Source organism: Scyliorhinus canicula, chromosome 14 (assembly GCF_902713615.1).
Source record: "Scyliorhinus canicula chromosome 14, sScyCan1.1, whole genome shotgun sequence".
In the NCBI taxonomy this organism is placed as follows: Eukaryota; Metazoa; Chordata; class Chondrichthyes; order Carcharhiniformes; family Scyliorhinidae; genus Scyliorhinus; species Scyliorhinus canicula.
Window position 1 is genome coordinate 93,465,574 of NC_052159.1, and position 144,179 is coordinate 93,609,752.

Genomic DNA, 144,179 nt, shown 5'->3' on the forward strand with positions numbered 1-144,179 from the left:
ATTCCAGGATTGCACTCCAGCCATTGCGAGGGGCTAGAAGCCCCTGATGCCAGAAAGGAAGTGAGGGCAGGTGGCAAGGGAGGTTAATGCCCAGATCTGGGCATTTCACATGATCTCTCATACCCACCCTATCCCAGCCTTCCAAACTACTCAGTGTAACACATCTTCATCAGCCACTCAGGATCACCATCTAGCACACAGGACACATGCCTAACATCCAGATAGTCCAACTCAACCGTACACACCTACCAATGCAGATAGCCTCAATCTCACCTTTCACTGCCTCTGCAGACTTCCAGTTATTCAGCATGGCAGACACATCACCCAAGCACAGTGCCACACAATCACTGATGTTCTGTCCTCTCTGCTTTAGGGGAAGATCATACAAAGCAGCAGAAAGACCCAGATAAATAGCAGAAGGGCAGTTACAGCTCTGTCAGCTAGGCCTGATGCAAGAGATGGTGCTGAGAATCAAGGGGTCTGCTACAGCAGAGTCTGTGGAATCGAGCATTGCTGAGATTATCAAGGATAACCACATTCCACATTTTACTCTCGCCTTACCCTCTTCCTGGGAAAGGCTATGAAATGAAACCTACAGGTGGTGTGACCATGAGCATCTTGCATTTTAGATACTGAGGAAATGATTGAGGATGAACAGTTCCTTCTTGCTTGTTAAATTGGATGTGCTGTTGCATATTATGGAACTATGATGTTGTTGCCAATACAGAGACCTGGTTGAGGGAAGGACAGGATTGGCAGCTAAACGTTCCAGGATTTAAATGTTTCAGAGGGGATAGAGGGGGATGTAAAAGGGGTGGCGGAGTTGTGCTACTGGTTAGGGAGAATATCACCGCTGTACTACGGGAGGACACCTCAGAGGGCAGCGAGGCTATATGGGTAGGGATCAGGAATAAGAAGGGTGCAGTCACAATGTTGGGGGTTTACTACAGGCCCCCCAACAGCCAGCGGGAGATAGAGGAGCAGATAGGTAGACAGATTTTGGAAACAAGTAAAAACAACAGGGTTGTTGTGATGGGAGACTTCAACTTCCTAAATATTGACTGGGACTCACTTCGTGCTAGGGGCTTAGACGGGGCAGAGTTTGTAAGGAGCGTCCAGGAGGGCTTCTTAAAACAATATGTAGATAGTCTAACTAGGGAAGGGGCTGTACTGGACCTGGTATTGGGGAATGAGTGGGGCCAGGTGGTAGAAATTTCAGTAGGGGAGCATTTCGGGAACAGTGACCACAATTCAGTAAGTTTTAAAGTGCTGGTGGACAAGGATAAGAGTGGTCCTAGGGTGAATGTGCTAAATTGGGGGAAGGCTAATTATAACAATATTATGCGGGAACTGAAGAACCTAGATTAGAGGCGGAAGTTTGCGGGTAAATCAATATCTGACATGTGGGAGGCTTTCAAATGTCAGCTGAAAGGAATTCAGGTCTGGCATGTTCCTGTGCGGAGAAGGATAGCTACGGCAAATTTCGGGAACCTTGGATAATGAGAGATATTGTAGGCCTCATCAAAAAGAAAAAGGGGGCATTTCTAGAAGGCTGGAAAAAGACAAAGCCTGTGTGGAATATAAGGAAAGTAGGAAGGAACTTAAGCAAGGAGTCAGGAGGGCTAGAAGGGGTCATGAAAAGTCATTGGCAAATAGGGTTAAGGAAATTCCCAAGGCTTTTTACACATACATAATAAGCAAGAGGATAGCCAGGGAAAGGTTTGGCTCACTGAAGGATAGGCAAGGGAATCTATATGTGGAGCCAGAGGAAATAGGCGAGGTACTAAATGAATACTTTGCATCAGTATTCACCAAAGAGAAGGAATTGGTGGATGTTGAGTCTGGAGAAGGGTGTGTAGATAGCCTGGGTCACATTGAGATCCAAAAAGACGAGGTGTCTTGAAAAATATTAAGGTAGAGAAGTCCCCAGGGCCTTATGGGATCTACCCCAGAATACTGAAGGAGGCTAGAGACAAAATTGCTGAGGCCTTGACACAAATCTTTGGATCCTCACTGTCTTCAGTGAGGACTGAAGAATAGCCAATATTGTTCCTTTGTTTAAGAAGGGCAGCAAGGATAATCCAGGGAACTACAGGCCGGTGAGCCTTACGTCAGTGGTATGGAAATCACTGGAGAGAATTCTTCGAGACAGGATCTACTCCCATTTGGAAGCAAATGGACCTCTTAGTGAGAGGCAGCATGGTTTTGTGAAGGGGAGGTCGTGTCTCACTAACTTGATAGTTTTTCGAAAAGGTCATAAAGATGATTGATGCAGGGAGGGCAGTGGATGTTGTATATATGGACTTCAGTAAGGCCTTTGACAAGGTCCCTCATGGTAGACTGGTACAAAAGGTGAAGTCACACGGAATCAGGGCAGAGCTGGCAAGGTGTATGCAGAACTGGCTAGGTCATAGAAGGCAGAGTAGCAATGGAAGGGTGCTTTTCTATTTGAAGGGCTGTGACTAGTGGTGTTCCACAAGGATCAGTGCTGGGACCTTTGCTGTTCGTAGTATATATATATTTTTTAAATTTAGAGTACCCAATTATTTTTTCCAATTAAGGAGCAATTTAGCGTGGCCAATTCACCTATCCTGCACATCTTTGGGTTGTGGGGGCGAAACCCACGCAGACACGGGGAAAATGTGCAAACTCCACACGGACAGTGACCCAGGGTCGGGATTCGAACCCGGGTCCTCAGCGCCGTAGGCAGCAATGCTAACCACTGTGCCGCCGTGCTGCCCTGTTCGTAGTATATATAAATGATTTGGAGGAAACATGTAACTGGTCTGATTAGTAAGTTTGCAGACAACACAAAGGTTGTTGGAATTGTGGATAGCGATGAAGACTGTCAGAGGATACAGCAGGATTTAGATCGTTTGGAGACTTGGGCGGAGAGATGGCAGATCCAGACAAATGTGAGGTAATGCATTTTGGAAGATCTAATGTAGGTAGGGAATATACAGTGAATTGTAGAACCCTCAAGAGTATTGAAAGTCAGAGAGATCTAGGTGTACAGGTCCACAGGTCACTGAAAGGGGCAACACAGGTGGAGAAGGTAGTCAAGAAGGCATCCGGTATGCTTGCCTTCATTGGCCGGGGCATTGAGTATACGAATTGGCAAGTCATGTTGCAGCTCGATAGAACCTTAGTTAGGCCACACTTGGAGTGTAATGTTCAATTCTGGTCGCCTCACTACCAGAAGGATGTGGAGGCTTTAGAGAAGGTGCAGAAGAGATTTACCAGGATGTTGCCTGGTATGGAGGGCATTAGCTATGAGGAGCAGTTGAATAAACCCGGTTTGTTCTCACTGGAACGACGGAGGTTGAGGGACGACCTGATAGAGGTCTACAAAAGTATGAGGGGCATAGACAGAGTGGATACTCAGAGGCTTTTCCCCAGGGTAGAGGGGTCAATTACTAGGGGGGCATAGGTTTAAGGTGCGAGGGGCAAGGTTTAGAGGAGATTTACAAGGCAAGTTTTTAACACAGAGGGTAGTGGGTGCCTGGAACTCACTGCTGGAGGAGGTGGTGGAAGCAGGGACGATAGTGACATTTAAGGGGCGTCTGGACAAATACATGAATAGGATGGGAATAGAGGGATATGGACCCAGAAAGTGTAGAAGATTTTAGTTTAGACGGGCAGCATGGTCAGCATGGGCTTGGAGGGCCGAAGGGCCTGTTCCTGTGCTGTACTTTTCTTTGTTCTTTGTTCTTTGTTCTATAAAGATGTTATGTAAAGGTTTTATTGGTCGTTTTTGTTGTACATTGTATATTCAGTGGGGACCAGAAAGAGGGTTTTGTGTGGGTGAACATTAAATGTTTACTGATAACACACTACTATGTGCGTATATACAGGGTATTGCCCACACTCCATGCTTGCTTCTGCACAGGTCTCTGTCTAGTCCACAACGGACACTAGTCTCAGGTTATGTGTCTGTGTACATCACACTCTGGGGATGACTGTTTCCAGTCCCACATTAGTCAATACCAGATACCCTTACACTACAGTTTGTATTGTAGAACGGTGGCCCAGGGAACACTGTGATGAGGTAATTCAGATGACAGCATGATGGGGAGTGGTAGGTCTATGTCAATCAGGAAAAGCTGTATAACTGAAACCGTCCAGTGGAAAACAGTCCTGATGACCTGAGACATCATGATCTGTCAGACTACGTTCTTCTGTCACGAGTATGCCATGCTGTGATAGAATGATAGAAATTCTTTGGAATAAGGTGAGGCAGATCTATAAGTACTGCAAACATCGAATAAGAGCAATCCAGGGGAAATGAGAAGAATTTCTAGGATTCAAGCATTCCATCCAAACAACAGCATTCTCAATATTCCTGTATTCCTTCCAGACTTGGTACATTGTTAGTGATATCTGTGTTTCAATTTGACAAATAGTTATATCTGCCCCTTTAAAGTGCTGCAGTAATTTAAATCCTGCAGCACAACACAATTTCCTGTCTACCAAGAGGCATTTTGATGCTGTGGTGATCCACTGTGTAATTGTGTGTGTGCCTGTATTAGGGAATGTACAGTAGTACCTATACTACAGGTTCGCCGGTAGCCCCTGCCGGCTAGCTCCGCCCACTAGGAGCCGTATAGTTCTCCTGAGCAGCCATTCTACCAGCTGCAGTCGGAGGACACACATCTAACTGTAATAAAGCCTCTCTTGTACCCATTCGAGTCTTTAGTACAATTGATAGCACATCAGATGCCTAGATCTGGCTCACATAATTCAAATGCCGGTGACCCTAGAACAACTGTGAATCCATGCATTATCTGCTGGGTGGGTATTATTCTCCCATGGCTTAAATTCCAGTCTAATGTACCTGATCGGTAAATATAAGCTGCTATATTTGATTATTGATTTACATCACATGTAGGACTCTTAAGAACGCAGGGTATGTGAATCATTTGCTTCGCGAAATAAAGGTTCAGAGAGGGTGAAGCATTTAAGGGAGAAATTTTGATAAAATAAACAAACGTCAGAACGAAAAGAAATTCAAAAATCTCAAATATCAGGCAGAAAATAGACGAAGAAAACAGAAAACACGAGACAAAAAACTAAAGAGAAAACAGCTGCTGAGAGCAGAAAGATATGGAGAAGGAAGGAAAAGCTACAAGATGGATGAATCATCGCAGATGTATGAATAACAGTGCATCTAAAATTACTCTTCAATATCGAGACATAGGAGGTGCTCTCCATATTACCTACATTTATGTTATGGACAACACCATTTTCTTTCAATAATAAAAGTTTCTGAAATACACTTCACAATGGTTGGTTACAGAGCACAGCATGGTTCATCATCCTCTGCTCTATTCAGCTCTGTGCTGCTGGTGTTTTGAATCGCAAACAAAATGGTGGTGCAATCTTACCAAAAAATGGCAAAATGTCAGTTCCGGTGAGAAAAATGGTGCGAATTCCACTGAGTGTCGACGGACTTTCTCAGGTAATTTTGAGTCTCTTAAAGAAAAGATTTTTCCCACGTCAATCACACCATGCTCTTGGTGTCCTCCCACTGATTTCTTTGTCCCAGGGAAACTTAATCTCTGCAATCACTGGGGAACATCCATATAAACGCCTTCCCAACACTGCCCAGCACTTGTTCCAGATCCATGAGAGGGGATGGCAGCAGTGCCGCAGTTTTTGGAGGGAGCCCTGACGAGTCACCTGGATGGTGTGCAGCAGAAGCGGGATGTCCTGCATTACACTGCAGGAAGTGGCCCAGCAACAAGGTCACCATCCCTACCTGGGAGAGTATGGCATCTTCAGAGAGTCTGCACCCCCTCATCCACACCATTGTACCTCCAAGATGATTGGTCATCCAGTCACCTCACAGGTTGCCCACCTGTCTCAAGACCCTCTTCCTCTTCCTCCCCAATCTTTGTATGAGGTGACAGGGGAATTTAATGGATGCATGGGTCTCCTGTCTGCATTCTCACAGGCACCTCAAAGATGCCCCCTGTCATGACCTATAAACTTACGAAAATCCCAATCACAAGGCATTGAGTATTAGAGAAACTCAAGGGGCTAAAGGCAGACAAGGCACCAGGACCTGATGAACTACATGCTAGGGTTTTAATGGAAGTGAGCTGCAGAGTTAGTGGACCCATTGGTTGAAATGTTTCAGAACTCAGCGAATTCCAGGAGGGTACCGGAAGATTGGAAAACAACCAATGAGACTGTCTTGTTCTGAAAGGGAGAAAGGCAGGGAACTATCGGCCAGTTAGTTTAACATCTATTATTGGCTAAATGCTGGAGTCAATCATCAACGACAAAATCGCTAATTATTTAGGAAAGCTGAATGTAATCAAACCTAGTCAATATTGTTTTATGAAAGGTAAATCATGTTTGACCAATTTGCTTGAATTCTTTCAGGATGTAACAGGGCAAGTAAAAAGAGGGGAACCTGTAGATGTAGTGTATTTATATTTCCAAAAGACATTTGACACAGTGACGCATAAAAGGCTGGTACATAAAGTAAAAGCCCATGGAATTGGAGGAAGCGTGTTAGCATGGATTGAAAACTGGCTGTTACATAGAAAACAGAGAGTTGAAATGAATGGGTCCTTTTCAGAGTGGAAAGAATAACTAGTGGAGTACTGCAGGGATCAGTTCTTGGCCCACAATATTTCACTATTTACATTACTGACCTGGAGGATGGAACAGAATGTAACGTTTCCAAATTTGTCGATGATACGAAAATAGGTGGAAGGGCATGTTGTAATGAGGATATTGTGATTATGCAATGGGATATAAATAGATTAGATGACTGGGTAAAAACCTGGCAAATAGAATTTCATGTGGAAAAGTGTAAGATCATGCACTTTGGTAGAAGGAATCAAAAGACAGATCATTATCTAAATGGAGAGAGACTGCAAGTGAGTGAAGTGCAGAAGGATCTAGGTGTTCGAGTGCACGAATCACAAAAAGCTAGCAGGCAGGTGTAACAAGTAGTTAAGAAGGCAAACGGCATTTTGGTCTTTATTACAAAGTGTTTGGAATTTAAAAATAGGGAGGTTTTGCTGCAATTGTACAGGGTGTTATTGAGGCCTTACCTGGAATATTGCATACAGTTTTGGTTCCTTACCTAAAAAAGAATATAGTAACATTGGAGTCATTCTAAAGGAGATTCACCAGGAAAATTCCTGGGATGAGAGGGTTGTCCTATCAAGAGAGACTAAATAGTCTGGATTTGTATTCCTTGGAATTTAGAAGAGTGAGTGGTGGCCTTATTCAAACATATAAGATCCTAAGTGGGCTTGACAAGGTAGATGTCAAGCCCACTCACTAGTTTTCACTAGTGGGGGAGTTTTGCACAAGGGGACATAGCTACAAGATAAAGGGCCGATCATTTAAAACTGAGGTGCATAGAAATTTCTTCTTGCAGAGGGTGGTGAATCTCTGGAATTCTCTGTCGTATGAGGGTGGTGGAGACTGGATCATTAGAAATATTTCAAGTGGAGGTAGATAAATATTAGATAAATCGAGGAATTGAGATTTATGGGGAAATGGCACAGAAAAGGAGTTGAGATCAGTATAAATCAGCCATGATCATAATGAATGGAGGAGGCAGGCTTGAAGGGTCTGGTGGCATACTCCTGCTTCTAATTCTTGTGTGTATAACAGGGTGAGTGATAATGGACTTCACCATGAAGCCTTGCATTGGGGTTCACATCAGTGTATCTTGTGTGATGTAAGCTCTTGTATGAGTATTGAGTTCAATGCTTGAGACTCCAATCAGTGGCAGTGAACTTTAACTCTGCATATTTCATTGGCATAATTGACAAGTCAATGAAGGGTAAAATGATATATCAAGAAAATGACTTGCTCTTATGACAGACAAGGCACAGCTGACTAGAGTGAAGCCTGCAATTAGCATGACAAGCACATATCTAGAGGGCACCCTCATTCTCCATTTCACAGCTCTACACATTAATTCCTGAGAGACAAACTTTTGAGACAAATGGACTTGAAATTCAATAGAGCTTAACCCGTTGGTGCTCAGAGTGCTACCTGAGCGTGGGGTTCTACTCACTGTTCAGTTATGTCTCCCAAAGTGAGAGGGTATTCCTTCTTCATGAGGTTAGGACGCAACCCATTCCTGAGAGCCGCGCTATGCCCTGCAGCCTGGCCTCTCATGGACCCCCCCCCAGAAGCTCACAGCCACTCCCCCCCCCTTTGATGACCCTCTGTATTCAGCTCCTCCCACCCAATTTCCATCTCCCAATAAGGAAGGACACTCCCTCAGTGATGATTTGAGCACAAGCCCAGTAAGGAGCACATAGGAAGCTATGCAAAAATGCCAGCCTCCAGACTCCCTTAAAGCAAGGCCTGCTAGTGACCATTCCCCCTGAGATTGAGTGATTGACCCCTAGCCCCAAGTAGAATTTATCTATGTCCCCCACATCCTCTCCAGTGCAGCCTGACCCTGGAGAATCATAGCTGCTTTCCCCCTTGGACGTGAGACTGGCAGGTTCATGCTTTTGTAGTCCTGTTGTAAATGGCGTCAGTGCCCAGTGAATAATCTGTGGGCTGGGGTTCGGGGAAGATCGGGAAAGAATGTTCACTAATGACATGCTGATGCGCTAATGTATTAAAATGAGGTTCCGGGCTCCCTCAGTATATTCCACATTACTCCACCAGCGAGGGAAGGTTAAAATTGCAAAACCAATGCGCCGGAGAGAATCACGTTTTCGATTCTCTCTGGATTTTGAACCCGTGGCAAGTTTCTCACGGATGGGGAGTGCAGGCTCAAAATCGCTCCCGTCATTCTGGAGCAAACAAACCACCAATCATTTTGCAGCATTACTGTTTGTAAAAGGCAAAAGTTTCAGTCAACCATTTCACATTATCCTCAGTCAACCAGTGAGCTGAGTTTATTTAAATAGCAAATCGGTCCAAGTAAAACTGTCAAACGGCAGTTGGGCAGTTGGACAGCACGATAGCATAATGGGTAGCACAGTTGCTTCACAGCGCCAGGGTCACAGGTTCAATTCCCGGCTTGGGTCACTGTCTGTGTGGAGTCTGCATGCTCTCCCCGTGTCTTCGTGGGTTTCCTCCTGGTACTCCGGTTTCCTCCCACAGTCCAAAGACGTGCGGGTTAGGTGGATTGACCATTATAAATTGCCCTTAGTGTCCAAAAAATGTTAAGTGGGGCTTACGGGGATAGGGTAGATACGTGGGCTTCAGTAGGGTGCTCTTTGTAAGGGCCGGTGCAGATCCGATGGGCCGAATGGCCTCCTTCTGCACTGTAAATTCTTTAATTCTATGAACTGAGTAACGCTTAATGTTGCGAACATATTGCTTGACGAAGTAAAAAAAAAAATACTTTCACAATCTCAGTCAGAATCCAACTAGTTTAATTTCCTAGTTCAGGTCCAGAATCATGTGGCATTCTCCAAGGCTCATACAGTCACTGAGTTCTCACCCAGTAAGAGGTGGTTGCTCCTATATGTGGAACAGGGGTAACATTAAGGGCCAGATTTAAGCCACCCCTTCTGGTGTGTTTTTAGGTGGCAGACGCATCTCACCATTAGCTGGCAGTGGTATCTTCCGGTTCCAACATGCCTACGTGTTTTGTACTGTTCGCCAGCCTTGCCGCTAGAGGACCCGTTGCTGGGTCATCATCGGCAAGACTGGAAGGTTCCACTGGCGGGAAGGGCCGGAAAATTCAGCCTCACGTGTATGAGGTGCAAGGTGCAAATCATTTTGCTTCTTTATTATTTTGTTTATTGTATCAGCACTTAGGTCACTCACTAACCAAACACATTGCGTCAATAAACTTAACAAAAATGCACTTTGATGTCGCTCATGACATAATTAAATAATGTAGACAGTATAGGGCCACTTGGAAACCCCAAGTAACTATTGAAGATCCATTTTAGAATCAGCTGTCTTTCATGATTCTGCAATGGTTCATTCTATGTATACACTTTCTTTCATCATTCTCAAAGATTTTACCTTTAAAATGTTGTATTTGATACATTTCTTGCATTATTCTACTTCTCAATGATCAGAGAGTCATTTCATTTTGACTTCCTTCATCATTTTGTTTTCTGCCTTGTATGAATGATTTTACTTTGTCTGACATATCCATTCAATTATCCTGTTCACCCCTGGATGTATATGTGACAGTATATTGCTGAAGATCTCCGGAAATAACACCTACACACAATCCCTCAGGATAGAATGCTTGATTCTTCGTCTTTGGAACTGTCATTTTATTTTCTGAAAATAGAAGATCACAAGAACATAATAAATAAGACTAGAATTGTTTCTTTAAATGTTTAAATGTTTCCCACCATTTATTTATTACCATACCTTACAGACTATTTACCAAATCCACCTTAGTCAGCTCTCCCCTCATAAATCAGTAATTGGTTTTGCTTAAATTTAAGATTTATAATTTGGACTCAAGGAACCATGATTCTATGTCCTTCTCAAACATAACATGGAATTCAATTACATTACAATCACTTTTACCCCCAGAGGATCCATGACATAATTCTAGGGAAAAAAAAGTAATTTTATCCATAATTGTTTCCACAGCTTCACTGGGTTCCAGCATGGTGGCTTCTTCACCTGACAAATTAGCAAAACCACTCTTATAAGATGTGGCCCAAACTGGTCAATGAGAAGACAAAAAGAATGAGGGGAGTGGTTAAATTTAATAACACCTGAAAATAAGCATGGAGATTGGGAAGCAGAGTTAAACTGCGCTTGTTTAATGTGATGTTATTTATGTTCTGCACACCAACATTTTACAAATTCATACACAGCCAGCTATTCAACCATAATGGCCACATTACTCAGATATATTGCATGACATCCACTGTCACACTTATCTCTCTCTTTTGAAAGACCTGGGGCGAAATTCTCCGACCCCACGCAGGGTCGGAGAATCGCCCGGGGCCGCCGAGAATCCCGCTCCCGCCATATCCAGAATTCTCCCACCCGCCAGAAGCCGGTGTTCCGCCAATCCCGCCGCCCGCCTCGGAGAACGGCTGGGGCCGGCGGGATGCAACGGTTTTATGTGCTGCCATTATTCTCCGGCCCGGATGGGCCGAAGACCCGCCGACGTGGCCACGGGTCATGTCGGCGTTAATCAAAGTAGGTATTTAACGGCGTCAACCAGTGCTGATAGTTGACGCCATTCAGCGTGGAGGTGGGTGACAGGCCGGGGAGAGAGAGAGACCTGACAAAGAGAGAGAGAGAACTGACAAAGAGAGAGAGAACTGACAAAGAGAGAGAGAACTGACAAAGAGAGATAGAACTGACAAAGAGAGAGAGAACTGACAAAGAGAGAGAGAACTGACAGAGAGAGAGAACTGACAAAGAGAGAGAACTGACAAAGAGAGAGAGAACTGACAAAGAGAGATAGAACTGACAAAGAGAGAGAGAACTAACAAAGAGAGAGAGAACTGACAAAGAGAGAGAGAACTAACAAAGAGAGAGAGAACTGACAAAGAGAGAGAGAACTGACAAAGAGAGAGATAGAACTGACAAAGAGAGAGAGAGAACTGACAAAGAGAGAGAGAGAACTGACAATGAGAGAGAGAACTGACAAAGAGAGAGAGAGAACTGACAAAGAGAGAGAGAGAACTGACAAAGAGAGATAGAACTGACAAAGAGAGAGAGAGAACTGACAAAGAGAGAGAGAACTGACAAAGAGAGATAGAACTGACAAAGAGAGAGAGAGAACTGACAAAGAGAGAGAGAACTGACAAAGAGAGAGAGAGAACTGACAAAGAGAGAGAGAATTGACAAAGAGAGAGAGAACTGACAAACTGCGAGTGCCGGTGGGTTGGGGGCGGGCTCTTTATGTGATGTCTCGCCGGGCGGTGTTGATGAAGTCGCCCGACGTCAACCGACGCGCCACTTCCGCAGCGGGTGAAACCGACGTGAATTGCGTAACGCCGCTTCTGGCCCATTCGGGCCCGGAGGATACGCGATGTTTTGCGGGGCCCGACGCCGGAGTCATCAGCGCCGCTTATGGCCGCCGGTCCCGGGCATTGCGACGGACATCGGAGAATTTTGCCCAAGGTTGCACACCACAACAGGCAGTAGGTGCTAACCAGAGGAGGACCAACCTGCCTAAATGGCCCTGAGACCTAAGAAGGGGATGGTGCTGCCTTTTATTGAGGCACCAATTGTTCAGGTTGTGGTCAGTGATGTAGTAATAGGGTCTGGTACATGCAAGGTTAATGTGGGACTCAGCTTAGCACTGCTCAGTGACTTGAGAAGGCACATGACCCAGAGCCAGGGGCAATCCAGAGATGGACAGAGGTGTGTAAAGACCTCTGGTAGAGTCAGCTCCATGCCTGTACCCTCTACTTTATACATGTATATAGTCATGAGTTGTTAATAAAGACTTGATGTTAACATACTCAAAATTATGAAGCCTACTTCATGATGTTCAAAGCAGGATTCATCATGTAGGCAGCATCCGGATCGAAAACCCTCATCTTCACACCAATACAGAAAAACTTAGAAAAAGGACACTTCCACCGGATTCTGAACTGAAACAAACTCTCAACTGAATCTACAAATGAAAAGAAGATTCACCAGAAAGAAAAGGTTCCACAGAGAGAAGAGCCTGGAAGCAAAAAGGTAGAAGTTCTACTTTCGTAGATGTATAAAGACGTAGGATGGAATCAGTTCCATACCCATACCCTCTACTGTATGTGGTTGTGTGTTATTAATAAAGATTTCTTGTTAATATACTCAAGACTAAGAAGCCAACTTCATGGTGCCCAAAACAGGATTCTTCATGTGGCGAGGCTGAAACCATTGAAGATAACTTTGTCCTCATTCAAACATCTGCTCACATCTGCCCCCTCTTCCCACAATCTCTTCTGATTTACAAGTTGCAGATGATGTAAAGGTGCATCGTACCCTTGCAACGTTCTTACTCTTGTGCCTTTCTGCTTTCAGACACCAAAGTATTGCCATCTGGCTTGGCACCAGAGGAACAGCAAAAAGACAGGAATAATGAAGTTGCACCATCACCATGATTTCACACTCGCAGTCACCAGCTCAGATATGGACACTGTGTGTAATTTAGAGGATAACATAGAGATGCACTGAGACAGCACGGGACAGCAATGGGCAGCACAGTAGCATTGTGGATAGCACAAATGCTTCACAGCTCCAGGGTCCCAGGTTCGATTCCGGCTTGGGTCACTGTCCGTGCGGAGTCTGCACATCCTCCCCGTATGTGCGTGGGTTTCCTCCGGGTGCTCCGGTTTCCTCCCACAGTCCAAAGATGTGCAGGTTAGGTGGATTGGTCATGCTAAATTGCCCTTAGTGTCCAAAATTGCCCTTAGTGTTGGGTGGGGTTACTGGGTTATGGGGATAGGGTGGAGGTGTGCGGTTGGGTAGGGTGCTCAAAGTCCCGCATGTGTAAAGTTCCAAAATTCAGTGGAGTTTATTTGGGGAGCATTGGCTGTTAGTGGTCTCTGTAGGATGCAGTGCACATTCTCACGTGACCACTTCAGCACATTCTCACGTGACCACTCGGTCTACGCATTTCACTCCATGATTTATCCTGTGCCCAGTGGAAGATGCATAGGGTACTTCCTGCCCGAGACAAATCTTTAGCTTTCAGCACAACACCCCCAATTAACTTTTGAAAATGAATTACACAATGGGTAGTTGTTGTCCTTGACCTGCCCCTCTTCTTGCAGGATTCTCCAGTCTCCAACATCAAAATCACGTTCGCGATCGGCCAGAGAATACACGTTGGCGTCAAAATTGGGGACGACAGCGCTTTTGCGATGCTCCGTCCCCTCCAAAACAGTGGAGTACTCTTCGAGTACGCCATATGGACGGCTTCAAGATGTCACCTGAGGCCCTCCCCGATGCTCCGCCCCCAATGGGCCAATTTCCCGACGGTGTTGGTTGCGTGTGGTCTTTGGCGGGGGCTGGGGGCACTGGTGGGTGTGGTCCGGACATGGTGAGCCTGGCCCGAAGGGGGTCACTATTTGGCAGGCCGGGTCCACGCGTGGCCGCCGCCATGTTGCACGGCTCGTCCCGCTGCAGGCTGCCGCCGTGCGCATGCATGGCCACGGATCCAGCAATTCTTCATCCGTATCTGCAGTGGGGCCGGGTGCTCTACGCTGCGTGCCTGATAGCCCCCAACTAGACGAGGGATTGGTGTCCGTTTTGCGCCTTTTTTTTGGTCGTAAAACACCAACGTTCCCACGCCAGTGTCAGCACTTAGTCCCAGAATCGGAGAGTCCAGACCCTTTTCTTAACCTCCCATTGTTCTGCAACGCTGTGTATCCTCAGTACCGCTCACTAGATTCCCTTGTTCCCACAACCCCACCTCTCGTGAAACCTCAACACCAGTATCACTGTGAAATCAACCAGGAGCTGATTGATTGAAAATGCAGAACTGCCATTTTTGATTAACTGGTATTACCCAATTCCCAGTCATGCTGAAAAGACCACTACCTTTAGCAACAGCAAAACTTTTAACTTAACTTTTTTTTGCATCCAAATTATATACCTTAAATACTTGAAATTTTGGACTTTGGGAGAGGTACTCATGGACTAAGCAATGGTGGCATTTACAATCCTTATAATTCATGTGGGACAACCGGCTCTTTGAGGGGGTAGAAGATGTGTGTTGCGGGGGTCCCGCAAACCACGTTCATATGTTTTGGTCCTGTCCAAAACTGGAGGATTACTGGAAGGAGGTGTTTAGGGTAATCTCTAAAGTGGTGCATGTGAAACTGGACCCGGGCCCTCGGGAGGCCATATTCGGGGTATCGGGACAGCCGGGGTTGGAAATGGGCGCGGAGGCAAATGTTGTAGCCTTCGCCTCTTTGGTCACCCGAAGGCGGATCCTGTTAGGGTGGAGATCAACCTCTCCACCCTGTGCCCTGGCATGGGTTTTGGGGGGGGGGGGGGGGGGGGGGGGGGCTGGTGGCTGCTTGAATTCTTGATGCTTGAAAAGGTCAAATTTGAACTGAGGGGAAGGATGGTTCTAGGTTCTACAATTCATCGAACATTAGTGGGGGGAGGGGGGTTGGGGGGGGGGGCACTGTAGGTGTTAATGGTTGCTATGGGCGATTCCTGATTCATTTTTGTCATTTGTTTATGTTAACCTCCGGGCTAATCTCTGGGGTTTGGTGGGAGGATGGGATGGTTGTTATTGATATGGGGATTGACATTACATTCGTTACTGATTATTGTTTTATTGTTGGGTGTAAACTTGGGAGAAAATGTAAAAAAGGAGAATAAAAAATTTTTTTTTTTAAATAATTCATGTGGGACGATCAAATGTGCAATTGACAGCTACATGTATTATCATTGAACAGGTCAAATTAGAGATGATATCGTAACAGAATGTTTGGTCCTTTTAAGATATAACTCAAATTGCTCCAGGGACAATTTCTCGTAGATCATCTTCTTTTTCTTTACAACCCGAATGAAATTGTGTTGGTAAATGCATCAATTCCCCCGGGGTGCCCCAATCATTGCTGTTAAATGTGCAAATGGTTATTAAATATATAACATCTGAAACTATCCCAATACATTTACTTGTGATGTTTCTTTTCTGCAGCCTCATCATGTTATACACTATCTGGCCATGTACTGCCATTTCAAAATATTTGCAAGTCTAAAAATCGATTTCTTTGACAGTGATGAATTCCGAATTGTAATTTGAAGCTATTGATTTTCTGGTTTGAAACGTGACAGTTCTGCTTCCTTTACTCCTATTAAAGAATCCTGGTTCTTCTTCCTTTCCATGTTTATATCTTAACCTCACTAATATGACATTGGATCCCAAACCCCTTGTGGTCATATGGAACAAAAGATCTAAATGGGAAGTCAACAATGATTCTAGTACAAGTAATAAGTTACAAAAAACACTGAAATTTTTGTAAATTCCAAAATATGTCCACCTGACTAGATTGTTGGTGCAAAGAATCTCGGACTGGATTCTCCGCTCCCCGATGCCGAAATCACGTTTGGCGACAGGGTGGAGAATCTGTTTTGGTGTACGAAATCGGGAGCGGCACTGGTTTTTCGATTCTCCGCCCTCCGAAAACGGCATATGCCACACCGAGTATCCACCGCCTCAGGCCATTGTCTGAGACCAGCCTCGTGATGCTCCATCCCCGACCGGCCAAATTCCCGACGGTATGGATCTCTCACGGTCCCACCATCCAGGAACCGCGCGAGGCGGTTGTGGACTCAGTCTAGGGCCGCCACAGTCAGGGGAGGACCGATCGTCGGGCAGCGGGGGGCTTCATTCGGGTCTGAGGGTAATGTGTGCGGGCGGTCCGGGCACACAAGCAGCCGATATGGGGCACTATTTTGCCGGTTCAGGTCCGCAGGCTGAGTCCGCTGAAGGCCACCGCTGACCCGGAGGTGCTGGGGACCATATCAGCAGCTAGAGCTGCGGGTTCTATGACGGCTGCCTGCTAGGCCCCAGCAAAACGGCGAATGTGTGGCCTTTTGATGCCAGTTCCCCTGGCACAAAAGACCAGGGGCGGGATTCTCCGACCCCCCGCCAGGTCGGAGAATCACCGGGGGGCGGCGTGATTGCTGCCCCCACCAGCTGCCGAATTCTCCAGCGCCGGAGATCCGGCAGGGGCGGGAATCGCGCCGTGTCAGTCGGCGGCTGCTCGCAGAGGCCCTTCCCGACGATTCTCCAACCCGCAATGGGCTGAAGTCCCGCTCGTTCTATGCAGGTCCCCCCTTACCTGGGGGACCTGGTGGCGCGGGCAGGCTCCGGGGTCCTGGGGGGGGGGGGGCGCTGGGCGATCTGGCCCCGGGGGGGTGCCCCCACGGTGGCCTGGCCCATGATCGGTGCCCACCGATCCGCGGGCAGGCCTGTGGCGTGGGGGCACTCCTTTCCTACGCACCGGCCATGTAGCCCTCTGCCGCACATGCGCGGGGATGACGTCAGCAGCCACTGACACTCCCTCGCATGCGCGGACCCGCGCAGGCCGGAAGAGTCCCTTCGGCCCGGCTGGCGCTGCACCATACGCCTTTCATGCCGGCCGGCGGGGTGCAAACCAGTCCGGCTCCGGCTTAGCCCCTGAAGGTGCAGAGGATTCCGCACCTTTGGGGCGGCTCGACGCCGGAGTGGTTCACGCCACTCCGTCCCACCGGGACCCCCCCCCCCGCCCCGCCGGGAACGGAAGAATCCCACCCCACAGTTTTCACGACGGTGTGGGGACTTGGTCCCAAAAACAGAGAATCCAGCCCCTTGAGTCTGGAATATCCATAAAGAAAAATGTAACACTGCATCTTCATCTAGCAAATGAATACATACTGGTAGCTATACACGCACACATTTTAATATATTAGCTAAACTAGATTATGGCACAGAGAGTTTATTGCCATTTAACATGAGATCTCAAAATGTTGTATCAGACTTGCCAAGTTCTATCACTACTGCACTAAGACAACAACCTCAGGATTGAAAAGCTGTCTTCCATATTATCCTTCTAAAATATTGCTGTTTAGTTCCTTGACTTGTCAAAAACTCAATTTGAAATATTTGCATTTCATTTCTGTCCCGTGTAACTAAATCCAGTAGCATCTGCCTTTATTGTATTAATTTGTCTCAACTCTACATTTTAAACAGAAATAAATGACAAACACGCGATTGAGTTTTGCAACAGAGACACCTAAAAAAAATTCAGGTGAGATATTTATCAGAGTATTGTGTGTAATCTGCATTAGATTTGTTGTTTTTCAATAGCACATTAACTGTAAGTAAAAACTGCCACAATTTACACCTAATTAAAGGATGGTGGGTGCATTAATGCAAGGTCACGGTGACCATGCTAAAGTGGCCGGGCGAGCCCCTCAATTCATCTGAAAAGGCTATTAAGGTGATCAAGATAAAATGCCACTATTACTAAAAGGAAATCACTTCTGGAGTAATGGACACAATCTCTCCCTTTTAGTATGAATAACTTCATCTGCTGGAAAGTGGAAACAATTTTCTATTTGCTCGTCAAAGAAATCTGGCTGTCTTTTTGCTTTTTTTAAAAGCTTGTAGTTTTCCCCCCACCCCCTCCCTCCAGGTGCCTGCCTCGTTCACCTAGTGGACACCAGCTCTGGGCAGATGGTATCATCTTGGCTATTGAGAAGAACAAGTGAATGAGGATGACGATGCTGAGCAAGACCTACGCATTTTTTACATTGTTATCATATTCCAATATGATTTCAGAAGTATGCCGCTGCTGCTTGGACCTGGTCCTGCCAGGAGATCTGCTGCCATGATAGGCCATGCTTGAGCCATCCTCACACATCCACTGACCCTCTGTTGCAATCACTCTGTGACGTCCGTCATTCAACTACTCCCAGGTTGATCCCTCTTTCTGCCCCCTCCACTTTGCTCTGTAGGGGAGATTTTGTAGCTTTTCAACCCTGACAAGATGACCAAAATAATGACATTTTCTTTTCTGGATGTCGCCATATTAAATATTGATGGTTATGTATACATAAGTATCCAGACTGCCATGTTCACTGGCACTACAATCATGGTATGCAGCCCTGTTTCACTCCATTGGTGACAGGGAGGGGGCCCAAAGTCTCATTTCCATCAAGGATGCAGACCTGCATGCCAAAGTGGAACTGTCGAACCATCTGAGTGAACTTGACTGGGCATCCAAACTTGCTCATAATCTTCCAGGGCTCTTCACAGCTAACAGTGGCAAAGCTTTGGTTAGGTTGACAAGGTGGTGTACAGGTCAGCATTTTCTCCTTGTCATTTCCTCTGCAGTTGGCCAGCAGCAAACACGATGTCGATGGTCCCCCTCCCTTTTCTGCCCTCTTCAGCGTCACGTTCTCAGCCAGGCTCACTGATACCTTCCAGGATGAGGACTCAGACATAGATGCCAACTACCAAATGCACAGCAAACCTTTCAATCTGCAACGCCTCTTGTTCAAGACCAAGGTCCTTGTTGACAGACTCTGTGATTTTCTATTTGCTGATGACTGTGCACTAAACGCTGAAAGTGAGGTATATATGCAGCACATTATGTACCTGTTTTCCACATCCTGATAACTTCGGTCTCCCCATCAGCACAAAGAAGACAGAAGTCAGGTTCCAATTTCCCTGAGGAAAGCTCTATCGAGAGCTGACAGTGAGAGTAAATGACCGGATGCTGACTGCTATGGACAAGTTCACCTTCCTATCTCTCGAATATCTCACGCTGTGTTCATATTGATGGTGAGACCGATGGCACAATTGCCAAGGCCAGTGTGTCCTTCTGAAGACTTCATGATTCTGTATGGAAACATAGAGCTGTGAGCCTAACAACCAAGCTCAAAGTCTACTGAGCAGTCGTCCCCTCCACTCTCCTCTACTCGGGTGAGAACCAGAGACATACAAAGAAAATTAATCACTTCCATCTTTACTGTCTCTGCAATCTCCTCAACATCACGTGGCAAGACATAGTCCTAGATACAGAGGTCCTCGGGAGAACCGGAATAGTCAACATTTTCATAGTGTTATGACAAAAACTGTTCCGATGGACTGGACACGTCACCAGAATGCCTGGCTACTGACTCTCGAAGCGAATCTTCTCCGCTGAACTGTAGAACGGAGCACACTCTCGTGGCAGCCAAAAGAAACATTTCAAGGATCCTCTGAAAGCCACCCTCAAGGACTTCAAAATTGATATTGCATCATGGGAAAACCTTGTCCAGGACCGCTCAGACTGAAAAAGTTCCTAACAGCGCATCAGCTTCCGAGGAACAACAGTGTCACCTCAAAACAATCGCAAGTTGTCCTAAAATCCATGAGAACACTGTCTGATGAACCATCAATCGAACGCGAGACGAGTTGCTGTACAAAAGTTAGGCTTTAATAAGCTAGAAGTTAGCCCTGCGGTCGACTACAGTAAATGGCCGACCGCCGGGCGTTCTGACTATTTATACCTCGGTATGGAGGCGTGGTTAACTCAGCCTCTCGACCAATCGGAGAGCCGTCACATGACTGGTCTCAACCAATCGGTCGAGAGGCACATGACCAACCAGGGCCAATGGTAAGCCGGTGTTCTGCACCAATGGCAGACAGCTATGCAAATCATACCACCACACTGTCCCTAACTGCCTATCAGCCCATTGCCGTGCCCATTGCACTTTCTGTGCTAAGATAAGACTTATCAGCCATCTTTGCACCCACACAGCTTGATACCTGGAGGACAATACTGAAGGCTGAACGACACAGTCATGGTGCCAAGCAACAATATATCAGTCCACCGCTCACAGTGTGACCTAAAAAAAATATTCAGTGAAGCTTCAGCATTTGAGTTTAAAAGTATGATATTTCCAACTTGCAAGAACCACAATTACTTGATAACTTTAAACAGGAAATGGTCTTCCTTGCAGCTATTCTTCAAAACAAATCTCAAAGCTGTGTATGTTGCTTCTGTGTCAATGGAAATACCTCCCCTCGATTGAATTCAAATGTAGATTTAAACTTCCTCTTTTTGGTGACCTTGGATTCTTGCAGCTATCATCATGTAGTTAGAAGAAATCTCGAATATGCCACTTATGCAGCAACCACGAGAGTCAAATTGATCAGGTATTTTTAAGATAGTGCAGAAAGATACACCTTATACGTGAAACCAATCGACAACACAGAGCATTGTGGATGCTGAAAATTGGAAATTGAAAACAGAGAATGTGTGAATTACTGTTCTGGCAGCATCCGTGGAGAGTGAAACAAGATTAACGTTTCTGGTCAATGATCCTGCAAAAACCTGCATCAGAATTGAGGGCTGCATTTCACGTCTTGTCATCACCACCCACCCCTCCCCCCAGCTGGAAAGTCAGCTGGAAACCAACTTGCTCCATGCCAGCCTGCTCCACGGGCTAAATTGGTGGAGATAGGACTTCGAACCTCAGAAGCTGTCAGCATAACCTAGCAATTTGACATTATGGTCTGGCTACCAGTCTGGTTTAGGGGCTGGTTTAGCTCACAAAGGGGCTGGTTTAGCTCACAAAGGGGCTGGTTTAGCTCACAAGGCTAAATCGCTGGCTTATAAAGCAGACCAAGCAGGCCAGCAGCATGGTTCGATTCCCGTACCAGCCTCCCCGGACAGGCGCCGGAATGTGGCGACTAGGGGCTTTTCACAGTAACTTCATTGAAGCTTACTCGTGACAATAAGCGATTTTCATTTTCATTTCTTTTCTCTGTTGATTTAGTTACTAGAAAGACAAAAAGAAAAACATTTGCATATATGTATCATGTACAAACATATAACCATCTCAATGCTCTTCAGCTACAATGGTCCTGAAATTTATGGAGCATCGGGAACATTGCAAAAGCAGTTGAAAAAGCCAAAGGACCCAGCAAGGACAAAAACACAAAGTGCTGACGAACTTCATGTGTTTAGAAAACAAAGGTGGTTTTAATGAATTTATATTTTTATTGGTAAGCATTAGAAATAAGGTATAGTTTTAAGTAGATTTAATTTACTGCTTCTGTGCCTGAAAGGGTAAAATCTATAGTTAGGTTCATGTGGACAAAGATGACATTGCAGCTGCGCTCCAGAGCGTGGCCCAGGCACAGCGGGACATGGCTGATGGCATCATTGCCTGGGTACTGGCTGATTGAGCCAGGCACAGAGGGAGGTGGCGCAGTCACTGGCTGACTTTGCACAGACCCAGATGGTGGTGGCAGTCACTGGGTGATGCGGCGCAGTCCCAGGGGTTGGTGGTCCACGCCCTGTCATCCATGGCTACGAGCATCAAAACCCTGGTGAAGACGGGAGCGGGCCTCCAGGATTGGCAACACCAGGTGGCGTGGGAGCCTCACGGGTTAGCTCCACTCATGCCCCCGTCCCAAGGAGTAGCCGAAGGGCCATCGGGCATCCCGAGGGAGGAGGAGGCAAGGTGGCCCGTGGCGGTGACTCTAGCAGTGGAGGAGCCAGAACATTACAGTACCTTGGACTCCAGTTCCTGTCCCTGAAGCATATCATGGGCAGCCCGTAACGTCAGAAAGGCAGACACCAGTTAAGTTGGCACGGGTGCAGCACACGGTATAGCGATGGGGGCTAGGGCACAAACCTGTGTACATATTTGTGTTCACTGTTTCACAATAGACCTGTTCATAACATTTCAATCTGCCTCAGTGCTCTGTCAGACGGGTGTGAGACATGCGCTGGGCTGGCTGCAGAGGGGGCGGTGGGGGCGGAGCAGAGATGGTTGGGCGGTGGGGTTGGGTTTGGGCCAGTGATCCCAGTTCAGCCGTCGCTCACCATTCCGGTGCCCCACCCCATTCCCTCTCCACTCCATATTCCCCCGCCTCGCCACCCATCTCACTTCTTTAGGTCAGCCTTCACCGCCTTAACCAGGTCCCCAAAATTTAACTTCTATAGAGAGGCACAATCATCGGCTGCCCAGACTCCCAGATAATGAAAGCTGGACCTGGCCAAGTGAAAAGGCAATTTTCCCAGATCAACTCCCCTCCCTGGGAGATTCACTGGAAAACATTCACTTTTGCCCAAGTTTAATTTATATCCAAGGATGCAAACCTCTCGAGCAGCTTCATTATCTCCTCTGCACAAGAGCTGATCCATCACTTACAGCAACACATCATCCGTATATAATGACACCCTCCACTCCCTCTCCCCTCTCTGTATCCTCCTCCACTTCACAGGTGTCCTCAATGCTATGGCCAGAGAATCAATTGCCAAGGTAAACAATGGTGGGGAGAGTGGACACCCCTGTCTCATGCCTTTCCTCAGTTGGAAGTATTTTGAGCTTAAAATGTTTGTATGGACAGTGGCCTATATAAGAGTTGGATCCAAGATATAAATCGAGGCCCAAAACCAAACCTCCCCAAAATCTCAAACAAATTGCCCACTGCACCCTATCAAACACCTTTTCCACATCTAATGAGAAAATTACCTTCCGCTCAGGGGCTGGAAAGGGGTCAAAACAACATTAACCAGACACCGAACATTGGCCAACATTGGTCTTCCCTTAATAAATCCTGCCTGTTCCTCTAATATGGGCCGGGATTCTTCGATCCCACACGAGGTTGGAGAATCGGCGGGGGGGGGGGGGGGGGGGGGGGGGGGGGCACGCGAATCCCACCACGCTGCTCTGACGCCGGGTCGCCGATTCTCCGGCCCGATCGCTGCGGCGCCAGTTGGGGGGCTTTGAAAAAGGCGCCGCTGCCGATTCTCCGAGTCCCACCAGTGTTGTTTGCATATGGTCCTACCCGGCGGGATCTCAGCATTCTCGCTGCGGGGGCCATCCTGGTGGGGGGCCGGGGGGGAGCAGTCTCTGGGGGGTCCTCCACGGTGGCCGGGCCCGCGATCGGAGGCAACCGTTCGGCGGGCAGGCTCATTCTGGGGGGGAGGGGGGGGCTATGTTCTTCCGTGCCGGGCCCCTGTAGGGCTCCACCATATTGACCTGGGGCCGGCGCGGAGACGGCCTGGCGTGCATGCGCGGACCTGCGCTAGCCGTGGCGGGCCAGCTTTTGGAGCCGGAGCAGCGCACAGCTCTCCGCCGCTGTTCTAGCCCCCCTAGGAAGGGGTGAATGCCTGGGCCTGTAGGCCCGTTGACGCCGGCATCGCTCGTGCCGGTTTTGACACCGACGTCAACACTTGGCCAGGATTTTGGAGAATCCCGGCCATGATCTCCGGGAAGCAGGGCTGTATGCACCTAGCCAAGATACTTTGCCAACAACTTTGAATTTATGTTCAGTAATGAAATGGGACGACGGCCCACGCTCCATCGGATCACGGAGATCAATGACTGCACCAATGTAGCCAGCAACGTTCCCTAAGTCATAGAATCCTCAAACATCTCAAGCGGTGGTGGGGTCAATGGGAACAAGACCAAAAAACCGTAAGGTTTTATGCCTTAATGCAGGAGCATTCGCAATAAAGTGGATGAATTCAGCGTGCAAATAAATGAAAACGAGAATGATATAGTTGGGGTTACGGAGACAAGGCTGCAGGTTGACCAGGGATGGGAGCTGAACATTCAGGGTATTCAATAGTTAAGAAGGAAAGACAAAAAGGAAAGGACAGTGGGGTTGCATTTCTGGTTAAAGAAGAAATTAAAGTAATGGTGAGGAATGATATTGGTTCTGACGATGTGGAATGTGTATGGGCAGAGCTGAGAAACACCAGGGGGCAAAAAAACATTAGTGAGATTTGTATATAGGTCCCCAAACTATTGTGGTGATGTTGGGAATGGCAATTAAACAGGAAATTAGAGACGCATGCGATAAAGGAACAACTGCAATTATGGATGACTTTAATCTGCATACCGATTGGGCTAGTCAAATAAAGGAGGAATTCCTGGAGTGTTTGCGCGATTGTTTTCTGAACTATACATTGAAGAACCAATTAAAGAGCAGGCCATCCTAGACTGGGTATTGTGAAATGAGAAAGGAGTAATTGGCAATCTAGTTGTGTGAGGCCCCTTGGGGATGAGCGACCACAAAATAATAGAATTCTTCATTAAGATGGAGAGTGACATAATTGATTCTGAGACTAGGGTCCTGAATCCAAATGAAGGAAACTACGATTGCACGAGTTGGCTATGAGAGATTGGGGAAGGTTACTTAAAGGGATGACGGTGGATAGGCAATGGTAAACATTCAACGGGCGTATGGGTTTCAGTTGCTTGGATAATTGGGGAAGGTGGGACCTGTACAAACAGGACGGGTTACACCTGAACCAGAGGGGCACCAATATCCTGAGAGGGAAAATTGCTACAGCTCTTCGGGGGGGGGGGGGGGGGGGGGGGGGGTTTAAACTAGTTTGGCAGGAGGGTGGGAAACTGATTTGTAGTCCAGGAGATAGAATTGCTGGAGTTCAGGAAGTTGAGGGTAATGCACTACCGAGGAAGGTACCAAGGTCACAAGAGTGGACCGGCAGGCATGAAGATGGTTTGAAGTGTGTCTACTTCAATGCGAGGAGCATCAGGAATAAGGTTGATGAGCTTGAAGCATGGATTGGTACCTGGGACTACGATGTTGTGGTCATTACGGAGACGTGGATAGAACAGGGGCAGGAATGGTTGTTAGAGATTCCGGGGTTTAGATGTTTCAGTAAGATTAGGGAAGGTGGTAAAAGAGGTGGAGGAGTAGCATTGTTAATCAAGGATAGTATAATGGTTGCAGAAAGGCAGTTTTAGGAGGATCTATCTACTAAGGTAGTGTGGGCTGAAGTTAGAAATAGGAAAGAAGTGGTTACTTTGTTAGGAGTTTCCTATAGGCCCCCAAACAGTAACAGAGATGTGGAGGAAAAGATTGCAATGCAGATTTTGGATAGGTGCTGTAGTCATAGGGTAGTTGGCATGAGTGACTTTAACTTTCCAAATATTGATTGGAACCACTATAATTTGAATAGTTTGGATGGGGCTGTTTTTATCCAGTGTGTGCAGGAGGGCTTCCTCACGCAATATGTGGATAGACCGACAAGAGGCGGGGCCACATTGGATTTGGTACTGGGTAATGAACCGGGCCAAGTGTTAGATTTGGTTGTGGGAGAGGACTTTGTAGATAGTGACTACAATTCGGTGACTTGCGCTATAGCAATGGAGAGGGATAGGAACATATGGCAGGGCAAGGCTTATAACTGGGGGAAGGGTAATTACGATGCAATTAGGCATGAATTAGGGAGCATAAGGTGGAAACAGGAACTGTCAGGGATAGGCACAATTGAGATGTGGAGCTTGTTCAAGGAGCAAATACTGCGTGTCCTTGATATGTATGTCCCTGTCAGGCAGGGACGAAATGTCGAGTGAGAGAACCATGGTTTACAAAAGAGGTTGAATGTCTTGTCAAGAGGAAGAAGGGGGCTTATGCAAGGATGAGAAAACAAGGTTCAGTTAGGGCACTTGAGGGATACAAGATTGCTAGGAAGGCGCTCAAGAAAGGGCTTAGGAGAGCTAGGAGGAGACATGAGAAGTCCTTGGCGGGTAGGATCAAGGAAAACCACAAGACTTTTTACACTTATGTGAGAAATAAAAGAATGACCAAGGTGAAGTTAAGGCCGGTCAAGGACAGTAGTGGGAAAGTGTGCATGGAGTTTGAAGACATAGGAGAAGCCCTAAATGAATACTTTTCTTCAGTGTTAACAAAGGAGAGGGGCCATGTTGTTGAGGAGGATAGTGCGATACAGGCTGGGAGGCTGGAGGAGGTAGACATTCGGAAGGAAGATGTGTTAGAAATTTTGAGAACACCCGGAATGGGGATTTGAGGCCCTCAGTGTCGGGATCTGGTAGACTGTCAGGGTCGGAGTCTGTCACGGGTTGCTGTACTGACTGGACGCTCCTGCGCTGTGGCTGGGATCGCTGTGTGCTGGGCAATGGAGCAGATCTGCAAAGGGCTGCGTAGTGGCCAAGCTTGCCACACTGGAGACAGCATCGAGATTTTGCCAGATATTGACGCTTTAAATGGGCAGAGCCACAATTGGAACACGTCATGACGCTGACGTCAGGACGTTCCGTGCGCCACCGCGCATGTGCAGTGCGGTCGAACGACGTGCGCACATGCTGGTCTCGCTGTCCTCTCGGTTGTGGCACTCATGCGCTGGAGGCCGGGAAAAGTGCACAAAATGGCCACTCTCATCCAGACTCAGGCTCTGCATTTGTTTGATGGCCTGCACCCGTTCTACTTCGTGGGGGTTTTGCCTTGCCATTTCTGCCGCCCTGATATGGGAGTACCGATTGTTAGCGTGTTCGTGGAGAACGCAGGTTTCGATAATGATGGTAAGGGTGAGCTGCTTAACTTTTAGGAGCTGCTGGCGAAGGGAATCGGAGTGGACCCCGAAAATGATCTGATCCCGGATCATGGAATTAGTTGTCGAGTCATAGTTACATGACTGCGCGAAGATGCGGAGATGGGTTAAAAAGGACTGAAAAGGTTCATCCTTACCCTGAAGCCTCTGCTGGAAAACGTACCGTTCAAAGCTCTCATTCACCTCAATGTCGCAGTGGCTGTCGAACTTCAGCAGGACCGTTTTAAACTTTGTCTTGTCATCGCCTTCAGCAAATGTGAGGGAGTTGTAGATGTGGATAGTGTGGTCCCCAGCTGTAGAAAGGAAGAGTGCGATCTTCCTGGCGTCCGATGCGGCCTCGAGGTCGGTGGCTTCAAGATATAGCTGGAACTTCTGCTTTAAAATCTTCCAGTTTGCACCGAGGTTGCCGGAGATGCGGAGCTGCGGAGGAGGGCGGACGCTGTCCATGTTACCGGATGGCTGATCGCTGGTCAAAGGCAGATTATCTCAAGGTAGGTCTGTCAAGCTTCAGCATTACTCACTGGTACCATGATGTGTTGGGTATGCTGGGTCTATGTGGACTGTGTTTGATGCAGTGTAGAGGGAGACAGGCTTCCAACACTTGAAGAGATGCAACACGATTTATTGAACAACTAACTATAATACATGCTTAACTGTGGGTTGACACTATGCTGACTTGACTGGAGACCTGAGGCTAACCTGACCAGACTATCTGACTACCACATAGTGTTCGAACTAGTTGCTGCTCACGGGCTCTGACTGTCTCAGAGGCTGGATCCCAAGAGCACGGAAAACTGGTGCCCTCTGGCTTTATAGTGGTCGTGTCCTGTCTGGTGATTGGCTGCTGTGTTCTGTGTGTTCACTGGCCATCCTGTGTGTCAATCACTGCCTGTCTGCACTCCATCATATACCTGGATGTATATTATGACATTTGCCATGGAGCAAGGTGCGGCCGCTGCCGTGCGCATGTGTGGACTCAAACCGTAAATGTGGTGGCCTGTATCAGCAGCTAAAGCTGTGTGAATTAATCCAGGTCCCTGCTCACCCCCCTGCAGGCCATTGAATTAGCTGTACTTTATTGCATGAATCTCTAGAGCAAAACTTCAGCGTTTTTATGTCGGCGTGGGGACATAGTCCCATTTTCAGGAGAATCCAGCCCTGGAGACGGCGACAGCAGCAACGTCAGCAGGTGCTCGCCTCAACGAGGAGACAGTGCGGCACCTGTGTCATGTCCTCGCTGACTTGGCTCCACATGGAGGAGGAGGGCACCCTCTCCCGGTGGCTGTCAAGGTCACTGCAGCCCTGAGACTTTATGCCTCAGGATCATTCCAGGGCTCGAGCGGGGTCCTGTGTGGTATCTCACAGGCCACAGCCCCCAGGTGCATCCGGCAGGTAACGGATGCCCATTTTGCCCGGGCAGAAATCTACATCAACTTTGACATGGACCAAGCCCAGCAAGGTGCCTGGGCAGCAGGATTCTCCACCATCACTGGAATGCCCCAGGACCAGGTGTAATAGATGGCACGTATGTTGCCCTGCGCTCACTGGGCCATCTGGGAGTGCCCGACGTTAACAGAAAGAGGTTCTACTCCCACAACCTACAGCTCATGTGGGGCAGCCAGATGAAGATTATGCACGTGTGTGTACGCTTCCGAGGGAGTGTGCACAACAGTGGCCATCCGGGGTGTGATTGTGTGGTGCATCGGTCTCCTCAAGATACGGTTCCAATGCATTAATCTCTCCACTGTTGCACTCCAATACACATCCAGGAGGGTAGCCCGCTTTGTGGTGGTCTGCTGTGCCCTCCACAATATGGCACCGCAACGGGGCAACAAACTGAGATTGGTGATGAGCAGCATGTGGCCATTTCCGAGGAGGAGGAGGAGGGCGAGGATGATGAGGAGGCTCTGGACCAGCAAGGGCAGGAAGTCGAGCCCACGGATGAACTGGGGCACCAGCCAGAAGCTGCAGGTCAGGTGTAAGCCACAAGGGCCCAGCAATTCCGGGGGGTCAAGGAGGCCCTCGTACTCACCTGATTGACTTAGGATATAGCCTGGTCCATCTTTGCTACCTACCCCACCCCCCACCCCCATTTCCCACACTCCCTGGGTATGTGTATCATCGCTCCAGGGTGCTGGGACTGTGTCAGCACTGTTGGCGGGTCACTGTCGAGGGCAGGGTGGTGATGATAACCCGCAGAGAGCTGAGTGCTGGTGTTCCTCAATCCATGCCGTAGTCTGACCCATGTCTGTCTGCTGAGTGCTCACTCACACCCATCACCTGAACACGGTGTGCCCGGGGATGGGGGTGGGGGGCGATGTCTGGAGAGATGGGCCAAGGTCCGGAGGTTCGCTTCCCAGGGAGCGTGCACAACAGTTACATCCTGGGAACAGAGCGTCTGTGAGCAGGTTATTGCTGAGTAAGTGCCGCTTGGTAGCACTGTTGATGACACCTTTCATCACTTTGCTGATGATGCAGAGTAGACTGATAAAGTGATAATTGTCTGTGTTTGATTTGTCCTGTTTCTTATGTACAGGAAAGACCTCGGCAATATTCCAAATTGCCTGGTAGATGCCAGTGTTGTAGCTGTTCTGGAGCAACTTGGCGAAAGGCACGACAAGCTCTGGAGCACAATTCTTCAGTACGATTGCCAGAATATCGTTAGGGTCCATAGCCTTTGCAGTATCCAGTGCCTTCAGCTGTGTCTAAGTAGATGTTTTCTCTTAATTAAATTTCATTTGAGGAACATTTTTATTGTCTGATTTTAAATTGTTTTGTTTGTGCAGAAACAATAGTTGGGATTTTCTGTGAAGCCCAGCGGGAGGAGAAGGTCCATAATTGGCCGATGGCAGGATCTTATAGTTCCACCGTTGTCAACAGGGTTTCCCATTGAATGCACGCCTAAACGCTGGGAAACCCACGGCGGGGTGTGTGCTGTCTGCAGATCCAGAAGATCCTGCCAGCATGCACGGCCAGAAAGGTCCAGGCAAAGTTTCAAGAATTACATGATTGACAATTTCAATGGCGATTCAAAGGTGTTGAGATGTATAGCAGGTCGGAATTGGCACTTGAAAATAAACTCAGTATTTATGTGAATTTAATAGATTTGGAGTATTCCATTGAAGCAATAAAAAATTATTTCAGTTTTTTATTCCATAATTATTCATTAGCATCGGATGTATTTTGCACTCATCGGGATTTTTTGTAAATTTTTTTGGGCTACATAGCCTGGCCAAAAAGACACACCAACCCCCGGCTCCAGATTGCACCAATTTCCCCGACTGACTTCCCACCAATTACAGCACCAACCCCTCCCTCCAAATGCAACACCTTCCCTGATCTAACCCTCCCCCATCACACCCGATTGCAATCATTTCCATTCCCCCTCCCCCTGCCACCTCTAGTGTGAGGTTATTCACTTTGTAAACAAAAACAGGAAGGCAGATTACTACCTGAATGGTTGTAAATTGGGAGAGGGGAGTGTGCGGCGGGACCTGGGTGTCCTTGTTCACCGGTCACTGAAGGTAAGGATGCAGGTGCAGCAGGTGGTAAAGAAGGCTAATGGGATGTTGGCCTTCATTGCGTGAGGTTTCGAGTATAGAAGTAGGGATGTGTTGCTTCAATTATGCAGGGCCTTGGTGAGGCCACGCTTGGAGTATTGTGTGCAGTTTTGGTCTCCTCTGAGGAAGGATGTTCTTGCTCTCGAGGGAGTGCAGCGAAGGTTTACCAGACTGATTCCAGGGATGGCGGGACTGTCATATGAGGAGAGATTGACTAGGTTGGGATTGTTCTCAATGGAGTTCATAAGAATGAGGAGGGATCTCATAGAGTTATAAAATTTTAACGGGACTAGACAGGGGAGATGCAGGGAAGATATTACCAATGATGGGTGTGTCCAGAATCAGGGTCACAGTTTGAGGATTCAGGGTGAACCATTTTGGACAGATATGAGGAGACATTTCTTCACCCAAACAGTTGGTGAGCCTATGGAATTCATTATGGCAGGAAGTAGTTGATGCTAAAACATTGAATATATTCAAGAGGTGGCTGGATATAGTACTTGGGGTGAATGGGATCAAAGGTTATGGAGAGAAAGCAAGATAAGGCTATTGAGTTGGATGATCAGCCATGATCGTGATGAATGGCAGACCAGGCTCGAAGGGCCAAAAGGCCTCCTCCTGCTCCTATCTATCTATGTATGTATCCCTGATTTCCTACCCCCCAGATTGCAGCATCTCCTCCTCTCCAATCTGGATTGCAGAACCTTTCCCCTCTTCTGCCCTCTTCCCATCCCTCTGCTTAACACTCTCCCCAGATTCTAACACCTCTCTATGCCCCCTTCTCCATCTCCTTCCCTCCGACATTAGATTGCAGCATTTCCCAACCCCCCCTTCTCTCCCCATCACTCCTCTCCCACCACGTTCTCCCGATTGCAGCAACTCTGCCCACTCTCTCCCCTAGATTACAGCACTTGCCCATTCCCCACTGCTTTCACCACCCCACTCCATCCCACCCTGGACTGAGCACCTCCACCCTCTCTTCTTTTATTTAATCTTTATTTTTACTTTTATTTCTTTAAATTTAAAAGATTGTATTATAATTTTTTTATAAATTAGAGTACCCAATTGTTTTTTTCCCAATTAAGGGGCAATTTAGCATTGCCAATCCACCGAACCTGCACATCTTTGGGTTGTGGGGGTGAGACCGACGCAGAATGGGGAGAATGTACAAACTCCATATGGAGTGACCCAGGGCCGGGACCGAACCCGGGTCCTCAGTGCCGTAGTCAGCAGTGCTAACCACTGCACTACTGATGGCCTGAAAAGATCCTATCAGAATGTATTTCTTTCAGCTTGGTAAGCCATAAGATTTTTATAGACCTTAGGAGAACTTTCAGATATGTGCTATCCTGAATAAATAGACTGTGGGCGAACCCGTAATTATCCAATACCAAGAGTTCTGTCACCAGCACTATCAATTATCCACAATTAAAAGCACAACATGTTAAAAATGATACAGAATGTCAACAAGCAATGTTCACATTTTGGCATGTCAATGAAACTACAAATTAAGGAAAGTTACTGACCTTTTTCTCTTTCATAGATTGCTAGTGTCACTGGCCAGGCCCACATTTATTGCCCATGACTAATTGCCCTTGAACTGAGTGACTTGTTAGGCCAAGCGGGCATTTATTAATCAACCATATTGATGTGAATTTGACCCTACCTAGGTTCAGCACCCACCCCCCCCCCCCCCCCCCCCCCCCCCCCCCCACCCCCCAACCCAGTAACCCCACCTAACCTAACCTTTTGGATCCTAAGGGGCAATTGATCGTTGCCAATTCACCTAACCTGCACATTTGGACTGTTGGAGGAAACCGGAGCACCTGGAGGAAGACACGCAGACACGGGGAGAAAGTGCAAACTTCCAGTAGGACAGGTCAAAAAAGAATAATAATATTTTAAAGCAGAGCAGTCTTCTCTGAAGACAAGGAAGAGGCTGAAAGAACCCAGTTGAAGTAGCTATTTGAAGACATTCAGCCAAAGTCTGAAGGGGTTCTAGCAAGAGGCAAAATCTGTTCTGTGAAGCAAGTATGTCACGCTGACAGCAGTGTCATTAGTTATTTGGGGCACTGCTGTTCTGCTTGCTCCATATAATTCAAGCTTTCACTGAGGCTGCTTTTACAGTGTCACTGATAAAACTGGCCAGGCAGTGCAAAATACACACTGTAGCCCTGTCCTAAATAGCAATGGTTGCCATATTTAAGGGGCTTATGCTTGAAACAGACAGGTGCTTCAATTGCTCAGAGGTAGGTCTTGTAAATGTGACAGCAGGCAGATCATTGGCATTGGCAAGGCCTGGATTTATCACCCACCCGTAATTTGGCTTGATGTGATGGTGGTGAGTCCCTTTACTGAACTGATGTAGTCTGAGACAGAAAGAAACCTTGAAAGTTCAAGGTGAAGAAGGAGGACATTTCACTTGTTGGGCAAAATTTAAGCCCCCGCCAGGGCCGACGGCAGAGGCGGTGGGCACTAAGAATAGACCCACCGGCTGCTGTGTCCATTTCCAGGATGTATCCTGTCCCCATGTCAATTTCAGGAAGCAAAGTGTGTGGATATTTTGCAGGGCTACCAGTCCACATGTGACAAGAGGCACAGCCTCTTATTAACGACCATTTACAGACAAGGAAAGGAGGCTGACTGGGATTTTCCAGTGGCCTCCAGGTTTATATCAGCAGCTGGGACCAGTATACCTGCCAAGAGGTGCCCCCCCCTCCCTGCAGCAGAGCAGGGGTGACAGCACTCCGGACATCTAGAAGCCCTCCCTGCCAGCCTGGGATTGCACTTCTGGACAATTAGCATGTAAACCCCTTACCTGGGAGATTCCTCGTGAATCTTTGATGTACCCCCCAAATCCGGGCCTATGACTCATTGTCCTCCCTCAATTAATGAATCAGTAGTTCACGTAGAATTCTACTTGGAAGAAGTTTTGAGAGCAACAGTTTATGTTGGGTGGGTGTCTTCAAAGTACATCAACAAGAATGACTCCTGACACCAGTTTTAACTTAAGAGTATTTGACTCTTAAGAGTTATATGCCTACAAACCATTATCGTTCGTTCAGGCAGGTGGTTGTTTTTAAGTGATCCAATGTACACGTTTTGACCCGATTTTTATAATAAAATTTCACTCCAGTCAGCACATATAGTCAATCTTTTACAACACTTTTAGGGCAGGATTCTCTGACTCCCCGCTGCCCCGACGCTGGCTGCCATATTCTCCGGCGCCATTTTTCGGGCGGGATTCATGCCACGTCAGTCGGGGGCCGTTGGCAGCGGCCGCCCCGGCCATTCTCTGGGCCCCGATGAGCTGAGCGGCCGCCTGTTTTTGGCCAGTCCCACCGGCGTGGGTTATGCATGGTCCCACACGGCGGGACCTGGCAGGTAAGTCGGTGGGGGGGGTCCTCGGGGGGTGGGGGGCGCAGGGGGATCCGACCCCGGGGGCCCCCCGAAGGTGGCCTGGCCCGCGATCGGGACCCAGCGATCTGCGGTCGGGCCTGTTCTGTGGAGGCACTTCTTCCTTCCGCGCAGGCCCCTGTAGGGCTCCACCATGGCCTGCGTATGTGCCAAAATACGACGGCCGGTCTGTGCATGCACGGAATCATGATGGCGGTTCCACGCATGCATCACGACGGCCATTCCACGCATGCGCAAACCCGCGCAGTCCCTTCGGTGCCGGCTTGAGTGGCGCCAACCCCTCTGGCATCTACATAGGCCCCTAGACAGATGAGAATTCCTCACCTTGGGGGCCCGTTGACGCCGGAGTTGTTGGCGCCGGTTCTCCCGCTGGCGTGGGGACTTAGTCCCTGGAAGGGAGAATCCCGGCCATAATGTCAAACACAACCAACAAATAGGCTTACATTAAAGAGGATTATTTCTTGTACGCTTACCTGTGTTCCCTCAAGTGTTGTGGGTCCAGGCACAGTGAAAAGGAAAATATAGGTCCCCGTTTCTATCCTGGGATCTGTAAAGTTGAAATAATTAGCATCTAGGACTGCAAACCCGAATGTCTGCAACTCATTAACACTAATGTTGTTGAAAAAAAAGGAGCCTGTTCTGGTTTGTACTGATAGCTCCAGGATCTACAAATTGATTAACCTGAAATTAGGTACCTGTAGCTGATACTCAAATGCAAGATTTATTTTAATGTGTGTGTTCTTCATGTTCAAATTCATTATGACCTCTGCTTTTGATTTGGTGCTATGGAATGAGAAGCGAGCTTCTGACTTACCTCATGTTTCCATAAAACGTCCCTCAAAATGAAACAAATGACCGTATAAATTGGTACCAAAATATTTTCCTTACTGCATGTGTTTGAATTGCAGGTTGCTATGGTGATGGCTCTTCAGGCAAATTGCAAAAGTAAAGCCATCATGGAATTTACTTGCCTTGGAACAAGTAAGGTATATTTTATGTGCTAATTGAAGTACTCATCCAACTGGGTGTTTCGCTAATTCTGTAGGTGAGTCACGATGAAATGCAGTGATAGCAGTGTCACCATAGTCACAGCTAGTTACCAACCCTCCAGGAAGCTGCTCTGTGCAATCCTGGAGAAGAATCATTGGGATATTAAAAAATTGTGTTTTTTTTGTTGTTGTATTTGAACATTTCTCTGTACCAGATATAAAATGATCAAAAATGGGAGATAAAATGACTGTTTGGTTGACAGTCAAGCATTGTTGAATTGGATAATATGTTTTTATCCTTTCCAACTGGTTTCGCAAGGCAGTATGTCGCAAAGGTTGTGTTGGCTGACTCATAGCAAGAGCATGGGGACAAAGTCAAGTGATGAAGCCTCCAGGAATATATTTAATCACACTTGTGTGTATTGCTATGCTCTGAAGAACTCAACTGTTTTATGCTCCTTTTCAAATATTCAGGAACTAATGTGATAGCTATTTCATTAACCTAAATTTGGCATAGATAGGGTATTGATGTGAAATTTTCTCACGTTTGAAATGGGCAGCATTTGTTTTAACAGTATGCCTGCAGCTCATAATATGTTAGTCATAGTCAAAAGGATATGATGAGGAATGAGGCTGAACTTGTGTTGTGTTAGAGTATAAATATTCACTATCAACTCACTGACTCTCACAGCTACTTTGATTGCACTCCCTCACATCCTGTTTTCTGTAATTTTTAAAATTTATTTATGGGATGTGGGTGTCGCTGGCTAGGTCAGCATTTATTGCCTATCCCTAGTTATCCTTGAGAAGGTGGTGGTGACCTGCTTTCTCACGGGTGGCACGGTGGCACAGTGGTTAGCACTGCTGCCTCACAGTGCCAGGGATACGGGTTCCATTCCAGCCTTGGTTGACTGTGTGGATGACTTTCTTCTGGATACTCCGGTTTCCTCCCATAGTCAAAAAGTGTGCGTGTTAGGTGGATTGGCCATGATGAATTGCCTCTTAGTATCCAAAAGGTTCGATGGAGTCACAGGGATAAGGTAGAGGCATGGGCCTAGGTAGGGTGCTCTTTTCAAGGGTTGTGCAGACTTGATGGGCTGAATAGCCTCCTTCCGCACTGTAGGGATTCCATGAGGAGTCTATGACTCTTGAAACACTGCAGTCCCTGAGGCGTAGGCCCAGGGAGGGAGTTCCAGGTATTTGACCCAGCTACGGTGATATATTTCCAAGTCAGAATGGTGAGTGGCTTGGAGGGGAACTTGCAAGTGGTGTGGGTTCCCATGTATCTGCTGACCTTCCTTCTGGATGGTAGCGGTCATGTGTTTGGAAGATGCTGCCTAAGGAGACTTGGTGATTTCCTGTGGTGCATCCCGCAGATGGTACCACTGCTGCTACTGTTCATTGGTAGTGGAGGGAGTGAATGTTTGTGGAAGGGGTAACAATTAAGCAGACAGCTTTGTCCTAGATGGTGTTGAGCTTCTTCAGTGCTGTTGGAGCTGCACTCATCCAGGCAAATGGAGAGTACTCCATTAAACTCCTGCCTTTTATGTGCTCTGTAGATGGTGGACAGGCTTTGGACAGTCAGGAAGTGAGTTCACTCGCCACAGGATTCCAAGCTTCGGTATTTATATGACTAGACCAGTTCAATTCCTAATCAAATATAACCCCCAGGATGTTGATAGTAGGAGATTCAGTGATGGTAATGCTGACCCCACGCCAACTTTCTTACCTTTAATGTGACAAGTGAGCTTGCTTGGTCCTCATGATCTCACTCCAACCAGGTTCACAGGAAGAGAGGGCAATGCACATATCAGGTGCAGAGTTCAGCCAGTTCCTTTGTGCCTTCTTCACCTTTATGAGAACGGAAAATCCAACCTCACACATGTAGGTTATCAAGATGGGCAATAGCAACAAAATGCTTGTTGTACTCCACACTGGAGATGCCACTCCAGAATGCTGACAGCCTCATGGCTTTGTGGCATGTTTTTAATGTGCCATCACAGGTCAGGTGCAGCAGCTCAGTCTCCTTATTTGGAGTCAGCTGTAAGTTAATAACTGATCCTGGAGCCTCAAACTCAAAGGGATTTTTTAATAAGAACAAGGGGATTCCACACTGAGTAAAATAAAGAACTTTGATTTATTTCCAATTACGGTACATTCACTTCCTGCTAGATCCCTACCGGGTCTCTCCCTGGTCAGTGCCTTACTGCCGACCTTTTATACAATCTAAATTGAGTTTCCCGCACCTCAGCATGAGAAGCATGGGGAAGATAATCATTCCCATCCCATAAGCCCTGTGTGGGATATTACAGATTTTTCACCCACCTCTTCTTTCAAAATCTGGAACTTCTCCTCTGGAAAAAAGCATCAGAAATTGTTGGCTAGTGCAGCAAGATGTGACTGAATAAGGCTTATCAGTCTATTGAGTTTCCTTACTAACATTGTTTTCTTTGTAGCAGTGTGGGGAACATGTAGTAGTTTTGGTTTTGTACTTGTGCTTACCAAACTTTCAGTTACTTTTGGAAAGCGTCTACTTCTTCACGATGTCTGCCAAGCACCTGACCTTTTTAAAAAATAAATTTAGAGTACCCAATTAATTTTTTCCAATTAAAGGGCAATTTAACGTGGCCAATCCACCTATCCTGCAGATCTTTGGGTTGTGGGGATGAAACCCACGCAAACACGGGGAGAATGTGCAAACTCCACACGGACAGTGACCCAGAATCGAACCTGGGATCTCGGGGCCATGAGGCAGCAGGGACCATCTGACCTCTTGATAGACCACATACTTCTGTGTGGAACAAAAATGTGTGTGCTCGGCCCCCATATCAGAACACAGAGCCTCAAAAAGGCTGGTATTGAGTGCGCTGCGTTGAATGAAATTTACAACTTTCACAATTCCTTTCAACATCACTTCAAGATCGGATGGAATTCCTTTTGATATCAATGCCTCACGGTGAATATAGCAATAATTCCAAACAATGTTCTGACCAGCTTCCTCCTTAATCCTTATTATAACTCCGGTGTTTTTCCTGGTTATGTTGGCTGCTCCATCGGTTGTGATTCCTCTGCAATGAACCCAGTCAAGTCTGCACTTTTCAACCATGTGACTATTCAATGCTTCAAAACTCTGTGTGCCAGTTGTGCTGGTTGTAATGTCAAGCAGCACAACAAATCCACAACAAATTCATTGTGCCAAACATCCCTAACGTAAACTAGCAAGGTTGCACAATCTGAAAAGTCTGTATTTTCATCCAGTTATATTGAGAACTCCTGTGCTGACATTAAATGAGAAATAAACTGGACTTCTAAATTCTCAGCAATATCACAAATTCGGTGTTATCAATAAACGGGATGCATTTCAGTTTTTCAGTTGGCCTCTTGCCCATGACTGTATGAGCCATGTCTAATGCTGCAGGGAAAATTAATCCCTCTGCAACAGTGTGGGGCATTTTCTCTTTAGCTACACGGTAAGCTACCATGCAAGAGACTAATGGTGCTTTGTCATTAAATGTTACATATCTGCTAAGGACTTTAGCTGATGATTTAAGTTCCAACTGCATCCTTTGAAAAAAATCAAGAAGTTTGTTCTTGTGCTCCCCTTCCTTAGTCTTCAGATGCCTTTGCAGTTTTGAAGGCTTTAAGCTCACATTTGCCAGTACTTCCTTGCATATAACACACATTGGCTTTGTATCCTGATATGCATTGGCACAATCAACTAAACCATACCTCAAGAAATCATCTTTATACTTTTGTTCCCAATTAAAGTTTCTTCTTTGGTTCTTCACTGGAGGCCCTGGAGCTCTGTACAGTAACACCGCCCTGTTCCACCCTGAACTCTCCACAGCAGCTCTCTCCAGCAGATTCTGATGTGAGATACTGGCCAATAGGTACACTGCCTATTTGTGCCTCTGGTTATCTCTTTCTTGTAACAAAATGATTCATGTTCACAGTCCTCTTGCCTTGCTCGAAAGGGAAAGAATCATAGGATCATAGAATTTACAGTGCAGAAGGAGGCCATTTGGCCCATCAAGTCTGCACTGGCTCTTGGAAAGAGCACCCTACCCAAGCCCACACCTCCACCCAATCCCCATAACCCAGTCACCCCACCCAACATTAAGGGCAATTTTGCACATCAAGGGCAATTTAGCATGGCCAATCCACCTAACCTGCACATCTTTGGACTGTGGGAGGAAACCGGAGCACCCGGAGGAAACCCACGCACACACGGGGAGAATGTGCAGACTACACAGACAGTGACCCAAGCCAGGAATTGAACCTGGAACCCAGGAGCTGTGAAGAAATTGTGCTAACCACTATGCTACCATGCTGCTCTTTTTAATTTTTCCCACCCACCCTTCTCATCCCTGGCCTGGAGGTCGAGAGCCGCCTCGCTGTTCCCATCGACGGCCGTTGGCCAGCACCACCTCCTTGCCTCGAAGCTTGCCTCCAAGTGATTTTGCACCAAAAGCATGTACCTACAGGGCACTTGACGCCGAGTGTACATGCAGGTTGCCCATGGCTGCTCACTATTGCCTCTTATGGTCAGAAGACTACACAGCTGATTATGCAGCGATCCTCATTTTAAATGCCGTTATCGGCTAATGGGCGCAGCAGAAGGAGATTCTTCTTTCGGGAACATTGCAATCCTTAGCTCTGCGAAACACACTTTAAAAGACTCTGACCTAAAGAACATTAGTGAACCAGATGGGATTTACAACAACAGTTATTAGACTTTTAATTCCTGATTTTTATTTAATTCAAATTTCACCATCTGTGCTGGTGGGATTTAAACCAGATCCCCACAGCATTACGTTAGGTCTATCGATTACAAGGCCAGTGACATTACCACTACGCCACTGCCTTCCCATTTGAGATTCAAACTAGACTGTTGGAGTGGTAATTGGCTGGGTTGGATTTACCTGGGCAATTTCCCACATTTCTGGGAGATGTCAGCGTTGTAGCTGTACTGGAACAGCTTGGTTGGGGCACAGCAAGTTCTGGAGCATTAGCCTTCAGTATTATTGCCATAATCTTGTCAAAGCCCTTAGCTTTTGCAACAACAAATGCCTTCAACTGTTTCCTAATATCACGTAGAGTGAATCGTATTGGCTGAAGACTGGTATCTGTGATGCTGGGGACCTCCGGAGGAGACTGAGACTCCATTCTATTGCCCCAGTTTCTCCATCTCTGTCAAATCTGTTTGGCTGATGCAACCTTCCATTCTTCAGTATTAGGGTGTTCAGGGCTGAAAGTGTTAATGTCCGGAACTGGAGAAACAGTACCACTCATGATAATGTAAGAGAGAGTCACGTGCCTAGGAGTCTAGACGAACAAAGCTCATGGCATAGACTGAGTGATAATTTTATAATTAAAATTGTTATGTTCATACGATAAAGTAATTATTGTTCAGACATGTCTATGTCTTTGCAACCTTTCCTTAGCCAGTCACAACTAACATTGGCGGCAGCAGTGAAGGACCCTGAAATCTCCAAAAATCAACTTTATAAAGGTTTGCTAGTCTGACCTGAGAAAAAGGCACCAAGGTGGAAGACTTTGCTAGGACAGGTAAAAATCGCCAAAACAACTCCATGGAAGATGTGGATGCTGCGAGGCAGGGAAGAAATCGACTGTTCAGCTTACTAAGGGCTACACCATAGCACATGGTGGTTTGCAAAAATAACTGATCCAGCAGCAGAGTCAAAGAACCTAGCGATGATTGACGAAGGGTGAGCAAACCTTCAAAAAGGTTTGAAAGCTTCAGATTTATGGTGCAATAAGCAGACATCACTGGGGGAAATTCCATATCAATGAGCATGAGTTTCGATACACCCCGCTACCGAGGTTTGAGTTCGGCGTTGAAAAAGTACAAAAATTGAATGCTCAAAATGATTCCCCAATGTAAGGAAAGCAGTGAATTGGCCTTAATAATTACTTCTGACTAAGTTAAATAATCAACAAAGTTTAGAATGACTATCAACAAGGCTCAGTGACTCCAAAGGATATCAGCGAAAGCCTGATCAGCACAGAAGAATTCATGACTGCAATAAAACTTTTTTAAAGATTCAGGAAAACCTACTAAAAGATCAAAACAACTATGGATTCCAAATTTATCTTGCCAGACCGATTTGGGCACATGGAATCAGACAGAGTTGAACACTATGGAACACTACTCTATTGAAGCAACTAGTGATGATGTGATAGCAAGACAGGTATTAATGAAACATCGGACAAATTCTAAGATGTTTTAAAGTCTTTGATAATTATTTCAAGTAATCTAGTAATAAGATTTAATCGAACGAGCCAAGTTGAACAAAAGGGTCCAGAAACTCGGTCAACCAATGGATGCCTCTATCAGTAACCTGTATTGAATGACTGAAAGTGCACCCTACCTAGGGCCACTCCCTTGCCATATCACTCTAACCCCATCTAACCTGAACATCCTTGGACACTAGGGGGCAATATAGCATGACCAATCCCCCTAACCTGCACATCTTTGGACTGTGGGAGGAAACTGGAGCACCTGGAGGAAACCCATACAGACATGGGGAGAATGTGAAAACTTCCCAAGGTCAGAATTAATCCCAGGTCCCTGGCATTGTGGAGCAGCAGTGCCTCATGATGCCACCATGCCGCTGTATCCAACATCCAACTGTAACTTGACCCAATGACTATGGTAGGAGTCATCTCCCCTGCTACTAAGCTAACAGAATGGTGTTCTGGAATGATTCCGATTCCCACAGTAAATAGGTCCCTTCACATCAGTGTTGACCTGACTAAACTGGGGGGCGGCACAGTGGCTTTTAGCAGGTACTGTTAGATGAAAAATCTAAATTACTGACAATCTTTATTACCCCATTCAGCAGATTTTGCTTTGATTGTTTATCATTTCGAACAATCTTGGTGTCATGATATGCAAACATGCAACCAATGGACACTCGGAATAGGACACAATCAATGGGCAGTCAGGACACTCAAAGGTGGCATTACCTCAAGGGGGCATGACATAAACATTATAAAAGGGATGAGGCACTCACACCCTGCCTCTTTCCACAGACAGACATCTAGAGAGTTAGACAGGGTTGATCAGCAGCATCACACCCCAGCACATGGCTTAGAGCAAGCTGGTACAGTTAGACTGAGTTACTACAGTTAGATTAGCAGAGAGTCAAACTCATTTGAGAACTGTGTTAATAGTTCAATAAACGCGTTGAACTCATTTCAGAGTCTGGAGCATCCTTTTGTTAAGACTGCATCATGTAGCAGCCTGTGTTATCCGAAGCAGCATAACACAACACTTGGCACCCAAAATCTTTCAGGAAGTCTTCCATCTTGCAAGGCCTGAAAGGCATAATCTGCTGACAGTCTTGTCAATGGATCTACCACCAAAGAACATGACCAGGTACTTAAATCTGTCACGATTTTGTGAGCAGCGAAGACATAACGGAAGACCCATTTAAAAAAGGCTATCAGTGAATTGCTGAACCTGTCATCCATTCCAGATCTTCGCCGATTCCTGGATATGGTAAACCAGCTGACCAAGATTCCAGCTGAACCGTGCGTAAATCACAGAGTCTGAGGCACCTATTGAAGAAGGCCCAAGTATGGTGTTTGGATGCACAGCAGGAGCAAGCACTTCGGCAGGTTAAAAACATGCTGCACTCACCAGGTATCCTGGCCATCCTTACTGACACAATCGTCGTTCATGCCTTACCTACAGGGCCGGGGCTGTCCTGTTTTACGAGGAACAGAATGGGTGCTGTCGGCTAGTCTATTTCTGACACGGAAATGAGGGCCGGAACTTTCCGTTTCAGAGACTAAGTGCTGATGCCGGGAATGAATCATGTGAATTCTACGGCCCAGAAAGTGGCACCGGTCCCAGGGCAATTCAGGACATCCTAATGGGCCAGCACCGGCACCACGTGGATCGAGCAGAATTCCAACGAACATTGGCATGTGATTTGCCGGGGTCGGGGGTGGCAGTCAAGAGTGTGACAAGCTGCAGCCGCATATAAGCAATCATGGACACATGGTCAAGGGTAACAGTCAACTGGGACACAGTATAAACCAGTAAATACTGGGGATTTCTAAGAAAGATGTGATAATAATTATGGGTGATCTTTATTTGCATTTAAACTAGATTTTAAAAATCGGCAAGGGTAGCTTTAAGGGAGAGTTAATTGAATGCATTAGAGATTGTTTGTTGGAGCAATATATTTTGGAGTCAACATGAGGAGTAGGCTATTCTGAATTTGGTATGGTGCAATGAGCAGGGATTAATTACTGATCTCATAGTAAAGGAGCATCTAGGGACAAGTGATCATAGAATTCCAGAATTTCAAATTCAGTTTGAGGGCAAGAAACTGGAGTCCCGCAATAGCGTTCTGGAGTAAAACAAAGGTAATTACAAAGACATGAGGACAGATATTCCCCTGGTGGACTGGGCAGGAAGACTGAAAGATAGGACAGGTGATAAGCAGTGGCAGATGTTAAAGGACATATTCAATTCCTCTCAATTAAAATATATTCCAGAGAGGAAGAAAGATTGTAAAAGGGCAAAAACATCCATGGCAAAGCCAGGAAACTAACGATAAGATAAGATAAAGTTTCTGACACTAAGGGCTGGATTCTCTGATTTTGAGACTGTCTGGAGGAAGTGTCTAGTTTTATAATGAAAAAGTCGGCACCACCCCCGCACTGATGCTCCGCCTGGTGGGGGGCCAGCAGCCGCGCCACGTAAACAGCAGCCTGAACAGTGGCACCACAACTGTCTCTGTTGCTTAGCAGGGGAGGGCAAAGTGCAGGAGAGCAATAGTTATAGTGGACTCTATAGTAAGGGGCACTGATAGGTGCTTCTGTGGACGGGAAAGAGACTACAGGGTGGTATGTTGCCTCCCCGGTGCCAAGGTCAAGGATGTCGCTGAACGAATGCAGGACATCCTGAAGGGGGAGGGTGAACAGCCAGAGGTTGTAGTACACATAGGTACTAACGACATAGGCAAGAAGTGTGATTAGGTCCTGCAGAAGATTTCAGGGAGTTAGGCAATAAGCTAAAAAGCAGGACCTCTAGGGTTTTAATCCCTGTGCCACATGCCAGTGAGCTAGAAATAGGCAGATAGTGCAGCTAAATACATGACTAAACTGGTGGTATAGGAGGGAGGGTTTCAGATTTCTGGACCACTGGGATCTCTTCCGGGGCAGGTGGGACCTGTACAAGAAGGACGGGTTGCAGTTGAACTGGAGGGGCACTGATATCCTGGCTGGGAGGTTTGCTAATATCACTCGGGAGGATTTAAACTAGTGTAGAGGGGGGTGGTAACCAGAGTGCTAGCTTCGAAGGTATAATAACTGAAGGGTAAATAGAGAACAAAAATAAGAGAACAACATCACCTGTCTGCTCAAACGCAGTGGTTTGAAGAGTATTTGTTTCAACGGCAGAAGTATAGCTTGGAATTATGATGTTGTGGCTATCACAGAAACATGGTTAAAGGAAGGGCAGGATTGGCAGTTGAACGTTGGAGGATATAGATGCTTCAGGAGAGATAGAGGGGAATGTAAAAGGGGTGGGTGTAGCATTACTGGTTAAGGGAAATATTATAGTCGTACTGCGGGAGGACACTTTGGAGGGCTCATACAATGATGCTCAGGAACAGGAATGGGGCAATCACAATGTTGGGCATTTATTACAGCCCCCCCCCCCCTCCCCCCTCCCCAACAGCCAGCGAGAGATAGAGGAGCAGATACGTAGAGAGATTTTGGATAGGTGCATAAGTAACAGTGTTGTTATGGTAGGAGATTTTAATTCCCCCTACATTGACTGGGACTCACTTAGTTAGGGGTTAATAATAATAATAGTCATCGCTTATTGTATCAAGTAGGCTTCAATGAAGTTACTGTGAAAAGCCTCTAGGGTTTGGATGGGGCAGAGTTTGTAAGGTGTATCAAGGAAGCCTTCTTGATGTAATATGTAGATAGTCCAACTAGGGAAAGGGGCAGTACTGGACCTGGTATTGGGGAATGAGCCTGGACAGGTGGTTGAGGTTTCAGTAGGGGAACATTTTGGGAGTAGTGACCATGATTCCGTAAGTTTTAGGATACTTTTGGGCAGGGATGAGGGTAACCCACACGTTAAGGTGCTAAACTGGGGAAAGGCAAATTACGATAACATTAGAATTGAATAATTTAGATTGCGTGCAGCTGTTGGATAGTAAATCAACATCGGACAGGTGGGAGTCTTTCAAGCAACAGTTGATTAGGATTCAGGAAAGTCACATTCCTGAGAGAACGAAGGATAAGTATGGGATGTTTAGTGAGCCTTGGACAACGAGAGATATTGTGAACCGCGTCAAAAAGAAAAGGAGACTTTTGTACGGTATAGAAGAGTGGGGTCAGTCAAAACCCTTGAGGAGTATAAAGAAAGTAGAAAGGTACAGAAGCTGTAAATTAGGAAGGCTGGGAGGGGTTATGAAAAGTCCTTGGCAAGTAGGATTAAGGTGAATCCCAAAGCTTTTTATTCAAATGTAAAAAGCAAGAGGGTGGCCAGGGAAAGGATCGGACCACTTAAGGACAATAGGGAGAATCTATGTGTTGAGCCAGAGAAATGGGCAAAGTACTAAATGAATGCTTTGCATCAGTGTTCACCAAAGAAATGGACTTTGTGGAAGATCATTCTTGGGTAGGGTGTGTGGACAGTGTGGATCATGTTAACATCGAAAAAAGAGGAGGCATTGGGTCTTTTAAAAGATATTAAGGTCGATAAGTCTCCAGGGCTGGATGGGATTTACCCCAAAATACTGATGGAAGCAAGGGAGGAAATTGCTGGTGCCTTGACTGATATCTTTGCATCCTCATTCGCTCCAGGTGAGATCCCAGAGGACTGGAGAATAGCTAATGTGACATGAATAGTGTAGTTGGGCAGGCACTCTTTCCCAGGGTGGAGGGTCAGTCACCAGGAGGCATAGGTTTAACGTCCATGGGGCAAAGATTAGAGGAGAAATGCGAAGCAGGTTTTTTTATGCAGAGGGTGGTGAATGCATGAAACGCATTGCCAGGGAGGTTGTGTACGCAGATACATTAACGGGGTTCAAAAGGCATCTTGACAAACATATGGATAGGATGGGTATAGAGGGATACGGCACAAGGAAGTGCTGAGGGTTTTGGCAAAGGTTGGTAACATGACCGGTACAGGCTTGGAGTGCAGTTGGGCTAGTTTCTGTGCTGTATTGCTCTTTAGTCGTAGAGTTATAGATGTTTACAGCATGGAAACAGGCCCTTCGGCCCAGCTTGTTCATGCCGCCCAGTTTCTATCACTAAGCTGGTCCCACTTGCCCGCATTTGGCCCATATCCCTCTATACTCGCCCTGCCCATGTAATTGTTTAACTGTTTTTTAAAGGAAAAAATTGTACCCACCTCTACCACTGCCTCTGGCAGCTCATTCCAAATGCTCACCACCCTCTGTGTGAAGAAATTTCCCCTCTGGTCTATTTTGTATCTCTCCCCTCTCCCTTAAACCTATGCCCTCTAGTTCTAGACTGCTGTACCTTTGGGAAAAGATGTTGACTTTCTAACTGATCTATGCTCCTCATTATTTTATATACCTCTATAAGATCACCCCTCAGCCACCTACACTCCAGGGAAAATAGTCCCAGCCTATCCAGCCATTCCTTATAGCTCAGACCACTCTTTCTAGTTCAACAATATCTTTCCTATAATAGGACGACCAGAACTGAACACAGCATTCCATGTGTGGCCTGACTAATGTCTTGTACAACTTCAACAAGACGTCCCAACTCCCGTATTCAATATTCTGACCAATAAAACCTAGCATGCTGAATGCCTTCCTCATCACCCTGTCCACCCGTAACTCCACCTTTAAAGAGCTATGAATCTGTACTCCTAGATCTCTTTGTTCTGTAACTCTCCCCAACTCCCTACCATTAGCTGAATAGGTCCTGATAGACCTGCAGGTACGGATGGAGAATTGCCGGGTCCATGGCCGCGCATGTGCACGATGGCAACCTGCAGCATCTGCACCGTACAACATGGCGGAAGTTCACGCTAATCACAGACCACAAGCCATTGCTGGGCTTGCTGAGAGAAGACAAAGCGATGCCACCGATAGCTTCGGGCCCGATCCAACGCTAGGCCCTACTACTGGCAGCGCACCAATATCAACTGGAGCATCGTCCAGGAACCGGGTGGCAAACACCGATGCACTAAGCAGGCTGCCATTACCGAACACCCTGCCATTAGTGCCCAAAATAGAGGAAACGGTGATGTGGCTACATTTACCTTCCGGTGGCTGCACAAATCATTCATTTGTGGACACAAAGGGACCCAGTATTAGCAAAAATAAAACACGTGGTGCTAACAGGTGAGATGGAAAGACCGGTCCAGGTGGAATTCCACCCCTACTGGAGCAGAAGAGAGCAGATCACTGTGGAAGACGGGATACTGCTATGGGCAGCTCGACTAATAGTTCTGAGTCAGGGCCGTCAAGCCATACTGGCCGAGCTACCTCATGGGCACCCTGGAGTGTCAAAAACGATGCTGGCCAGGAGCTATGTCTGGTGGCCGGGCCTGGACACAGACAGAGAGGCATTGGTAGGTCGGTGCCAAGAATGCCAACAAGGGCAGAAGGTGCCACCGGCAGCCCCGCTGCACCCATGGGAATGGCCGGGTAGACCATGGTCGCAACTTCATGTCGATTTTGCAGGCCCGTTTATGGGTTCAATGTTTTTTATGATTCTAGACGCCAATTCCAAATGGCTGGATGTCTACAAAATGAACTCGGCAAACACAACAGCAACTATCGAAAAACTTTGCACCTCATTTGCAACACCTGGTATCCTGGAGGTGTTCGTTTCAGACAATGGATCGGTTTTCACCAGCCAGGAGTTGACAAAATTCATGAAGTCAATTGGCATTCGGCACATAAGGATGGCACCATACCACCCGGCATCAAAAGGGTTGGCGGAGAGAGCCACCCAGTCTCTAAAAGTCGAGTTGAAAAAGCAGTCAGCACCATCAGTAGACAGTAAACTATCATGCTGGCTATTCGACTATACGGCAACCCCACACGCCACAACGGGAATAGCACCGGTGGTCCTGCTCATGGGCAGACGACTCCGAACCAGGCTGAGCCGACTATCCCCAAATTTAGGCGGAAGAGTAGAAAAACACCAAGAGGACCAATGAAGGGGCCACAACAATACTCGCCGAGAAAGGCAGTTCAACAAGGGTGAAAAAGTAGGGGTCAGGAATCATGCAAATGGCCCCACATGGGTAGCAGGAATTGTCAAGGCTAGGACAGGACCTGTGTCGCATCAGATATGTGTAGGAGAACACGTCATAAAAAAGCACCTGGACCAGGTGCGGTCCTTGGATTCGTTTCCTCCTCTGGAGCTGACTCAGCCCAGCATACCGAGGACTGTGGAGAATCCTCCCGACAAACTATTCACGCCCCTCCAGCACCACTGATGAGAACATCGGACTCAGATATGGACACCATGGATTATGCCATAGCTGTGCCCCTGCCGCCGGAGGAAGGGGGCGAACCGCACCTCAGGACCTCTCATCAGATAAGACGGGCGCCTAGCCCTTATACCCCTACGTTGGAGGCCAAAGTGGAGGATCGGGACCCGGCACAGAAACAAAGCAGGAGACCCGTGAGTCATGAGGACCACGGGGGGGCTCCTCAAACTTTGAGGGTGGGGGGGTGTAATGACTTAGACTAGGCCTTTGAGATTGGCCAATTGGAATACAAGTTCCCTGATTAGTGGACCAATCAGGGAACCTTTTCTTTGTATATAACAGGGAGTGTCAGATCCCTGATAGCAAGCTGAATTCACCTGGCTGTTCTGCTTTTGGTTTTGTTAATAAAAGGGATTCTGGTGAAGGGACTTCTGTCTCTGTGGACCTATTACAGGAGGGTGACAGTGATTTTCCATCACAGCTGTCTCCAACGCCTTCCACCATCCCAGAGACACTCACCTCGGTTAGGCACTTTAGTGAAGAGGCTCTTAGGACACTACCTGGTGTGCAGCACACAGCTGATCTGGTACAGCAGGTGGAAATGGCTCACTTAAATATGCTAAATGGATCTTGCCCAGCGAGGGTGAGATCCAGATCGCAACGTCTCGTGAGATTTCGTTGTATCTCATAAGACGTTTCGAGCATCTCAAATATTGTGAGAGGTCTCTTGCAAGATTCAACAGCCTTGTGGAGTCACCAAAGCAGGTGTGATGAGGCCATTAAATCGCACCCCATGTTGACTTATCAAAATAGTATTTTCTGACTTCAGATCAGCTTCTGCCCTGTTACAAAATAGCAGCAGCTTACCGACTCAGGCTTCAGTTATTGTATCAGTTCTTAATGATGCAATAAGACATCAATTAGCTTATTTAGCAGGTACGTTATCTGCCTGAGAAACAGAAAACCCTGCATTTTAACATCAGTCAAAATAGATTTCATTGAACAGGTAAAGATTAAAATCTATGCCTTAATGGAATCTTTTAATGACTTGAAGAACATATAATTGCAGTAATTCTTTGGCAGGACTTTGGGGATAATGTGTCGAAGGGACTAACATTCGCATCCACATCAAGTGGATCATGTTCTTGGCAAGCCTTAAAATAGATTGATAGTTTTATTTGGTGGATAATTCTGGTACAGCTTTTTTATTGGAGGCTTTGAAGTGACAACCATGTACATAATTTTATTCCCCAATCTTCCGAAAGCATGTTAATTCAGAGGCAAATCCATCCCATGGAAGCATAAAAGTACAAAGCACAGACAGAGCCCATTAAATCTATGATGCTCATGCTAGCTAAAAAGGGGTCCGCTGGTGCAGTGGGTAGCATCACTACCTCTGAGCCAGAAACTCCAGGTTCAAGTCCCACCACAGGACTTAATGGCCAAAGAAGGTGCGTTCATAATGTGGTCAAACAGGTGAAGTGGGTCAACCTGCAAATCCTTCCAAACACACCAATGGCTGGTGGTAAGAGAGGGAGGGACTCCTGGTCAGCTATACTTGATGTAGAGTGGTGCCCCCCAAGTTATAAGGCCCTAGTGACAGACTAGTGACCTGTTGCAGCATTTACTAGTTATAGAAACAGATGGAAGTGTGCCTTAGTCCACTGGTAGGTGCAGGGTGAGAATTAGAATTATGATAGCTCCATCCCAGTTCATGTTCTGTTTAATATTTTTCAGGAATTGGCTGCTTAAAACAATCTGAAAAAATGAAATTTACAATTAACTTCGGACATGCTAATGCCAGATGTACAAAATTCCATCATGTCTATCTTACAGTTTTGGTTTTTAGAAGTGTTAATGAAACAGGCTTTTATGATTGGACCTGATGAAGCAGGTGAAAATAGTTTTTAGAAAGGCCAGAGATCTCGACCATTTAAAGGGAAATCAAGAAGCACTATTTCACAGAAAGGACAGTGAAATTCTGTAACTACCTCTGAAGGGAAATTTGACCTATATATATTTTCGGGACAAATATCAAAGGGAGATAAATGAAATTAACATAAAGATCATGATGTTTTAATTGAATGGCAGGTGGATCAGCCTCTAGGATCTGAAACACCCTCAGTGGGCGTGAATGCGGATAGGAGGAGAAAGTATTGTGAGAGGCCCAAAATGCAATTTAAAGCATTGGGATTTCCCATTGCAATTGTCCCCCTACCCCGTCAATAATGTAATGGCAATCCTGATGTTCAATGTTGGGAAGTCCATTACAATAAATTATATCTCACCATAAGGCCTCTATGCCTGATAATCACCCCCATTACATAATCCTGCACAATCTGGCGTGCCTTCCCGCCTTCATGAATTCTAGCAGTTCTCCCACAGCATGAAGCTGGAGAGCAGAACCGGCCAGAGGAATTCAGGTGACTGCATCTCTCAGGGAGGAGTGGGTCAAACCTGGGCACTGTCCCCTGGCACTTCACCCTGGCATTGCCTGGGCATTTCCCCTGACACTTCCCCCTGGCACTTTCCCCAGGAAGCAGTGCCTAGGCAATGCTAGAAAGATGTACTGGGTAGAGTGCCATGTGGGAGTTGTGTAATGGAGTGGTGTTCTAATTTCAATATTGTGCATTGGGGCACTCTTTTTAAAATGAAGCTTCTAGTGGGCGCAGTGTTAATACCGTGGGATCTACCCATTCCCTTTTATTTGGCTATCAGCTGAATGATATGTTTGGGCCGGGAGCTTCCACGTTGTTTTTCCTGCTAGCTGTGCCACTGTGCCGAAAAATAGGGACATTCCGTCCAATGTTTCCAAAACCTCTCACTGTAACTTCTGTTGGCCTTGGTATTTTTTTGTAAATTGATTTTGGAGCTAAACTTCAGACATTCCATTGTGGAGTATTTAGTGGGGTAATGTTTGCCATGTTTAATTCTGCAATTAAATTAATTATTGGAGCAAGAAGAGAATGATCAACAAGAAGCTGATATTTAGGTTATGTGAATCAGCCAGATGCAGAGAAGAGTCAAGCCTTCACGAAGATAATCTGAGAGCATTGTTTACAAACCACGCCGCTTCTTTTTCAATGATCTCGATGGACTTTCAGCTCCAGAATCTCTGCCTCACTTTTGAAGACTGAGAGAAGCATTGCACCCTCCATAAGACAAGCATTTTTAAAAGTCAATTTTTTATGCGTTGTGGGCTTTGCTGGCTAGGCCATCATTTGTTGAAGATCTATAATTGCCCTTGAGAAGGTAGTGATGAGTTGCCTTCTTGAACTGCTGCTGTCCATGTGGTGTAGGGACACCTATTGTGCTATTAGGGAAGGAATTCCAGGATTTTGACCCAGCAACAGTGAAGGAACAGCGATATATTTGCAAGTCAGGATGATGAGTGACTTAGACAGGAATCTCCAGGTGGTGTGGTTCCCATGTATCTGCTGCTCTTGTCCTTCTAGGTGTTAGTGGTCATGGGTTTGGAAGGTTCTGCCTAAAGCGCCTTGGTGCGTTCCTACAGAGCATCTTGTAGATGGTACACATGGCTGCTACTGTGCGTCGGTGTTGGAAAGAGTGAATACTTGTGCAATGGGTGCCAATCAAGTGGGCTTCTTTGTCCTGGATGGTGTCGAGCTTCTTGAGTGTTGTTGGAGCTGCACTCATCAGGAAAGTGGATAGTATTCCATCACACTCCTGACTTTGGGGAGTCAAGAGGTGAGTTACTCATCGCAGGATTCCCAGCCTCTGACCTGCTGTGGTAGCCACAGTATTTATATGGCAAGTCCAGTTCAGTTTGCGGTCAATGGTATCCCCCAGGATGTTGATAGTGGGGGATTCAGCGATGATAATGCCATTGAATGTCAAGGGGCGATTGTTTGATTCTCTCTTATTGGAGGTGGTCATTGCCTGGCACTTGTGTGGCGCGAATGTTCCTGTCACCCATCAGCCCAAACCTTGATATTGTCCAGGTCTTGCTGCATTTGCACATGGATTGCTTCAGTATCTGAGGAGTGGCGAATGGTGGTGAACATTGTGCAGTCATTCCCCACATCTGACCTTATGTTGGAAGTAAGGTCATTGATGAAGCAGCTGAAGATGGTTGGGACGAGGACACTATCCTGAGAAACTCCTGCAGTGATGTCCCGGGACCTACAACCACACAACCATCTTCTTTTGTGCTAGATATGGCTCTAACCAGTGGAGAGTTTCCTTTAATTCCCATTGACTCCAGTTTTTCTAGGGATGCTGATGCCATACTCAGTCAAATACTGCCTTGATGTCAAAGTAAGTCACTCTCACCTCACCTCTGGAGTTCAACTCTTTTGTCCATGTTTGAACCGAGGCTGTAATGAGGTCAGGAGCTGAGTGACCCTGGCGAAACCCAAACTGAGCGTCCATGAGCAGGTTATTGCTGAGTAAGTGCCGCTTGACAGCACTGTTGATGACACCTTCCATCACTTTACTGATGATGGAGAGAGGAGACTGATAGGGCGTTAATTGGCTGGGTTGGATTTGTCCTGGTTCTTGTGTACAGGCCAAACCTGGGCAATTTTCCACATTGCCAGGTAAATGCCAGTGTTGTAGCTGTATTGGAACAGCTTGGCTCGGGTGTGTGGCAAGTTCTAGAGTACAAGTCTTCAGTACTATTGCAGGAATATTGTCAGGACCCATAGCCTTTGCAGAATCCAGCACCTTCAGCCATTTCTTGATGTCACCTGGAGTAAATCACATTGGCTGAAGACTGACATCTGTGATGCTGGGGACCTCTGAAGGAGACCGAGATGGATTATGGCTGGATGAGCCAGGACTGCAGAGATTGGATATGATGTGTTGGGATCTCTTAGCTCTGTTTATTACTTGCTGCTAATGCTGTTTGGCACACAAGTAGTCCTGTGTTGTAGGTCCCCCAGGTTGACACCTCATTTTTCAGTGTACTGGGTGTTGCTCCTGGCATGCTCTCCTGCACTCCTCATTGAACCAAGGTTGATGGCCTGGCTTGGTGGTAATGGTAGAGTGTGGGATATTCTGGGCCATGAGGTTACAGATTGTGGCTCCAGAACAAGGTAAGGCTACACGGTACAGGAGAAAGCAACTACTGTGCTACGTATTTTTCCCACATGGTCATTCGAAGGAGCTACTTGTAACTTACACCCCAGGATTGTTATTCACTTGTGTTCACATTTATGAATCTCTGAAAAAATAAAATCCATATTAGCATTGACATTTCCAGTTTCTATTTAAATGAAGAAATGCAAACAAATTGAAAGAACCATCATATGGTCTTGAAGAAATTTCAGAACGATAAACTAAGAATCACCATAATTCTTAGCTCATTTATACTTTATGATATTTCTTTTGCCCTATTACATTTCTTCTAGGTGCCCCATCTGGGGGCCTAAACTATGTGATGTGAATAGTTCCTGACCTCTACAATGACCCTCTAAAGACAAAGGTGGCCATTGAGCCCTGTTCGACCCTGGCCCCAGGTCACTGTCCATGTGGAGTTTGCACATTCTCCCCGTGTCTGAGTGGGTCTTATCCCCACAAACCGAAAAGATGTGCAGTGTAGGTGGATCGGACACGCAAAATTGCCCCTGAATAGGGAAAGAAAAATAATTTATTCTAAATTTATTTTAAGAAAGAAAGAAAAAAAATGATTCATTGAATCTGCAACAGGCTGGATCTGGGCCTGGATCCTCAGAGGTCAGAGGCACAGATTAACTCCCAGTTGTGCAGTCATCTGGAAGGACTGTTCTGAGAATTCTCCTGTCCTCTTGTGAGGCAGAGCAGGCCTCATGAACCATTCACTTGCAATCCCACTTGTAGAGTTATTACTTACTATTGATCTGTCGGAGGACAGATCTAATGGAACACTAAGATTTCTAAATCCTTGCCTGTGTGTGTGCCTGATTTCCTCAAAGCCTTCCAAATTGCATTTCGGGAGAAATCTGAATCCAGTAGTCCGTGATATTCTATTCAGTCTGCAGATGATTAGGAAATGTTTCCATGTGGAGACTTCATTAGCCTGGAATTCTTCATCGCCATTTATGGGAATTGATGCCTCTTACTTTAGGGTGCACTTCTTAGATGAATATTACTCTTTGATGGCACCATGGAGAATGGCAGTGGGCACTACCATAACAATAGCTGCATATCTTATGTGATCTTACTAAGATCTTACATACGCGTGTGATGCTCCGCTAACATTCTTCTCTTATAGCAGGGTCATATCTCAGTTCATTATCAATCTGCTCAAGATTGTAAATAGTGTTAGCTTTTGTCAAAGAACAAATGTAAGTTCAATTAAGTCCCCCCATGGCATTTCCGGCAGGACTTCTTTAAGATAATTCATTTTCAATTGTGAAAGCAAACTCTTTGGTAGGTAATCAACTTGGCTAAGACCAAAGACCAGTGGGGAAGCATTTCCAACCCCGTACGTAACATGTTTGGCAGAGGCAACTCACCATTGGCTGGCAGAGAGAGCCTCTGGTACCGCCACTGCCAACGGGTTTTCCTGGGAAACTCACGGCCGGGGGTGGAGGGCTGGGGAGTGGGGGGGGGGGGGTTGTACAGTCTTGTTGGGAGCAGCCGGAAAATTTCGGCCAATTAATATATTTGTATATAAGAACGCAAGAAATAGAGAAGTAGATCATTTGACCCTTCTAGTCGGCTCTGCCATTTGGTAAGATCATGGCTGATCTTCTCCCTCAGCAGTTCCCAAACTTTTCTTTTATGTGGATCATAGATCATCATCAAAAGCCTACGCCTGATGGGAAGTAAAAGCGCGGGTATTTCTAATAATTTGTGATGCATACTCACAAATACGTTGTGGATTATATTACACAAGGATGTTTGTGAAACAAATTACATTGTGGATAATAATGTAACATTGATTATGATACATAGGAGGTACAGGTAACGGCATTATTTTTTCTCATGGACCACCTGCAATACTCTCTCAGACCACCAATTGTCCACTTTCCACAGCTTGGGAATCACTGTTCTAGCTGAACTCCACTTCCCCACACTATTCCCACATCCCTTGATTTCCATCATCCCCAAAAGCTCTGTCTTGAATACCCACAACAATAAGCTTCCAGAACTCTCTGTGGTAGAGAATTCCGACAATTTATAACCTTTAAATTAAGACAGTTCTCTTTATCGCAGTTCTAAATCAGTAGCTCAGTGGGTAGCACTGTTGCTTCACAGCCCCAGGGTCCCAGGTTCGATTCCTGGCTTGGGTCACTGTCTGTGCAGAGTCTACACATTCTCCTTGTGTCTGTGTAGGTTTTCTCCAGGAGCTTTGGTTTCCTCCCACAAGTTCCGAAAGATGTGCTGTTGGGTGAATTGGACATTCTGAATTCTCCCTCTGTGTGCCCGAACAGGTGCTGGAGTGTGGCGACTAGGGGATTTTCACAGTAACTTCATTGCAGTGTTAATGTAAGACTTCTTGTAACAATAAAGATTATTATTATTATAAACCGTTGACCTTCTGAGGTAAAGAGACTGACCCCTCGTGTTAGACTCCCCAACAAGGAGCACCTGTCAAGTTCCTTAAGAATGTGATATTTTTGATATGATCGGCTCTCTCTCCATTTTAGAGCATATAGGCATAGTCTACCCAAACTCTCCTCATAGGACAATTCCCTCATCCGAGGACTCAAATGAATGAGCCTTCATTGCACTCCCTCTAAGGTAATTATACCCTTCCTTTGGTAAGGAGACCACAACATGTTCGGAAGTTCAGCTGCTGTTCCTTGGGTTCACATTGAGCTTCAATAGAACACTTAAGCAGGCCACAAACAGAAAGGTCAGAGTGGGAGCAAGGTGGAGTATTAAAATGACAGGAAGCTGTGTTTCAGCAAAAAAGCAAATCTGCATTTGGTCTCGCTTGTGTAGAGCAGCAAGTACAGTATACTAAATTGAAAGAAGTACAAGTAAATTGCTGTTCAGGGGCGAAATTCTCCGACCCCCAGCAGGGTCGGAGAATCGCCTGGGGCCGCCGAAAATCCCGCCCCCGCCGTGGCAGAGATTCTCCGCCACCCGGGAAGTGGCGGTGGCGGGAATCTCGCCACTCCGATCGGAGAGGCCCCTGCGGTGATTCTCCGGCCCGGAAGGGAGGCCTCTCCCGCCGCCAAGGTTTGAACCACCTCTGGAATGGCGGGATCAGCGGCGCGAGCGGGCCCAGGGGTCCTGGGGGGGGGGGGCGGGGGATGATCGAACCCCGGGGGGTGCCCCCACGGTGGCCAGGCTCGCGATCGCCCCCCCCCCCCCCTCAGAGACCGGGCCAGTGCCCTGGGTGCACTATTTTCCTCCGCGGAAGAGAAGCCCACATCGCGCATGCGCCGACCGGCGAAAGCCTTTCGGCCAGCCCCGCTGCTGGGGGCGCCGGTTTTTTGCGCTAGTCTTCTGGTGCAAACCGCTCCGGCGCGGGGCTTGCCCCCAAAGGTGGGGCGAATTCCCCACCTTTGGGGAGGCCCGACCCCTGAGTGGTTGGCGCTACTCACCTACGCCGGCACCCTCCGTCACGCCGGGTAGGGGAGAATGCCGCCCCAGGTGTTTGATTGTTTTCCAGGTTCAGTGGGTTGACAGCCATGCTCCCTTTCAAAACAAAGATGTCATCCCCTAGAGACCCTTCTTCCTGCAGTCATATCATGGGCTGGATTCTCCACAGCCCTGCGCCAAAATCGCGTTTGGCGTGGGGGCGGAGAATCCAATTTCACGCCAAAATCTGGCCCGGTGCCGGTTCGGCGATTTTCTGGGATCCGAAAATCGGCTTTTCGCGGAGTACTCCCCGCGGCTGGGAGGCCATTGCCAGAGGCCCGCCCAGCGATCCTCCACTCCTGACCGGCCAAGTCCCCGACGGCATGGTTCCAACCTGGTTGGGGGTGAGGGGATCGAACACCGGGGGTTGCGGGGGGGGTTCTTTATAGGCACCCAGAGGACAGATCGGGCCGGTCGGATCTTCGGGCATGCGGACAATCGGGGGGGCCTACATTCTTCATCTGCCTCTGTGGTCCGAGTCCGCCAAGGTGCTCGGTCGCTGGAGGCCGCCGCCGTACACATGCGCGGACTCAAGACCGGAAGTGTGGGGGCCCGTATCCACAGCTAAAGCTGCGTGAATCACTCTGGGCCCCTGCTGGGCCCCTGCAGGTCAGTGAATCGGCTCATCTTTTTCCAAGGAATCTTGAGAGTGAAACATTAGCGTTGTTGCACCAGAGTGGGGACATAGTCCCATTTTGGGAGAATCCAGCCCCCTGTCTGCGGCACTGATCTGTGAGTACCTCTGACAGATCTGAACCTCAGTGGTCAATGTTTAAAATCAGAGCATGTACAGCTTTGAGTCATCTCAAGTGAAGTGTTTCTGTGAAATGTTCGACTCATGTTAATTCTGCTTTCGAGGGACAACACCTGAATGATGGTGACTTGAGTGCAAATGAAGTGGCTGACATTTGGAAAGCATGGGGATTTCATAACATTATACTGAGTCACAGTTTCCAAGGAAAAGTTTGATCCTGGAGAAACCAAATTGCAAGCACAGAATTCAGCATTTAAATGAGAAGGTAAACTGTCCACCATGCCAGTGTGTTCCCCCTTCTGATCATTAGAAAACTAGACAGGCCCAGGAAGAAATGCAGGAGAGGGTGGATCAAGTAAAACTTCTCCAATAAGTGGATTCTTTCCTTGTAGTTGTTAGAGAGAAATCTGAAAATAGAGGTTTTAGAAACTTCAGTGGACTCAATTCAGTGGACCCTAATGGCTAATGCTTTGTTAGTATTGGAAGGGAATAACATTTTCAGCTATGTGGTTCTTGGTCAAACTTTTGTAACACCAATCTACACGAGGAAGGCAAGAAGTCCTCCACCATATCTTGGCACTGTTTTGTATGTAATTGGCTACTCTAGCATCTGTGTAATACTATTCAATATTGTTTAGAACCATAACCTCGATCTTCAAAGATCAGAAGTACATTATAGTCTTGTCTATTATTCCAGTGATTCTCCTTCATCATATAAAGGAGGTGGAATATTTGGCTGATCAGTTCTGGGTTGATTTTTGAGTTTTGTTTTGGCAACACTTAAGGACAGGCCAAGTTTCTTAAATGCAGAATTGATGAGATAAAGAACCGCTTACAAATCTGGTGCAGAGTGGGCAATGAAACTGCAGGCATCCGCAAGCTGTAGATCTGGAGTTGGATTCTCCACACCCCGATGCCGAAATCGCAGCTGGCGCCAGGTCAGCGAATCCATTTCCCCGCACGGAATCGGGACCGGCGGCAGTTCCCCGATTCTGCGGCCCCGAAAGCGGTGTACTCGGAGAGTGCGCCGCACCACGATAGCACTTACCTGGGGCCATTCCTGGAGGCCCTCTCTGCCGTTCTCCGCCCCGACCGGCCGAAGTCCCGACAGCGTGGATCTAATGTGGTCCTGCCAGTTGGGATACTAGCATGGCGGCTGTGGGCTCAATCAGGACCATGTCAGAAATTTCTCTGAAAGACCTAAAGCCTCACTGTGACCTGAGTACTACGCTCGCAGATCAGGAGCAATCCCCACAGCATTGAATGTAATATGGGCATGACGATGCCTGGTGGCATCTCCAATACTATTATACCAGTTTGAAACTGGGCCTCCCACCCGTCAGCACTCATTGAGTGGGATTAAGGCCGATCACCTAGCCTGGCTGTTAATTTGTGGCAATTAACATTTTATCTGGTGTAGTCCGATGTCAGGACTGGAAGTTGGAATGCTGTCTACTTGTCATCAACTTGTTACAGTATTATTCAGCCCGGTGTCTCTGGGGAGTTCTTCAGTAACGGATGTATCAGGATAGTATCAGGATTTTTCCTGTTATAGACAAGAGTGAAGTCTCCACAGCATGATTTATCTCTCATCATGAAGATAGTTATAAATGTCACATTCCTGAATTTGGGGCAAGTTATTCCTCCTGCCAAACTGGTAGAATGAGTGCATTGAATGTAGATGTCAGCAATAGTCCACCGGCTTTGAAAATCCCAGTTGGAATACCATAGAGGCTGCAGGCTTTGTTGTTTTGCATCAAATTGCTTCTTGTAGCTCTCCCGCTAATGGTGTTCAACCATGGCTTCTGCCGCAGGATACTGGGGCAATAGCCTAGATAGTATCAGCCGTTAATGTGCATTTATGGTTGAGGAGTTGTATACATTTTTCTTTCCAGCATTGACCAATGACGTTGTCATCTTTAAGAAGAGAAACACCAGAGACTACTGGTGGCACGATGTGAGGGGATAATGCGCACGAGACGTGTCCTGCTGGAAAACTCTTCTTTTTGTCCTTTCTACTGGTTACACCAGGTAGGTGCTAGGTTTTTTATTTCTTGTTACCTCTTGAAATTTAGCTGGGCAGAGTTCTTCCTTCTCTGAGATGTCCAAGGGAGGCAGAGCCAAAAACGTTTTGAGCCGAAACTCATTGACTGATTCTGAAGCCTCTCAAGGAACTACTGGAGGTAAGATGGCAGAGGTAGCTTCTTCCTCTCCGGTCACTTCACTAAAGGCCAAGGCTCTCACCAGCATTTTGGTGATCGAACTGGATCTTAAAAGATCAATTGCAGAGGTCGTGGCCCCATTCATTTGGTTCTTGAAACCACAAGTAAGACCATCAAAGCTCATGGAGCCACAATTAGGAACATGTAGCAGCATTATGAGATCATAGAAATCGGATCTCCTCTCTGGAGTCCGATCTTGTTTTGGTGGTTGAAGTCAACAAATCATTAAAAATCAAACTGAATAACCTGGACAATAGATCCAGGAGGCAGAATTTTTGGAATGCGGGGCTACCGGAGGGACTGAGGGCTGCACCCCTATTGATGCACCTCGGGCATGTTCCACAAGGTGGGTGAGGGTGTATTTACATCCCCCTCTGAATTAAATCAGGCCCATCGCTCACTCCGACCTGAGCCTCGCCATGGGGATCCACCTTGTGCGATGATCGCAAGATTCCATCATTTTAAAGAAACAAGAGCAGGTCCTTTGATGGGCAAGGAAGCATCGTGACCTCAAATGGGAAGGCCAATCTGCAAGGCTATCCCACGACATGAGAGCTGCATTTGATGCAGTAAAATCCATCCTATACAAGAAGAGAGTCAAGTTCGGGAAGATCTATCCAGCTCACCTTCAAGTGACATTCGGGGAATAAGATCACTTGACATACCGGGAGATGCAGAAGCTTTTGTTAAAAAGCATCAATTATGCACTGTTTAATCTTTAGAGCATACATGCTGAGGACAGTGAAGTTGGAGCAGCACAGATTGGTGGATCCCATTCTAGAGGTGGATCACCAGTACTCGCTCGATCCAACCCAAGGAAATATTTCCAGATCCAGTTCAAGCTACTATCCACTAACAAGGATGTAAACTAGTCACAGCGCTCCAGGGACACTTTTTATGAATACAGGGAGATGGCCAGTCATCTCCTGGCTCACCAATTCAAACATCATGAGGCCTCCCGTGAGATCCCTCAGATAGTTGACCTGGGTGGAGACCTTGGGCGGGATTCTCTCAGCGCACACCAGTTCAGAGAATCACTGGGCCGGGCGCGGATCGCGCCTGGTGGGAGGGGGGGGGGGGGGGGGGGGGGGGCGAGTGGGTGCCCCATCCCTGGGGCAGGGCGGGGGGGGGGGCATCTACTGTCGCCGGGGCCTACCGTTCAGCGGGTCGGCCTCCCCTGGGGGCCCCCTCTTTTACTCTGTGCCGGCCCCTGTAGCCCTACTGTAGTGATTTTGCGCCGGGTCTGGTGCGGAGAAGGAAGGTACTGTGCATGCGTGCATTCATGCTGATAGCAGTTTGCATTCGCGCTGGTCGCAGCATGCATGTGCAGACCCGTGGTGCCCATTTGACGCCAGCATCGGCAGCTCGAGCAGCGTGGGTCTCTCCAGTGCCGTGCTGGCCTCCTGTAGGGCAGGATAACGCTACACTTAGCGGTCCAATGACGCCGGCGTTAAACTCTCCAGTTTTTATGATGGCATCAACACTCTGCCATAAGATGGGAGAATCCCACCCCTTATTCCTCCCCTCTCCAGGTCAATGAGGCTTTTAAATCCTATGATGGTGACCTGTATAAATTCACCTCCCCCCCCCATAGCTAAATTGATTATGTTGGACTTTCTGAACAGTTTGTCCATCACATCTGTCGAGGCAGGCAGGAGGTGTGAGTTGGAGGGAGGCTCAATACAGGGTCAACTTCATGTTTTCATGCACCCGGTTGAGCCTAATTCAGTTCAAGGAGTTACCTAAGGCGCATTTGACCAAGGCAAGGTTTTGCCCATGCTGTGAAAGTTATTGAACTTAATCATCAACAGTCTTTTCAAGTCACCCTCTGTTTCCTCAGTTTGACACATGAATCAGACTTCAATCCACTAATGCATCAAGCACGCTGATCAATTAACCTGAGGAAGTTTAGAAAATTATCTGTCAGGGAATGAACGTGAAAGGGTCAAGGTAAATGTGCAGCCAGGAAAACTGATGCATCATTGATTGACAGGGTTTTCACATAAGACCTTGCCTTAAAGTCTTATCATTTTCTATGTACGACATTAGCTCCATTAAAAAATTTCCCTGTCAAATTATCACTGACTTTACAATCATCCAAGTTGCTATTTCAACATCTGCAACTTTCATGTGTCGCTCTTGATAATAAATATGCAGTCTCTACCAAGGAAGATATCATCAGTTTATTTTTCACCTGAAATTGCATTTTTCTCCTTTGATTTTTATTCTCTCAGTACTTGCCCTTGGTGAGGGTAGGGGGTCTGTCATCTGGTAGCCAGCCTGGTTACTTGACAAATGCCAATTGACCCCATGTCTGCAAGCAGCCCCATCATACATACAGTCCTGTCAATGTGCGAGGTTGTATCCAATTGCTCACTCAATCCAAACTGTCACAGCTTTTGCCTCATATTGCTCCAGATTGTCAGAGAATGGAGGAAATGCTATTCCCGAATGATAGCAACAGGAGATCCTCCTGTCTGACTAAAGTGGCCTGGATGAAAATTGCAGAGGACGTTAGCAACCATGGGGTCCTCCAAAGATCATGGGCAGGATTCTCCGTCCCTGAGGCTAAGTGTTGACACCGGGGCAGGATTTGTGGACTTCCATGATGGCAAAACTAGCGCCGCACCTGGACCGATTCAGCAACCAGGGAGGGGCTAGCACCGCCGCAACGTGGAACTCAATCGATTCCAATGAGAAACGGTGCCAGATTCGAGCTCGACACCCAGGAGGCTGACAAGCTGCAGCTGCATATACACACTTCACTCCCCACACACACCATCCCAGCTAGTTGCGCTGGAGTGTACCCATCCCGCTGGTGGGTTGGTCGTGGCTAGAGGGCTCCTGGGGGTGTGGCCTGGGAGACACCTATATGACTCATGGCACTAAGTTCACAGTAGGCTGAAAGTGGCGTGCACAACTGCATGGCTGCCTTGCAGGCTGCGGTTATGGTGTTCCATGCCCTTCTATCCCGACCCCACAGCCCACTTCCTGGCCATCCCACGTTCCTCCACTTGGCACTGGCAGAAGCCCCGTCCAGCGGCACAACTGTGAGAAACTATGGCGATGTTGGACACTTTCAGTACCCCCTCTCTCTCCCTCAGCAGCCACGACGGCTGTTTCATGATTTGTAAAAGCACAAGTGAACCTCGCCGCTGGAATTCTCCCCAATGGAGGTGGAGAATCGTGCAGGGCCTGAAGAATACCGGATCAGGCCTGCTAATCACATGCCAACGGTGTTTACTGTACGTGCAGAGCGGAATGCATTCACGCCCCGGTTGAGGCAGTGGAGAATTGTAATTTGCCATGTGCCCGCCACAATTTCGGCGTTAAAACCGATTCTCTGCCCAATCGTGTTTCCCGACGCCGGCGTCAGCCGATGGAGAATCCCTCCCGTGGGTTCAGCAAAGGAAAAGGATCAATGATGTATTTCAATCCACCTGGGTAAATGCCACGGTGGGCATGAGACTATGTATTTGTGCAAGTCTGCAGCTAGGGCTAGGCGGATGAATATCTGAGCAGTCTTAGGATCTCATTGCACACAAAACCATGTGACAGTTTGGTTAAGTGTGTGATTGGATACATGGACAGGCCGGTATGTGTGATGGGGCTGCGTGAAAACAAGAGAGTCACGTGGCATTGTCAATTCAGTAAATCTCTTCTTTCTTATTCAGGACAGGCAGACCCATAACCAGAAGTAAAGGGTGAAAATGGGTGGAGGGATGTGCGATGGTCTACGTGCTTTGGTAGAAAGAACTCTATATTTTATGTGGGATGCAACTTTTGCCTGTGGTTGCAAACCAGTTGGACATTTATAGAGTGGAATCCCTTGCTGTTTATATATGTCACTAGCAGTGCCCTGGGGAAATATAACGGCAACATGAGAGCATTAAATTACACCTTTCACTCCAATAAAACAAGTGATGGCTGAAAATCCCATTTCCATGATGTCATCATTGGCGGTAAACCTGATGAACTACTTGGCATCACAGGAACCACCTCTGATGCTCCTTTGTGTGGCAGCCTGCACGCTGCCATACATGTCGCCTGTGGAGCCCGCGATGAAATTGTTGGTCACCGGAGTCACTGGCATGGGGTTGCCACCAAATCCATGTGGCTGCGGGTTTTTCTGCTGGATCTGGCAACTTTCAGTGACTGCTTCCTCGGACAGCCTAAGGCATCCCTGGCATTGTTCCTCAGACATCTGGAGATAGTTTGCCCGTAACCTGAAGATGTGTTGCTGTGTCAGTGACCTTCTTCTACCTTCCCTGGAAGGCTGCCTCCTGAATCTCATTTACTGCTGTCTGCTGCTGGCCTTACATCCTCAGTTGTTGAGTGGTGAGGGCCCTCCTTTGTCTCCTCCTATCCCTGAGCTTGTAGGAAGATTGGGGACAGGATTCTTCGTCCAGCGATGCCAGAATCGGGTGGAGAATCATGCGTGAGCCGGAAATCGTGGCCGGTGTCGGGTACCCGACGGAATGCCATGCGCAGTGCCTCGTCAGCGGAGGCAAAGCATTCTCCTGTGCATATACAGTAAACACTGTTGCATTATAATTAATGGGCCTGGATTGGGTGTCTGTATTTTCCGGGGCCTCTGTATTGCTCTGCCTTCGCTAGGAGGAATTGCTGATGACGAGTTTCACTTGTGGTTTCAAAAATCAGGCGCCCTGGCTACTGAGGGAGGGAGAGCCCGTGAGAAGGATTGGCCAGCATACATGCAGGGATCACCCGGGCGGACAGTGGAACGCACCGGAACGCATCTCATAGCGAGTCATCTTCATCCTCCGACCTATGGACAAGAATCTCTGATACTGCCAACCCATGGCTAACACGCTGTAGTGTACAGGTAGGACCCTTGGAGAGGGCAGAGGGAGCTCTGGTAGTTGGATGGAGTGGAAGGCTAGAGGTAGGTGGGGTGAGGGACTTGGGGAGAGGGAAGGGTTGAACACTTACAGGAAAGGGGATTCCGAATGAAGTGCAGGCAGCGACGGTAGCTGGAGAGGAGGGACAGTGCGGAGGAGCTGCCAGTGGCCAGGTCTCTTAGTCAGGAAATGAGGAGGTGATGAGGTTGTCCCGTGTACAATGACCCTGGAGCACACGGCTTGCCTTGTCAACCCGGACTCCATGCGCAGATCCTCCTGGACACCACCCTCATCATCCTCTTCAGATGATGCCTGCCATTCTTCCTCCTCCTCCAGCATGTTCCCCCTTTGCTGCACCAGGGGCTGGTTTTGCACAGGGCTAAAGAGCTGGCTTTTAAAGCAGAGCCAAGCAGGCCAACAGCACAGTTCAATTCCCGTACCAGCCTCCCCAAACAGGCGCTGGAATGTGGCGACTAGGAGCTTTTCACAGTAACTTCATTTGAAGCCTACTTGTGACAATAAACGATTTTCATTTTCATTACATTTCATGTTGTGCAGGACGCAGCAGGCCAGCACAATTTTAGAGAACCTCCTGCGGCTACATTGGAGTGCCTCACTTGAGTGGTCCTGGCAACGGAAGTGCATTTTGAGGTTTCTGGTGCATCGCTCAATGACTCTCCTCGTTGCTGTCTTATAACGGGTCTCGACCTCGGTCTGGGGCCTCCACGAGGTATCATTAGCTATGACCTCAGTTGGTAACCCTTGTTGGCCAATAGCCAACTCCTCACCCGACGGAGCGCCTCGAAGGTGCCTCCTAGTGCCCCAGTGTGTAAACATTGTGCATGCTGCCAGGGTAACAAGCATAGACGTGTATTACTTGCAGCTGGTGATCACACACCAACTGCACATTGGGGAAGTGGAACTCCTTTCTATTGATGGAGGCCATCCCCTGTTTAGCCGATGATTCGAATATATATTCCATCATGCCCTGGACCTGGACCTGGGACATGCCAGCAATGGCAGTGAATCCTGCTGTCCAGGTATCTTGCTGAGCCTGGTCCAGATTGAAGGTTATACAGTCCGATTCCCAGGCCCATAGGGTATCCGTAACAGTGTGCAGGCACCTGTGTGTGGATGTTTGTGATATCCTACACAGGACCCTGCTCGAGCCCTAGAATCTTCCTGAGGCACCGGGAGCGAGTGTCATAGACATAGAAGAACATAGAACATTACAGCGCAGTACGGGCCCTTCGGCCCTCGATGTTGCGCCGACCTGTGAGACCGACCTCCAATGCCCCGCGGCGCCAGGTGCACCATCTGTCACAGGTGGTGCACAGCCTCCCTGGTTAGCTGGAGTCAGCAGCAACACAGGAGGTCTAGCAGCTCCTCGAAAGAGAGGTGCTGACTGTATACGTGGCCTGATGCCGCTCCCCCTTGGCCTGTTGAACAGCCGGCACTTGAGCCTCACCGGCTGGTCCCTGCTCTCGGGCAGGTCCTCTTGTGCAGGGTCCTCCCTGAGCTGCTCCTGCTCTTCCAGCCTCCATGTGTTCATAACGGCAGCAACCAAATTCATTCTCTGCCGGGGTGTGTGTGCGTGTGAGTAGATGAGTATTTCCTTGAACATCCAAAGCTACAAGGTTACATAGTCTCCCCTGAATTGTTCTGCTGCGCCACCCTCAACACACCCCAGCACCCCTTACCCAAACTCCACCCCTCACCCGGCCCCCTCAATATGTTGTTCTTCACGCTGCACCCCTGTCCCCATCAGTGAGTGGCACTGGGCCTGTGATGTGGGCATCCTCTATCCTCACCTGTCGTCCCTGTCAACCGGGGTACGACTGGGTTGCCGCTACCTATGTCATCTTATCTCTTACTCAGGATAAAGCACTCAGTCCGGTCCAAGAGCACTCTTTATTTTTCAAGAATTAACTTAATATATCTGCACAAAATTAAATTGAAAAACTTATGAGAGTACATTGAAATCAGTCAAACGGGTCACGGGCTGGATTCTCCGAGCCGAAATTGCGATCGGCACTGGGGCGGAGAATGGACGTTAATGCCAAAATGGGACGCCGCTCCCGTGATTCTCCGGTCTCCAGTGAATCACTTGGGAATCATGCATGCGCGAACCACACGGCGCGGGTAGGGGGCCATTGACAGATCTCCCCCGGCGATTTCCCAAGGAAAACTGTCCGTGTTCCCAATGGTGTGGTCCTAAACACCAATGGGCTGTCAGGAACGGCCGGTGGCGGCTGCGGACTCAGTCTGCGGCCGCCCTGGTGGGGGGGGGGGGCGGGGGCACCGATCACGGGGGGCCTCGTGGACGGCCAGGAGGCGACTGGGCATCACGGACCCGCGGGCTTGCACGATCTTGGGGGAGCCTACATTTCTGGTACCGCTCCGCGGGCTGAGTCCGCCATGTCCCATGGGGCGGCTGCTGCAGGCCACTGCTGTGTACATGCACGGATTCCCGACCGGAAGTGCAGGGTCCCATATTCGCAGCCAGAGCTGCGAGAAGTGCTCCGGGGCCTTGCTAGCCCCTGGCAGATAGGAGAATCACTCAGGACTTTCTTCAGGAAACTCCAGAGTGATTCACCAGTGTTTTTACTCTGGCGTAGGGACATAGCCCCATTATTAGAGAATCCAGCCGTGGTACCTGAGGAACAGTTGTTAATGATGTAGCAGAGAGCTGCTTAGAGAATATCTCAGTGTTTGTCATGATTGACATATAGATGGATTTGAAGGTGATGGTAAATATCTTAAACTGAGGCCAATGAAGTTAATGGCAATGGCACAGCTGATGGGCATGTAGGCCTTTAACCTTTGTGTGGCTGAGAACATGGCAGTAATATTCTGGATTACATAGTATATAGTGGTAGGAGAGAAGTCTGCATGAAGACCTTTGGAGAAATTCAGCTATGAGATGATTGTTGGAACCAACAATTCTACGGACACGTGCTTGTAGGATTAGAATAGCGGTTTTAATATACTCACAACAGAGCCAGCCGGTTAGCCATTGAACTTTCGGTGAACTGGCCGGCTGACCATGTGGCACTGATCTTTTATACAGCAGCTTCCGGGGGAGGAGTCCTGGGCAGAGCCAAGGGAGAAGTCCCGTACAACTCGAGCATTCCCAGAGCTACTCCCCCTGGAGGACAGGTTGTGCAACTGCACTTACAATACAGACACATGTATACAGATTATAATCCGGTGTGAATCACATTCACCACAATGATTAAAACATATATTAAGATTTCAGAGGCTGAGTGAGAAGAGGTAGGGACAGAGTTGGTCAATGTTGCAGAGATGAAAATAACTAAACTTCCTGTTCGATAAGATGTGGGAAATGAAGCTGAGCTTGAAATTGGCAAATATGTCAAAGTTACACAGCCTTGTCTAATGCTGAAATCAGGATGCGGACAGGAGGGTAGATGAATTCAAATTGAATGCAGTGGGTGTTTATGGCACCTGAATTTTGCTGGCTTTAAACTTAAGGAGATTGGGGCTCATCCATGTCTTGACGTTGTTAGATATAGAATGACAGCCATTGGGTTGGTGTTGTAGAGAATAGTATAAGTGAAAGCTAATCCCATTCTTTGAGATAACCAGAAAGTCAATGGTTGGGGAGTGAAAAACCATTTGCGATCAGTAATTTCTAGAGTGTTGCAAGTAGAATAGAACCAGGAGAGTAGAGAGGCACAGAGATGGTCTGTGGAGCAGAGACAATTGAGGACAATGGTATGTGTTACAATTTCTACAGCAATAATAAGACTAAGGAAGGTGAGGAGGGTTAGAGAACCTCATACAATCATACAAGATGTCAGGGGTGACCTTGCCTTGTGTGATTTTGGGGAGGTGGGTAAGGTGAAATTTTGATTGGATGGAAACATAATTGCAAGACATTTGAAGACTTGATGCTAATAATTGCAAGATTACAAAGAGTTTATTATTAAACATCTAATATAACTTACCCCTGCATTAATACACCTTCTACTTGTTTTCAGTTTTGTAAAAAAATACAATTTGGCATGAGCAAACTTTTGCCTGTAAACCTCTTGTTAAATTGCAATTCTGCACGAATGTTATTCCATATTTTGAATAAACAATCATTAAACCAATTGCTACTACTTCACAATCAGGACTATAGTGTTCCCACACATACATAATTAATTTCAACTGAGACTAACGTTTCAAAAAAACAGAAAATCTCAGCCTGATGCCATGTTATTTTGAATAATGTCAAAAATTGCATTAACATGAGAAACTGAACTCATACTACATGGTATGTAGAAAGGCCGTTATTTACAATGATCATACATAGGGCATAATTCTCTCAAAAATGACTATGTCATTTTGGTTGGGTTTGGCTCATGCTTCCCGAAGGCATTTTCGAGTATATCCAGACTGCTATTCCCCCACACTTTGTCATTTTTTGGGGTATTTGGGGAATTTCTCACCGGTCAATCCCACACTTAGGACGCAATCTAACAAACAAGAATCCGATCTGGGTGGGATTAGAGAGGTTGTTCCGGAGCTTGTAGTGCCAGGACTGATCCCGCTCTCTAATGGCGCTCTCTTTTTGTAAGTGCCCCTGCCAGCCTGGCACTGCCACCTGGGCACCCTGGAAGTGGCAGACTGGCACACAGATTACACTATCAGGGTGCTAGGCTGGCAGTGCCAAGATGGCCAGATGGCACCAACAGTGCGAGGATGCCATCTTGCCCAGAGGCCAACCAGCTAGGGGCTTGATCGCCTTGGAGACCCCCTCCCAGGTAGTGGTCCACCTGGTCAGTTTGTGGGGACCAGTACTGAACGGCACCCAGCTGGTGTTTCTGCGCAGCGAGGCCGGTCTATGCCAGGTGGCCATTGGATCGCGCGTGAGCACAGCTAAGTGGGTTCTTGATCACGAGATATGCTTAGGTCTTGCGAGGCACAATGGCCACTGGGAATCCCGGGGCACAACGTGGCCAGTCGATCGCCCTTTGAATTTTTTTCTGCAGTGGGGAACTAAACTCACTGGCCAGACCAGCTCTTCAGAAATCAGGGTGACATTTTAAAATGGTGCTCCGATCTCAAAGTGAGCTTGCGGTCCCTCACACCCCCCACCCATGGACAATGCGACCCTCGCAGACATGGACAACACCTCTAACCCTCGACTCCCAAGAGGCAACCTACCCCCCCCCCCCCAATCACTGAACATTATCGTGAGCCCCACCCCACCACCCAGGCATGATAGTGACCCTGCTCCACACCCATCCATCCCAGTGGGCATCGGGGCATTGACCTCCACCCCCTCCCTCTAAGTGAGCACACCCCTTTCATGACCTCCCTCCTTTCTGGACCCTCCCCCCAACCTTCATGATGCCTCTTCATACACCCCCCTTCACCCGCTTTTATAGGCATGGCCCCCTCAGGCAGTTCCAACCTGGCATCTTGGCAGTGCCAACCTGGCATCCAGCCACTGACCCCAGCAGCCTGGCAAAGCCAATCTGGTACCCTAGAAGTTCCAGGTTGGCACTGAGATGCATCCCAGACCATCTCGGTGGGCTCCAATGGCCTCCAAACCCCCTGAGTGGCCATCACGCCTGGTCTCCATTTGTGGAGAACAGTACCAAATGGCACCTGGGTGAGGGCTCACCAGTGCGCCCGGTGACTCCCGGAAGCTGTGAGAATGTGGCCTCAAACAGGCTGTGCATATTTAGATGAACCTGATAGCTCATTTAAATATGATTTTCTGGATCATAACCAGTAAGAGCATGATCCAGACCGTGACGATGTCGTGGTTAGGTGACTTGCGATCAGCTCAGCATTTGGTGCAAAGCCCATTTTGGGTTTCGCCCGCGAGGCATCTGATGCAATTGGATCGGGCCCGCAAAGCAGTGGGAAAATCATGTACATGATCCCTTCTAAACAGAGAGGGATCTATGTTGGTTTCTTTAGTAATTCAGAGGAAGCTGATAGTAAATGAACATAGTCTCATTTAACTATTTACAAAATTCTGCTCAAGGCAGCATATTCCTCCCAGTACAGTCCTTGCTGGGACAACTAACCACACCAGGCCCTGCTTTGGGCCGGCTTTTATCTTCGTTCATAACGAGCCCCAGGTGGAAGGCTCGTCTACTCATACAGGGTATGCTGAAAAACAGGAGAGAGACAGCCAGCACAGCAAAATGGCTCCGCCATCCCAATGGAAGTGGCTGCCAGTCACATCAAAAGAATCACAGCAGTCAGCATCTTAGATTGCAGGCATGTCGGGGAAAGATTTGTCAACATCTCTTCCTCTTTCAACATGGGCGCGATTCACCCAGAAAATGACAAAGTACCATTTTTGGGTGGGTTTTATGGAGTATTTCCAGCTTTTTGGGTGAGATCCAGACCTGAATTCACCCACACTTAGTTGTTTTTTATGACTTTGGGGAGTTTCTCCTTGGTCAAGCCCACACTTAGAAATGTTTTCAGCAGTGGGGAACTAAACTCGCTGGCCAGACTGGCTCCTCAGAGAGCGAGAGCCATGTAGAAGTGGTGCCCCAACCATGGACACTGCCATCCTGCGCAGACATGGGTATCAACCCCCCCCCCCCCCCCCACTCCCCATGTGAACACACTCTGCTATGGGGTCCATGGGGGCACCCCCACCTTTAGGGTCTCACCCTCTCAAGCCCCCACCCTTTCAGGACTCCCCCTCCCCCTCCCTCTTTCTTCATGAAGCTCCTTCATACCCCGCTTCACTCCCCTCCTTCATAACCCCATTTCATGGGCACAGATCCCTCAGGCCCCGACCATTGGCAGCGATAACCTGGCACCCTGGCACTGCCAGCTTGATTCCCCTAACACCCTGGCAACACTAACCTGGCACCCTCTGGCATGATGCATTATCCGCATTGTGCCAGTGCCGTGGGCTGGGTGGCTTGTGTGCGATTTGTGCCCGGCACAAAACCTGATTTGGGCCTCACCCCGATGTTCCTGGCGCAATGAAATTGCCGCCGGACTCAATGTGATGGGAAAATCACAACCCATATCTCTTTCAGCATACAGAAATATAAACTTGACAACTGGTATGGTACCGAGAAACCTATATTACATCTGTTTGGAACTACATTCTCTTTCAGGAGCTCTTTGTGACGACTTGAACCCTAGCTCCTAGCACCATGCAGAATGCTGATGAAACTTCTACTGAAAAAGTAGCATGACTCAAACTTCTGCCAAGCCTCAGAACAGAAGTTGGCATCTCGTCTGAATTAAATAGTGAGATCAAGGGGACTGACCAGCAGATTAAAAGGTACTCTGGAACACTCTGACAGGGCCTGTCATGCAACTGGACTGAAAAATAATAGGTGCCATTCACATCTGAACCCTTTGTTATCTTTAAACCAATGTCTATTCTGCTGCTAAAAATTGAGCAAAGCCAGACTGCCCAGCAGATGTCAGGTTATTGAAGTCTGCAGCTGTGTCGTCTTAGGTCTGTGGTCCTAGAGATTCTGACCATTAATATCACTTGAGCCCTTGAATGAGTCACAGCAGTCTCATAGGGTCACGAAGTGTGAGCAATATATTCTGTAAATCACAGCCTTTGCAACAAAGAAAGTTTACCCTCCCATGTCTGCAGTGTGTCATTCATTCTATCGCATCCATCAATCCACCCACCTGTACTCCGTTCTGTTCAGAAATTGATAATTACTTTCTGACTCTTTTGATCAATAAAGCATTAACTCTCAGACTGAGAATCCTACCCACCTATTTACTATCTGGAGAAGGTCACAAAATTGAGACAGATGTCAAAAAGAAGTAGCTTTGACTGCTCCTTAATCATTCATGTTCAGTCTCGAAACACCTGCTGAATGAGAAAGTGAATTCAGTCACAGTCCAGAAACATCTGTAAAGTGAGGAAAATCATACCACAGTAAATTATTGAGGCAAAATACTTTCCAAAGTAACAAAGAATTGTTGAGCCTGGATTTTAACTCCTGCAGGAGGGCCAAGGTAGATGGTAAACTGCCTCGTCCTCCTGGTGCTTAGCCTGAAATAGTGCGAACGTGAAATTTAGCTCTGTATTTCAGCTGGGGCTGGCGGTACAGAAACCAGAACTCCAAATATCTGACTAGGATGTTTCTGATACAGCCCACGCAGCAACAAAATTTTAAAATTGTAAAAATGATAAAATTGCCAGCATGGGAATGTTGAGTGTTTGAGTGGGTGGATTCTAATATCAGACATTGTCTGATGCTGATTTGTACACAACCTATCACTATGGGCCTCACAGTACTCCCAGATGAACCCACGATTCAATCAATCACGATAGTTGGTTAATACTCGCTCTATGAATATTACTTACTGTTTCCCAGAATTGCCATCCCAATTGTGGTCAGGTCACAGAGGGAAGTCATAAGCAAGGTGTGGTAGTATGACTAGGGAGATCATACGACCTTAGAACCAAGCTGCCATTGGTACAGCAGTCCCACTGCCCATTGGCCCAGGCAAGTCATGCACCTCTCTGCCAATTGGCTGTGGCTAGTCATGTGACTCCTCGCCGATTGGCTGAGAGGATGGTAGCTCCACCTACAAGGCGGGGTATAAAAGCTCATACCATGCGGCAGTCAGCCTTTCCTTGTACGACCACTGCCGGGCTCACTTAGCTTATTAAAGCCTAATATTTGGATCCTCTCTACGACTAGTGTCAGATTGATGGTACATCACCAAGCAGCCAGCCATTGCTTCATCATCTTGGAACAAAGATGGTGCATACAGCTGACTGGCACAGGATGAATGTGTCATCGTGGGAGACAGGATATTGAGCACACCAAGTATATATTATAGAGTAGGAACTTTTACATTTGTAGTGCATCTCCCTGAAAATATGCAGGACCTATAGAGCCATGTGTGTGTACAATCAATGACACTTTGCAATATTGGAAATCATGTTAACCTGGAAAGGCTGTCTCTTCTCTCCTAGTTCTCTGTGGAAACAGAGATGGGATGAGTTTAGTAACTTAAGTAAGCCAGTGGTAACGGAACAAAGATTTATTGAACTATATACAATATTCTGCCCACGACAGTAACTCTCTTCCTATCCAGCTCTTCCTGGGAGAACTAAGTACACCAGGCTTGCCTGGGCCAACTTTTATGTGGAGACTTTTAACGAGCTCCAACTGGGTTCTTCCGCCCTTTTCTGGAAGCTTGTACTCTACGTGGCCCAAAGGGGGGGGGGGGGGGGGATCAACAATAGTTTCCCTGTGGTCCTTGTGGAGATTATAACACCACTTCCCCACCCCCCAAAGTCCGAAAGTTCCCCATCAGCCACCAGCGATGGAGGCCGTCTTTGTGTCTTCGCCCAACCGCCTTTTCCTGGCCGACCTCCAAAGTGTTATTGCCAAGGGCAGCACGGTGGTGCAGCGGTTAGCACTGCTCCTTCATGGCGCCAAGTTCCCAGGTTCGATCCCGGCTCTGGATCGCTGCCCGTGTGGAGTTTGCACATTCTCGCCTTGTTTGCGTGGGTTTCACCCCCACAACCCAAAGATCCTTTCGGCAGCACGGTAGCATGGTGGTTAGCATAAATGCTTCACAGCTCCAGGGTCCCAGGTTCGATTCCCGGCTGGGTCACTGTCTGTGCGGAGTCTGCACGTCCTCCCCGTGTGTGCGTGGGTTTCCTCCGGGTGCTCCGGTTTCCTCCCACAGTCCAAAGATGTGCGGGTTAGGTGGATTGGCCATGCTAAATTGCCCGTAGTGTCCTAAAAAAAAAAGTAAGGTTAAGGGGGGAGTTGTTGGGTTACGGGTATAGGGTGGATGCGTGGGTTTGAGTAGGGTGATCATTGCTCGGCACAACATCGAGGGCCGAAGGGCCTGTTCTGTACTGTTCTATGTTCTATGTGCAGGGCAGGTGGATTGGCCATGCTAAATTGCCCCTTAATTGAAAAAAATGAATCGAGCACTCTAAATTTAAAAAAAAAGTTATTTCCTGGATTCCCAGTCCCAGACACATACCTCTGTGTCCATTTCCGAACTGGAGACTGCCTCCTCCTGCTGGACCGGGTGCTGGGAGATAGACGGCTGGCTCCTCTAGCTGAGGGGCGGTTCCTGGCATGGAGGAGACATCAATGCTGCCGATTGGGTGTCATGTAGAGCGGGTTTCCGCTTCTTGAGGTGGCCCACATGCTTTCACTGAATTATTCCCTGAATCCTAACTTTGTAGGAGACCTGGCCCATTCTTTCCAGCATGGCACCTGGGAGCCAAAGTTGCGGGCATAGACCCCGTCCCCTGAGTGAAACTGTTACCCTGGCATCCTCAGGTCATGGTGCTGCTTCTGTGCCTCCTGCTGTACCTCCACTTTCCTGCTGAGGTTGGAAAATGTGAGACTCAACCGGGTTCTAAGCCTTCGGCCCATCACCAGTTCTGCAAGGGCGATTTCCGTTGTCACGCGTGGCATTGTGCAGTGGTTGAAAAGGAACCATGCCAGTCGCGTGTCCTTGCAACCCATGGTTTCTTTATGTCCTTTTGAAAGTCTGGATCACCTTTTCCGCCAAGCTGTTGGATGAGGGAGGTCCGGGCGGTTCTGAAATGCCAGATGCTGCTTCCTCCTGTAAACGTGGCAAACTCTTCACTAGTGGAGGGCATTTGATTATCTGTTACCAGTACTTCAGGGATCCCATGGGTGCTGAACGAGCACCGGACCTTTTCTACCTTAGCCCTGGGTGTCATTGAGGCCATCTTTCACACGTCAAACCGCATTGAGTGGGCATCTATGATGACGAGGAACATGGACCCCACGAAAGGCCCTGCAAAGTCCGTAAGCAGCTGCACCCATGGGCATCCCGGCCATTCCCATGGATGAAGGGAGGGCGCTGGAGGGAGATTCTGATGCTCCTGGCATGTCGGGCAGCTGCGAATGATCCTGTCAATGTCCCCATCGATACCGCGCCACCAGTAATAACAACGGGCCAACATCTTCATCTTGGGGGTGCCCGGGTGCCTACTGTGTAGGTCCTTCCGCAGGGACTACTGACCCTGCGGTGGGAATTCTACGCAAGCTCCCCACAATATCACACTGTCCTCCACACTGAGCTCCAAGAACTTCTAAAAAGAGCTTCAGAACTACAGGGATCACCCGGGCGGACAGTGGAATGTGATCCTAAAGGCAGGGGTCAGACTTTGTCAAATGATGAGGAGCTCCAGAGCTCATCTCATAGCGAGTCATCTTCATCCTCTACCATGTGGACAAGACCCGCTGATACTGCCAACCCAGGGCCAACGTATTGTGGTGATGTGGGTAGGACCCTTGTAGGGGGAAGGGGGAGCTAGGGTAGTGGGAAGGAATGAAGGGCTGTGGGACAGGGAAAGTGGAGTGAAAGGAGGAAGGACAGGAAAGGTGGAGTGAAGAGAGGTTGGGAAGGGAAGGTGTGAACGACTATTGGGAAGGGGGTTCCATTTGGAAGCGTGGGGGGGAATGGAGAGGTGGGACAGAGTGGCGGCGTTACCGGTGGCTGGTCTCTTAGTTGGAAAATAGGGAGGTAATAATAATAATAGTCTTTATTTTCACAAGTAGGCTGACATTAACATTGCAACGAAGTTACTGTGAAAAACCCCGAGTTGCCATATTCCCTGGCGTTGTGAAGCAACAATGCTAACCACTGTGCTACCGTGCTGCCCAGGTGATGCGTTTGTCCCATAGACGGTGGCCCTGGAACACATGTTGGGTGGCCTACCCTGCCAGTCCGGGCTCCACGCCCAGTTCTTCCTGGACACCCTACTCATCTTCCTCATCAGAAGAGGTGTTTTTCCTCTTCCTCTCGCATATTGCCGCCTCTGCTGCATGATGCAGGATGCAGCAAGCCAGCATGATGCTCGCGACCCTCCTGGGGCTATATTGGAGAGCCCCATTGGAGAGCAGTCCAGACATAGGAAGTGTATCTTCAGGAAGTCGATGCACCACTCAGTGACGCTCCTGTTGCTGCGTCACCACCTGGCACAAGTAGCCCATGGTCTCAGTGGCTAGCTGAAGTCTTTGGTGGTAAAGGTGGTCCAGCAGCTCCTCGAAGGACATGCGGCGATTATATAATATGTGCCTGTTTGGCACCTCCTCTACCTGATGAGCGGCCGGCACTTGAGCGTCCCCGCTGGCTCCTGCTCTTCTGGGCCAGGCTTATCTCTTTATGTGTCCTCCCTGAGCTGGCCCTGCTCCTCCAGCCTCTGTGATTCCGCAATGGCAGCTGTGGCCAGGTAGATAGCGAGCATAGTTGGCTGTACTCCGAAATACACTCTCTGCAGGAGGGAAAAGAGAAGACATGGTTAGCAAGACGAATATACCCTGGCCCATTCATCAGCAACAGGTTACACAGTCACCCTGAGTTGTACTGCATTGCCACCCTCAACATGTTCCTCCCAACCCCAACCCATACCCACCTCTCACACAGCCCCTCAATATGTTGCCATCCGCACTGCACCCCTGTCCGCATCAGTGAGTGGCACCGGGCCTGTGATATGGGCATACTCTTCCTCGCCGCCAGTCCCTGCCAACAGGGGTACCGGTGGCTGTCTCAATCCGTGTTAGCGATGGGTTCCATGGCCCCTGTCCTGTTCCCCCAGTGGGGTCTACTGTGAGTGTCCTGATTGGGTGGGCCGTGTGTTATTCTGCCAGCAGGGTGATATCTGGTTGTGTGGTGTAGCGGGTCACCGTGTGCCACCAATCACCTCCATCCTTAGAGGCTTGTCTGTGGGCAGGTCCTACTGATGGGGTGAGCGAGGGAATCATGCATCTGCTGGGAGGGTAGCTGCAGTGTGATGTGGGTCCTGGGTGTGACAGACAAGTTGTGTCAATCTGAACGGGGGCAGGTTGGATGGGAACAGGGGCGCGTTGGACAGTAGTGCTTGGAGATAGCTCATGCTCCTGAGGGGTGGGTTAACTGATAGTGGCACTGGTAAGGCCTCTGCCCTGAGATGGTCAGTGTGCCAGGGAGGGTGCCAAAGGCCACGGTGCATGTATCCTTTGTTTGGGGTGAGCTCTGCTGTTCCCCTGCTGTTCCCCTGCAGTGGGGCTGTGCTTCTGATGAGTGCACTGAGGAGTTCCAGCACCTGGTGTGCCACTGATTGAGCTTGGCCACGCCCATCCCATTGATGGGTCAGCTGGGGTCGAATGTTTTCCAGAGAGGCAGCCTGGGTGGGCTCCCAAATGACCAGAGGCTCTGTGAACACTTACAGGACACAGTGAGCAGTGAGCAGAGTGAGCAGCCAGGGGCCTGTAATAGTACCAGAGAGTTTGCATATAAAACAAATTCTACAGCAATGGCAGTCGGAGCAAGGCCACAACAATCCCGTGCAGGTCACCCCAGTCCACAGACTTGGCACCAAGTTGTTCTCCACTATTCCCCCCAACCCAAGCAGCCAATCCAACCCCACACCCCGCAAGGCTGGCAATTTTGGAGAGTTGTTGAAAGTTTCTTACCTTCTCGCTCCCTCTCAACAGCCAATTTGCACCCGCGTGACATCTGTCTAAGAAGGGCAGAGCATTGTAGAAGGTTGGAGCATACTGCGTCCAACCCGCTAATGATGTTAAAATCCATGCAAATGGTGGTTTTACATGGACCTCCTGGCGGGGGGGCAAACTTCAAACCTAGGAGTAACACAGAATGCTTTCAATGTGGGGGTCAAAACTTCCCAGAAGTGTGTAGACTCAAAGGAGCTGAGTGTGGGAAAAGAGGTCATCTGAAGCACAAATGCATAAGCAAGCAGGGCCAGCCCTATACAAACAGAGCAAGTAATCAAGCATCGGTAAATAACATGGGGGGCTGTTCAGTGGAAGAATATAATGTGATGTCCTTAGACAATATGGAATAAGCCAAGGTAGCCCCCATCACACTTGTACTGATAGTAAACAGCTGGCCACTAAAAATGGAGGTGGATATGGGGACGTCAGCTACTGTTAAAAACGTATGTACCTACCGGTGTCTGAAAAAAGTAGTTTAACCCCTAAAGATGTGGAACATTACAACAAATTTAGCCATGAATACTGGCGAGGCTATAAAGACTGTTATGGAAAGCAGTCAGTACAGCTTCCACCAATGGTGGCATCAGACTAGGGACTGTCATGATATACAGACACACACATAATAATATACAGAAAAGCAGCAAATGAACACAGAGAACAGGACATGACCAATAAGCAGGCAGGACACTCAGGGGTGGGATCTGACTATAAAAGACATGAGGCACTCACACTCCGCCTCGTTCCACTGATGAACATCTAGAGAGTCAGTCAAGGGTGTTGTTACCATCTCACATCTCCACCACATGGCTAAGAGTTAGTCTGGTTCAGTCAGACAGAGTAACCACACTTAAGTTAGCAGAGACTCGAACTCAGAGAGAACTGTGCTAACTGTGCCATTAGTTCAATAAACCTGATTGAACTAACTTCAAGGTCTGGAGTATCTTTCTGATCTAAGCTGCATCCAGTTGCAGCCAGTGTTAGACCAGTGTACCTAGCACGACAGGGACCAAGCTTGATGGGATGTGATTAGCTCTGGGAGATAAAATTAAATTGGCTGGAGATCTTTAAGGTTAAAGGAGGTCTTAATGAGGTATCAAGAAGCATTCCAAGAAGAACTTGGAAAGATTAAATGATTACAAGCTTCAATCCACATAGATCCAAAAGCTTCATCAAGGTTTTGTTAGGGCAAGGCGCATGCCTCATGAATTAGTGGAAAAAGTTAAAACAGAATTGTGGCAATTGGAAAATCTGGGCATTATCAAACCTGCACAATTTGCTAAGTGGTCCGCACCCATTGTACCGATAGTTAAACCCGATAAAACAATCAGAGTTCATGGAGATTATAATTTAATGGTGAGTCTAACAGGTACCATATACCCAAAATAGAAGACTTGTATGCAAAGTTGGCTGGGGGCCTGACTTATACTTAAGTTGGACATGAGCCACGCCTGCCAACAATTGGGTTGAGGTGTCGAGAACTTATGTCACCATAAACACCAACGAAGGACTGTATCAGTATTCACATTTACCCTTTGGGGTTTCTTCAGCTTGAGCCAGCTTCCAGCAGACTATGGTGAGCTTACTGCAAAGGTTTTCCAAAGTTATAATTTACTTAGATGACATCCTGATCACAGGGCCCACTGAGGAAGAACAAATGCAAATCGAACAACATTTTAAACAGGTTCCTGGGAAGCATGAGTGTGCCTGAAGAGAGAAAAGTGCAACTTTCAGGTGAATGAGGTGGGTTATCTTGGACAGTTGAAGGGCTATACCCAATGGAAGATAAAGTGTGGGCTATTAAAGAAGCAGCAGCTGCTAAGAACATCTCACAGCTCAGATCTTTGCTGGGAATGATTAACTACTATGGACGTTCCCGTCCTCATCTATCAGCATTGCTAGCTCTGTTATTTGTGTTGTTGAAGAAGCGCCAAAAGTGATACTGGAATAATTCACAAAAAGAAGCTTTTAATCATATGAAGCAATTGCTTCAATCTTCACGTTTTAATTGATTTCAAATTTCACAATATGTACTGGGATTTGAGCTGACATTCCCAGATTTTGCTCTGGATTACTTGCCCTATGGAAGTTCATTCCACCAAGATCTCCCCCACATACCTGTATCTTAAAGATATTCACAGACACTGCGTCAACCACTTTTTGAGGAAGAGAATTCCAAAGTCTCACAACCCTCTGGGACTACATTTAAGAAGTGCAGAGTAGCTGTATGACCTGCTGATAATGTATGTTCTTGGGCCCCTGCTGCATGTGCTTTATGGTGGGCTGCACACTGCAATCATGTTGACGAGCAAGCAAGGCAAAATCTGTTGCTACCTCATCTGGCCCGAGAATGGGTTAATCACACCTCATGGTCCCTGTGGCCAAACTGGGCCTAATCCAGTTTTAACCCTTTAACTTGCTGTCAGTCTCTCACCCAAACACTGAGTGGTTGGCAGGTGGGAGAGAGATTTTGGGCCGTAGGAGATTAATGTTGGAGACTCAAGGGTAGCTTCAACCCTTGTTTTCTTAAGGAGCCTAGAGAAGCATTCCTACTCTCCCTGAGCTAAAGGGAAGTATTAATATCACTCATCTTTCTGGGCCTCCTGTGGCCCCAGATTTACTTACTATCAGGTTGGCATGGTGGAGCTTTCCTACACAGGCCTGGGGTTAAAATTGCAGTTAGACCTCAATGATTTAATTGGAACCTGACTTCCATGTTTAAACAACACCTCACTATCTCCCAATAGATGGCTCACTTGCCTGCTAAAATAAACAAGAAATTAGCTGAATTGGAGGGGGCTAGTTCTCTGCCCTGATTTTAACTGCTCCCGGGCCTTTTACTTTCTGAAAGCAAATTCTCAGATACTGAAGACAGTATTTTCAGTTTTTAATTTTTCCCCATATTTTATTTGACCTTTTTCATTTACGTTGCCCTTGTTTGAAATGTAGTCATCCCAAAAATATAATTGCAAATACCAAAAGCTTGGAGGGAAATCGTTCGGGAAAAACTGCAGAGAACCTTGCTATTGTTGAAAATAACGAGAAAACCTTTGTACTAAATAGGCAAAGGGAATAGAGACGGTTTATCTTTGTACCTTCTCTCTCCTCCGCAGCTATCTGTGTCTGTGCGTCATACCTGCTCTCAAGAGGGAAAGACTTTTGCCCTCATGCTCTTTTAAATTTAGCTGACAAGCCTCTGGTGAATGTCAATGTGAAACGTTGATGGCTGTACATAACTAGGAGTTTTTAAAGCTCATTGTATATGACCATCTATTACATGTTAACTCATTAACAACAATTTGCAGTGAAAACCTAAATAGCCTAAATTAGTTACTGGTTTTGCATTAGTGAGTGAAGAGAAGAAACTTAACATTAAGACATATATTTTTTTTTGCAAAATTGACAGTGTATCCCTCAAGAATTACAGTTCACATGCAAGTAACAAACTATTTTTACCTCAACCCAAAAAGGATATTTCCAAAAATCTTGTGATTTTAAAAAATATAACCAAAAGCCTGTCAAGGGCAGGGAAGTGATGATAACCCACAGAAAGCAGAGAGCCAGTGCTCCTCAATCTTCCTTTTTTAATTTAGATTACCCAATTATTTTTATCCAATTAAGAGGCAATTTAGTGTGGCCAATCCAACTAACCTGCACCTCTTTTTTGGGTTGTGGGGGTGGAACCCACGCAGACACGAGGAGAATGTGCAAACTCCACACAGACAGTGACCGGGGGCTGGGATTGAACCCGGGTCCTCAGTGCCGTAGGCAGCAGTGCTAACCTCTGCGCCACTGTGCTGCCTGAGTGTTCCTCAATCTATGCCATAGCCTTTCTGCTGAGTGCTTTCTCACATCCATTTAAAAAAAAAAAATTTAATGTATCCAATTAATTTTTGCCAATTAAGGGGCAATTTAGCGTGGCCAATCCACCTAGCCTGCACATCTTTGGATTGTGGGGGTGAAACCCACGCAAACACAGGGAGAATGTGCAAACTGCACACAGACAGTGACCCAGAGCCGGGATCGAACCTGGGACCTCGGCGCCGTGAGGCAACTTTGCTAACCACTTGCGCCACCATGCTGCCCCCCTCGCTCACATCCATCACCTTCACACCGTGTGCCTGGGGCAGTGGGGGGGAGGTGCCTGGAGATATGAGTTTGGATGTTGGCCCACATTGCTGAGGAAAGGGACAGAGGCGTCGTACTGGTAGTGCACAAGGGTGTTTATTGTGTTTTACAATTCTCCAATCTCCTGATTGTGCCCCAGAAGCTTGACCACTATCATTTCCCACCGAGGTGCGGGCATTTGTGCTCGCAAAGGGTGGGGATGGCAGCTGTGACTCCTCGATCGTGTCTTCCTCGGAGCTCCTCTCTGATATGGGGCATGTTAACATGCAGACCAATGTCTGGTGGGAGGATGGAATCGTTGTTATTGATATGGGGATTGACATTACATTCGTATGACAGGGGCTGTTTAGCACAGGGCTAATCGCTGGCTTTGAAAGCAGACCAAGGCAGGCCAGCAGCACGGTTCAATTCCTGTACCAGCCTCCCCAAACAGGCACCGGAATGTGGTGACTAGGGGCTTTTCACAGTAACTTCAGTTGAAGCCTACTTGTGACAATAAGTGATTTCATTTCATTTCATATGGTCTTCTGGGAGGCTGGAGGCTGGAGGGGGACACCTGGGATGGGCCAGCGGTGTCGGATGGAGGATCTGCAGGAGAATAGACATGTGGGGCTAGATTCTCCCAAAGTGGGGCTGTGTCCCCACGCCGGCGTAAAAACACTGGCGTTGCACTCCCCAGTTTCCTGAGAAAAATAAAAATCGATTTTACTTACCTACAGGGGGCTAGCAGGGACCCAGAGTGCTTCATGCAGCTTTGGCTGGGGATATGGGCTCCGAACCGGCCAGACCATGTTAGTTCCACACCGTCGGGAACTTGGCCGGTCAGGAATGGAGGATCGCTGGGAGGGCCTCTGGCAATGGCCCACGAGCCGAGCAGCATAATTCGCAGACGTGGGGATATTCGGGGCCCGGAGAATCACCAGAGCGGCGTCAGGCCCGATTCTGTTGGGAAAGTTTTTTTAATAAATTTAGAGTACCCAATTATTTTTTCCAATTAAGGGACAGTTTTAGTGTGACCAATCCACCCATCCTGCACAACTTTGGGTTGTGGGGGTGAAACCCACGCAGACACGGGGAGAACGTGCAAACTCCACACGGGTAGTGACCCAGGGCCAGGATTCGAACCCAGGTCCTCAGAGCCATAGGCAGCAATGCTAACCACTGTGCCAACGTGCTGCCCCTACCGTTGGGAAAGTTGATTCTCCGGCCCTGCGCCAAACGCGATTTCGGCACGGGCCTGCGGAGAATCCAGCCCGTGGACAATGGGAAGGATGGGGCAGTCAGTAAGGCATTAACAACACATGTTTGGCAGGTCCTCTGGGTGGAGTCCGGTGGTTCCTCACCTCTGTGGTGTCTGCCAGCCTCTGCTTTGGTGACCGTCTTGTCCTCGGCCACCCCAGTCACCTCCAGGCCTGCTCCTTGCATGTGGTGAGGATTCTTAAGTCTGGCACACCTCCGCCAGTCTAGACCCTTTCCCACTGATTGTGAGAGAGCTTTCCTGAGAAGACAGAGGGGGCATCGTTAGCCACATGCGTGGTTCACAGTGGTGGGAGGGGGTGTGTGAAGGGAGGGTTGGGGGGGGGGGGGGAATGAAGGGTGAGGGGGGGTTGAAGGGAGGGTTGGGGTCACATGGAGAGTTGGTGGGGTGGATGCTCGCGTCGGGGTGGAAAGGTCTCGGAGGTGGGGAGAGTAACGTTGTGTCTACTCACTTGTGCTGTCCGGTGTAAGGCGTTGACTTTTTTCCGGCACTGGAGGCCAGTCCTCCTGGTCACACTCCCAGCGCTCACAGCCACCATCACCTCATCCCAGGTGGCACTGGCTGCCCTGTGGCTGACCATCCAAGACCCTCGGGGAAACAGGACATCCCTCCTGGCCTCCACTGCGTCTGGGAGACTCCACAGATCTGCATCCCCGAATCTTGGGTCTGTCTCCAAGGCCCCATTTTTGTGAGCTGGTTGGGGCTGACTGAGCTAGTGCTGCTTTATAAATATTTTTTTATTCTCCTTTTTCACATTTTCTCCCACATTTACACCCAACAATAAACAATAATCAGTAACGAATGTAATGTCAATCCCCATGTCAATAACAACGATCCCATACCCCCACCAGACATTGGTCTGCATGTTAACATAAACAAATGACAAAAAGGAATCAGGAATCACCCATAATCACCATTAACACATGCAGTCCCCCTCCCCCCAACTCTCCCAGCCCCCAACCTCCCTAATGTTCGATGTGATCCAATTCTCCAAATTGCATAATGAATAACGCCCATGAATTGTAGAACCCCTCCGTCCTTCCCTTCAGTTCAAATTTGACCTTTTCAAGCGTTAAGAATTCCAGCAGGTCCCCCGGCCACGCCAGAGCTCAGGCTGGAGAGGTTGATCTCCATTCTAACAGAAACCCGCCTTCAGGTGATCAACAAGGCGAAGGCTCCAACATCTGCCTCCGCGCCCGTTTCCAATCCCGGCTGGTCCGACACCCCGAATATGGCCTCCCGAGGGCCCGGGTCCAGTTTCACCTGCACCACTTTAGAGATTACCCTAAACACCTCCTTCCAGTAATCCTCCAGCTTTGGACAGGACCAAAACATATGAACGTGGTTTGCGGGGCCCCCCCCCCCCAACCTTCACACACATCTTCTACCCCCTCAAAGAGCCGGCTCATCCTCGCCCTTGTAAGGTGCACTCTATACACCACCTTCAGCTGTATCAGCCCCAACCTTGCACACTAGGTGGAGGCATTCACCCTCCGGAGCACCTCACACCAGAACCCCTCCTCCATACCCTCTCCCAACTCTTCCACTTTGCATTGATCCCTTCTAGCGGCGCCTTCTCAGAATAACCCCGTGAACCACCGAAACTACCCCCTTCTCCAGTCCTCCTGTCATCAGCACCTCCTCCAGCAATGTGGAGGCCGGCTCCACTGAGAAGCTCTGTATCTCCTTTCTGGCAAAATCTCAAACCTGCATGTGTCCAAATATTTCCCCCTGCTCCAGCCCATCCTTCGCTCCCAGCTCCTTCAATCCCGCAAAACGATTCCCAAGAAATAAATCTTTTAGTGTACTAATTCCTTTCTCCTCCCATCTCCGAAAATTGCCATCCCACTTCCCTGGCTCAAATCTATGGTTCCCCCCGAATCGGCATTTCCCTTGACTCTGCCACAAACCCAAAGTGCTGTCAAAACTACCTCCAAATTCTCAACAAAGCTATTACTACCGGATTCCCTGAATATTTCCCCGGGGCCATCGGGAGCAGTGCTGTCGCTAGTGCCTTCAATCCTGACCCCCTACCCAAACGCTCCTCCATTCTGACCCATTGGCAGTCAACCCCTCTGACCCAGCTCCGTACCTTCTCCACATTCGCCGCCCAGTAATAATACATCAGGTTCGGAAGACCCAAACCCCCTGCCTGCCTTCCCCTCTGTAGTAGCACCTTTTTAATTCTGGCCACCTTCCCTCCCCATATGAACATGGTAATCATCCCTTCAATCTCTCTAAAAAATGCCTTTGGCAGGAAAGTCGGCAGGCATTGAAAAATAAACAGGAATCGCGGCAACACATTCATTTTAACCGTCTATACCCGACCTGCCAGTGACAGAGGGAGACCATCCCAACTTGTCAGAACAGCTTTCACCCTCCCCACCAAACTACAAAGGTTGTACCTACGGAGCCCCCCCCAATCCCGGGCAACTTCCACCCCCATGTATCTAAAGTGAGTCCCTGCCCTACGGAATGGCAGCCCTCACACCCCTGCCCCCACTCCTGGACGAGACACCACAAAATATTCACTCTTGTCTAGATTTAATTTGTACCCTGAGAAAGACCCAAACACCTGAAGCAGCTACAATATTCCCTTATCGACACATTCTGTTCCAACACGTATACCAGCAAATCATTGGCATATAAGGACACCCTATGCTCTATCCCTCCCGGCACTATCCCTTTCCGAAACCCCAACAGCTCAATCGTGAGTGCAAACAGCAGGGAGGACATAGGACATCCCTGCCTAGTCCCCCCGTGGAGAGGAAAGTATTCTGAGCTGATGTTATTTGTGCGGGCACTGGCCCTCGGCTCTTCATATAATAGCTTTACCCAGTCCACAAATCTGGGTCCAATTCCAAACCGCTCTCGAATTCCCATCAAGTGACCCCATTCTACCCGGTTAAACGCTTTCCCAGCTTCCAAAGCCACAACTACCTCTGTCTCCTTCCCTTCTGTTGGTACCATAACCATGGTCAATACCCTCCTAATGTTCGAAAAGAACTGTCTCTCCCTCACAAACCCCGTCTGATCCTCACCTATCATCATCGGGAGGCACCCCTACAGCCTACCCACCAGGACCTTCGCCAATACCTTTGCGTCCACATTAAGAAGTGATATGGGCCGATAAGACCCACACTCCGTCGGATCCTTATGTTTCTTAAGTAACAGGGAAATCGATGCCTGTCCAAAAGTTTGTGGTAACACCCCCTTCCTTATCGCCTCCTCAAACATCCCCACCATCAGCGGTACCAGCTTATTTTTGAATTTTTATAATATTCCACCGGAAACCAATCCAGCCCTGCCACCTTCCCCGACTGCATTCTCCATATCGCATATTTTATCTCCTGCTCCACTATCGCTCCTTCTAATGTAGCCCTGTCCCCCTCCCCTAAGCTCAGGTACTCCAACCCATCTAAAAATTCCTGCATCTCCCGGCCTCCCTCAGGTGGCTCTGACCTTTACAACCTCTCATAGAATTCCTTAAAGTTCTTGTTAATCTGATCTGGAGCTACCACCAATTTCCCTGCCCTGTCCCACACCTGGATAATTTCCCTTGCCGCAGCCTCCCTACGGAGCTGACCCACCAACATACTGACCCGCCTTCTCTCCATGCTTGTAAACTGCCCCCCTTGCTCGCCTCAATTGGCGTACCGCCTTCCTGCTAGATAGTCGGTCAAAGCTTGCCTGGAGTTCCTTCCTCTTTTCCAACTGCGCTGGGTCCATATCTTCTGCATATCTCCTGTCTACCTCCAGCATCTCATCTATTACCCTCTGACGTTCCAACACCTCCTCTTTGTCTAGCCTAGTCTTGAATGAGATCATCTCACCCCTCACCACCGCCTTTAAAGCCTCCCAGATAACCGCCTTTGACACCTCACCCGTGCAGTTAAAACCTACATATTCCTCGATTACTTTTTCAATTTTGTCACAGAACACTTGGTGCCCCAACAGTTCCGCATCTAACTGCCACCCTGGTCTCTGTACCATCCCCTTCTCCAGTACCATATCCACCCAATGCGGAGCATGATCTGATACTGCAATTGCCGAATACTTCGACCCTTTAACCCCAGCCAGCAGCGCCTTCCCCACCATGAAAAAGTCAATCCGCGAGTAGAGTACACCTTATGGACTGCTGAGAAAAACGAGTGCTCCTGTTCCCTCGGGGGCAGAAACCTCCAAGTGTCCACCCCTCCCATTTCCACCATTAGCCCAGCCAGCACTTGCCCCCCCCCCCCCCCCCCCCCCCCCCACCTCCCCGGACGGGACCAGTGAACTCGGCCATTACCTGTCCAATTTTGGCTCCTGCACCAAGTTCCAGTCCACCCCCACTATCAATTCCTGTGTGTCCAAGTCAGGAATGGCCCCAAACACCTTCCTCGCGAATCCTACATCGTCCTAATTGGGACCGTATACACTTACCAGTGCCACTAACCTCCCCTCCAGCGCCCCTGTTACAATCACATACCCCATGATCTGCAACCACCTTCTCCATCTGGAACCGTACCTTTTTGCTGACTATTACCGCTACCCCTTGAGCTCTTCCTTCAAATCCAGAATAAAACACCTGACTAACCCAGCCCTTTTTAAGTCTCACCTGGTCCTTCACCCCCAGGTGAGTCTCAAGCAGCATTGCGACATCGGCCTTCAAACTTTTAAGGTGCGCAAACGCCCATTACCTCTTGGCTGGGTCTCCAATCCCCCCCACGTTCCACGTGACTATCCTAACTGGGGGTCTCTCAACCCTCCCTTCTTATCCACCATCATCATACCACCGGGCCCTGTCCCATGAGCCTGATCTGCTCCTTTCCACTATTAACATCAAACCCCCGCCCAGAATCCCCCCCTGCACTTCTCCTCGAACACATCTCACCCAGTATCGATCGGCCCCCACCCCCCACACTTGCTCGCCTTGTAGGCCCATCGAAACCTGCTAACCAGGCTCCAATGTCCGCAGGAGCAAGTGCTGCTTAAGTGCTGCTCGACTTTGTTAGCGGGGTGGGGGGGGGGGGGGGGGGCTGGTGAGCACGGTCCCGGTGAATCGCTGGCGAGCCTTCAGTTGCCGTGAGAAGCTTGTGCAGCCTTGTATAGTGGACTAATTAATGTTGAAAAGAGTTGCCGGCCTAACTGGGCCGAGCGCCGGGAAGCCTGCGCAGTTCCCAATGGCTACCACACTGAGAAATCTTTCTGGAGAATTGCGTCCAAAGTCTGCTTTTGGGTGTGTTTGTCGGGTTGTTGCTCAGTGGCTGCAGTGCCGAGAATCACACCATTATTCAACAGCTTTTGCCATTATTTTAGACCTCGGGGAGCTCCTCCCCGCCAAGGCCACATTTTAGTTGATTTCCTGCTGGTGAACTGATCTCGCAGATTAGGCTCTTTCTGAATGGCAGCCCCAATTCCGCCCCCTCCCTGCTTTATTTACGTCCCCTTCACACCCGCAACCTTGTTGGGGCCCCTGGAACCCCCATCACCCCCTCGAATGGCAAGGTCTCGCCAGGCCTGACTCCTCGCAGTGCCAACCTCACACCTGGGCACCCTGGTACTGCCAGCCTGGTACCCTGGGAGTGCACCTATTGCCAAGGTGCCAGGTGGACCTGCCTTGTCCTTGACTGAAGGGGCTGGCTAGTGGCCTGCGAGACCCCCCCCCCCCCCCCCCCCCCCCCCCCCCGAGGTGCCAGGTCCATGTTTGAGGAAACCAGGGCTAAATGGCACCCTGGCAAGATCTTGCGGGCTCAAATGTTGACTCTTGGGTGTCAGGTGAATTAGATATTTGAATGAGCCTAATGGCGCAATCCAGATCACGCCAGGCGGAGCAAGTTGGTTGACTCGCGGTCAACCTGGCGCTCAGCGTGGAGGTTGTGTGAGGTTGAGCCCGATTTAGGGCTCTCTCATGATTCATCTGCTGTTCCCGGATCCGCCTGGGCGCAATGCAGTTGCCGAATCGCGTCCGTTAACTATTTCTTTCTCGCTTTCCTGTGATGGGGATGTGCTGTGTCGTTGCACCTCACGTGGCTTCTCCAAAACACAGCACAATAGGCACTTTTATCCAAATTCAGCCCAGAAAATCGGATTCATTCGTTCCCTTACCTACAAAGACAGAGATGCAGCAGCTCGAGAGGCTGCAGGGATGTCAAAAATGGCAGAAAAGGGCAGTGAGCGATCGGTCAGCAGACCCACAAGGCGAGAAGTCCCTGGTCACCCCCTAGAGAGGGAGACCGGTGTTCCGGACAGCGGACTCCCCTCTCCCACCTGGAGATGGTTGGAAGACGTTCCTAATTAAGGAACTGACCACAATGAAAGATGAGATCAAGGCGGAGATCCAAATGGCGGTCAGGGCGGCGGTTGCGGAGGTGCTGGTCTCCATGGGAATGAGGCCGGAGGCCCAGGGGAGAATGATCCAAGAACTCGAAAAAGCATCGACAGACCAGAGTGACTGGATCGTCGCCTTGGAGGCTGAGATAAAGAGGTTGGTGGTGACCCAAGGGAGCATGAAAGGGAAAGTCGAGGACCAAGAGAACCGGTCCAGGCGACAAAACATTCGAATAATGGGCCTGCCAGAGGGGATTGAGGATAGAGACACAACCGACTATCTGACCCAAATGCTGGGCAACTTGGTTGGAAGGGACAGCTCCCCAAGCCTCCGGCAATCGACAGGGTACACAGGTCGCTCCAACCAAAGCCCAAGGCCCGGTAGCAGTTGTGGACGATAATAGACAAGCTGCACAGGTACCGGGAGAGGATCCTGCGTTGGCTCAGCAGAAGTTGGGAAGGACACAGAATAAGGGTGTATCAGGAGATTGGCGGACCTGGCAAAGCGCAGGGCCACGTTCAACCATGGAAAGCCGGCCCTGTACAAAAACAATGTTAAATTTGAGATGTTATTCCAAGCCAGGCTCTGGGTAGCAGAATAAAGAACCATCATTTTCCCACCTGGCAGAGGCCGTACGAACGGACCGGACAAAAGGTGAAAGAGGAGGAAGATACAAAGACAAAGTGATGGACATTGCAAATTTTGGTGTGGGACAGCATTGCCACGCTAGAGTAGGTGAACTAGCTCATGGGCAGGAAGGGGCGAAGGCTGCAGAGCACAGGGGAGGGTGAGGAGGATACAGATAGGACAGCAACGGAACGGGCATAGGAGAGGGTCAGAGCAACTTCAGGAGGGGGGGGGACACCACACTAACGGGGAAAGCTAGCGCTGGGAAGCATGAGAGAGAGGGGGCCATGGCGCAACTCCCAGCGGGGAGAGAGCACATGGCCGGGAGAAGGGGGGTTGGAAGCACTTGGAAGGGGGTAAAGGCAGGGGCCAAGTAGAAAGCAGGCCACAAGGGGGCAAAGACAGTTATGGACTAAGGGGCACGATACATCATGTTGTGGTCATTTTAAAATCATACTGCAGTCAAACCTCAGGAAGTCTGTCATTCGATGCCCAGGTCAAGCCAGACTTTCCGTCACCGAGAGTATCTACTGTTGCCTTATATGGGAACAGCTTGGGCAGGATTCTCCGCCCCCCCCACCAGGCCGGAGAATCGCCAGGGGGTGGCGTGAATCCTACCCAGACGCCGGATGCCGGTTTTTGCGGTGGGGGCGGGAATCGCGTCGTGCCGGTCGGGGGCTGTTGGAAGTTGTCCCCCCCCAGCGATCCTCCGCTCCGGGATGGGCCGAGTGACCGCCCGTTTTCGGCCAGTCCCGCCAGCGTAAATCAAACAAGACCTTTACCGGCGAGACCTGGTTCTGCGGGCGGCCTGCGGAGCCCTCGGGGGGGCGCGGGGGGATCTGGCTGCAGGGGGGCCCCCCACAGTGGCCTGGCCCACAATTGGGGCCCACCGAACTGCGGACAGGCCTGTGCCGTGGGAGCACTCTTTCCCTCCGCGCCGGCCGCTGTAAACGTTTGCCATGGCCGGCGCGGAGAAGAAACCCCCTGCGCATGTGCTGGGATCACGCCAGCACACGCTGGCGCTCCCGCGCATGCGCCAACTCACGCCGGCCGGCGGAGGACCTTCGCTGCTGGTTGACGCGATGCCAAGCCCTTCCGCCCTGGTTGACGCGATGCCAACCCTGCTGGCGCCAGCCCAGCCCCTGATGGTGCAGAGGATTCCACACCTTCCGGGTGGCCCGATGCCGGAGTGGTTCACGCCACTCCTTGGTGCCCATACAGCCCGCCCCGTCAGGTAGGGAGAATCCTGTCCCTTATGTGCGGCCCACACCACCAGAGATGGGGGGGCGGATACTCCCAGCTCCACGCCGGGCCAGAGAATCCCCACAACTGCGCCATGCCACCCCAACGTCGGCACGTGATTCTCCGCAGAATCGGCGCCATTGGCGCCAGCGCGTTTGGCGCAGCGCCGGTCGCAGGCTGCACTACACGACCGGGCCGCCGATTCTCCGGCCCGAAAAAGGCAGAGTCCCGCCGGCGCCGGCCACATCTGGTCGCAGCTGGCGGGAACTCTGCGCACAGGGTCGGGGGGCTGCCTGTGGGGGTTGGGCTCCGACCCTGGAGGGTCCTCCGATGAGGCCTGGCCCGCGATTGGGGCCCACCAATCAGCGGGCTGGCCGCTGGTTCCCAGGGCCTATTTTCTTCCGCGCCGGCCCCTTAACTCAGGTGCCGTGTTGCGTCGGGGCCGGCGCGTTGAGGGAGGCCACGGCTCATGCGCGGGTTGGTGCCGGTGTCACTGCGCATGTCCTCAACGCCGCCGGCGCCCACCCCGCAGTGCACAGTTCGCGCCGGGATGGGAGGTTGGAGCAGCGTGAACCGCTCCAGCGCCGTGCTGGCCCCCTGTAGGGGCCAGAATCAGTATTCCCAGTGGTCCGTTCACTCCATTGTGAAATGTGATGGCATTTGGACGGCGTGGACACTCTGCCACCGAATGGAAGAATCCCGCCCGGGACACCTGGTGGCCTGTCAAACAGTCATCAACTGGACCATTGACTGCTGGGACCCCCTCCCGAGACCTCATTGGCCGGAAGCCAGAGAAGTTTCTGGAAAAGCGAGTGGAGGGGGGTTGAAAGTAGGCATCTCAGAGACACCAGAGGCAGAAGGAGCAGAGCAAATGGAGAAAGCAAAAGAGCAAGCAGAGCAAGCGGAAGAAGCAAAAGAGCAAGCAGAGCAAGCGGAAGAAGCAAAAGAGCAGAAGAGCAGAAGACAAGTAGAAGAGCAGAAGACAAGCAAAGACTCGAAGCAAAGACTCGAAGCAATGACTCAAAGCAGACTCTGTATGTGAGGTGACCTTGACCAGACCAGAAGCAAGCAAGCAAGAAACAGCCAGTGAGAATCACCTTTGCAAAGAGGAACCAGAGGGACTCAGGGATTGGATCTAAAACTTACCAGACCACCTTTGTGGGTAGTATAGTCGAATCTTGGGCATTTCTTGTATGTATAATGAGTAATTTATGGGTTAACTATATTTAATAAAGTGTGTTGCATTATATCTCTATCCGTCCTTTGGTCTACGCATAAATAAAGACATCAGGGTAAACTTTAACTAATGAGCTGATTGAAGTATCTGAATTGGATATAACAGTGTTTAGCGGTGTCCTAGACGGGGCACCAGTGGTCCTGGTAAACGTGTACATGCCCAACTGGGATGACACAGAATTTATAAAGAAGACCATGGCAGACGCACTGACTGATTATGGCGGCGGGGGGGGGGGGGGGGGGGGGGGTTAATTGTGTATAGGACGCACTGACAGACAGATCAAACCCCAGAACGGGGAAAAAGACAGGCATGGCTAGGGAACTGGAAGCGTTTATGGCAGTGGACCCATGGCGGTTCCTGTACCCAGGTGAGAAGGAATTCCCGTTCTTCTCACCAGTACACAGGGTATATACCCATATCGACTACTTTATAGTGGGGTAGTCGGTGCTTCCAGTAATAGCAAGATTGAAATAAACCACGATTGTAATCTCCGACCCCTACGCTCCACATTAAATGGATGTGAGGTTGGAGAAGGGCCGTGCCCAACACCCCGTATGGAGGTTGGACATGGACCTCTTGGCCAACAAGGTCTTATGCTCGGAAATATCAGAGGCCATAGGTGAGTATGTTACTAATAACCAGAGCAGGGAAGCCTCACCTTCCACGTTCTGGGAGGCACTGAAAGCTGTGATTAGAGGAGGTATTATAGCCTACATAGAGACAGGGAAGGGAGGGCGGCTAGGCAGCAACTGATCAAGTCCATACTGGAGGTCAACAGAAAATATTCTGAAGCCCGACTATAGAGTTGCAGGTGGAAATGAAAAAGCTACAAATGGACTTTAACCTGCTATCCACCAGGAAGGCAGTGCACCAACTCCGCTAGACACGGGGGACCTTTTATAAACATGAAGCGAAGGCTAGCCATATCGCTGATACCCAAAAAAGACAAAGATCCAAAGGAATGCAGATCACACAGACCCATTTCGCTATTCAATGTGGAAGCGAAAATATTCTCAAAAATCCTGGCCAAGAGATTGGAGAACTGTGTACCAGAGAAGGTCGCAGAGGACCAGACGGGCTTTGTTACGGGTAGACAGCTAACTGCGAATATCGGACGGCTGCTGAATCTGATATTGATCCCATCCGGGGAGAGAACACCAGAGATGATCGTCTCCCTGGACGTAGAAAAGGCCTTTGACAGAGTCAAGTGGAAGTACCTCATTGAGGTACAGGAGCTTGGGCTAGGGAAAGGGTTCAGCTCGTAGGCAAAACTCATGTACATATCCCCAAGGCAGGTATTCTGGCCAAAACCACCAGCACTGAGTACTTCCAGCTACACAGAGGCACCAGGCAGGGATGCCCGCTGTCCTTGCTCCTGTTCGCCCTGGCAATTGAGCTGCTGGCAATAGTTCTGCGAGAGGTGAGAGGCTGGAGGGGAGTCCGAGGAGGAGACAAAGAGTACAGAGTCTCACTCTATGCGATGACCTGCTCAGATACATCTCGGACCCGCAATGCGGCATGAAAAAAAATCACAAAACTCCTGGGAGAGTTCGGAGCCTCCTCGGGCTATAAACTCAACTTGGGCGAAAGCAACGTTTTCCCAGTGAGGTGGAGGGAAAGAGCTGGAGGGGCCACCATATAAAATAGCCCAAAACAAATTCCACTACATGGGGATCCAGATTGACCACCACTGGACATGGATGCACAAGTGGAACCTGTGCAGTCTGGCGGAGGAAGTTAAAAAGGACCGACAGAAATGGGGTGCACTCCCACATGATCAAGATGACCGTACTACCAAGGTTCCTCTTCCTCTTTAGATCCATACTGATCTACAACCCTTTTTCCAAGCAATAGGCAAAATGATTATGGTGTTTGTGTGGGTGGGGGAAGAATCCAAGAATTCCCAAAACTACACTGCAAAGGAGAGGAAGCATGGGAGGCTTGGCCCTTTTGAACTTGCAATACTACCACTGGACAACCGCAGCCGAACAAGTGAGGGGTGGGTGAAGGAATCAATGGATGAGGATGGAGGAGTCCCACCTGTACAGGAATGGCCCTCCGAGCCTTCGCCATTCCACCAACAATACTCAACAAGCCCAGTGGTGGTAGTAACGTTGAAAACTTGGAACCAGATGAGGCAGCACATCAGTTTGACCACAGTATCCACCATGGCCCCCGTCTGCAGCAACCACAGGTTTGCACCAGCCATGCTAGGTGCCACCTTCAAAAGGTGGGGACAGGTCGGGGGACAGACTAGCGACCCTCGAGAAGCTGACGTAAAGACTGGAACTACCGAACAAACAGGAATTCTGACATCTGCAATTCAAAAACTTCCTTCGCAAGGAGACAACAAGGTTCGCAGGGGCCCCGACAGACATAATGCTGGAGGAGTTACTGGACGTGGACTGCCTGGGGGAGGGGATCTGCGATGACATATGCGGACAATTGTTAGAAAGGACGGGCTCCCCACTGGATGAAAGAAGGGGAAAATGGGAGGAGGAGCTAGGCATGGGAATAGAGTGGAGACTCTGGAGCAAACAGGGCCAACTCCACCTCTACCTGTGCAAGGCTAAACCTCAGGCGGCACAGAGCACACCTGACCAGAACCTGAATGAGCAGCTTCTTCCCGGAGGTTGAGGATAAATGTGAAACTGCCAGGGAGGTTTGGCCAACCAAACCCACACGTTCTGGGCCTGCTCCAGAATGCCGTTTTCTGGACAGTATTCTTTGAGGTGATGTCCAAGGTTGTGGGAGTGAGGGTGGAGCCATGCCTCAGAATGGCAGTCTTTGGGGTATCAGACCAGCTAGAATCAGACCAGCCTGAGTTGCGAGGAGGGGGGTGATGTGTTATGTACTCTGGGATAACACAGGCTGCAACTGCATGCAGCTTTAACCAATAGATACTCCAGACCTTGAAGTTAGTTCAATCTGATTTATTGAACCAGTAGCACAGTTAGTACAGTTCTCTATGAGTTCGACTCTCTGCTAACCTAAGTGTGGTTACTCTGTCTGAACCAGACTAGCTCTTAGCCATGTGCTGGAGGTGTGATACTGTACATACACCCTGACTCACTCTGTAGATGTTCATCAGTGGAAAGAGGCAGAGTGTGAGTGCCTCGTGCCTTTTATAGTGAGATACCACCCCTGAGTGTCCTGCCTGCTCATTGGTCATGTCGTGTTCTCTGTGTTCATTAGCTGCCTGTCTGTTTCTCATTATCTGCATGTCTGCATGGCTGAGGTGTTTTAATGGCAATTACCTGTTAATTGTTGATGCTGGTTTCTGTTGATGAGAAAAAAGTTGTAAATGTTTGACTTCCTGCTGGAATTTTTCTGGACTTAAAAAACACATTTTTCAATTGGCATTTTTGACAATTTATAGTGTCATTATTTTTTCTTTTAAATTTAGAGTACCTAATTATTTTTTTTCCAATTAAGGCGCAATTTAGCATGGCCAATTCACCTAACCTGCACATCTTTGGGTTGTGGGGGTGAAGCTCACACAGACACGAGGAGAATGTACAGACTCCACATGGACAGTGACCCAGGGCCGGGATTCGAACTCGGGTCCTCAGCGCCGTGAGGCAGCAATGCTACCCACCGTGCTGCTCCATAGTGTCATAATGTATACATGTACCTGGCATATCATATACTTCAGACATTGCACTGCAAACACTTCAAACCTTTCTCTTTTTATTTATAAATTTAGAGAACCCAATTATTTATTTTTCCAATTAAGGGGTAATTTAGCATGGCCAATCCACCTAACCAGCACATCTTTAGGTTGTGGGGTGATATCCACGCAGATATGGGGAGATTGCACAAACTCCACACAGACAGTGATCCGGGGTGGGATTCGAACCCAGGTCCTCAGCACCGCAGTCCCAGTGCTATCCAGTGCACCACATGCCGCCCTTTCAAACCTTTCTCAACTTACACATTCCTTTCAAATAAACACAAGATAATAAGCGTCAGGGTCAAAACTATTGCCAATAGATTTAATTATTCTAAACAAATAGATATAATAAAAATGAACATTGCATAAATAGACTATGGGGTTGAAAATGAAATTCTTGTAATTGGATTTATTGCAAGTGACAAAGAATACATCAAAATGTATTTGTTCTATTAAAATAACTGCAACACTGTGAAGGGCAACTGTTTGAAAATAAAGTGTACATTGATTATAACTGACATTTTTTCTAGTCAGGAACAAAAAATTGATTTAAAATGATTTAATTTCAATTTTCTGTATTTTTCATGAAATTGATCATCAAACCACACACGGCTTTGAGCCTACAGGTCATTGTAGTAAGATTTCTTATTACAATGGGGCAAAATTTACAAAACACAGAGAAAGCTAAACAAAAATACATCAAACCTGAAAACAAAATGCAACAAACCGCAGTGCCAACCGGGGCCACCATGTACCACAGTGGACCTGGTTGGGCACAGAGAGAATGCACCATGATAACATATCAGCCTTTCATCCCCTGCAGACATTGGATATTGGAGTTCAACCAGCAATGGTGGCCTTCCTGCTAGTCACCACAGTCCTGGGGGATGCCCTACGGCTGTACGAGCTGGCGCTGCTTGAGGAGCAGGAAGCTGCAGCAGCAGAGCGCACCGTAGAGGAACAGGAGGCAGCTGCCCAGGATGGAGAGCTGGCTGCCCAACAGGGCGAAGAGGAGGCCAAGGCTGTGCCGCAAGAGGCCTCATATGTAGCGGCAGTGCCTGTCATTTGAGGACACGTTGGACCAGACATCCTGTCGAAGACTCCAGCTAAGCATAGGGATGGTGCGACATATCTGCCAGATGATGGCACACCTGGCACCGCTGGGGTATGGGAGAGGACACTCGTTCCCGATGGCCATCAAGATAATGGTCGCTCTGAGCTTTTACGCGACGGAGACCTTTTATGGGGGCGAGTGGAGACCTGTCCGGGATCTCACAGACCTCGGTGCACAGGTGCATCTGTGGCATCACAGAGGCCCTATATGCCCAGGCGCCACAATACATCCAGTTCATCCACCAGGATGTCCGGGCAGCAGGGTTCACCGTCATGAACGGGATTCCCTGGGTCCAAGGGGTGATCGACGGGATGCATAGCCCCCCACAAACACCTGCAGATGACAGGCTGCTCTACCCAAACCGAAAGGGGTTCCATTCGATCAATGTGCAGCTGATTTGTGACCATCAGCTGCGCATCAGTCACCTCTGCGCCAGGTACCCGGGCAGTGTGCACAATATTTTGTACAGGTCAACACAAATATAGACCAGTCATTAAAACACTTCTGGGTGTCTCCCAGGCCATTGGAAATACCAGGTGGTCGGGGACAAGGCAGGATAGAACCCAGGCACTCCCCCTGGCACCTGGGGACCTTGGCAGTGCCACCTGAACACACTGGCAGTGCCACCCTGGCAGCCCAGCAGTACCACCCAGGCATTGCCTGGGAGCCCAAGTGCCAGGTTGACACTGTGAGGGGTCAGGCCCGGGAGGGGGTGGTGGGCTTGCCAGGTAGAGGGTGGGGGAGGGGGGGGATCTTGCGTCCTCCCCAAGGTTGGAGGAGTGATAGGAAGTCAAAAGAGCAGAGCAGGGGCCTGAAAGTGGTGGAAGATTGAGGGTGCTGACAAAATGGCACCCAATCTGGGAGAAGCCTTTCTTCTTGACAAGAATCCCTCTAAATGTGGCGTTGGTGGGGAGAATCGCCCTGAGGCCAAAACAGCTGGCAAAATGCCGTATCCTTAGATTGGGACCCCTGGTTCTGGACTTCCTGCAATCTGGAACATACTTCCTGCATCTACCCTGTCTAGTCCTCTCAGAATTTTTTGGTTTCCATGAGATCCTCCCTCATTCATCTAAATTCCAGCAAATATAATGCTAACCGACTCAATCTTTCCTCATTGTCAGTCCCGTCATCCCAAGAATCAGTCTGTTTGACCGTTACTGCACTCCGTCTAGAGTAAGAACATCCTTCCTCAGATAAGGAGACCAAAGCTGCACACAATATTCCAGGTGAGGCCTGACCAAGGCCCTGTCCAATTGCAGCAGGACATCCCTGGTCCTATTCTTGAATCTTCTGGCAATGAAGGCCAGCATACCATTTGCCTTTTTTACCGCCTGCTGAACCTGCATGCTTACTTTCAGCGACAGGTGTACAAGGACACCCAGGTCTCGTTGCACAATCTCCTCTCTCAGTCAGATAATAATCTGCCTTCATGTTTTTGCCACCAAAGTGGATAACCCTATATTTATCCTCATTTTACTGCAACTGCCATGCATTTGCCCACTCACTCAAATTGCCCAAATCACATTGAAGCAGCTCTGCATTCTCTTCATAGCTCGTCCACTCACCCAGCCTTGTGTCAACTGAAAATTTGGAGATATTACATGTTGTTCCCTCATCTAAATCATTAATATATATTGTGAATAGCTGGGATTCCAGCACTGATCTCTGTGGCATCACACTAGTCACTGCCTGCCATTTGGAAACAGGCTCGTTATTCCTGTCTGCTAACCAGATTTTTAATCCATTTTTAAATTGTTATTGTTATTTTATTCATGGGACATGGATGTCACTAGCTAGGTTGGCTCGGCCAGCATTCATTGCCCATCCCTAATTGCCCTTGAAGGGACAGATAAAAGTCAACAACATTGCTATGGATCTGGACTCACTAGTAGGCCAGACCAGGTAAGGGCATTAGTGAACCAGATGGGTTTTTTCTGACATTCAACATTGTCATTGTTAGACTTTTAATTACAGATTTTTATCAAATTAAAATTTCACAACCTGCACTGGTAAGATTTAATTCAGTACTTCAGAGCATTACTCTGGGATTACTGGTCTGGTTACAATACCAGTATGCCGCCACTTCCTCGCAATATTCTACCCCCAATAACCATACGTTTTAATTTTACATGTTATCTCTTAAATGGGATTTTATCAAAAGCCTTCTGAAAGTCATAAACTTTATCCACCTGCACCCCCTTGTCAACTCTACTAGTTACATCCTCAAAGAATTCCAGTAGATTTGTCATGCATGATTACCCTTTTGTAAATCCATGCTGACTTGTCCGATCCTACCACTGTTTTCTAAGCGCTCTGCTATTAAATTAGAATTAGAATTAGAACAGTACAGCACAGAACAGGCCCTTCGGCCCTCAATGTTGTGCCGAGCAATGATCACCCTACTCAAGCCCACGTATCCACCCTATACCAGTAACCCAACAACCCCATTAACATTATTTTTTTAGGACACTAAGGGCAATTTAGCCTGGCCAATCCACCTAACCCGCACATCTTTGGACTGTGGGAGGAAACCGGAGCACCCGGAGGAAACCCACGCACACACGGGGAGGACGTGCAGACTCCACACAGACAGTGACCCAGCCGGGAATCGAACCTGGGACCCTGGAGCTGTGAAGCATTGATGCTAACCACCATGCTACCGTGCTCCCCAAATCTTTTATAATGAATTCTAGCATTTTCCCCACTACCGACATCAGGCTTACTGATCTATCATAGAATCGTAGAATCCCTACAGTGCAGAAGGAGGCCACTTGGCCCATCGAGTCTGCACCAACCATTCGAAAGATCACCCTAAACAGGCTCAATCCTCACCCTATCCCTGTAACCCCACCTAACCTTTGGACACCTAGGGACAATTTAGCATAGCCAATCCACCTAACCTGCACATCTTTGGACTGTGGGAGGAAACTGGAGCGCCTGGAAGAAACCCACACAGACATACAGCTAATCCTCAAACTCCACACAGTCTATAATTCACAGTCGGTAAAGGTCTACAATTCCTTATTTCTTTCTATATCCCTGTTTAAATAGTGAGGTTACGTTAGTTATCCTCCAATCTGTAGAAGCTGTTCCAGAGTCTATAGAATCTTGGGAGATGAGCACCAATGAATCCACTATTTATAAGGCCTCCTCCTTAAGTACTCTGGGGTGTATATTATCAGGCCCTGGGGATTTATTGGCCTTCAATCCAATCAATTTCTCCAACATCGTATCCCTACTAATACTGATTTCTTTCTTTCCTCCCTCTCACTAAACCTTTTGTTTCCCAGCATTTCTGGTATATTATTTGTGTCCTCCCTTTGTGAAGACAGAATCAAAATACATACATAGTTGGTCAGCAATTTCTTTGCTCCTCATTATAAATTCCAGTCTTTTTCTCTTCATATACCTCTAGAAATGTTTAGTCAGTTTTTATGCTCCCTGCAAGTTTACCCTTGTCCTCTATTTTCCCCTTCGTAATCAATCCCTTTGTTCTCTTTTGCTGAATTCTAAACTGCTCCAAATCTTCAGGTCTGCTGTTTTTAGAACATAGAACTGTGCAGCACAGTACAGGCCCTTCGGCCCACGATGTTGTGCCGAACTAGTCTGAAACTAAGATCAAATCAACCTACTCCCAATTATTCTAGTGCACTTCATATGCCTATCCAATAACTGCTTGAAAGTTCCTAAAGTGTCCGACTCCACAACCAGTCACGTCTCATCCTCCTTCGCTCCAATGAGAAAAGCCTTAGCTTCCTCAACCTTTCCTCATAAGACCTACCCTCCAAACCAGGCAGCATCCTGGTAAATCTCCTTTGCACCCTTTCCAATGCTTCCACATCCTTCCTATAATGAGGTGACCAGAACTGCACACAATACTCCAAATGTGGTCTAACCAAGATCTTGTACAGTTGCAGCATAACCTCACGGCTTTTAAACTCAATTCCCCTGTTAATAAATGCTAACACACTATAGGCTTTCTTCATGACTCTATCCACTTGGGTGGCAACTTTCAGAGATCTATGGGCATGAACTCCGAGATCTCTCTGCTCCTCCACATTCTTCAGAACCCTGCCGTTATCCCTGTAATCCGCATTCAAATTTGCCCTCCCAAAATGAATCACCTCGCACTTATCAGGGTTAAACTCCATCTGCCACTTTTCAGCCCAGCTCTGCATCCTATCAATGTCTCTTTGCAGCTTACAACAGCCTTCCACATTATCCACTACTCCACCAATCTTGGTATCAGCAAATTTACTAACCCAACCTTCAACTCCATCATCCAAGTCATTGATAAAAATCACAAATAGCAGAGGGCCCAGCACTGTTCCTGTGGTACACCGCTGGTGACTGGGCTCCAGGATGAAAATTTACCATCTGCCACCACCTTCTGTCCTCTATGTGATATCCAGTTACTGATCCAATTGGCCAAATTTCCCTGTGTCATGCCTCCTTACTTTCTGCATGAGCCGACCACGGGCACCTCATCAAACGCCTTACTAAAATCCATGTATATGACATCAACTGCTCTACCTTCATCTAGGTACTTAGTTACCTCCTCAAAGAATACAAACAAACTTGTGAGGCAAGACTTACCCCTCACAAATCCGTGCTGACTATCCTGGATTAAGCTGTATCTTTCCAAATGATCATAAATCCTATCCCTCAGGATCCTTTCCAATAATTTACCTATGACCACAGTGAGACTAACCGGCCTATAATTCCAGGGTTATACCTATTCCCTTTCTTGAACAAGGGGACGGGACAACATTCGCCTCTCTTCAGTCTTCTGGCACTATTCCTGTAGACAGTGAGGACATAAAGATCAAAGCCAAAGGCTCTGCAATCTCATCCCTCACCTCCCAAAGAATCCTAGGATATATCCCATCAGGCCCAGGGGACTTATCTATCCTCAGGCTGGCATCATCACGAAGCATGCGCTACCTTTCTCAACGATGGTGAAACAACTCCCAATTCTGAGCATTGATCCGGATGATGAGTGGTGTGCCACACTTACGGTTAACAAGGCCCACATACGTTTCAAGCTGGACACCGACGCTTCAGCAAACCTCATTTCAACATCTGACCTCAACACCATCCGTGTCAAACCAATCATTCTTCCAACGGCCTGCCAGCTCCTCGACTACAATGGCAATGCCATTGCTGCCAGTGGCTCATGCCAGCTTGCGGTGTCAAATAGGTCATTAAAAGCTACGCTGCGATTTGAAATCGTAGGAACCAACAGAGCTTCCCTGCTCGGTGCTCAGGCCTGCAAACTCCTGAACCTGGTGCAGCGAGTTCACACCATTTCGTCTGCACAGGCAACAGCCTCGCCAGATGATAACTTTAAGGCTCAACTCGATGACATCATAGCGCAATACCATAGCGAAGGTATGGGCACACTCCCATACCAATACAAAATCCTATTGAAGCCAAATGCCACGCCTGTGGTTCACGCACCGCGTCGGGTGCCGGCACCCCTCAAGGACCGCCTCAAGCAGCAGCTGCAAGACCTCCAGGACCAGGGCATCATTTCAAAGGTCACAGAATCCACGGACTGGGTCAGCTCCATGGTTTGCGTCAAGAAGCTGTCAGGGGAACTACCAATCTGTATCGACCCCAAAGATTTGAACCGCAACATCATGAGGGAACACTACCCAATACCTAAACGAGAAGAGATAACCAGTGAGATGGCTCATGCCAAATTCTTCACGAAGCTGGACTCCTCCAAGGGGTGTTGGCAAATACAGCTGGACGCATCCAGTCGGAAGCTGTGCACATTTAATACCCCGTTCGGTTGCTACTGTTACAACCGAATGCCCTTTGGCATCATTTCCGCCTCAGAGGTGTTCTACCGCATAATGGAACAAATGATGGAGGGCATCGAGGGGGTGCGAGTGTATGTCGATGATGTCATTATCTGGTCCACAACTCCTCAAGAACACGTCGATCGCCTCAAGCGGGTGTTCCACAGGATCCACGAGCATGGCCTCCGATCAACGCCATGAAGACCCCGGAGGACAAGAAGGCGGTCCTCCGCTTTCTAGGGATGGTCAACTTCCTTGGGAAGTTCACCCCCAACTTGGCGTCACACACCACAGCCCTCCGCCATCTCGTAAAAAAAACGACAGACTTCCAGTGGCTACCCGCTCATGAGCCAGAGTGGCGTGAGCTCAGGGCGAAACTCACCAGGGCCCCGGTGCTGGCGTTTATCGACCCCGCCAAGGAAAGAAAAATATCCACCGACGCGAGCCAGGATGGTATTGGGGCAGTGCTCTTCCAACTGGATGACTCCTCCTCCTGGGATCCAGTAGCATATGCTTCTAGAGCCATGACGCCCACTGAGCAACGATACGCTCAGATTGAAAAAGAATGCCTGGGCCTCCTTACAGGGATCGACAAGTTCCATGATTATGTGTATGGCCTCCCCAAATTCAGGGTCGAGACGGACCACAGGCCATTGGTTCACATCATCCAAACAGACCTCAATGACATGACGCCACGGTTACAACGCATCCTCCTCAAGCTCCGCCGCTACGATTTCGACCTGGTGTACACCCCAGGCAAAGAGCTCATTGTTGCCGATGCACTCTCCAGATCCATCACCATACCGTGTGAGCAGACTGACTTTGTCTGTCAGATAGACGCACAGGTGCAATTCTGTGCCTCCCACTTTCCGGCCACTGATGAGAGGGTCGTGCAAATTCGTGAGGAGACGGCCAGGGATCCTTTGCTCCAGTGGGTCATGCGGCACCTCACGGATGGTTGGCAAAAGGGACAGTGTCCCCAGTTTTATAATGTCAAGGATGATCCAACGGTGGTAGACGCCATCCTTATGAAGCTGGACAGAATTGTGATCCCACAGAGCATGCAAAATTTGGTCCTCGGCCAAATCCATGAGGGTCGCCTGGGGGTCGAAAAGTGCCGCCGTCGAGCCCGAGAGGCAGTATACTGGCCAGACAGAGCCAAGATGTCGCCAACACGGTCCTCAATTGCCAACGTGTCAAAGATTCCAGACGGCTCAGTCTAAAGAGACTCTATAGCCGCATGAAATGCTGACCTCTCCATGGTCAAAAGTTGGTGTTGACCTGTTCTATGCCAAGGGGCGTGACTATGTCCTCCTAGTAGACTACTTTTCCAATGACCCCAAAGTGGTCAAACTGTCTGACCTCACGTCAGCAAAGGTAATCAAGGCATGCAAGGAAACTTTTGCCCGGCATGGAATCCCTCTCACGGTGATGAGTGACAACGGCCCCTGTTTCTTCAGCCAGGAGTGGTCAGATTGTGCCCGGCTGTACAACTTTCGGCACGTCACATCCAGCCCCCACTACCCCCAGTCGAATGGGAAGGCCGAAAAAGGGTCTACATCGTTAAAAGACTATTGTGCAAAGCTGCTGACTCGGGTTCTGATTTTAACCTGGTGCTGTTAGCCTATAGAGCGACCCCTCTGTCCACTGGGCTGTCCCCAGCGCAGCTCCTCATGAACCGCACACTGCGAACGGCGGTGCCGGCTATCCACGTTCCGGACCTTGACATCTTTCCGGTCATACAGAGGATGCAGCAGTCTCGGGCCCAATGCCAGTCGGCGTACGCACCCATGCCACAGATCTCCCCGACCTGGTCCCTGCTGACCGAGTTTGTGTTCAGCTGCCTGACGGTGGCTGATCCACCACAGCTGTGATGGTCAAGCACGTGGCCCCTAAATCGTTCCTCGTTCGCATGCCTGACAACAGGTGGGCACTGCGTAGACTTCCACGCCCGCCACCCGACCGTGATGTCCCACCTCGCACACTGCTTCCTCAGGACGCGCCCTTCCATGAGGGCACTGATCTGCCAGTTCTTCTACCGACCTCTACAACCACCGCATTGGAGGCAGTTCTGCCCATTCAAGTGCAGGTGGCCCCTGACCCACCCTTGAGGCGGTCAACCAGAAATCATCGCCCACCACAGAGACTGAATTTATAGACTGAATGTTGCATTACCTTGTTATCTCATCGTTTACACATCTGTGCATATCGGTTTTTTTTCTCATGTTTTATCTGCCTTCTATCTGCACTAGACACCTTCCCACGTTAGCATATTCTGTATATAGTTAGGTTCCTGTACATATATTCATTATTTATTGACCTGAACACACATTTTCTTTTAAAAAGAAAAGGGGGGGGAGATGTCATAATATACATCCAGGTATATGATGGAGTGCAGACAGGCAGTGATTGACACACAGGATGACCAGTGAGCACACAGAACACAGCAGCCAATCACCAGACAGGACACGACCACTATAAAGCCAGAGGGCACTAGTTTTCCCGCACTCTCGGGATCCAGCCTCTGAGACAGTCAGAGCTCGTGAGCAGCAACTAGTTCAAACACCATGTGGTAGTCAGTAAGTGTGGTCAGGTTAGCCCCAGGTCTCCAGTCAAGTCAGCATAGAGTCAACCCACAGTTAAGCATGTATTATAGTTAGTTGATCAATAAAATCGTGTTGCATTTCTTCAAGTGTTGGAAGCCTATGTCTCTACACTGCATCAAACGCAGTCCACGTAGACTCAGCTTACCCAACACATCAGCGAACTCGGACCGCGGAGGCAGACATAAAAATTAGACCCCGCCCCCCCCCATCGGCTTGCGTCCGAGCATCAGACCGTGCAGATCTAACCCCCAGCCGCCTATAAGCCCCCCCCCCAGCCAGGTGTCTGATCCCTGCGCCCCCCAGCAGGGTGGCCATGGACTGAAACCGCAGCCACCACGCCAGCATCTCGACCGGCAATAGGTAGTTAGTTCCAAGCCATCGGGAAGTCGGCCGGTCGGGAGCGGAGGATTGCTGGGCGAGCCTCTGTCAATGGGCCCCCAGCCATGTGGCATACTCCGCGATCACGATCGATGAACCAGCGTGAGCACTTGCTGGGGAGGCTGATGAATGATGGGAGGCCATTGGATATTGGGTGGCTCTTGTTAACTGTATAGAAATAGGTCTTAAGTGGTGATAATTGGTTTCTCGCCATGCTACGGCGAGATCCTGATTTTGCCGAGGGAAGCGAGTGGTTGCAGCGCAAACTATTTGGCGCCTGGTGCAGTTCACGTTTTTGGCCTCTCCCGCTATTTGCCGGCCTCGTTTCACTCGAGTGAGAATGCATCGAGGCCAGAGAATCGCACCCAGAGTTTTATGATTGAGCTTTCCTGCATTCGTTAACCTGTAAATTAATCTAATCCAGTGTTTTTTTGCCTATTTGCATTATTTGTTTATTTATCACTCCCACCTTTCAGGGGAACCAAGGGAACATGGGAGCACACTATTTGTTCTCCAACGTACTATGTACTATCTTAGGGGGAAATGTATTAATGCTCGCTACATAATCCTCATATAAAAGCACAGTATTTGGTCATAAATATTGGTTTTATGGAAACCATTCTTTTCCTGCGGAACACGAGACAAGCATTTTGGAAAAGCCCCAACAATAACTATTTCTTTTCACCCATCTCCTGGCCTATCTCCTATCAATCAATCTCTTAATTATGCATGAAGTTACCATTGACCTCAATTTCAGCTAATAATCCCTCACACAGAAACTTGTCCTGAAGTCCAGGAGTTTAATGTATATTGATCTTTTCTTATCTACCATCTCAGTGATTTGATTAGAGAATTCTATTAAGTTAAATACAAACTAGAAGCCATCAATATCAGTTAGTTACCAAGAAGTCAAATGGAGAATTCAAAAGGATTTGATACAGAAAGTGTTGAGAATGTGGAACTCTGTACCAAAGGAAATGGTTTGCGTGAATAGTATAGATGCTCTGAAGGCAAAGTTAACTAAGCATATGGTGCAGAAACATGTAGAAGGTTTGTGTTAAATGAGGAAGGATGAGAAGCATCAATTGAAGCATCAACGCCGCCATGGACTGACTGGATGAAATGGCCTTGTTTCTTTGCCATATTTTCAGTGTAAAACAAATCCCCACAATATGCCAACTCGCTTTTGATGAAAGGTGAACTCGATCTGAAACATTAATTCTGTTTTCCTCCATAGATGTTCAGCAGGATTCTCCATTCCTGAGGCTAAATGTTGATGCAGGGGCAGAATTTGTTAACAACAGCAAAACTAGAGCAGCATTTGCACTGTCCCCACCTCCGCCAGCCCAGGGATTCGATGGGACCGTGCGATGGAATAGCCAGCTCGTGTGGAGGGATCACCCAGGTGGACGGTGGACAGTGCTACTATAGGCAGGAGTCAGACATTGTCAAACAATGCGAAGTACCGAGCTCATCGCAGAGCGGGTTGTCATCGTCCTCCATCCCATGGACCAGACTGTTACTGTCAACCCAGGGCCATGCATGTATCACGGAGGGGATTGCAGGCAGGGTTGGGAGGGAGTTGGTCAGCAGGGGGTGGCGGCGGATGGGTAGGGGTGGGATGCGGTGTCAATCCCACCTCATTGTCAATAGACCTGGAGGCGATTAGAGCGTCCCGTGCGCGTTAGCCCTGGCGCACACGATGTGCGGCCTCTCGTACCCCATGTCCTGCCCATTATCATCCTCCCCCACATCCTCCTCATCAGATGTGGACTAGTGGTCATCAGCCTCCTCCAGCATGTTGTCCCTCTGCTGTGCGATGTTGTGGAGGACACAGCAGGCCGCCACGATACAGACGGACCTCCCAGCGTCATTCCAGAGGGGCCTCCAGTATGCACTGGGGTGGCAAGCCCAGCACCCCCGGGCTCTTCCCCTGTGAGCAAAGGTGGCTACTCACCTCCTCGGCTCCCCACAGAAGCTCTTCAAAAGGAGTACGAATTGGCACCCTCATTAGCACTTGCTGGAGAGGCATGATGATAATTAGTTTCTAGCCACGCTACGGTGAGATCCCAATTTTGCCTACAGGAGCGGGCCGGTTGCATTGTAAACTGTTTGGCACCTGGTCCGGTTCTCATTTTTGGCCTCTCTTGCTATTCACTGACCTGGTTTTGCTTGAGTGACAGCGTAATGAGGCCGGAGAATTGCACCCATAGTGTCTGCCTGGTTATAGGCCGGGATTCTCTGGTATCTGGCAAGGAGGGCTGCACAGGCGCTGGAGAGGTTGGCGCCGGACCAACCGGCGCCAAAGGGCCACCGGCAGCTGGCGCGAGTCGGCGCATGTCCATAATTTTTACAACAAACCGCGAACTTCTCTTTGAAGTTTAGATAGCCTTTGCAAGGGATAAATAATAATCTTCAAACAATGTTTAAAGTTTGTCATTGTGATTGGCACAACATACATTTGGGAGACTCCAGTAACTTCTGAAGAAATGGAGGTGTTCTTTAATGTTCCTCAGATATTGGATAAGTTTGAAATCTTCCAGCAAGGCTGAATATCACTCAGCAGCATATTGACAGCAAGGCTGCATATCACTCAGCAGCATATTGACAGCAAGGCTGCATATCACTCTCTCAGCAGCATATTGACAGCAAGGCTGCATATCACTCTTAGCAGCATATTGACAGCAAGGCTGCATATCACTCTCTCAGCAGCATATTGACAGCAAGGCTGCATATCACTCTCTCAGCAGCATATTGACAGCAAGGCTGCATATCACTCAGCAGCATATTGACAGCAAGGCTGCATATCACTCTCACAGCAGCATGTTGACAGCAAGGCTGCATATCACTCAGCAGCATATTGACAGCAAGGCTGCATATCACTCAGCAGCATATTAACAGCAAGGCTGCATATCACTCAGCAGCACATTGACAGCAAGGCTGCATATCACTCTCACAGCAGCATGTTGACAGCAAGGCTGCATATCACTCAGCAGCATATTGACAGCAAGGCTGCATATCACTCTCACAGCAGCATGTTGACAGCAAGGCTGCATATCACTCTCTCAGCAGCATATTGACAGCAAGGCTGCATATCACTCAGCAGCATATTGACAGCAAGGCTGCATATCACTCTCATCAGCAGCATATTGACAGCAAGGCTGCATATCACTCAGCAGCATATTGACAGCAAGGCTGCATATCACTCTCTCAGCAGCATATTGACAGCAAGGCTGCATATCACTCAGCAGCATATTGACAGCAAGGCTGCATATCACTCTCTCAGCAGCATATTGACAGCCGGCTGCATATCACTCAGCAGCATATTGACAGCAAGCTGCATATCACTCAGCAGCATATTGACAGCAAGGCTGCATATCACTCTCAGCAGCATATTGACAGCAAGGCTGCATATCACCTCTCAGCAGCATATTGACAGCAAGGCTGCATATCACTCAGCAGCATATTGACAGCAAGGCTGCATATCACCATCTCAGCAGCATATTGACAGCAAGGCTGCATATCACTCTCTCAGCAGCATATTGACAGCAAGGCTGCATATCACTCAGCAGCATATTGACAGCAAGGCTGCATATCACTCAGCAGCATATTGACAGCAAGGCTGCATATCACTCTCTCAGCAGCATATTGACAGCAAGGCTGCATATCACTCAGCAGCATATTGACAGCAAGGCTGCATATCACTCTCTCAGCAGCATATTGCACAGCAAGGCTGCATATCACCTCAGCAGCATAGTGACAGCAAGGCTGCATATCACTCTCTCAGCAGCATATTGACAGCAAGGCTGCATATCACTCAGCAGCATATTGACAGCAAGGCTGCATATCACTCAGCAGCATATTGACAGCAAGGCTGCATATCACCATCTCAGCAGCATATTGACCGCAAGGCTGCATATCACTCTCTCAGCAGCATATTGACAGCAAGGCTGCATATCACCTCTCAGCAAGCATATTGAAACAGCAAGGCTGCATATCACCTCTCAGCAGCATATTGACAGCAAGGCTGCATATCACCATCTCAGCAGCATATTGACAGCAAGGCTGCATATCACCATCTCAGCAGCATATTAACAGCAAGGCTGCATATCACCATCTCAGCAGCATATTGACAGCAAGGCTGCATATCACCATCTCAGCAGCATATTGACAGCAAGGCTGCATATCACTCTCTCAGCAGCATATTGACAGCAAGGCTGCATATCACTCTCTCAGCAGCACATTGCAAGGCTCCATATCACTCAGCAGCATATTGACAGCAAGGCTGCATATCACTCAGCAGCATATTGACAGCAAGGCTGCATATCTCTCAGCAGCATATTGACAGCAAGGCTGCATATCACTCTCTCATCCAGCCATATTGACAGCAAGGCTACATATCACTCAGCAGCATGTTGACAGCAAGGCTGCATATCACTCAGCAGCATATTGACAGCAAGGCTGCATATCACTCTCTCAGCAGCATATTGACAGCAAGGCTACATATCACTCTGTCAGCAGCAAATTGACAGAAAGGCTGCATATCACCCTCTCAGCAGCATATTGACAGCAAGGCTGCATATCACTCAGCAGCATATTGACAGCAAGGCTGCATATCACTCAGCAGCATATTGACAGCAAGACTGCATATCACTCAGCAGCATATTGACAGCAAGGCTGCATATCACCATCTCAGCAGCATATTGACAGCAAGGCTGCATATCACTCTCTCAGCAGCATATTGACAGCAAGGCTGCATATCACTCTCTCAGCAGCATATTGACAGCAAGGCTGCATATCACTCAGCAGCATATTGACAGCAAGGCTGCATATCACTCTCTCAGCAGCATATTGACAGCAAGGCTGCATATCACTCAGCAGCATATTGACAGCAAGGCTGCATATCACTCAGCAGCATATTGACAGCAAGGCTGCATATCACTCAGCAGCATATTGACAGCAAGGCTGCATATCACTCTCAGCAGCATATTGACAGCAAGGCTGCATATCACTCTCTCAGCAGCATATTGACAGCAAGGCTGCATATCACTCAGCAGCATATTGACAGCAAGGCTGCATATCACCATCTCAGCAGCATATTGACAGCAAGGCTGCATATCACTCAGCAGCATATTGACAGCAAGGCTGCATATCACTCAGCAGCATATTGACAGCAAGGCTGCATATCCCTCTCTCAGCAGCATATTGACAGCAAGGCTGCATATCACTCAGCAGAATATTGACAGCAAGGCTGCATATCACTCTCTCAGCAGCACATTGACAGCAAGGCTGCATATCACTCTCTCAGCAGCATATTGACAGCAAGGCTGCATATCACTCTCTCAGCAGCACATTGACAGCAAGGCTGCATATCACTCAGCAGCATATTGACAGCAAGGCTGCATATCACTCTCTCAGCAGCATATTGACAGCAAGGCTGCATATCACTCAGCAGCATATTAACAGCAAGGCTGCAAGGCTGCATATCACCATCTCAGCAGCATATTGCAAGGCTGCATATCACTCAGCAGCATATTGACAGCAAGGCTGCATATCACTCTCTCAGCAGCATATTGACAGCAAGGCTGCATATCACTCTCTCAGCAGCATATTGACAGCAAGGCTGCATATCACTCAGCAGCATATTGACAGCAAGGCTGCATATCACTCAGCAGCATATTGACAGCAGGGCTGCATATCACTCTCTCAGCAGCATATTGACAGCAAGGCTGCATATCACTCTTAGCAGCATATTGACAGCAAGGCTGCATATCACCATCTCAGCAGCATATTGACAGCAAGGCTGCATATCACCTCAGCAGCATATTGACAGCAAGGCTGCATATCACTCTCTCAACAGCATATTGACAGCAAGGCTGCATATCACTCAGCAGCATATTGACAGCAAGGCTGCATATCACTCAGCAGCATATTGACAGCAAGGCTGCATATCACTCAGCAGCATATTGACAGCAAGGCTGCATATCACCATCTCAGCAGCATATTGACAGCAAGGCTGCATATCACTCTCAGCAGCATATTGACAGCAAGGCTGCATATCTCTCAGCAGCATATTGACAGCAAGGCTGCATATCACTCAGCAGCATATTGACAGCAAGGCTGCATATCACTTCAGCAGCATATTGACAGCAAGGCTGCATATCACTCAGCAGCATATTGACAGCAAGGCTGCATATCACTCAGCAGCATATTGACAGCAAGGCTGCATATCACTCAGCAGCATATTGACAGCAAGGCTGCATATCACTCTCTCAGCAGCATATTGACAGCAAGGCTGCATATCACTCAGCAGCATATTGACAGTAAGGCTGTATAGCAGCAAATTGACAGAAAGGCTGCATATCACCCTCTCAGCAGCATATTGACAGCAAGGCTGCATATCACTCAGCAGCATATTGACAGTAAGGCTGCATATCACTCAGCAGCATATTGACAGCAAGGCTGCATATCACTCAGCAGCATATTGACAGCAAGGCTGCATATCACTCCAGCAGCATATTGACAGCAAGGCTGCATATCACTCTCAGCAGCATATTGACAGCAAGGCTGCATCACTCATCTCAGCAGCATATTGACAGCAAGGCTGCATATCACTCTCTCAGCACCAAATGACAGCAAGGCTGCATATCACTCTCTCAGCAGCAATATTGACAGCAAGGCTGCATATCACTCAGCAGCATATTGACAGCAAGGCTGCATATCACTCAGCAGCATATTGACAGCAAGGCTGCATATCACCTCTCAGCAGCATATTGACAGCAAGGCTGCATATCACTCTCTCAGCAGCATATTGATAGCAAGGCTGCATATCACTCAGCAGCATATTGACAGCAAGGCTGCATATCACTCTCTCAGCAGCATATTGACAGCAAGGCTGCATATCACTCAGCAGCATATTGACAGCAAGGCTGCATATCACTCTCTCAACAGCACATTGCAAGGCTGCATATCACTCAGCAGCATATTGACAGCAAGGCTGCATATCACTCAGCAGCATATTGACAGCAAGGCTGCATATCACCATCTCAGCAGCATATTGACAGCAAGGCTGCATATCACTCAGCAGCATATTGACAGCAAGGCTGCATATCACCATCTCAGCAGCATATTGACAGCAAGGCTGCATATCACTCAGCAGCATATTGACAGCAAGGCTGCATATCACTCAGCAGCATATTGACAGCAAGGCTGCATATCACTCAGCAGCATATTGACAGCAAGGCTGCATATCACTCAGCAGCATATTGACAGCAAGGCTGCATATCACCATCTCAGCAGCATATTGACAGCAAGGCTGCATATCACTCTCTCAGCAGCATATTGACAGCAAGGCTGCATATCACTCTCTCAGCAGCATATTGCATGGCTGCATATCACTCAGCAGCATATTGACAGCAAGGCTGCATATCACTCTCTCAGCAGCATATTGCAAGGCTGCATATCACTCTCTCAGCAGCATAGTGACAGCAAGGCTGCATATCACCATCTCAGCAGCATATTGACAGCAAGGCTGCACATCACTCAGCAGCATATTGACAGCAAGGCTGCATATCACTCAGCAGCATATTGACAGCAAGGCTGCATATCACTCTCTCAGCAGCATATTGACAGCAAGGCTGCATATCACTCTGTCAGCAGCATATTGCAAGGCTGCATATCACTCTCTCAGCAGCATAGTGACAGCAAGGCTGCATATCACCATCTCAGCAGCATATTGACAGCAAGGCTGCACATCACTCAGCAGCATATTGACAGCAAGGCTGCATATCACTCAGCAGCATATTGACAGCAAGGCTGCATATCACTCAGCAGCATATTGACAGCAAGGCTGCATATCACTCAGCAGCATATTGACAGCAAGGCTGCATATCACTCAGCAGCATATTGACAGCAAGGCTGCATATCACTCTCTCAGCAGCATATTGACAGCAAGGCTGCATATCACTCAGCAGCATATTGACAGCAAGGCTGCATATCACCTCTCAGCAGCATATTGACAGCAAGGCTGCATATCACTCAGCAGCATATTGACAGCAAGGCTGCATATCATCTCAGCAGCATATTGACAGCAAGGCTGCATATCACTCAGCAGCATATTGACAGCAAGGCTGCATATCACTCAGCAGCATATTGACAGCAAGGCTGCATATCACCATCTCAGCAGCATATTGACAGCAAGGCTGCATATCACTCTCAGCAGCATATTGACAGCAAGGCTGCATATCACTCTCTCAGCAGCATATTGACAGCAAGGCTGCATATCACTCTCTCAGCAGCATATTGACAGCAAGGCTGCATATCACTCTCTCAGCAGCATATTGACAGCAAGGCTGCATATCACTCAGCAGCATATTGACAGCAAGGCGCATATCACCTCAGCAGCATATTGACAGCAAGGCTGCATATCACTCTCTCAGCAGCATATTGACAGCAAGGCTGCATATCACTCAGCAGCATATTGACAGCAAGGCTGCATATCACTCTCTCAGCAGCATATTGACAGCAAGGCTGCATATCACCATCTCAGCAGCATATTGACAGCAAGGCTGCATATCACCCTCTCAGCAGCATATTGACAGCAAGGCTGCATATCACTCTCAGCAGCATATTGACAGCAAGGCTGCATATCACTCTCAGCAGCATATTGACAGCAAGGCTGCATATCACTCTCTCAGCAGCATATTGACAGCAAGGCTGCATATCACTCTCAGCAGCATATTGACAGCAAGGCTGCATATCACCATCTCAGCAGCATATTGACAGCAAGGCTGCATATCACTCTCTCAGCAGCATATTGACAGCAAGGCTGCATATCACCATCTCAGCAGCATATTGACAGCAAGGCTGCATATCACTCAGCAGCATATTGACAGCAAGGCTGCATATCACTCTCAGCAGCATATTGACAGCAAGGCTGCATATCACTCTCAGCAGCATATTGACAGCAAGGCTGCATATCACTCAGCAGCATATGACAGCAAGGCTGCATATCACTCTCTCAGCAGCATATTGACAGCAAGGCTGCATATCACTCTCTCAGCAGCATATTGCAAGGCTGCATATCACTCTCTCAGCAGCATATTGACAGCAAGGCTGCATATCACCCTCTCAGCAGCATATTGACAGCAAGGCTGCACATCACTCAGCAGCATATTGACAGCAAGGCTGCATATCACTCAGCAGCATATTGACAGCAAGGCTGCATATCACTCAGCAGCATATTGACAGCAAGGCTGCATATCACTCAGCAGCATATTGACAGCAAGGCTGCATATCACTCAGCAGCATATTGACAGCAAGGCTGCATATCACTCAGCAGCATATTGACAGCAAGGCTGCATATCACTCTCTCAGCAGCATATTGACAGCAAGGCTGCATATCACTCAGCAGCATATTGACAGCAAGGCTGCATATCTCTCAGCAGCATATTGACAGCAAGGCTGCATATCACTCAGCAGCATATTGACAGCAAGGCTGCATATCACTCAGCAGCATATTGACAGCAAGGCTGCATATCACTCAGCAGCATATTGACAGCAAGGCTGCATATCACTCTCTCAGCAGCATATTGACAGCAAGGCTGCATATCACTCAGCAGCATATTGACAGCAAGGCTGCATATCACTCAGCAGCATATTGACAGCAAGGCCGCATATCACTCTCTCCGCAGCATATTGACAGCAAGGCTGCATATCACTCTCTCAGCAGCATATTGACAGCAAGGCTGCATATCACTCTCTCAGCAGCATATTGACAGCAAGGCTGCATATCACTCTGTCAGCAGCATATTGACAGCAAGGCTGCAAATCACCCTCTCAGCAGCATATTGACAGCAAGGCTGCATATCACTCAGCAGCATATTGACAGCAAGGCTGCATATCACTCAGCAGCATATTGACAGCAAGGCTGCATATCACTCAGCAGCATATTGACAGCAAGGCTGCATATCACTCAGCAGCATATTGACAGCAAGGCTGCATATCACTCTCTCAGCAGCATATTGACAGCAAGGCTGCATATCACTCAGCAGCATATTGACAGCAAGGCTGCATATCTCTCAGCAGCATATTGACAGCAGGCTGCATATCACTCAGCAGCATATTGACAGCAAGGCTGCATATCTCTCAGCAGCATATTGACAGCAAGGCTGCATATCACTCAGCAGCATATTGACAGCAAGGCTGCATATCACTCAGCAGCATATTGACAGCAAGGCTGCATATCACTCAGCAGCATATTGACAGCAAGGCTGCATATCACTCTCTCAGCAGCATATTGACAGCAAGGCTGCATATCACTCAGCAGCATATTGACAGCAAGGCTGCATATCACTCAGCAGCATATTGACAGCAAGGCTGCATATCACCATCTCAGCAGCATATTGACAGCAAGGCTGCATATCACTCTCTCAGCAGCATATTGACAGCAAGGCTGCATATCACTCTCTCAGCAGCATATTGACAGCAAGGCTGCATATCACTCTCTCAGCAGCATATTGACAGCAAGGCTGCATATCACTCTGTCAGCAGCATATTGACAGCAAGGCTGCAAATCACTCTCTCAGCAGCATATTGACAGCAAGGCTGCATATCACTCAGCAGCATATTGACAGCAAGGCTGCATATCACTCTCTCAGCAGCATATTGACAGCAAGGCTGCATATCACTCTCTCAGCAGCATATTGACAGCAAGGCTGCATATCACTCAGCAGCATATTGACAGCAAAGCTGCATATCACTCTCTCAGCAGCATATTGACAGCAAGGCTGCAAATCACTCTCAGCAGCATATTGACAGCAAGGCTGCATATCACTCAGCAGCATATTGACAGCAAAGCTGCATATCACTCTCTCAGCAGCATATTGACAGCAAGGCTGCAAATCACTCTCAGCAGCATATTGACAGCAAGGCTGCATATCACTCAGCAGCATATTGACAGCAAGGCTGCATATCACTCTCTCAGCAGCATATTGACAGCAAGGCTGCATATCACCATCTCAGCAGCATATTGACAGCAAGGCTGCATATCACTCAGCAGCATATTGACAGCAAAGCTGCATATCACTCTCTCAGCAGCATATTGACAGCAAGGCTGCAAATCACTCTCAGCAGCATATTGACAGCAAGGCTGCATATCACTCAGCAGCATATTGACAGCAAGGCTGCATATCACTCTCTCAGCAGCATATTGACAGCAAGGCTGTCTTGTCTGGTAACACACTGCCTTCCAGACACAGAGTGAAAATAAAAGTATTTTACTAGAATCTGCAACAATTGTCAGGGCATTTTATTTCAGTAGGGTATGGTGTAAAAGACAAGAAATACAATTTATGGTGCAGAATACAATGAAACGTATTAAATTGGGAAGATGTGATTATCGTATCTGCTAAGGTCTGGAAATGTTGATGTCAAATGAAAAGTAAATACTATGACAGATATGTGTGCTTTAATAAACAAACTGCAAGCTTCTGCCGTTCTGAGACCCATTAAAGGAACGACTGAGCACACATCAAACAATATCCACAAGTATTTTATTCTCGATGTTCTTAGGCTGTGCAAAAGGCTCTTGCAGTGCAGCACCAAGTTTCAGTTCATTCCAATTAAATGGGAGTTTTTAGCTTTGAAAGTTATCGGAAACCTTCTCTGCCTTGTGACTTGCAAGTAGCTCAATAAAGAGGTGTCACTGCTTGTCAGCACACCCTCTCTCACTTTGAGCAATGCAGTCAGTATTAGTTCTTGCAATGCCAGTTTCTCCAGAATACTTTGTTCCCTCAAGTTAGCCATGTTTTAAGTATTTCCATTCAGGTGTCCGGAAGTGCAATAATTATTTAATATTTCAGTAACCATTTTGTTATTAATAATTAAAAATTAGTGGAGATTTTAATTATGGGACAGAAAACGGGGGAAGCATCAGACTTAGCAAACCGGATTTGCCATGCTGAACCCGAGTTATTTTAATGACGGTGTCTCATTATTATTTTGTGGCCAACTCCTTGCCCATAAAGAAATAAAGAGGCAACTGGTTTGGTGCCACCTCATGAAGATCAGGCAGCTTGCTGACATGCTAGTATTTTGCAGGGGAAACATTTGAGCGGGTTTGGGGGTGCCTGGAGCAGCAGAGGCATAACACTCCTTGTATGGTCTCCTCCCAAACACACAGAAATACATTTTGTACTTGTGGTGATATGCATCACTGTAAATACACAAGGGGTTAATGTAAATACACTACAACTAAGTAAACACTAGAGGGAAGGAGATGTCATGACATGCAGACATCCAGCTAATGAACACATAGAATAGGACACGACCAATGGGCAGTCAAGACACCCGGAGGTGACACTACCACAAGGGGGCATTACACAACCCGTATAAAAGGACAGGGCACACATGCTCTTTCTCTTTCCATAGGCGACACTCAGAGAGAAGGACAGGGGAAGATCAGAAGCATCACACCCACCGCATGGCTTAGGGTAGACTGGTTAGTTAGGCTGAGTTACTATAGCAAGATTAGCAGGAGAGTCGAGCTCAAGTAGGAGAATTGTTAACTGTTCAATAAATATGTTAAACCTATCTCCAAGTCTGAACCTTCCTTTGTCAGAGCACACATCAAGGAAGCAGCTTATGCTACATAAAGAAGCATAACACAACATGGTACCAGTGAGTGCCTGTTGAATCTATATAGTTCAACTCAAGATCCGTGACTACCAGCAACAGCACCCAGGCAAGATGTTCGAGATTCCAGTTCCTCAGCAGCTCAGGTACCACGGCAATCTCAGTGCCAACTGATGTGCATTCAAGTAGAGATTTGAGATTTACATGGCAGCATCCGACCTAGATGGCATGGCCGATGCTGAGAAGATAAAGCTTCTACTCACCATTGCAGATGAAAGTGCAACAGTACTCCTTCAGGTACTCCAAAGGGCAAGACAAGAGAGACTTCCAGACAGTCCTGAATAAGTTTGAAAACTACTGCGAGGTGAACACAACAGAAGAAATTGGTAAAGTTGGTGCCTATACTCACCATGAGGCAAAGGTAGGCTTGCAGCAGAGGAAAACGGCAGTTTTGATTGGCAGCCATCTTGAGAAAAGAGCCGCACATGCTCAGTTCCACAGAAGACGCGAAGCGGCAAAACAGTGTTTTGTGCATGTTTTGTGCATGCGTGAGAAGTCTTGCTAGAATAATGGAACTTAATAAAGTGAATTATGCTGTGTTATGCTGTTTTGTAAGCTGTATGTTTTGAGATGACCTGAGGTTATGAGAGTGTTGAAGTCCTTAATTTAAAATGGGTAAAACTGGGGATTAATATTTATCCTAAATAGCTATCTTTTACCTATCAGGTGTATTTGTCACTGTAAGGGAAACACAGGTGGAGAAGGTAGTGAAGAAGGCATACGGCATGCTTGCCTTCATTGGCCGGGGCATTGAGTATAAGTCTTCACCATGGCGGAGGTGGAAGTGACCCCCTCCACTGCGCATGCGCGGGGATGACGTCAGCAGCCGCTGACGCTCTGGCGCATGCGCAGATTTCTGCCGGCCAGCGAAGTCCCTTCGACCCCGGCTGGCGTGGAAGGCCTTTGGCGCCACGCCAGCCGGCGGAGCGCTAACCACTCCGGCCCGGGCCTAGCCCCTCAATGTTAGGGCTTGGCCCCTAAAGGTGTGGAGGCTTCCGCACCTTTGGGGCGGCCCGACGCGGGAGTGGTTCATGCCACTGCATCCCGCCGGGACCGCCTGTCCCGCCGGGTAGGGGAGAATCCTGGCCGATGAATTCAAACTAAGATTTTCTGGTCTGTAGGGTTGAGTGCCAAACTAGCTGACACTCTTAACCATTTAGTCATTAAAGGGAATATATTTTAAATGTCTCTTGAAGTAGTTCTGATAAGGGGGTCTATATCTGAAATATTAGCTGATGTTGGCCGCAATTCTCCAGTCCTTCTGATTCACTTTTCCCGCCAGCAGTGCATCCCTCCCCCATCCCCTGTGAGTTTCCCAGCGGCGTGGGGTGGATTCAATGGAAAATCCCATCGGAAAACAGTGGGAAGATAGAATCCCACCAGCAGCAAACAGCACGCGGCTGGGGGGACAGGAAAATCCCGTCTGTTGTCTTTTTTCAGATATTCGTTGGTCTGTTTTGTATTTCTGTTTTTATGTCAAATTTCAAATGTTTTCCCTTTTACCCCAAACTTGTCTCTTTTCCACCGACTAAAGCTTGTAGCGGGCGCAATTCTCCCAAAGAAGTTCTAAGTTCAATTGTGGCGGTTTTTTCAGGGAGTTTCCTACCTCTGCTGGCGAGTTCCCCACCGCTATTCAATGACACTTAGTCACTTTTTTGGGCCCTGGGGAGTTTCTCAACGGTTTAGCCCACACTTAGAATTTTTTTAGCACTGGGTTGCTGAACTCAGAGATCGGGCCGCCATTTTGAAAGGATGCCACAATCTCTAAGTGAGCTTCACCTCACCCCATATCCCTTAAGTAAGGACACCTGCTATGGGGATTCTGGGGGGGCCCTCTCTTCATGCTCCCCCAAGCCCCCTTACAGCACCTCCTCCCTTCCAGGACCCCCACCCATCACCCCACGAACCTCCTAGAGGGATCTATTGACCTGCCCTGCACCCCCCTCAAATCCCCCTACTACCCTACTTCCATGGGTATGCCCTCCCCCCCCCCCCTCAGGCTCTGACCCTTGAACTACCACCCTGGCAACCAGGCAGTTCTCCAGCCAGCTTGGCAGTGCCATCTGGGCACCTTGGCAGTTCCAGGGGGAGGGCCAGGGGGCCTTCCGGCATTGACCCGGACCAACCAGGAGTCTCCGATTGCCCGGGAGACTGCTCCTGGTGCTGTTCCACCTGGTCCACATCCTTGTGGACCAACTCTGATTGGCGCCCGGCTGCAGCCTCCCTTGGGAGGCCAGACAATCGAGGAAGGCCGGTGTATCCCAGGTGAGTAGGTGTTAAGTAGGTTTAAGATCTACTTGCAGAAGCACCATTTGGTTTTGATTCTGACGCCTCGCGGGACTTGGTGAAACCTGCGAGGTGCGGAGGCTGCGGGGAGACCTGCAGGAGGGCTCTCTCGGGATTCTCCGCCCGCGTTGTGCTCTCGCTTGAGCGCAATGCAACTGGAGAATCGCGGCCATTAACTGCCTCTACATGCCTATTTTTGAAATTTAGTAGCCTTTATTCTGTAAACATGACAAGGCCTAATGTGAATGCAACTATCATTTTGATACCCTTCTTCTATTTAGTGATACAGATTTAGAACATTTGTGCTTGTGGACACGTTTCCTTAAATGGTTCTATTTTCGCTTTTCATTGCTGATGCTCACGGACTATGTGCATCTGAGCCCCTGGCTTCTGAATGAAATTGCTACGAGATGAGTCATTCATTTTCCAGCTGCAGACATAACCAATTCAATGAAGCATGTTTATTTCATGAATCTTGTAAGCCATCAATCATCTGCTGCAGTGTAGATATATTTGAAATGTTGTCCATTATTTTATATATAACAGCTCTCAGTCACTATTGTTATGGGCCAGGGTTTGGAGAACCCCAAAGTGCATCATGGAGTTCACCTGACCCACAACGTTTAATAGATTGTGGTAAAGGGAGCACACGGCCCACTCTACAGGTGTGGTAAAGCAGAAATCAAAAAGTATTTTTTAAAGCAAAACAATGTTTATTCTATGAACTCAAATTAACCTTTTTAAAACATTCAGAGAACATCTTAGCAACCATCAATTAAAAAAAAAACCCAAAGAATACAACACTAAGTAATCCTTAATAACTTCCCAAACAACATCCAGAAGACAAAAGAAACACCTTTTAACAGAAGCACATCAGGTTTACATTCATTACTGAAAACATTTATAATTCCGAATTCACCAAATGATCACGAGATAGTCTTTTCATGGCAGAGAGATAAACAGTATACCTGCTCTGTCTGGCTTCACTTCCAACACTGAAAACGAAACTGAAACACACACTGCAGCAAACAGCTTAAAACGAAAGTAAAAAGCTGACAGACAGCCCAGCTCCACCCACTCTCTGACATCACTGCAGTAATAAACACCCATTTCTTAAAGGTACATTTCTTAAACACCCATTTCTTAAAGGCACTCTCACGTGACACTATGCTGTTGCTATCAGGGGGAATTCAATATGTCGTCCTTGCGCGTATATTTCCAAGGATAACCTGAACCGTATTATTTGTCTGAATGAATTGAAAAGTGACTTACAATTATAACTGTCTTGCTGTGAAATGCATGGGGTCACTTATTTCTGGAAATGAGTCTGACCATCTGATTATTATTAATGGCCACTTAACGGCCTCACCCCGCCCTCTGTCAGGAGGAGCACTACGCCAAATGGGCAGCTCAACAGCTTGGTGTGCAACTGGTACTAGATAAGGCAAAAGGATCTGTGTGCCCATTGGAGACAGCCGCCCACCCCCACCCTCCAAAAATCAGACAATACGTCCCCACTTACCTTTGTACCCGGCTCCGGCGACGATCACCATTGGGATTGCTTATGGTCTCAGCAGCGGCCATTGCTCCCACCTGGCATTGCTGGGCCTACAGTGCTGCTGCCCATCCAACTGTCCGACAGGTCTCTGAGGATAGAACCCAGCCTATTAATGACCAATTGATCATTAAATGGCAGCAGGAAAGATCTTATATTGACTTATTAATTGAGGCATGGGGACCATGACATCCTGTAAAATCCATCCCAATGTTCCAGCTCAAAGAACTTTCATTAGAATTGGGGAAAGTTCGAAATGTAACAGGTTTGAAGCAAAATTAAAGGCAGGTAGGTGAAGGGGGGTAGTGGAAGTAAAAATCAAAATGGAACGGCTGTCATATAGTGAACGGCAGGAGGTATTAAATGACAAAGGGATAATATTTGTGATTTTTCTGTTTACATCTCCGCTAGGCCCAACTTGTTTTTCTTTATCTCTCCAATTACCATCTCCATTTGTCTTGCATCATGATTTTTTTGTCATTAACCTCTCTCGGCTTCCACCCTATTTTTTAAAGTTAATTTATAGAACTTAGAATCCCTACAGTGCAGAAGGAAGCCACCTGACCAATCGGGTCTGCACCGATCCACACCGCCCTATACCCGTAACCTAATCTGCACATTCTTGGACACTAAGGGGCAATTTAGAATGGCCAATCCACATCTTTGGACTGTGGGAGGAAACCAGAGCACCCAGAGGAAACCCACGCAGACATGGGGAGACAGTGCAAGCTCCACACAGTCACCTAAAGCTGCAATGGAACCCAGGTCCCTAGAGTTGTGAGGCAGTAGTGCTAACCACTATGTCATGTGGCTGCGAAACCCACGGGTGTGGGTGTGCTGCCAGCACAATGGAGCAAACCTGCTGGTGGAGAATCGCACTGCATGGACAGGATTCTCCGTCTGCTGACGCGGGAATCAGGAAACACGATTGGGCGGACAATCGGGTTTTGACACCGAAATCGTGGCGGGCACCAGTTTCATGCCAAAAACAACCCTCCAGTGCCTCGACAGTGGCGTCAATGCATTTCAGAACGCACTTACAGTAAATGCCATTGCATATCACTAACGGGCCTGACTGGGTATTCTCTGGGGCCTCCGTGATGCTCCGCCTCCACTGGGACGAATTCCCAATGGCGAAGTTCACTTGTGCTTTTAAAAATCATGGAACAGGCACCATGGCTGCTGAGAGATAGAGAGGAGGTACGGAAAGTGTCCAACATAGAATCATAGAATTTACAGTGCAGAAGCAGTCCATTCAGCCCTTGGAAAGAACACCCTAGTTAAGCCCACGCCTCCACCCTATCCCCATAACTCAGTAACCACACATAACCTTTTGGACACTAAGGGCAATTTGTCATGGCCAATCCACCTAACCCGCACATCTTTGAGCTATGGGAGGAAACCGGAGCACCGGGAGGAAACCCACGCAGACACGGGGGGAAGTGCATCACCATAGTTTGCTGACAGTCGTGCCGCTGACCGGGCTTCTGCCAGGGTCGGGGGGTGTAGTGGGGGTTGACCAGGAGGTGAGCTGTGGGGTCAGAGTTGACAGGCAGGGAGCACCAATGTCATGGCCTGCAAGGCAGCCATGCAGTTGTGTGCGCTACTGAATGCCAATGTGAACTTAGGACCACAGGTTGTATGGGTGTCCCCCATGGCACCCGCCTGTGTGTCCGAGTGTCAATCATGTACCTTGCGAATCCCACACCGTTTCCCATTGGAATCGATTGTGTTCCACATGGTGCCAGTGCTAGCCCTTCCATGGTCGCTGAATCGGCCCAGGTGCATCACCAGGTTTGCTGTCATGGAAGTTCACGAATCCTTCCCCGGCGTCAACGCTCAGGAACGGAGAATCCTGCCGCATATCTTTTAATTCCCTAAGAGATCAAAAATATGTCTCTTCCAACCCTCAATATATTAAACAATGGAGCAGCCACAACCCTCTGGGATAGAGAATTCCAAAGATTCACAACTCTTTGAGTGAAAACATTTCTTCTCATCTCAGTATCAAATGATTGATCCAATATCCTGAGACTGTGCTCCCATGTTTCAGACTTCCCAACCGGCAGCCCCTTCAGAAATTTAAAGGTTTCAGTGAAATAGTCTCTAATTCTTCTAAACTTCAGAGAATAAAAGCCTAATTTACTTAGCCTCTCATCAGAGGACAACCTCCTCTTCACAGGGATCAACCTATTGAACCCTCACTGTACCATTTCCAATGCACGTGCATCCTTTCTTAAATGTGAAAATTAAAACTGCTCACAGTACTCCAAATACGGTCTCACCAAAACCCCATGCAATTGTAGCAACACGTCTTTATTCTTGAGGGGTCTTGTGGGACAGTGAGTAGAATCCCAGCCTCTGAGTGAAAAGCTCCGGGTACAAGCCCACCCGAGGACCTGATGGTCAAGAAAAGTGCGTTCATAACACGGTCAAATAGGTTGAGAGTGCAAATCCTTCTAAACACGCTAAAGGCTGGCGGTAAGAGTGGGAGAGGCTCCTGGTCAGCCAGGCCTGATGGGGTATGGTGCCCATTAAGCTATAAAGCCCTGGCAACAGATTAGCAACCTGTTCGAGCAATTATCAGATAGGGAAAGAGTCAAAAGTCTGCCTTGGTGCACCACTAGTAAAGAGAATTGGAATTCTTTATTGCCTTAGTCCAATCTCCTTGCAATATACCATTCACATTCCTAACCTCTTGCTGTACCTACATGCTAACTTTCCATGATCCTTGTACGAGCACCCCCAAGCCCCTTGAACATCAACACTTACAAGTTTCACAGCTTTTTTAAAACATTCTGCTTTTCTATTCTTATGATCAAAATGAATAACTTCACACCACCCTTCATTAAAATCCATTATAGTCTACTCACCTAACCTGTTCATATCTCTTTGCAGGTTCTCTGTGTCCTCCCCAAAGCTTACCTTTCCATCTTGCTTGGTATCATCAACAAACTCTGGGCGTGATCCAATGGCCACGCTGCCCCTGAAAAGCAGCTCGCAGCAGCGCAGCTTGGCCGAGAAAAGCAGGGAGAGCCCGCTCCTGGGATCTACTCGGCTCGCAACGCCTCGCGAGATCTTATGTAATCTTGTGAAATCTTGTGAAGTAAATCCCGCCCATTGTGGGCGGGATCACTTTTTGGCAAATCTGCATATTAGAGCGAGGCAATAAGCCTTACTCTAATATGCAGAGTCCCGAGGAACCTGAGGCTTTAGGATTCAACCCTCTTGGATCAGAGGCCCTAGGCGAGTGCCATTCGCACGGGTCCCCACAAACGGGGATCAGACAGAGCGGCACCTCTGGGTCTCCCAGGGGAACGGATGCCCCCAGCTACATGTCCTTTGTGCAGGGTGGTGCCCTGGCATGCTGGTGGCACCTGACAGTGCCAGCTTGGCAACCTGGCAGTGCCATTTGGCATTTTCTGCTTGCGTGCAATTGGGGCAAGGGTGCCCTGTGTGGGTAGTGGTGGGGGGAGGGGGTGTGGGGGGGTGTGCATTTGGGCTGGAGGGGTCGCTTTAGGATCCCTCGGAAATTTAATAATGGCATTCCAATCTCTCGCTACACTGGGCAGTTCTGGCGAGCAGAGCTCCTCAGTGTACAAAATGGGGCTTTGTGCAGCCACAGCCACGCGTTCCTGACTAAGCCCCCCCCCAGACAACGCAAGCGTGTTCTGTGTGCGCCGGGAAACACGCAGCTAAATGCGCTCGCTACAGGACTTTATTCCCAATTAGGTGAATCGAGCTTCCTGTGTTTTCATCTAAATCACAAATACAGATTGTAAGTAGCTGAGGCTCCAACACTGATCCTTGCTGCACTCTATTTTTCACTGCCTGTCAACTTGAAAAAGCCCCATTTCTGCCCATTATTTACTTTCTATCTGTTAACCAATCCACTACTCATGCTGAAATATTACCCCAAATTCCATGAACCTTAAATGACTATTAACCTTTTATGTGACATCTTATCAAATGCTTTTGGAAATGTAGGTGTACTATGTGCACTGGTTCCACTTTAACTACCCGACTTGCTACATCTTCAAAAATCTCTAATAAATATGTGAAGCCATTTTGACTTGTTCTAACCATACTAGGCTTTTTTCTAAGTGCTTTGTTAACATTTTCCTAATAATAGATTCCAACATCTTCCCGATGATTGATGCTACGCTAACTGGGCTGCTTACTCTCTCCCTTCTTTCTTGAGAAGTGGTGTAACATTTTTCCTGTTTCCAATAGGATGACATCATTCCGGAATCTAAAGAATTTTGCAAAATCATAGCCACCACATCTTCTATCTCTGCAGCTATCTCTTTTAGAACCGTAGGATGTAGGACATCAGTCCCAGGGATTGTTTGAATTTTAGTTCCTCGGGTTTTACCAATGCCTTTTCTCTGCTGATACTAATTTCCCTAATTTCCTCACTTTTAGCCCCTAGGTTACCCTCTATTTCTGGAATGAAATTTATGCCTTCTACTGTGAAGACAGACACAAAATGTTTTTCCAATGTCTCTGCCGTTTCTTCATTCTCCATGATAATTCCTCCTCTCTCTGCTTCCAAGGGACCAATGATTACTTTAGCTACTCTTTTTCTTTTTATATATTTATGTACATTTTTTATTCATATTTATGCTCTTGTAGTTTGTTTTTCCCTTATTATCAACCTTTTGGTGGTACTCTGCTGGTTTCTAAAACATTCCCAATCCTCAGACTTGCTATTTATTTTTGTAACATTGTAAGTCTCTTATTTTCTTATATATAAAACAAAAAAGATGGTTAAGGTAAATATTGGTCCTTTAGAGGATGAGAAGGGAGTTTTAATAATGGGAAATGAGGAAATGGCTGAGGAACTGAACAGGTCTTTTGGGTCGGCCTTCACAGTGGAAGATACAAATAACATGCCAGCGACTGATAGAAATGAGGCTATGACAGGTGAGGACCTTGAGAGGATTGTTATCACTAAGGAGGGAGCGATGGGCAAGCTAATGGGGCTAAAGGTAGACAAGTCTCCTGGCCCTGATGGAATGCATCCCAGAGTGCTAAAAGAGATGGCTAGGGAAATTGCAGATGCACAAGTGATAATTTACCGAAATTCACTAGACTCTGGGGTGGTCCCGGTGGATTGGAAATTAGCAAACGTGACACCACTGTTTAAAAAAGGAGGTAGGCAGAAAGCAGGAAATTATAGGCCAGTGAGCTTAACTTCGGTAGTAGGGAAGATGCTGGAATCTATCATCAAGGAAGAAATAGCGAGGCATCTGGATAGAAATTGTCCCATTGGGCAGACGCAGCATGGGTTCATAAAGGGCAGGTCATGCCTAACTAATTTAGTGGAATTTTTTGAGGACATTACCAGTGCGGTAGATAATGGGGAGCCGATGGATGTGGTATATCTGGATTTCCAGAAAGCCTTTGACAAGGTGCCACACAAAAGGTTGCTGCATAAGATAAAGATGCATGGCATTAAGGGTAAAGTAGTAGCATGGATAGAGGATTGGTTAATTAATAGAAAGCAAAGAGTGTGGATTAATGGGTGTTTCTCTGGTTGGCAATCAGTAGCTAGTGGTGTCCCTCAGGGATCCGTGTTGGGCCCACAATTGTTCACAATTTACATAGATGATTTGGAGTTGAGGACCAAGGGCAATGTGTTCAAGTTTGCAGATGACACTAAGATGAGTGGTAAAGCGAAAAGTGCAGAGGATACTGGAAGTCTGCAGAGGGATTTGGATAGGTTAAGTGAATGGGCTAGGGTCTGGCAGATGGAATACAATGTTGACAAATGTGAGGTTATCCATTTTGGTAGGAATAACAGCAAACGGGATTATTATTTAAACGATAAAATATTAAAGCATACCGCTGTTCAGAGAGACTTGGGTGTGCTAGGGCATGAGTCACAGAAGGTTGGTTTACAAGTGCAACAGGTGATTAAGAAGGCAAATGGAATTTTGTCCTTCATTGCTAGAGGGATGGAGTTTAACGCTAGGGAGGTTATGTTGCAATTGTATAAGGTGTTAGTGCAGCCACACCTGGAGTATTGTGTTCAGTTTTGGTCTCCTTACTTGAGAAAGGACATACTGACGCTGGAGGGTGTGCAGAGGAGATTCACTAGGTTAATCCCAGAGCTGAAGGGGTTGGATTATGAGGAGAGGTTGAGTAGACTGGGACTGTACTCATTGGAATTTAGAAGGATGAGGGGGGATCTTATAGAAACATTTAAAATTATGAAGGGAATAGATAGGATATATGCGGGCAGGTTGTTTCCACTGGCGGGTGACAGCAGAACTAGGGGACATAGCCTCAAAATAAGGGGAAGTAGATTTAGGACTGAGTTTAGGAGGAACTTCTTCACCCAAAGGGTTGTGAATCTATGGAATTCCTGGCCCAGTGAAGCAGTTGAGGCTCCTTCATTACATGTTTTTAAGGTAAAGATAGATAGTTTTTTGAAGAATAAAGGGATTAAGGGTTATGGTGTTCGGGCCGGAAAGTGGAGCTGAGTCCACAAAAGATCAGCCATGATCTAATTGAATGGCGGAGCAGGCTCGAGGGGCCAGATGGCCTACTCCTGCTCCTAGTTCTTATGTTCTTATGTTCTTATGTTTTAATTGAATAATATCCTTAACTCTCTGAGTGAGCCACAAATGGGTCTTTCTCACTGAGTTTCTGCTTTTCAATGGAATGTATTCTTGTTGAAGGTTTTGAATGTTTTCTTTAAATGATCCCCGCTATTCACTTACCTACATAGCTTTTAGCCTATTTACTCTATTAACCTTAACCAGTTCTCCCCTCATTCCTATGCAATTGGCTTTGTTTAAGTTGAAGAGTCTTGCTGGTGATTGGAGTACGTTACTTTAAAACCTGAATGGAATTCAATGGCATTATAATTACTATTTCCCAGAGAAACATTTACCATGACATTACTAATTAATCCTACTTCATTACACAATACTAGCTCTAATATAGCTTTATCCCTCGCCAGTTCTACCTTGCTCCAAGAAACTGCCACAGGAACATTCCACAAATTCACCTTCTAGACCACCTCTTGCCAACTGGATTGTCCAAATCTATATGAAGATTAAAGTCCCCCACAATTATGACATTGGGCGTAATCTTCCGGCCTTGTTACACTGGCGCTCAAACATAACAAGGCCAGTGAATAGCGGGAGAGGCCAAAAACGGGAACCGCGCCGGGCGCCAAACACTTTGGGATGCAACCTCCTGTAGGCGAATTCTGAATCCCGCCGTAGCGTGGCGAGAAACCAATTATCACCACTTAAGGCCCATTTCCATGCAATTAGCGAGAGACACCCATCATCCAATGGCCTCCTGTCATTCAGCAGCCTCCCCAGCAAGTGTTCATGCTGGCACCAATTGGTAGTCCTTTTTTAAAATGTGAACCTGGTGGAAGGGCTTCTGTGACGGGTGGAGAAGGGGAATAGCAATCATTCGCACAGGCAAAGAGACCGGCCGTGCTGTCCCTGCCACCCCAGTGCTTGGAAGGGGGGGGGGGGGGGGGGGGGGACCCTCGGCTGGTGGTGGGGGACCTTCCGCAGGCATGGGCTGCTATGCGAGGGTGGGGGGGGAAACGTGTGGGAGGGCAACTGGAGGGCCTATTGTTCCTGGTACCACCGTGCCAATCCTTGGATCCCAGGCCCATGGCAGGGGCAATTTGCAGTTCCTCATATAACTTCCAAATGTTTGGCTTCAAGAAACGGCAATAATCCAAAGTGCTCTGCAGAGTTCCTATCTGAACCTTGAACTCCCAGCTTGAACAAATTTCAGTAAAATGACTGCTTGGAACTATCTGTATAAAATGTAGAGAAATAAAAGTTTATAGACACATCACACTCACTGGAGGAGATGGCGGAAGTAGAGGGTTCCCAGGGGACCAGCAATTCAAGGACTGCTGGAGACCAGGACCACACTGAAACCGAGGCAGATGATGGGCCTCTGGATAAAAGCAAATTACTGTGGATGCTGGAATCTGAAACGAAAGAGAAAATACTGGAAAATCTCAGCAGGTCTGGCAGCATCTGTAGAGAGAGAAAAGACCTAGCGTATCGAATCCAATGACTCTTTGTCAAAGCTAACAGACAGAGAAAGTGGGAAATATTTATGCTGTGGAGTGAGAATGAAAGATGAGTCATAGCCACAGAAAGCCAGGGAAACGGGGTGCTAATAGCCACAGAAACCAAGGGGAAAGAGTGTTAATGGCAAACCTCAGAGAGAACAAAAGGTGTGAGAGGCCAAACAGCAGAGAAACTAACATCGAATTCAACAACTTCTGATGATTAGCTCTACCCCAACCTCGAGCCACTTGTTTTCATCCCATTTCATTTCAACTGTCTTTTCCATTTCATTCTTTCTTATCTTTCTTAATATATATTTAACCCCCCTCCAATTTTATCCACTTTTACTCACCCTTTCTGCCCTTTGCTTCTCCTCCCCCCAGACCTACATCTGTCACAGTTTACCCTCTGATGTTAGTTTCTCTGCTGTTGGCCTCTCACACCTTTTGTTCTCTCTGAGGTTTGCCATTAACATTCTTTCCCCTTGGTGTCTGTGGCTATTATTAGCATCCCGTTTCCCTGGGTTTCTGTGGCAATGACTCATCTTTCATTCTCACTCCACAGTATAAATATTTCCCACTTTCGCTGTCTGTTAGCTTTGACAAAGTGTCATTGGATTCGATACGTTAGCTCTTTTCTCTCTCTACAGATGCTGCCAGACCTGCTGAGATTTTCCAGTATTTTCTCACTCGATGGGCCTCTGGAATTGTCTCTAAGGTGGTAGGTGTCAGATGTCCAGCGGGATGTGTAGGAATATCTGGCAAAGATCCCTGAAGGTCTGTGTGCAAGGTCTCTGTCTTGGAGTCTATGTGGAGCATGAGTGTTCTGGTGACCGTGAACACCAGCGGCACAGCCTCCTCCATTGTGAAAATGGCTACTCTGATAGAGAGGCAGCTCCGGGAAGAGAATCAGGGTTCCTGATGTTGCACTTGAATCTGCAGCTCTCAGGAGGTCATTGCCAGTGTCAGAGATGGATGAAGCTCCTAGACCCTCTGACAGGTGCCCGTCTATCATTGGTAAGCAGGGAGGTCCAGACATGCCTCACACTGGTTGATGAGCTGCCTGTTGTCTCTTTGTGATCTTGTCATGGTACTCCAGATGAGGGCAGCAGCTCCTCTGCCCCTCTTCCAGTGGTGACCCTGGCACCTTCTCAGGCAGCGATACTGGAGGAATGCCCAGCCATATCGCACATTCCCAGATGAAGACTGCTCAGCCCCCACCGGCCGGAGGACAACCACCAAGGTCATCAGGGCTGATACAACAGCAAAGTCAGCAATCTACCTCCAACATTGTTGTTTAGGGAAGGTGGGGGGGAGAGGGGGGACGCACCAATTCATAAATTTATAAACTCGCAAGCATAAATTTAAGTCATCATGGGCGCAGGATGGGGTTTTGATGGGTGACCTTTATTCATTTCATCAAAGAAGTGATTTGTTTCTGTGTAACTGTGGCAACCATTTTATGTCCTGTTCCTTGTTCGCAAGTATTCAAAAGGTGTAATTAAGTATTGTGTTGCGATGACTTGAGTGTCCTTCTTGTTTCCTATAGGGGCAGCAAACTTTATTACAGAGATTTTGAGGCGACATTGTAGTTATGGCATTGCCTTCACGGAAATGTGTGTGACGGGTGCGATGCCCTTTTACTGAGAAGGATGTTAAGTCTTGTCTGCCGAGCAGGAGCATTGAATCAATGCCTCCCTGGTGTCCCTGCATCCCTGAAGGTTTATCAAGTCTGACTCCTGGTTCTCGCCCTTTGCCTGCCCGTCATTGGAATGTTCTGTTGAGTCTTCCACTGAGATGTGTGGAGATGCCTCGATATCCTGATCCTCGAGTGGGTTGCACCCCCTTGCCAGTGTCAGATTGTGCAGAGTGCAGCAGACCATGACAATAAGAGATACATGCTCTAGAGGATATTGCCAGACCCCCCCCCCCCCTAATGGTCCAGGCATCAGAAACCCACCTACCTTCAATAGCCCAATATTCCTCTCAACCACCGCCCTTGTGCAGGTAGGACTCCTATTGTACCTTTCTTTGCATCTGTCCTAGGGTTCTGGAGTGATGTCATGATGACATTTTCAAGGTGGTTTGTTACCCAGCAACCACCCAGCCAGCTGAGTTGGAGCCATGAGCAGTCATGGCACCTGGGAGTGTTGCAGTATGTATGCATCATGGGAGCTGTCAGGGTTCCTTGCAGACTGGAGGAATCTGCGTCCTGAGGTTGCACTCTGTCTGAACGTTCGTGGAGTAGTAACCCTTTCTATTCACTAAAGCACCCGGATCCATTGGTGCCTTTATGGCCACAGTACAGTCTACGGCACCCTGGATGTGGAGTCGCCCTACAATAGCTGCAAAGCTTTTGGCTCGCTCAGCCTGGTTGGCTTAGTCAGGACCAGGCAGCAGTGCAGGAAGAAGTATGCAACAATAGAACAGTACAGCACAGAACAGGCCCTTCGGCCCTCAATGTTGTGCCGAGCCATGATCACCCCACTTAAACCCACGTAACCCCGTAACCCAACAGTCCCCCCATTAACCTTACACTACGGGCAATTTAGCATGGCCAATCCACCTAACCCGCACATCTTTGGACTGTGGGAGGAAACCGGAGCACCCGGAGGAAACCCACGCACACACGGGGAGGACGTGCAGACTCCACACAGACAGTGACCCAGCCGGGAATCGAACCTGGGACACTGGAGCTGTGAAGCATTGATGCTAACCACCATGCTACCGTGAGGCCCCCGATAATAATCGCTTGTTGTCACAAGTAGGCTTCAATGAAGTTACTGTGAAAAGCCCCGAGTCGCCTGTTCAAGGAGGCTAGTACGGGAATTGAACCCGCGTTGCTGGCCTTGTTCTGCTCTACAAGCCAGCTGTTTATCCCACTGTGCTAAATCAGCCCCTACAGTGTCCGGGAATTAAGTTGATTGGCCTCCAACAAACACAATGACCTTCCATTGTGCTGGGTATGACTCTAACTCGAGGAGAGTATTCCTCCTGATTCCTAATGGATTCAATTTTACTCAGGCTCCTTGATGTTACTCAGTCAAATGCTGCCCTGATGCCAAGAGCAGCCAACCTCACCTCTGGAATTCGGTTTGTTTGTCCATTTTCAGACCAAGGCAGTAACATGGTCTGGAGCAGTGTGATCTGGTACACAAACTGAACATTGGTGAGTGGATAATTTGATGTTTGACAGCACTGTTCCACCACTGTTCCAACACCTTCCACCAATTTCCTGATGATTGACTACATCGACTACCAGGGGCTGGTTTAGCTCACAAGGCTAAATCGCTGGCTTTTAAAGCAGGCCAGCAGCATGGTTCGATTCCCGTACCAGCCTCCCCGGACAGGCGCCGGAATGTGGCGACTAGGGGCTTTTCACAGTAACTTCATTGAAGCCTACTCGTGACAATAAGCGATTTTCATTTTCAAATGGTTGGATTGGATTTATCCTGCTTTTTATGGACATGAAACCATGGACAATTTTCCACATTGTCAAGTAAATGTCAGTATTGTAACTGCTGTACTGATCAATTTGGCTAGCAACACAGCTAGTTCTGTTGCGGGGCATCAGGCTAGCCTACAAACAGAAAATGATTTGGGCCGTTTTTTTTCCACTGGAAGGTTCACTCTCTGGGTGAAGCAACCCATGTCATTAAAATTTTTCAGTGCAGAAAAAAGAGGAAACGCAAGAAGCCATCATTTACTTCAACTTTTTAAAATATACTACAGGAAAACAAGGCACTCAACCATAATTTGATTGTAATAATTAAAAATTACAAACTTAATACTAAAATCAGTCCTGGTCAAAGTAAAATTTTGCAAATCTTGCATAGCTTAAAATAGCAGACATATGGCAGAACCTTGTTTCTTCACGTTGCTTCACACATCATTGTAATTCACTACATTGAGTCATAGAAATATCATAGGGTTCATTTCCCTGAAGTGCTGTAGGTCTCCTCCCAGTGAGAGTTCCCTAATACGAGTACCATTGGTAACCCTCCACCTGCAGGAATGTATTTGCATCACTACCCATATAATGAAGACCAGAGTGCAGTGAAGGGTTCCATTCCTAGAGGTGCTGAGTCTCCCAATGAATATATCTATTTTTAAATTGTGTTGTATTCTCTTCAGCAGTCCAGGCCTCACATCCTCCAATATTGATCTTCCTGACAGGCCGTTCAAGAATCGTCAGCCTAAGAATGCAATAAATCTGGATCTAAGACTGGCGTCCAGTCGTTCCAACATCCTCTTGCCAGAATTACAATGGGAGTACACTAGAATGGCTGTAGAATTCTGAGGCAAAGGTTCAAAACAGTTTTAACACAGATTAATTATTTGAGGGAAGTCATCAATATACTCGGTGGCACTCAACCAAAGTGTATTTTTTTTTAACAAAATGAGCATCTAAATACACAGATGTGGTGGGTGAGAAAGTCCTGGAAGAAACGTAGAGCAGAGACCTAAACTTCTTGATCTTAAAACGACTTTCCATTCCTGCAAGCTCAGGATACATAAAAGGAGAATGTTAAAGAGGAATGTGGGACTAAGAAAAAGAGTAAATGGAGAGGATGGCAGGAAGGTGAAACATATAAAAAGGTTACAAATGGTTGGTGACCTTGTGATGTAATCATCAGATAGGGAAACAAACAGTGTAAAGGAGTTACAATCAGCAGTTGGTCTATCATGAAAATTAATTGAGTGCAATTGAAAAGCATTTAGCAGCCAATTCAGATATAATTATGGAAATTTAATGCATAAAACTAACATGGGAAACACTGAACTGCACTTCAATTAAACAATCCCAGCTCCTGCTGATAATAAATGGCACCGCTCTTGCACCCTCAAATAAACTACCTCTGTCCAAAGAATAAAGATTTACAAGGATAATAGCAGAACCGAGAGCTTACACATACAGTAACAACAGTTTGCATTTATGTAGCATTTTTAACATAGTAGAATGTCCCAAGGCACTTGACAGCAACATTACTGAACAGAAAAATGACACTGAGCTACATCAGAGATGTGAGGGCAGTTTACTATTCGCATTGTCAAAGTGGTAGGTGTCATAATATCCACTCATGTATATCATGAGATGCAGTCAGGCAGTGATTGAAACACAGCGTAACCAATGAACACACACGACACAGAACAACCAATCACCAGACAGGACACCACCAATATAAAGCTTACAGGGCATTAAGACTCTCTCTCTCTCTCACAGGGCACGGCTACTGAGATAGTCATAGTGCACCAGCCAGTAAGCAACATCACCATGTGGTAGAGAGCTAGTCTGGTTAAGCCAGTAGGAGGTTATCAGTTAGGTTAATAGAGTGTCATCCCACAGCAGATTATGTACAGCAATCAGCAAGTTCAATAAAACAGTGTTGGACCATCTCGTGTGTCGGAAGCCTGTTCCTCGTTTTACTGCATCCAGTTGCAGTCGATGTTATACCAACACAGATAACACATCATGGTACCAGGGAGCTATTAACTCTAACAAATCTACCTTGAGTGAATCTGCAACGACCAGCACGCATCCATCCATGTTCCAGACATTGACCACCTCACGGTGCTGCAGAAAGTGCAGCGATCCAGGGACCAGCAGAAGATCATGTATGATGCTCATGCCACGGATCTGCCTGCGCTGGCTCAAGACGATGTTGTTCGCGTTCAGCTGCCTGAGGGAGGTTGGTTAGCCCCAGCTGTTGTCGTCAGACAGGCTGCTCCCAGGTCTTTCGTTGTCCAATTGGCTGATGGCTCCATTCTATGGGGCAACAGGAGGGCGCTGCGTAAAGTTCCCTGCCCATCACCCGACCACACTTCTCCGCATGTCATCATGCCTCCTCTGGACGTCTTGTACCACGAGGCCACCGATCTGGCAGCGATCCCACCTGTCCACGAGGCCACCGATCTGGCAGCGATCCCGCCTGTCCACGAGGCCACCGATCTGGCAGTGATCCCGCCTGTCCACTAGGCCACCGATCTGGCAGTGATCCCGCCTGTCCACGAGGCCACCGAGATGGCAGCAATCCCACCTGTCCACGAGGCCACCGAGATGGCAGCCATCCCACCTGTCCACGAGGCCACCGAGATGGCAGCCATCCCACCTGTCCACGAGGCCACCGAGATGGCAGCCATCCCACCTGTCCAGGTGCCGGCGTACCCCCCTCCACCTCTGAGGCGATCGACGAGAATTTGTCGCCCACCACAAAGACTGAATCTATAGACTTAAATCTTGTACATTTTGTTCAGTTTGCTCTGTATCTGCACGATAGACACCTTCCCATGTACATATGTTCATTCATTCCCCACTTGTACATAGTTGTGCATGTATATACCGCCACATTCCAAAATTTATTTTAAAAAGGGGAGATGTCATAATATCCACTCATGTATATCATGAGATGCAGACAGGCAGTGATTGACACACAGGATAACCAATGAACACACATGACACAGAACAACCAATCACCAGACAGGACACCACCACTATAAAGCCAACAGGGCATTAAGACTCTCCCTCTCTCACAAGACACGGCTACTGAGATAGTCACAGTGCACAAGCCAGTGAACATCATCACCATGTGGTAGAGAGCTAGTCTGGTCAAGCCAGTAGGAGGTTATCAGTTAGGTTAATAGACTGCCAACCCACAGGAGATTATGTACAGCAATCAGCAACTTCAATAAAACAGTGTTGGACCATCCCCTGTGTCGGAAGCCTGTTTCTCGTTTCACTGCATCCAGTTGCAGTCGATGTTAGACCAACACAGATCACACATCAGTAGGTTTTAAGGATTGTCTTAAGAAAGTGGTAGAGTGGTTTAGGGAGGGAATTCCAGAGCATTTGGCACTGTGAGCTGAAGGCTGAGTTGATCAAGTTTGGGATCTGTTCTTTTTTTAAAAAAGAAGACATAGTGGTGACTTGGTAGAGGTTTCATAGTTTCATAGAATTTACAGTGCAGAAGGAGGCCATTCGGTCCATCGAGTCTGCACTGGCTCTTGGAAAGAGCACCCCACCCAAGCCCACCCCTCCACCCCATCCCCATAACCCAGTGACCCAAGCCAGGAATCAAACCTGGGACCCTGGAGCTGTGAAGCAGTTGTGCTAACCACTATGCTACCGTGCTGCCCAAGGTCTTTAAAAACATGAAGGATAAACATGGAGAGAACCTTTCCACTTGAGAGAATCAAAAACTGGGGGTCTTGAATATAAGTTAGCACTAATGTGGAACCCACTACAGAGGAAATGACTGATTGGATTGGATTTGTTTATTGTCACGTGTACCGAGGTACAGTGAAAAGTATTTTTCTGCAGGCCACTCAAACAGATCATGTAGTTCATGAAAATGAAAGAAAATAAAAAATACATAATAGGGCAACACAAGGTACACAATGTAACTACATAGACACCGGCATCGGGTGAAGCATACAGGAGTGTAGTATTAATTAGGTCAGTCCATAAGAGTTTAGGAGCCTGGAAACAGCAGGGAAGAAGCTATTTTCGAATCTGTTCATGTGTGTTCTCAGAGTTTTGTATCTCCTGCCTGATGGAAGAAGTTGAAAGAGTGAGTAAGCTGGGTGGGAGGGGTACTTGATTCTGCTGCCCGCTTTCCCAAGGCAGCGGGAGGTGTAGATTGATTCAATGGATGGGAGGCATGTTTGTGTGATGGACTGGGCTGTGTTCACGACTCTCTGAACTTTCTCGCGGTCATGGGCCGCTTTCAATTGGCAACTAGATTAACACATGGGAGAGAACGTAATAGAAATAGATGCTGAAAAGCTGTCTCAGATATACTTGAGGAATCTTGGGCGGAATTTTCTGATAATGGGGCTATGTCCCCACGCCTGCAACAAAATGGGAACAAATCCCTCTCAGAGTGATTCTCTTGCCTGAGGGGGTTGCAGGGCCCGGAATGCTTCTCGCAGCTCCGGCTGCCGATACGGGGCCTGCACTTCCAGGCGGGACTCTGCGCATGTGCGCAGCAGTGGCCTGCGGCGGCTCCCCCGCTCAACATGGCAGATCCACACCGCCGACCGGCCCTGACAATATAGGCCCCCCCCCCCCCCAGATCGCACATGCCCATTGATCGGTGGCCCCCCATTGCGAGCCTGGCCATCCTGAAGGCCCCCCCCCCTCCCGGTGACGGATCCCCCCGCCCCCCACCAGGGCGGCCGTGGACTGAGTCTGCAGCCACCACTCCAAGTGCCCACTGGGTGGAACCATGAGTGAACGGCCATTCTCCGCCCCCGCGCTGAGAGCGATTGCGGCTCGGAGAATCCCGCCCTTGTGTAATTTGTAAACTAGCAGCTGGATTCTCCATTCCTAAGATTAAATTTGACGCCGGGGCAGAATTTGTGGACTTCCATGACAGCAAAACTGATGCCGCACCTAAACCAATTCAGTGACTGTTTAGGGGCTAGCACTGGCGCCACATCGAATACAATCAATTCCAATGAGAGACGGTGCTGGATTCGCCGGATTCGCGATTGACACTCAGGGCACCGACAAGCTACAACCGCATATACACACTTCACTCCCCCACACCATCCAAGGCAACAGGATGGCATTGGTTGTGCTGGAGCGTGCCCATATGACTGATGAATGAGGTGGGGCAAGAGGGCACCCAGTGGGGGTGGCCTGGCGGGGGACACCCATATGTCCCGTGGCCCTAAGTTCACTGTGGGCAGTCAGCATCGTGCAAGCTGCATGGCTGCCTTGCAGGTTGCGGCCATGTTGCTCCGTGCCATCCACCCCGACCTAACAGCACACCCCCTGGCCACCCCCCGCTACTCTCACCAGCCCTGGCAGAAGCCCCCTGTCCAGCGACACAACTGTCAGCAAACTATGACGATGTTGGGCATTTTCCGTACCTCCTCTCTCTCCCGCAGCAGCCATGGCGCCTGTTTCATGACTTTTAAAAGTCATGGTGGAACTTCACCATCGGTTATTTGGCCATTGGAAGCAGAGAATCGTGGAGGTCCTGGAGAATACCGCTAATGATATGCCAACAGCGTTTACTGTATGTGTCTTGTGGAACACATTGATGCCACTGTCGAGCCAAAGGAAAATTGTGATTTGGCGTGAAATCAGCGCCCGTCGCAATTTCAGCGTTGGAACCGATTCTCCGCCCAATCGTGTTTCTTGATTCTGCCGTCAGCCGACAGAGAATCCCGCCCTAGGAAAGACTAGTGGTTGAATGGCCTATTTCTATGCTGCATATTCTGCATATTTCTCTGTAACAACATTGATCTTCAAGTCACTTAGCATTGCAAGATCATCAACTATGACAGGAATATAAAATCTTTGTATGCAATGATTTTCATATTACAGGCATACACAAATGCTTACAAATCACCAATCAGATAGGAGTCAGGCTCTGAGTCTATTGACTTTCTGACGTTTGGTACAATTGGCGAACAGAAGATGGGAGATCCTTTACTCATAGGATGCCAGGATGCCCTCTAGACAGACACTGTGAAGGCATTAGGAGCAGATAACAATGCTGCAAAAAATGCCGCTCACAAGTGGTCAAGTTCAGTGAATACACCTTCACATGTCATATCCTTACCATTGAACCAATAGCCTCATACATTGCTCAATTCAACACCCTACCTGCTGTGGCAACTGGAAGATTTCAGGAATATTGGGTTGGACAATTTAATGGTTATAAGCCTGGGGGTTATAGTGTGTTTGACTGCAATGGTCTTTTTTTTTTAAATCCTGACTTACAGGGCCTGGCAGCTTTTAGAAGCCAGGAGGTAAGATTGACCAAAGGAATGTGTTTTTCAGTCTGGATCAATGCAAAGTAGTTTCACTGGGGAAGTCCCTGGAGAGTTAATTTGTTTTTCAGTTTGTGGAAATGATGTCATTGCTGGGCGGAGCGAAGGGTTTCAGAGAGAATTTTTTTGAAGAAGAAGCTTTGGAGAAGAGTTTAAGTCTGATCTGGCAGCCTTTGTTTGGTGCCAAATAAAAACAGTTTTTGCTCCCAGTCAGATAGTTTAAAATAGAACGGTAATAGTTAAAGTAGAGCAGTCTTGTCTGAAGGCAAAGAAGTGGCTGAAACAATCCAGTTGAAATACATATTTGAAGATGTTCAGCCAACAAGAGTCAGAATCTGTTCTGTAAACAACTATTACTCTATTCCATGCTAATTTTAAGCTGGATTGAGAGCTGTATGTTTCTTTTACTGTTGTTCAATGGAAAATTGAGTGGTAGTGTTTAAGGGGTAATGTAAGCGATGTTAAAGGGTTTGATATGATATTCATAATGAAGTTTAGTTTTACAAATACCAAACCCTTAATTCTTCGTGTAATCACTCCTGGAGCGAATCAGTCTTTCCACACAGTCTCACAAATACACTAATATATTTGGATTTCAGGCCAGTTTCCTAGCCACTGTTAGGGTCTGGTTTGAGATCGTAATACTGCACTTACCTTCTGCATTTCCTATCGTGGTTCATACTTCACAATCATAGCTTCACCTCCACCTCACACACCAGGCACTGCTGCAATCCTCACGCCCACACCTCACAGCTTGCACACACTGCCAGATATTTAGCCATGACAACTACATTGCTCTGCACTAGCTGACATACTTGCCTCACTCATGCAGGGCAAGATGGTGAATAAGAACAGCTAGCAGCACCTAGTCGGCGAGATGCAACCATATGTCCTCACCCTGTCGGAAAAGATAATGTTCGCTATCGTAATAATAATCTTTATTATTGTCACAAGTAGGCTTACAATAACACTGCAATGACGTTACTGTGAAAAACCCCTTGTCGCCACACTCAAGCGCCTGTTCGAGTACACAGAGGGAGAATTCAGAATGTCCATTTCACCTAACAAGCATGTCCTTTGGGACTTGTGGGAGGAAACCGGAGCACCTGGTGGAAACCCTTGCAGACACGGGGAGAACGTAGACTCCGCACAGACAGTGACTCAAGCCGGGAATCGAACCTGGGACACTGGCGCCGTGAAGTAACAGTACTAACTGCTGTGCTACCGTGCCGTTCATTGGGGCAGCCATGACTGAAGCCATGGTAAGTGAACAAATGAGGGGTTAAGAGGAAAAGGGTCACAGACAGATTTTACCGTGTTTATATAGAAGAGATGAAGTGTTGTGTTTATGCAGAAGCAACCTGCTGCCTGGGTGGGTGAAAGAAGTGATGTTGCCAGTCCAGTCACGCCTTTGCCTTCCAGCATCCTTTGTATGCAGACACAGACTTTCAGGGACAGTGAACGTTGCTCTGGAAATGCATCAGAGCAATGCAAAGGGAATCACCAAGCATCTTTGTCGCATGCAGCAAAAAATATTCTTAACTGTGCCTCTGCAACACATTTCATACACACCAGCTTAATGCCCAGGAAATGATTTACCAGCCAGCTCGTGTACTGTGGTCCCAGGTTGTCTGACTTTAAATAGGATTGCAATATCAGGGGTATTGATTTCCTGGGGACAGCTTTAACAGAGTGTAGTGCAGTCTCTTTGATCTTTCTCCAGAGATGCAGCTATTTAAAAATGTTGCATCAGAGATAAAGCATCACATTACTTGATATCGTGTATGCCGGTTCCTAATTAATTTAAATTTTCTACTTTACAGCCAAAAACCACCTTCTTAAATGGTCAATCCCACTTTTACATTGTCCCCTTTAGTTCACAAATATTAACATTGAATATTAAGATATTCAGTTTGACTGATGTACAATCCAACGGAAGAGACGCAGGAACGCACGTTAGGATAGGAACAAATATTACGGTATACACAATAATTACAAAAGCAACAACTCCTCTCCCCAAAGGACCACCCACCCCGACCTGCACCCAGGTAGCGGTTTTTATACTGAGAGGTTTTTATATTGAAAGGGAAAATCCCGCCCCCAATTACCAGGGAAGTTCACACTCTGAGGTATGGGGGGAGTCGCATAGCGGACGACGATCCAGTGTCGATGGGGCGGGAGGTGTGTAACACACCGACGACCACCGTTTCCATGCGGAGCGTCGAGACTGGAGTGATACAGCCGGTGAGGGCATCGGCGTTGAAGGTGGCTGAATGTCCATGTCGGAATCGGAGTTCTCCAAGGAGGCGTTGGGCATCTCAGCATCCTGGGCCACGATGGGCGGAGGTGATATGCAGCGATGTGGACACTGGTCTAGGTGCCAAGCTAGGCCGTGATGGAGACCACGGGCGTACTTGGTCTCACGCATCCTCAGCCTGCTCCAGAGGTTCCTGTGTGCGGCAGGTGGTGTGGTCCAGGTGACGGCTGGCTTCATGTCCCTGTGCCCGGACTGAATAAGAAACTGGACTAGTTGCCGTGAGTTCCACACCCAGGATACATGTGGCACCAGCCCTTAAATTTTGAAAGTCCTCTGGCTTGAGGTCACACAGCTGCGTGCGCCGATCAGTGTCCGTCTCAGAGCGGTCCTGTTGCTGGCCGATCCATGCACTGGTGTCATAGAATCATAGAATTTACAGTGCAGAAGGAGGCCATTCGGCCCATTGAATCTGCACCGGCCCTTAGAAACAGCACCCCACTTAAGCCCATGTCTCCACCCTGTAACCGTCTCCTAAACCCATGTCTCCTAGCCCCGTAACCCAGTAACCCACCTAAACGTTTTGGACACTAAGGACAATTTAGCATGGCCAATCCCCCTGACCTGCACATCTTTGGACTGTGAGAGGAAACGTGAGGAAACTCACGCAGACATGGGGAGAAAATACCTCATAGAGGTACTGGAGCGGTTCGGGCTTGGAACAGGGTTCACCGCTTGGGTAAAGCTCCTGTACAACGCTCCCATGGCGAGTGTACAGACCAACAATACCAACTCCCAATACTTCCAGCTGCACAGGGGCACCAGACAAGGATGCCCACTGTCCCCGCTGTTGTTCGCACTAGCAATTGAACCGCTAGCAATCGCGCTCAGGGCAGCAAAAAATTGGAGGGGGATCCGAAGGGGAGGTAGAGAGCACAGAGACTCACTCTATGCGGATGATCTGCTCCTCTATATCTCTGACCCACAAAGCAGCATGGACGGAATCATCGCGCTCCTGAAAGAGTTTGGAGCCTTCTCGGGCTACAAACTCAACATGAGCAAAAGTGAGATCTTCCCAGTACACCCGCAAGGGGGGGGGGGCAGCACTAAAGGGGCTGCCGT

The 144,179-nt window shown here is 48.0% G+C and overlaps 1 long non-coding RNA gene across 2 annotated transcripts; it reads right to left on the reverse strand.

Moving 5' to 3' along the window:
- Positions 1–9,509: 9,509 nt before the first annotated feature.
- Positions 9,510–72,377, reverse strand: LOC119977819. Of its 2 annotated transcripts, none has more exons than XR_005463283.1 (3): positions 72,307–72,377; positions 34,207–34,280; positions 9,510–10,239 (listed from the first exon to the last, which is right to left on the reverse strand). It is a non-coding gene; the product is annotated as an uncharacterized LOC119977819 (long non-coding RNA). The 2 variants fall into 2 exon arrangements; XR_005463282.1 differs by lacking the exon at positions 72,307–72,377 and adding an exon at positions 34,548–34,610.
- Between the last annotated feature and the right edge of the window lie 71,802 nt (positions 72,378–144,179).